Here is a 144,179-nt window from a genome sequence, read left to right as displayed (position 1 = left end):
TATTCAGATTAAATTTTCAAAGTAAAACATCAGTGTGAATTAAGCTTTGTCTCTGGATCCTAACTCTGCAGTTCATACCATATTGTTGTTTGTTGTCAGCCTAAGTAGGTATTTACCACCACCAGTCCAGTCCTTTATTCCGGCAATCTTTACAAGGTGTTTTCCTCTATAGGATAAAAAGCGTCGGCAACCGTAGTCCTAACTAGTTGGTTCATTATTCCCAAGTGTTACTTATCCGATGCAAATTCTTGTGTTTCCTCCAAGACCAAGGATCTTTCTGGCCAGGACGGGTTTCTCATCAGATGAAAGGCGAAGAGAGGCAGTGTGTGGAGGTCCAGTTTTATTGTACCCATGTCATATATAATCTGGCCAAAGTTCTTCAAAGTCTTATAATCCAGGACTTAAATGAACATCTCTCTGGGCAGGGTGGCGAATTCTGATCGGCTGAATGGCGAAGAGGCGAGTAGTGGTGGTGTCATCGATGGAGTGGCTAAGACAGGCGAGGAATGGAGATGTGGATGGAGTGGCGAGAAGTATGGCCTCTGGAATGTCGGTCTGGCTGCTGTCTTCCCACGCGACCACACCTACGGGAGAAAGTCTGAGGAGATCACACTGCACAGGTACAGAGTTGGTTTTTTGTTGTTTTCATCAGTGTCTGCTTCCCCCACCTGTACTGAAGCCAACTGGGGCTTAATATTCAAGGAGAAAGTGTTTAAAGTGTGGGAAATTTTCAGAGTAAAAGGAAAGAATCAGTTGTAATAGTCCTAGAGAGGGCCCTGGGGTGTGGTGAGGGGTAGGGCGAGGGGTAGGGCGAGGGGTAGGGCGAGGGGTAGGGCGAGGGGTAGGGCGAGGGGTAGGGCGAGGGGTAGGGCGAGGGGTAGGGCGAGGGGTGGGCGAGGGGTGGGCGAGGGGTAGGGCGAGGGGTGGGCGAGGGGTGGGAGAGGTGGGGTGGGGTGGGGTGGGGGAGGGGTGGGGTGGGGGAGGGGGGCGGTGGGGGGAGGGGAGCGGTGGGGGGAGGGGGGGAGCGGTGGGGGGAGGGGAGGGGAGAGGTGGGGGGAGGGGGGAGGGGGGAGGGGGGGGGGGGGGGGGGGAGGGGGCGGTGGGGGGAGGGGGCGGTGGGGGGAGGTGGGCGGTGGGGGGAGGTGGGCGGTGGGGGGAGGGGGCGGTGGGGGGAGGGGGCGGTGGGGGGAGGGGGCGGTGGGGGGTGGAGGGCGGTGGGGGGAGGGGAGGAGGGCGGTGGGGGGAGGGGAGGGGGGCGGTGGGAGAAGGGGAGGAGGGGGGAGGGGAGGATGTGTTGGGGAGGGGGGAGGGGGTAAGGGGGGGAATGGTTGAGCGGGGAGATGGGGTTGGGTGTGTGTGGGGGAAGGGGAGGGAGAATAGGGAAAAAGAGAGGGAGGTGCAAAGGGTGGGGGAGTAGGAAGAAGCCAGCAGCTAAACGAAAGAGGGAGAAGGGGAATAGGGAATAGAACATATCCATTCCAGTACTCAATAATACACAGTCCAACCCATCCACTGTATCCAGTCCAGTCCATCTCATCCCCACGATATTCAACCCAACCCAACCCAACCCCACGACATCCAACCCAACCCAACCCAACCCCACGACATCCAACCCAACCCAACCCAACCCCACGACATCCAACCAAACCCAACCCAACCCTATGACACCCATCCCCACGACACCCATCCCAACCCAACCCCACGACCTCCATCCCAACTCAACCCAATCCCACGATATCCATCCCAACCTAACCCCACGATATCCATCCCAACCCAACCCCAAGATATCCATCCCAACCCAACCCCAAGATATCCAACCCAACCCCAAGATATCCATCCCAACCCTCCACAACATCCAATTCTTCCTTCAGTATAAAAGTCCTTTCAACCAACCCCACCTTATATAATCATCCCAACCCCACAATATCCACACCAACCCCACATCAAATAGTTTTCAGGTATAAAGACAGAGGTAATTGAGGTATGATAAAAGATTTCCAGATTTTATTAAACAAAAGTAAGTTTTATTTTGAGCTGGCTTCATCAGTAGAGTTGTCAGCGATCAGGAAGGCTCTGGTGGGTAGGTGGGTGGCAGGTGGTGGGTAGGTGGGTAGGTGGGTGGCAGGTGGTAGGTGGGTGGGTGGCAGGTGGTAGGTGGGTGGGTGGCAGGTGGTAGGTGGGTGGGTGGCAGGTGGTAGGTGGGTGGGTGGCAGGTGGTAGGTGGGTGGGTGGCAGGTGGTAGGTGGCAGGTGGTAGGTGGGTGGGTGGGTGGCAGGTGGTAGGTGGGTGGCAAGTGGTAGGTGGGTGGCAAGTGGCAGGTGTTAAGTGGCAGGTGGGCGACAAGTGGACGACAGGTGGCAGGTGGGTGGTAGTTGGCATGTGGCAGGTGGTTAAGTTACATGGGGGTAGTTGTGTGGTGGGTAGTGGCAGGTGGGTAGTGGCAGGTGGGTAGTGGCAGGTGGGTAGTGGCAGGTGGGTAGTGGCAGGTGGGTAGTGGCAGGTGGGTAGTGGCAGGTGGGTAGTGGCAGGTGGGTAGTGGCAGGTGGGTAGTGGCAGGTGGGTAGTGGCAGGTGGGTAGTGGCAGGTGGGTAGTGGCAGGTGGGTAGTGGCAGGTGGGTAGTGGCAGGTGGGTAGTGGCAGGTGGGTAGTGGCAGGTGGGTAGTGGCAGGTGGGTGGTGGCAGGTGGGTGGTGGCAGGTGGGTGGTGGCAGGTGGGTGGTGGCAGGTGGGTGGTGGCAGGTGGGTGGTGGCAGGTGGGTGGTGGCAGGTGGGTGGTGGCAGGTGGGTGGTGGCAGGTGGGTAGTGGCAGGTGGGTAGTGGCAGGTGGGTGGTGGTAGGTGGGTGGTGGTAGGTGGGTGGTGGCAGGTGGGTGGTGGCAGGTGGGTGGTGGCAGGTGGGTGGTGGCAGGTGGGTGGTGGCAGGTGGGTGGTGGCAGGTGGGTAGTGGCAGGTGGGTAGTGGCAGGTGGGTAGTGGCAGGTGGGTAGTGGCAGGTGGGTGGTGGGTGGTGGGTAGTGGCAGGTGGGTGGTGGCTGGTGGGTAGTGGCAGGTGGGTGGTGGGTGGTGGGTAGTGGCAGGTGGGTGGTGGGTGGTGGGTAGTGGCAGGTGGGTGGTGGGTGGTGGGTAGTGGGTGGTGGGTGGTGGGTGGTGGGTAGTGGCAGGTGGGTGGTGGGTAGTGGCAGGTGGGTGGTGGGTAGTGGCAGGTGGGTGGTGGGTAGTGGCAGGTGGGTGGTGGGTAGTGGCAGGTGGGTGGTGGGTAGTGGCAGGTGGGTGGTGGGTGGTGGGTAGTGGGTGGTGGGTGGTGGGTGGTGGGTGGTGGGTAGTGGGTGGTGGGTGGTGGGTGGTGGGTGGTGGGTAGTGGGTGGTGGGTGGTGGGTAGTGGGTGGTGGGTGGTGGGTGGTGGGTAGTGGGTGGTGGGTGGTGGGTGGTGGGTGGTGGCAGGTGGGTGGTGGGTGGTGGGTGGTGGCAGGTGGGTGGTGGGTGGTGGCAGGTGGGTGGTGGGTGGTGGGTGGTGGCAGGTGGGTGGTGGGTAGTGGCAGGTGGGTGGTGGGTGGTGGGTAGTGGCAGGTGGGTGGTGGGTAGTGGCAGGTGGGTGGTGGGTCGTGGAAGGTGGGTGGTGGGTGGTGGGTTGTGGCAGGTGGGTGGTTGGTGGTGGGTGGTGGGTGGTGGGTGGTTGGTGGTGGGTAGTGGCAGGTGGGTGGTTGGTGGTGGGTAGTGGCAGGTGGGTGGTGGGTGGTGGGTAGTGGCAGGTGGGTGGTGGGTGGTGGGTAGTGGCAGGTGGGTGGTGGGTGGTGGGTAGTGGCAGGTGGGTGGTGGGTGGTGGGTAGTGGCAGGTGGGTGGTGGGTAGTGGCAGGTGGGTGGTGGGTGGTGGGTAGTGGCAGGTGGGTGGTGGGTAGTGGCAGGTGGGTGGTGGGTGGTGGGTAGTGGCAGGTGGGTGGTGGGTGGTGGGTAGTGGCAGGTGGGTGGTGGGTGGTGGGTAGTGGCAGGTGGGTGGTGGGTGGTGGGTAGTGGCAGGTGGGTGGTGGGTGGTGGGTAGTGGCGGGTGGGTGGTGGGGGGTGGGTGGTGGGTGGTGGGTGGTGGGTGGTGGGTAGTGGCAGGTGGGTGGTGGGTGGTGGGTGGTGGGTAGTGGCAGGTGGGTGGTGGGTGGTGGGTAGTGGCAGGTGGGTGGTGGGTGGTGGGTAGTGGCAGGTGGGTGGTGGGTGGTGGGTAGTGGCAGGTGGGTGGTGGGTGGTGGGTAGTGGCAGGTGGGTGGTGGGTGGTGGGTAGTGGCAGGTGGGTGGTGGGTGGTGGGTAGTGGCAGGTGGGTGGTGGGTGGTGGGTAGTGGCAGGTGGGTGGTGGGTAGTGGCAGGTGGGTGGTGGGTGGTGGGTGGTGGGTAGTGGCTGGTGGGTGATGGGTGGTGGGTAGTGGCAGGTGGGTGGTGGGTGGTGGGTAGTGGCAGGTGGGTGGTGGGTGGTGGGTAGTGGCAGGTGGGTGGTGGGTAGTGGCAGGTGGGTGGTGGGTAGTGGCAGGTGGGTGGTGGGTGGTGGGTAGTGGCAGGTGGGTGGTGGGTGGTGGGTAGTGGCAGGTGGGTGGTGGGTAGTGGCAGGTGGGTGGTGGGTAGTGGCAGGTGGGTGGTGGGTAGTGGCAGGTGGGTGGTGGGTGGTGGGTGGTGGGTAGTGGTGGGTGGTGGGTAGTGGCGGGTGGGTGGGTGGCGGGTGGTGGGTGGCGGGTGGCGGGTGGGTGGGTGGCTGGTGGTGGGTGGCGGGTGGGTGACAGGTAGTGGGTGGTGGGTGGGTGACAGGTAGTGGGTGGTGGGTGGGTGACAGGTAGTGGGTGGTGGGTGGGTAGTGGGTGGTGGCAGGTGGTGGGTGGGTGGTGGTGGGGGGTGGGTGACAGTTAGTGGGTGGTGGGTGGGTGACAGGTAGTGGGTGGTGGGTGGGTGACAGGTAGTGGGTGGTGGGTGGGTGACAGGTAGTGGGTGGTGGGTGGGTGACAGGTAGTGGGTGGTGGGTGGGTGACAGGTAGTGGGTGGTGGGTGGGTGACAGGTAGTGGGTGGTGGGTGGGTGACAGGTAGTGGGTGGTGGGTGGGTGACAGGTAGTGGGTGGTGAGTGGGTGACAGGTAGTGGGTGGTGGGTGGGTGGCAGGTAGTGGGTGGTGGGTGGGTGGCAGGTAGTGGGTGGTGGGTGGGTGGCAGGTAGTGGGTGGTGGGTGGTGGGTGGTGGCAGGTAGTGGGTGGGTGGTGGCAGGTAGTGGGTGGGTGGTGGCAGGTAGTGGGTGGGTGGTGGCAGGTAGTGGGTGGGTGGTGGGTGGTGGCAGGTAGTGGGTGGGTGGTGGGTGGTGATGCGTGGTGGGTGGTGATGCGTGGTAGGTGGTGGTGCGTGGTGGGTGGTGATGCGTGGTAGGTGGTGGTGCGTGGTAGGTGGTGGTGCGTGGTAGGTGGTGGTGCGTGGCAGGTTGCAGGTGGTGGCAGGTGGTTGGTAGGTGGGTGGGTGGGTGGTGGGTGGTAGGTGGGTGGGTAGTGGGTAGTGGTAGGTGGGTGGGTGGTGGGTAGTGGTAGGTGGGTGGGTGGTGGGTAGTGGTAGGTGGGTGGGTAGTGGGTAGTGGTAGGTGGGTGGGTAGTGGTAGGTGGGTGGGTAGTGGGTAGTGGTAGGTGAGTGGGTAGTGGGTAGTGGTAGGTGAGTGGGTAGTGGTAGGTGGGTGGGTAGTGGGTAGTGGTAGGTGGGTGGGTAGTGGTAGGTGGGTGGGTAGTGGTAGGTGGGTGGGTAGTGGTAGGTGGGTGGGTAGTGGTAGGTGGGTGGGTAGTGGTAGGTGGGTGGGTAGTGGTAGGTGGGTGGGTAGTGGTAGGTGGGTGGGTAGTGGTTGGTGGGTAGTGGTTGGTGGGTAGGTAGTGGTTGGTGGGTAGTGGTTGGTGGGTAGTGGTTGGTGGGTAGTGGTTGGTGGGTAGTGGTAGGTGGGTGGTGGTAGTTGGGCTGTAGGTGGTGGGCTGTAGGTGGTGGGCTGTAGGTGGTGGGCTGTAGGTGGTGGGCTGAAGGTGGTGGTGGCAGGTGGGTGGTAGGTGGTGGTGGCAGGTGGGTGGTAGGTGGTGGTGAGTGGAGGTGAGTGGCAGGTTGCAGGTGGTGGTGGGTGGGTGGTAGGTGGATGGGTGGTAGGAGGGTGGGTGGGGGGTGGGGGTGGGTGGGTGGGGTGGGGGGTGGGTGGGGGTGGTGGGGGGTGGTAGGTGGGTGGGGGTGGGTGGGGGGTGGCAGGTGGGTGGGGGGTGGCAGGTGGGTGGGGGTGGCAGGTGGGTGGGGGGTGGCAGGTGGGTGGGGGGTGGCAGGTGGGTGGGGGGTGGCAGGTGGGTGGGGGTGGCAGGTGGGTGGGGGGTGGCAGGTGGGTGGGGGGTGGCAGGTGGATGATGAGTGGTAGGTAGTGGGTGGGTGGTAGGTAGTGGGTGGGTGGTGGGTGGGTAGTGGGTGGGTGGTGGGTGGTAGGTAGTGGGTGGGTGGTGGGTGGTAGGTAGTGGGTGGGTGGTGGGTGGTAGGTAGTGGGTGGGTGGTGGGTGGTAGGAAGTGGGTGGGTGGTAGGTAGTGGGTGGGTGGTGGGTGGTAGGTAGTGGGTGGGTGGTGGGTGGTAGGTAGTGGGTGGGTGGTGGGTGGTAGGTAGTGGGTGGGTGGTGGGTGGTAGGTAGTGGGTGGGTGGTGGGTGGTAGGTAGTGGGTGGGTGGTGGGTGGTAGGTAGTGGGTGGGTGGTGGGTGGTAGGTAGTGGGTGGGTGGTGGGTGGTAGGTAGTGGGTGGGTGGTGGGTGGTAGGTAGTGGGTGGGTGGTGGGTGGTAGGTAGTGGGTGGGTGGTGGGTGGTAGGTAGTGGGTGGGTGGTGGGTGGTAGGTAGTGGGTGGGTGGTAGGTAGTGGGTGGGTGGTAGGTAGTGGGTGGGTGGTAGGTAGTGGGTGGGTGGTAGGTAGTGGGTGGGTGGTAGGTAGTGGGTGGGTGGTAGGTAGTGGGTGGGTGGTAGGTAGTGGGTGGGTGGTAGGTAGTGGGTGGGTGGTGGGTGGTGGGTGGTGGGTGGTGGGTGGTGGTGGTGGGTGGGGGGTGGGTGGTGGGTGGTGGGTGGGGGGTGGTGGGTGGGAGGTGGCAGATGGGTGGTGGGTGGGAGGTGGCAGATGGGTGGGAGGTGGCAGATGGGTGGCAGATGGGTGGCAGATGGGTGGCAGGTGGCAGGTGGCAGATGGGTGGCAGGTGGCAGGTGGCAGATGGGTGATGGGTGGCAGATGGGTGATGGGTGGCAGATGGGTGATGGGTGGCAGGTGGCAGATGGGTGGCAGGTGGCAGATGGGTGATGGGTGGCAGATGGGTGATGGGTGGCAGATGGGTGATGGGTGGCAGGTGGCAGATGGGTGATGGGTGATGGGTGGCAGGTGGCAGATGGGTGATGGGTGATGGGTGGCAGGTGGCAGATGGGTGGCAGGTGGCAGATGGGTGGCAGGTGGCAGATGGGTGGCAGGTGGCAGATGGGTGATGGTGGTAGATGGGTGATGGTGGTAGATGGGTGATGATGGTAGATGGGTAGTGCCAGGTGGCAGGTGGGTAGTGGCAGGTGGCAGGTGGGTAGTGGCAGGTGGGTAGTGGCAGGTGGCAGGTAGGTGGGAGGTTGCAGGTAGGTGGGAGGTTGCAGGTAGATGGGTGATGATGGTAGATGGGTAGTGGCAGGTGGCAGGTGGGTAGTGGCAGGTGGCAGGTGGGTAGTGGCAGGTGGGTAGTGGCAGGTGGCAGGTGGGTAGTGGCAGGTGGCAGGTGGGTAGTGGCAGGTGGCAGGTGGGTAGTGGCAGGTGGCAGGTGGGTAGTGGCAGGTGGCAGGTAGGTGGGAGGTTGCAGGTAGGTGGGAGGTTGCAGGTAGGTGGGAGGTTGCAGGTAGGTGGGAGGTTGCAGGTGGTAAGTGGCAGGTGGTGGCAGGTGGTGGCAGGTGGAGGGTAGGAAGCCGAAAATAATTCAATACATGGTTTAAATAATCAAACATTTCACGGAGTTGTCTCTCCGTGGGCGTAAAGCTTAACTGGACCAACTGAATCAGTAAATATCATGACAGTCAGTTAACGTATACAAGTACTAGGCCTGTACTGACAAAGGTACTGACTGACTGACTGGTAAAACGAATACTGACGGGAAGTGAAGACTGAGGATGTGGTCTACCTGAATCAGCTAAATATGTGGACTGACTGACTGACTGGGTGTGGACTCTGGGTGTGGACTCTGGGTGTGGACTCTGGGTGTGGACTCTGGGTGTGGACTCTGGGTGTGGACTCTGGGTGTGGATTAACTGATTAACTCAACATCTGGACGGTGGGTCTGGATTAACTGAACTGGACGGGAGTGGACTGAGAATGTGGACTGAACTGGACTGAATTGTGGGTGTGGATTACGCAGACTGAACTGGAGTGGACTGAGAACGTGGACTGACTAGTTGGACTGGACTGGGGGTGTGGACTGACTGGACTGGACTAGGGGTGTGGACTGACAGGACTGGACTAGGGGTGTGGACTGACAGGACTGGACTAGGGGTGTGGACTGGACTAGGGGTGTGGACTGACTGGACTGGACTAGGGGTGTGGACTGACTGAACTGGACTGGACTAGACTGGACTAGGGGTGTGGAATGACTGGACTGGACTGGGGGTGTGAACTGACTGACTGGACTGGGGGTGTGAACTGACTGACTGGACTGGACTAGGGTGTGGACCGACTTGGCTGGACTGGATTGTGTGTGTGAGTGTGGACTGGAGTGGACTTTTCGTGTGGACTGGACTGGACTGGACTGTGGGTGTGGACTGGACTGGACTGTGGGTGTGGACTGGACTGGACTGTGGGTGTGGACTGGACTGGACTGGACTGTGGGTGTGGACTGGACTGGACTGGACTGTGGGTGTGGACTGGACTGTGGGTGTGGACTGGACTGGACTGGACTGTGGGTGTGGACTGGACTGGACTGGACTGTGGGTGAGGACTGTGGGTGTGAACTGGACTGGACTGGACTGTGGGTGTGGACTGGAATGAATTAGGGGTGTGTGGACTGACTGGCTGGACTGTACTGGGGGTGTGGACTGACTGACTGGCTGGACTGACTGACTGGCTGGACTGAACTGAACTGGGGTTTGAACTGACTTACTGGACTGGATTGTGTATGGGGGTTCGGACTGGACTGGACAGTGGGTGTGGACTGGACTGGAATGGACTATTGGTGTGGACTGGACTGGACTGAATTGGGTGTGTGGACTGACTAACTGGATTGGACTGGGGGGTCTGGACTGACTGAGTGGACTGGACTGGGGGTGTGGACTGACTGGACTAGACTAGGGATGTGGACTGACTGACTGGACTGGACTGAGGATGTGGTCTGACTGGCTAGACTAGACTAGGGGTGTGGACTGACTGACTGGACTGGACTGTGGGTGTGGACTGACTGGCTGGACTAGACTAGGGATGTGGACTGACTGGCTGGACTAGACTAGGGATGTGGACTGACTGGCTGGACTAGACTAGGGATGTGGACTGACTGGCTGGACTGGACTGAGGGTGTGGACTGTGGATGTGGACTGACTGGACTGAACTGTGAACTGACTGGCTAGCTGGACTGTGAATGTGGACTGGACTAGACTGGACTGGACTAAGTCGACTGGACTGTGGACTAAGTCGACTGGACTGTGCACTGAGTCGACTGGACTGTGCACTGAGTCGACTGGACTGTGCACTGAGTCGACTGGACTGTGCACTAAGTAGACTGCAATGTGGACTAAGTAGACTGGACTGTGGACTAACTGGATTGGACTGGGGACTGAGTAGACCGGACTGTGGACTAACTGGATTGGACTGTGGACTAACTGGATTGGACTGTGGACTGACTGGATTGGCTGACTGAAGGATTAAAATGACTGATGCTGACTGACTGATGCTGACTGACTGATGCTGACTGACTGATGCTGACTGACTGATGCTGACTGACTGATGCTGACTGACTGATGCTGACTGACTGATGCTGACTGACTGATGCTGACTGACTGATGCTGCTAGGATGTGGACTGTGACAGTATGGACTAAGTGACTGTGTGAACTGAGTGACATGGTGTGGACTGTGACAGGGTGTTTACTGTGTAAGGGTGTGGACTGACAGGGTGTGGACTGACAGGGAGTGGCCTGTGACAAGGTGTGGCCTGTGACAAGGTGTGGCCTGTGACAAGGTGTGGCCTGAGTGACAGGGTGTGGCCTGAGTGACAGGGTGTGAAATGAGTGACGGTGTGTGGACTGCGACAGGGTGTGGACTGTGTCACTGGGCATAGACTGACAATCTGATAGTGAAATATAATTGGGGAGTCTGATTGGCTAAGGGGTTGGACTGATAGATCATAAGACTGGACTGACAGGGGTTTACAAGGCTGTGGACTGACAGGGGTTTACAAGGCTTTGGACTGAATCAGTAAAGGTATGTAGTGATGCAGGCTGTGGAGTCAAGCAGTAAGGGTTTGTGGTGATAGTGGGTGTGGACTACCTGAGTTTTTGAAGGTGAGGACTGTCCATTGGTGTAGGACGACTGACTGGTTGTGGGTGTGAGTCACTGACGTGTATTTTGATTGAACTGACCTACTACCAATGACTGACTGATGATGAGGACTAACATAGGGTGTGGACACACGGGGCAGTGAGGCTGTGGACTGACTGGGTCACTAGGGCTGTGGGCTTGACTGGGTCACTAGGGCTGTGGACTTGACTGGGTCACTAGGGCTGTGGACTTGACTGGGTCACTAGGGCTGTGGACTTGACTGGGTCACTAGGGCTGTGGACTTGACTGGGTCACTAGGGCTGTGGACTTGACTGGGTCACTAGGGCTGTGGACTTGACTGGGTCACTAGGGCTGTGGACTTGGCTGGGTCACTAGGGCTGTGGACTTGACTGGGTCACTAGGGCTGTGGACTTGACTGGGTCACTAGGGCTGTGGACTTGACTGGGTCACTAGGGCTGTGGACTTGACTGGGTCACTAGGGCTGTGGACTTGACTGGGTCACTAGGGCTGTGGACTTGACTGGGTCACTAGGGCTGTGGACTTGACTGGGTCACTAGGGCTGTGGACTTGACTGGGTCACTAGGGCTGTGGACTTGACTGGGTCACTAGGGCTGTGGACTTGACTGGGTCACTAGGGCTGTGGACTTGACTGGGTCACTAGGGCTGTGGACTTGACTGGGTCACTAGGGCTGTGGACTGACTGGGTCACTAGGGCTGTGGACTGGGTGGGTCACTAGGGCTGTGGACTGGGTGGGTCACTAGGGCTGTGGACTGACTGGGTCACTAGGGCTGTGGACTGACTGGGTCAGTAGGGCTGTGGACTGACTGGGTCACTAGGGCTGTGGACTGACTGGGTCAGTAGGGCTGTGGACTGATTCAAGCTGTAGACTGACAGACAGTGAGTGTTTGGAGTACTGGAGAATGTGGGGTGAATCATGAAGGGCTTGGAGTGATGGATGTGCACTGAATCAGTAAGGGTTTGAAGTGATAAAGTGTGTGGACTGACTAGAGTGAATGTGATCGACTAGAATGTAGACTGACTAGATGTGCCGACTGCTGATCAGTGAGTCAAATGGTTAAAGGTACTGAGAGGCGGAATCAGTGACTGGAGTGACTGGGCCTGTGACTGCCTGACTGACTGGGGGTCTAACAAAGAGGGAAGATGGTTAAGTAATCAGGACGGGGCGTGATATAAATTTATAAAGGGCCGGTGATGAGGTAGGACTTAGCTAACCAACTGACAAGAAAGACAAACGACTTGAGTTATTTAAAAAAGCACAAAGGTGTAAGCAAGTCCATAAGGTTATAGAGTTATTTATGAAACACCTTTAATTCATGTGATCAGCCTGCATTCCACGATATAGTGTAGTTAGCAACGATACAGAAAAGCCAGGCATTCATTACGTTTCAAGAAGTAAATAATATGGGTCATGTCTACACCTTGGTGCTCTTTTAAAATGATACGACCCTATGACAGAACTGACGACGACTAAGGGGTGACCAAAGCCTAGATATGATTAACTGAAGGCCGAGTGTTTGGAGGTAAACCGAGTCGTGAACTAAATTTACTATATCCTGACGTCAACTAAAATATTGTGAGGTTCAAAGTCCTTGTACATTACCGGATAATAAAGATGAGGATACTTCTGGGTAGGCAGCGATCCTCGGAGGGGTAAATTCAAGACGAGGTATCAATGGCACCGAGCAGTATGTTGAGGTGGTACAAACTGGATGATTTCCCTCCTGTAAATCCCAAATATAATTAGCAGGACTTACAACAGTGTATTCGTTATTTATGACTGTCTCTGTTGAAAATATCCACACTTATTTTATCGTCAAAAATGTTTACATTATTTTGGCTTTGTCACTTACTGTCTGTCTATATATCTAGGCTGCTTCCCCCAATGAAAGGGAGGTAGCCGAGACGGGACGACACACTCCACATTTCCTCATCCATTCAAACACATTCATTCGCATCTTAGCCCCAAGGGGAGAACGGACAGATCCTCACCGCACCACACCGCACAAGGGTCAACTGCGCAATGCAATCAGTGACATCCACAGCAGGGCCCGACAGCAAAGCTGGTTTACCCCTGCCACATCATAACAGACCCATCCCCTTACCCGCACCTGACCTGACTAGCTGATCAGACCAAATGCAGGAGAATATCCCCTCAGGGCTGCGTCATCACTTATTCATTCACAATTTCTCTCCATTTATTTCTGTCACGCACCACAACTCTTCCTTGCTCAACAGACATCCCTCCCACATCCAGTGCTCTCTTCACACTGTCCATCCATCCTATTCGTGGTCTTCCTCCCAGCCTTACACCTCTCACATCAGATCTAGTTATCTTTTTCACCAATCTCTCATTATCCATTCTCTCCATATGGCCAAACCATCGCAACACCCTCTGCTCAACTCTACCAGCCATCTCCCAAACAACTCCAGTTCTCCTTCGCACTTCATCATTTCGCACTCGATCCACGCGCGTCACTCCACACATACTCCTCAGACACCTCATCTCCATTACATTCAAACTTTTCCTCTCTGTTACACCCATATTCCATGTTTCAGACCCATATAACGCAGTTGGTACCACAACACCCTCATACAACCTTCTTTTTACATCCATTCTAAGCGAACGACATCTAAACACTTTTTTACTTTCTCCCAGCACCTTTCCTACTTCATTTATTCTAAACTTCACTTCTGCATCTATTCTTCCATCATAAGCAACATGTGACCTTAGATATTTAAAACACTCTACCTCCTCAAGCAACTCGCCATTCAAAGCTATATTCATCCCCCTACCATCTACCAACCTCGTACACCATCACTTTACTCTTATTCTCATTTACTTTCAATTTCCTCCTTTCATACACCCTTCCAAACTCCTCTACCAACTGTCTCAATCTCTCCTCTGAATCAGCCACCAGTGCAGTATCATCAGCAAACAGCAACTGCTTCAGATTCCACTCTCCACCATCAACATTCACCAGACTCAGACCTCCACCTAAAACTCTTGCATTCACCTCCCTTACAACACCATCCATGTAAATATTAAACAACCAAGGCGACATCACACATCCCTGTCGCAGCCCCACTCTCACAGGAAACCAGTCACTCACAGCATTTCCCACTCTTACACACGCTCTACTATTTACATAAAAACTTTTCACCTTTTAGTAACCTACCATCAAGTCCATACAATCCTAAAACAGTCCACAAAGCCTCCCTATCAATTCTATCATACGCTTTCTCTAAATCCATGAATGGCCAAAACACATCCTTGCCTTTTGCTAAATACTTTTCACACACTTGTCTCACAGCAAACACCTGATCCACGCATCCCCTCCCTCTCCTAAAGCCACATTGCTCTTCACCAATCACTCACTCTGTACCCTCTCTAACTCTCATAATTAACACTACCATAAACCTTACCTACAACACTCAACAGACTTATATCCCTAAAGCTAGTACATTCATACTTATCACCCTTGCCTTTATACAACGGGACCACACAAGCACTTGCCCTGTCAATTGGCACCATACCTTTCACAAAGCACACATTCAACAATCTTACTAACCAGTCAACAATGGTCACTCCACCACCTTTCAGGCATTCCACAGCACACCCATCCATACCTGCAGCTTTCCCTTTTTTCATCTCCTTTACTGCCTTCTCCACTTCCTCCTTCGTGATCAAAGAATCATTCAACTCTCCCAACACATTTATTCCTTGCACCCTTCCATCTGCCACAATCTCAGCCACCCTTTCCTCCTCTACATTTAACAATCTTTCAAAATACTCTGCCCATCTCTTCCTTACTGCATCCATCTCATTTAACATCCTTCCATCCTCTGCTTTTACTCGTTCTTCCTTCCCAGACTCTCCCTTTTGCACCCTTTTCACCTCCTTCCAAAACATTTTCTTTTTCTGTTGAAAATTCTCTGTAAGCCGCCTACCCCACCTCTCATCTGCTGCCACTTTAGCATCACGCACAGCCCTTCTCGCCCTATTCCTCTTTTCCTTATACCTTTCATATGACATCTCATCCTTCTTCTGCAGCCACACTTCATATGCACGTCTCTTCTCAGCCACAGCCATACTTACTTCCTCGCACCACCATTCACTTCCTTTTCTTACACCACCACCCACACGTCTCACACCACACACCTCTTCTGCATGCCCCACCACAGCACTCTTAAACAACTGCCATTCCTCCTCCACACTGCCATTTTCCTGATCTTTCAGTGCGTTCCATTCATCTTTCAATTTCTCCTGATACTCTATCTTTTTCTCTCTTTTATCCAACTCACTCACTTTCAAAACCTCCCTGCCACATCTAACCCTCCTAGCTCTCACCCATCTCTTACCTACTCTTAACTTTCCCTCCACCGGGTAGAGGTCAGACATACCTCCACCCTCCCCTCTCAGAACTCTCACATCCAACAATCTTTCTAATACATTCCTAGACACAACCACATAGTCCATCAAAGCTTCATCAACAACCCTTCCACCCTCCTGTCTCACCCATGTATACTTATAAATATCTTTCTTCTCAAACAGCGTATTTCCAATCACCATCTCTCGCTCAACACACATCGCTATCATTCGTTCCCCATTTTCATTTCTTCCAGGCACACCATGCATACCAAATAAACCTTCAACTGCTACATTTCCCACTCTAGCATTCAGATCACCCATCATTACCACATTCACATTCGCTCCAAAACTCTGCAGACACTCATCAACATCATTCCAGAAAGACTCCGTCTCTTCATCCCTTTCACTACCAGGCCCATATGCACTCACAAACAACCACAACTCACGTTCAAATTTCGCTTTCACCCACATCAGTCTCGATGACACCACCTTCAATTCGATCACACACTGCTGTACTTCCGGACTCACTAACAAGGCCACACCTTCTCTTTGCCCTTCCTCTATCAACACCTGACAATCTTCCATTCACACTTCCAAACATAGACTCACCCTTCCCTTTCATCTTCGTTTCACTCAAAGCTAACATATCCAACTTTCTTCTCACAAACATTCTTCCAATCTCCTCCCTTTTAGCCTCAAATGTACTACATCCATGCACATTCATAGACTCAATCTTCAGGGTACGGGGATAACTCCATCCCCCATCCCTTTCTCTGGCCTGTCTCTTTTTAGGAACTAAAAAAAAACAGAGGAGGGGGTCCCTAGTCCCCTCATCCCGCCCCTTTTAGTCGCCTTTTACGACACGCAGGGAATACGGTGGCAGTATTCTTCCTAACAACCTGGCCGCAGAGTAGTAGTACCACCCCACAGTGCGGCCAGATTGTTTCCCCCCCGCCACAGGGGGGGGACTTACTGTACCAGATATATTTTGCCCTTGTTGTTTCATCGTACGTCGTGTTTTGCGAAGTACTTACCTGATCTTCCCTTCAGATGAGGTTCTTTGTTGAGGTCCCTCCTACGGTCGCTGTCAGCGTCATCTCCTTCGGTCACGGTCAGCATCATCCCTCCCACGGTCAGCATCACCAGTGTCCCTCTACCATCGGCTTCTCTCCAGCATCCCAGCCTTCACTCCACCTGCCAAGTAGGTATCTTATTTATTTCTACAGTTCATTCGTCAATTTGGGAGATTTTTTTTTCTTTTTTTTTTCGCGGCCATATTACGTAGCTCAGACAGACTACGACAGTACTACGGTGTTACACATCCATGGCACTTTTTCGTAACTGGCACAAAGTTCTGTGTTAATTATGCTACAACTTATCAGTCAAGACGGGGATTCAATTTTGAGCCAAACTAAAATTAATGCATCGTCTCCATAAAATAAGCATGTCAGATGCAGCCATTCATTATGTCAGCTGGATTCCAACATTTTTCTAATACATTAAAAACTACAAATTCAAGAAACTAGCAATTTAGTTTAAAGGTAGCAGTAGAAATTTGACCGAGGCAAAATCTTCCTAAATAACTGCAATGTAACGACCAATAACGTTGAGAATGCTCTTTATGACGAGGCTTTCGAGTTCTTTAATAACTGTACTGAAACTATATCTTATTTAACTCAGTAATTTCAAGGCCGTGACGTGTAAGCATTTTGGAGACGAAACTAAATTGCTGATCAACGTATGCAACGGTATAATCATTATATTAAACAATATAATCAATCATATGCCATACCTGTACCAATAGCCATAACTAAACTGTACCTGGCGTGATGAAATGCCAACACAGCTCTGGCATCCCGGTTCAGTTATCCACTCATTTTATCTCTGACCTCTTGTGTCACAGGCATGATTTCTTGTATTCTTTGCTCATCTCGTCCTCTGGCTTCCTCTCGTAGTACATTCTTTGCTGTTCTGGCCACCTCAGTAAGTGCACCTCTTCTCACACGTCCCTCCCTGTAATACCAGTGTCGGTGAATAGACAGATCTAGTCCGATAAGCTATTTCAGAGTTATTTCATCTGCTACATAAACTATTTTTTCCCATAATTATTCGCCATCTATAACTGGACATGGAATCTGAGCGGTAATCTTGTTGGTCTATTTCATTAACACCTCTTATGACAATGGTATCTTAAGGAAATTGTTGCAAAGTACTTAATGACACTAACGATTTCAGTTATGCTGTAAGTATATCTATTTTGCACATAAAAGTATTAAAGTGACAAGTAAATCACTTAGGAAGAGGCACCATGTCCTTTATGCCACCAGTGCACCTGCCGGCAGCGTCTCAGGTCTGTACTCCGGCACCGGTCCTCAGCATCCGCCTGAAAGATGATCGTATTTGTAACAGACATCAAAGTTATTTTTCTACATGGTTGTTTATTTTCACTGTCGTGCAGATATTTAACTCACCAAGACATGTAATTAGAGTCAGATAACACTAAAACACATCTTACCATTTACAGCTTCCACAGTTCCCCATGCTGTCGCTTCATCTCCCGCCCTCATCTAATCCTGGCGACATCACAGCTGTCTTGGCAGCTCCTTCCACCCCTGCAAGATGAACATAGTCTCAGCAGCAGTTCTCTTAAGGTGTTTCTATGCACATGGATGTTTTAGTTACACATGCAGATATTTTAAAAGTTTAAGGTCAGCAAGTATAAGCAGATTTATCCTACAGCAAAGCAAATTTATCTTACCACTGCAGCATCCGAACCTTCCGCCGGCTACACAGCTTCCGCCCATGGCGACGACAACTGCCCACATCGCAGCTTCTGGCCACATCGCAGCTTCCGCCTCTTCCCCAACGTGGTAGGTATGCCGTCTGCATCCCTATGGAACATGAACACTGCTGCATCATTTCTTCAAAGTTTTATGATCAGTTATTTTTACGGGAATGTTCTTTACACTATTACGCAATGCACTTTTAAAGGTTAAATGCTGGAAAAAGATATGTGGTCTTTAACTTATGCATGTGCAGACAGATAGAACTTTTGATAGCATGTTACATCCCCAAAGACGTGAATTGTTTAATTTTGTTTAGTAGTATTTTCACAATTATTCTCTCTGGTTTGCTTAGTGTTTGGTAGCTGTGTCAAGTTGAAGGTACAAGCTAGCAATCTTATGAACAAACTTTAGCACAAGACTGAAAACTTAAATTATTTCTTACCATTGCAGCTGCTGTTGACGTGTATGTTGCACTTGCACACCAGCACTGCAGCTCCACTTCGACGCTGCAGTCCCACGCTGACGCCGCACGCAACGCCGACACAGTAGGCCCCAACGACGAACCAGCCCTAACGCCGACCCAACGACCTTCACGCCGACACAACGACCTCCACGCCGACACGACGACCTTCACGCCGACACAACGACCTTCACGCCGACACAACGACCTTCACGCCGACACAACGACCTTCACGCCGACACAACACCCCCACGTCGACGCCACAGGTTGCGCCCCTCGTCGTAGGCTCGTCGTCTGCATCAGTCTGTAAGATTAACATAGTCACAGCAACAGTTCTCAGTTATAATTCTCCATCAGTTGTCTTAATTCAGTATATGTTAGTGAGAGCATAGTGACGTTCCCATGAGATTAGATTTCTTTAATACCTCTTCCTTCACGATTTGTTTTGCATAATTGTGCCATCTTCCTATACATTTTGTCCAGTATCTACAAAATGCCTAAGTTAAGTAAAAGAGTAACATTTAGCACCTACAAGTAACGTGATGCTATAGACTGTTTTCACCTGCCTTTAACACTCACACCTTTACTGGTATGTGTAATATATTAACTATTTCATTACGTATGTCGTGGCTACATGAAATTCGATGGCCTTACGCTAAAAGGTAAGATTTTTTTTTTTTGTGTGTGTGTGTGTCCGATTCTGGGCATAGGCTTCACAGCCTGCTCTCAAGGCCCAGTAGTCCTCCTACATGCCATACACCTCTACATGTCACCACTTAGACGCTAACACCCATCGTTCATATTGAATACATAGCTGGGCTGTCTCATTGGTATTAGCGGGGGTATTTTTTCGACATGTCGGCGGGTCTTCTGGTAGATCTGTAAAATCTGATTTTATGAAATTCAGATCCCAGCAGGGATTTGAACCTGGGTCCGGTAGGACTGCAGGCCACCTCTCTACCGATTGAGCCACCGCCTCCCCCTGATTATTAGTCAAAGTCTCCATACACTTTGCTATCCACTGAGCATGAAGAGATTATGGATATCTGTCAGGTTAGGGTAAACGGATTAGAGATATCCTACTGAGCTAACGAGAATACGGTCACAAGGGAAAGGTTGCCAACAGCTTACACACCAGCATCCCGTTGATGTAGTAGCTCTCTCCCTCGTGGGTCTTATCTCCTCGCTCCTCTGCCCGTCCGTCCTCGCCCCCTCGCCCGTCCTCGCATCTCCATCCGTCCTCGCTCGTCCGTCCTGCTCCATCACCCCTTCTCCCGTCCTCGCTCCCTCTCAGCACATCGAGTTCAGGGAAGCTGCGTGGTCAATGATGAATCTCTGCTCTTCTGTGGTCGCCTGTGAAAAAAAAAAAAAACAATTATCAAAACCTAATCTGCTTTTAGTGCTGTCTTATATCAAAGTAAGGCCATATATACAGGTTTAGGAAAAAAAAAACATATGTACATTAGGTGTTTAGGTCTTTACTCTTCAAGATTAATATTCAACCATTATTCAAAATTGAATTTTGTCATGTGTTACATTTGGCTAATTTCAATTCCATTTCAGGATCATCCAGTTACCTGTCTCATCGCTGAAGTTACTGCTGCTGCTGCTGTTACTGATGACGGCGAGGACAACGACGATGCTGCTGATGATGATGCTGTCGCTCCTCCGTTGGTGGTGTATCGCCGCTCAGACAAAAACTCGTGTCCAGCAACCAACAAGGACAACCACAGACATGTCCGGCCGGACAACCATACAACCAACATCAACGAAGTAAGCTAATAGATGACCTAAGACTACCACGCCTAACGTTACCCGGCCTAGAAAGCCAGCCTAGTTGACCATAACTCTGCTGCCTAACCCACCTAAGCTTGCCCCATGACCCTCCCTGCTCCTGGCTACCCCCCACCCCCACCCCAGCCTGCCCTCCACCCTACCATCACTACACACCAGCGAGGCAACCTGTGGGGAAAAAGATTAAACCATATAAGTATAAAAGGTTAGGGCATATTATTACAAGAGATTATTAATAAGTGCATGTAAAGAATTAAGTAGTGCATTCAAAAGTTTACTCGTTTGTTCATATAATTATAAATGCTCACTTGCAACAACGATTATCGCAAAATAATAAGCAAATATAATAGCAATTTATAAAATTATTGCATATACCTGTTGCTGAAGCTGCTGTGTTGATCCTTCAGTACGATGACGCCTGTATAATTGTATTCTGGCTGCCTCTGACGGATTTATTCAGATCAAGAAGGGTGTCCAACAGAAGGGATTAAAAGCAGCCTCCATCCATCCATTTTGGTGCTGGAGAGGGACACCATGTGGTGGCACTGATAGTTCCAAAAGGATGGTGGGCTGCAGGACGGGTAACTTCATGGTTCATACATGCATCTCTCGTAGTGAAGGTGTTAATTCTTGATTGGCCTTTCACTCCTCACTGCTGCTGAACATCGTGCCAGCGAGCGAAGTAGAGCCTGGAAAATATGCAGGGTTTAGCTAATTTGTGGGGACAAAGATTGAGGCGAAATACGAATGTCATTTATATTACTGAGACTTATTTAGCCATAGCATTTTCTATTTCTGCCACTGAGCTTGGTGACAGAGGAAGTAAAAGAACGATATTGTGGACCAGATTAATGAGAGAACTGATATAAAAACGACCCAGAAATCAGGGTATTATTGCCAATAATTACAGTCAAGCCCGTCGGGTATTCCAGCCTTTCCTATGACAAACTCCTCAAATTAGAAGAGGGAGGGGGTCTTCTGTATGACATCCTTCGCAAATGTGTCTTAGGTTGGGGGTTAAGTTTGATTACGTTAGGTCAGGTTAGGTTACGTTAGGTTAATTTAATAAAGAAAAATAGGCGAGAATTAGCCTCAAAACCATTCGAAATATTGGTAAATTCTGCCCCTAGTGAAAAAAAATGAAAAGAAAAAGTTATCTCGGTCAATTTCAAGGATTTTATTTCGTACTTTGACTTCAACCCCAAATAGGGGTTAGGCATCACTTGTCGTGGATATTAATCTAAATCATTCGAAACAGGGGTAAATCCTACCCCTAGCGAAAAAAAAAAAAAATGAAAATACCCCGACTGTAGTAAACGATAAAAAAACCCGAAATCAATTTTAACCTCTTCAGTTCTATGACAATCTTTTTTGTTTGGAGCATGCTGGCTTCAGACGATTTTATTGAATATAGGACTTGTAATAGTGAAGGGGTTAAGGCTATATCAGACCCCACTAGATAAAAAATTCTCTTAAGCGGATTTAAATAGCGAGAATAATAGGCAAAATACGCTATATTGAAGGAGTTGATTACATTGTTGGAGGCACATCAGTGGCAGAAATTGATCTTGTAATAAACCCTTCCAGTCTGCTATCAGGCAACCACCAGACGATTTTATTCAGCTTAAGGGATCTCTCGTAGTTAAAGGATTAATGAAGGCTGTGTCTAACCTCTCCAGTTCGAAAAAATAATCCCCACATTTTGAAAACCTATCCCTAGTTACAGAAAAATACCCATAATTCTTTTAATTAGTAAAAATAAGGTAAATGCGGTTGTCTTCAGATGCGAGGAATAAAATCGGATAATTAGTCATCGGTTCACTGGGGTTAACGGGAGGATTTAGTCACGATCAGGCACCAACATACGTGGCCTATTGCCAGTCTTACTGTTTGTGGCAGAGTAGGAAAAATTCTTATTGTAAAACTATATATACTAAAAATGAATTAGGCAGACAGCAGGCAGTAATGAGGACAAGAGTCTTGGTGTTGGCAGCATTGATATTTCACTAAGTTGAAAATACGGTCTGCCGGCTTCCTTCACCTCACTGGCAGACATATTGCAAAGACCGGTAAAATTCCTAAGAATATCTGGCTATTTCTTAAAAAAAAATAATATAAATTAAATTCGAGCTTCTTTTCCGCCGAAAGCCACCAAAAACTTGGAAAATAAGTCATGCTTGAAATAATACACTTTTAAATTCCCTTAACAGACCTGAAATGGAGAGGAAAAATCGCCAAAGTCATCAGCTGGGCAGGTGGAGCCAGGAGGTCCGTCTTGTAGGGCGTCTGGGGTTCAAATGAGGCGTAGTGGTCGCCGCCATAACGTCATCAGCTTGGTTAGTTCACCGCATCGCCACCAGAACCACACCCGCCTACCCACTCCCACCCGCGCTTGTTTTCCGCCATTTTAAGGTCAGTTTATGCTATTATTACTACTTCTAGTGCTATATTCCTATACTTTATCGTAGAATTAATACAGCTGACTTAGATCTCGTGCAAATCATATCCTAAGTTAAATAATGGGATCATAATTGCCTTGAAACCAGTGTTACGAGTCGAACTCCATCCTGTACACTTTTCCATACGTATGTTAATTCCCAATCTCATGATTCTTCTTTCTATATTATTACCGTTGAATATGACCTACCGAATTACTGATACTAAGTTAAACAGATAAAGTTAATAAGCTTCGTTTCACCTTATTCTTCGAAGCCTCATATTTGGATCGTTATCTTGGTACAGTTTTACTCTCTTGATCTCCATTCCTAACTCTGTATAAAACTAGGCCATAAGAGCATATGTCTAGCATATTTTTTAGAGCATTCTTCTAGAGCATATTTCTTCCCGTACTGTCATAAGGTGTGATTTTATTATATAGATTATTCTGAAACATTTTTAGGGAGACAGTACTGTCAGGTATTTCATACAAGCATTCCTATTGTGCTGGGCCTTCTTTCCTTTATTCTAGCTAACTCAGACTATTTTTAGAGCTTAGATAGAGTCCTGGGAGACACAGTGTTAATACTGGTACCATTAACCCTGTCATGGTCGGGACAGCTCCTATTCTAGTCAACATCAGGGTATTTTATTAAGTAGAGTGAGTGAAAGTGGTCTAACAGTGAGGGTGTTTGTGGGTGCTTGGTGAGTGTGTGGGGGTTGGGTTTGTCTGTGGGTGTGTGTGTGTATGTGTGTGTGTGTGTGTGTGTGTGTGTGTGTGTGAAGTCATGGTATAGATGTGTTATGTTTATACTGTGTCGATGGAATTTCACATGATCTTTATCCCCAACAGCACCAGGGCCTGAACCACAACACAACCAGCAACACCACCACTCTCATCACCCAGGGAGGTATGCGCTCCAGGAACACATCCAATGGGGTAGAAGTAGCCTGTTTGGAGGGCCTTGTTCTCGTCTCGCGTACCATCTCACTCAACGGATAGAGGTATAGTGTATGTTGTTTGTGCGTGCGTGTGTGTGTGTGTGTGTGTGTGTGTGTGTGTGTGTGTGTGTGTGTGTGTGAGGGACAGAGGGGGGTTGGGAGGTGCATATGTTAAAGAATGATACAGTATATAATTATGTCAATGGTGTAAATGACGATGGTATGGTGTAAAACTGTGTTTGTGTGCGTGTATGAGAGACAGACAAAGATAGAAATGGAGATAGACAGCGATAGAGATAGAGACAGACACAGCGAAACAGATAGAGCCAGTGAATTTGGCAGAGTAGAGCTGCACGGCAAACCTCACACCACGGAGGTCTGGCTACAACTGATGTCTTTCTCGCTGCCTTACGCCCCGACTTCACTCTGACCCCAACTCTACGGATTTTCCAGTCTATTCTCCTTAATTTGCTTGTAATTCCACCTGATTTTCCACTATAAGGTAATACACTAGCGATAAATTAATGTTTTTAGAGGGATTTTGATAATTTGGTAAAGTTATTGTGCTATGTATGCTGTACGATCGAGTGCCTGAAAGATTGGGTTGCCAGACGTACAGCGAAAGGTTGGATCAATAATTGACCGTATTTTTTACTGTTTATATTTATTTAATGGGTAGTTTTTGTCCCAGCACAGCACACCATATCACCACACACACAATACGTGCATCACAACACACCCCAGCACACCACAACAGGCGGTGCAGCTGCCAGGTCACATAACCATCCTTAAACGCCCCCTATCTCCCTACAGGAGGACGGTGGACTTCAGGAAAGGGAAAATTCAGCCTGCAGTCCACTGGGATCACGTACAGACCAACCTACGACCACAAGAACAGCAGGAGCAACAGCAACAAGGGGTGATTAAAACGAAGTCTACGAGTGTGTAATTGACTTTATTGCAATCTAATAAATGGAATACACCACAGAGTAACATTCATTGCACCCTCAGTAGCGTAGGAACCCGAGGAGAGGCTTTTAAAAACAATAAATTTACCCTAGTTACCCCTTTATTAATCATAGAAAACGGTTGGATCGGAAATTTTAGGGGTAAAAAAAAATATTTGGGTCTCCCCTCATCACCATCATCATACGACACATGATATCCGAAGCAGTGTCGACCATAGCTAACGATAGGTGATAGGTGTGTGGGTGGTTGGGTGGGTGGGTGGGTAAGGGTGGCGATGACATGTCGGTTCAGAGGTTATGACAAACAGCTTAGTTCTTTGACAGACGTAGACCAGATTACTTGGCCTGTCACTCTGGTCTGGCTCCTCTCTATCGAGGCAGGTAGTGTTCTTATAGGATTATACAGTGTTCCGGGATTTATTTGGGGGAGTTTTGTTTTTCCGTGACCCATCAGTTGTGCCCCGTATATTCTATCAGTCCATCGTTGTCTTGACGTTAGTACAGTTAGTCCTTTTGATTATTATTGATAAATCTATAACTTATCTTGTTTTCGTAAAATCTAGCCAATCTGACCTTTTTTTCGATACATCCAGAAAGTCAGGTATTCAAAGACACCATTTTGTCGTACATGGGGGTCAATAACATACTCAGAACTCGGAACATAAATTTTATTGGTTACAATTACTCGTACATCTGAATGTAATGATTTAATAATTACATGTTGAATTATGGCTCACGTTTTCACTAAGTAATTAATAGACTCAGATCTGTAGGCTACCTAACAACTGAGGCTCATATAGGCTTCAGAGACTTGAACTGAGTGAAGACTAGCATAATTTACTCTTTCCTGATATAAAATACATCACTATAACTAAGCCCTTCTAGCCTTGGGTCCCTAAATGTTAGACTTATTCACTTGGATTAGTGTGGATATAAGGTACATATTCCCGTTGTCTGAGACTCCCTAGCACCTCTTTCTTGCCTGTTTTGCATATTACACATTAAGATACACTAATAACATACGTAGAAATAATCTTAAGAAAAAGGTGCTACAAGGAGTAGTGCCAAGATGGTGATAGCCAATACCCTCTTCAGGCATAAAATGATCCACAGGTATACATGGCGAGTGATGAGAAGGGTGGGTGGTGAACTGAATGAAAGGAAGGCAATGATTGATTATGTGTGTGTGGATGAAAGGATGCGAAGATGTGTAATGGATGCAAGAGCTTATAGAGGTTGGGGGAGTGGACTTTCTGACCACTACTTGGTGGTGGCCAGAATTAGGATTCAAGTAAGATGGAGGAATAGAAGAAGGGAAAGACGAGAGGAAGGAGTAGTTGCAAGGAGAGTGGAAAGGTTACAAGAGGATGAGAAAAAGGCAGAGTATAAGAGAGAAGTGGAGGAACGATTGGGCAAATATGAATTAGAGCAGATGGGAGACGTGGAAGGTGTGTGTAGGATATTTACAGAAGAAATATGTGCAGCATGTGATGTGGTGTGTGGAAGGAAGAGAAGACCGGAGGGGGGTGCAAGGAACAGCGTGGTGGACTGAAGAGGTCAGACAGGCTGTGGCACAAAAGAAGAAAGCATACAATGAATGGATGAGAAATAGGGGCATGGAAGATGTTGAGAAGCGGAAGAGAGAGTTATATTTAGAAAGAAAGAGAGAGGTGAAGAGATTAGTAAGAGAGAGTAAGAAGAGAGTGGATGAGGAATTTGGAAGGAATTTGAGTGTAAATTGGAAGGACTGTAAGAAAATGTTCTTGAAAAGAGGTGAAAAGAGTAAGACAGGGTGGAAGTGAAGTTAGCAGGGGAGTGAAAGATAAAAATTGTAGATTACTAGTGGAGAAGGGAGAAAAAGTGAGCAGAGGGAGAGAACACTTTAAGGAATTGTTGAACATAGAGGATGGAAGTAATGCGAGTATAAGTGGCTGGGGAATGGCTGGGAGAAGGAGGGAGGTGAGAAGACAGAAAGAAATCAGTAATATAGAAGTTGTGGAAGCAATGAAGAAAGTTAAATCGGGGAAAGCCCCAGGAATTGATGGAGATTGTGGTGAAATGCTGAACCATGGGGGAGAGATAGTAGTAGAATGGATGTGGAAGATGTGCAGATAAGATAGAGTCCCGGAGGATTGGAAGTCAGGTATACTTATTCCCTTGTACCAAGGAAAAGGGGAAAAAGAAGTGTGTGGTAATCATAGGGGCATTTGTCTTCTTAGTATAATAGGAAAAGTGTATGGTAGGATACTTATTGACAGAGTTAGAGAAAGAACAGAGAAATTAGTTGGAGAACAGGGAGGCTTTAGGAAGAGAAGAGGTTGTGTAGATCAGATATTCATTCTTAGATCTTTAGTGGAAAAGTTTCTAGAGAAGGGAAAGAAGTTGTATGCGGCTTTCATGGATTTGGAGAAAGCATATGACAGGGTGGATAGACAAGGATTGTGGAAAGTGTTAAGAATATATGGAGTAGACGGGAAGTTGTTGAATGCTGTGAAGAGTATGTACGATGGTGCGAAGGCTGCAGTGCGTGTGGATGGTGAACTAAGTGAACTTTTCTCTTTGAAAGTTGGGTTGAAACAGGGATGTGTCATGTCTCCATGGTTGTTCAATCTGTACATGGATGGGGTAATAAAAGAGGTACAAGGTAGGGTAGTGGATGTTGGAGTGGCCCTGGTGAGAGAGGATAGTGTTTGGAAACTCCCTGTACTGTTGTTTGCAGATGATACTGTGTTGTTGAGTGAAGACGAAGGGGAGCTGCAAGGCTTGGTGGATGAGTTTGGGAGAGTGTGCAAGAAACGGAATGTAGGGAAGAGTAAAGTGATGGTCTTTGAGAGAGGTGAAGTCAGTGAATGTACAGCGAGGTTGGATGGTGAGGAATTGGAAAATGTGAGTATGTTTAAGTACTTGGGTAGTGTGATGAGTAAGGATGGAGGTTTGGAGGGTGAAGTGCTTGAAAGGGTACAGCAGGGAAGAAAGGTTGCTGGTTCTTTGAAAGCAGTGATGAGAAACAGGGAAGTGAGCATGCAAGTGAAAAAGTTACTACATGACAGTATTGTGATACCAACTCTAACGTATGGAAGTGAAGCTTGGACGTTGTTGGAAAGACACAAGTCAAGAGTGAGAGCAGTGGAAATGAGTTATTGAAGAGGAGCCTGTGGAGTCACATGGAGAGACAGGCTGACGAATGAGGATATAAAGGAGCGTTGTGGTGTGGATGTGATAGGAAGCGTTATGAGAACACACTGAGGTGGTTTGGCCATGTGGAGAGGATGGAGGGTGAAAGACTGACGAAGAGAGTGTATATGAGTGAGGTGGAGGGGGGAAGAGGGAGGGGGAGGCCGAGGATGAGATGGAGGGATGGGGTGGAGAGGTATATGAGAGAGGGGTGTGTGAGTTGGGAGCAGGGCAGTGAAATGGCGGGGGACAGGGCGACTTGGAGGCGATTTGTTTGTGGCCACCCCAAACGGGATTGAGGCGTCTGGCAATAGAGATAGATAGAAGATTAAATAACTAAAGCTAACACTATCTCTATCTATCTATTGCCAGACGCCTCAATCCCGTTTGGGGTGGCCACAAACAAATTGCCTCCAAGTCGCCCTGTCCCCCGCCGTTTGACTGCCCTGCTCCCAACTCACACCCCCCCCCTCTCTCATATACCTCTCCACCCCATCCCTCCATCTCATCCTCGGCCTCCCCCTCCCTCTTCCCCCCTCCACCTCACTCACATAATCAGTTTTTCACCCTCCATCCTCTCCACATGGCCAAACCACCTCAGTGTGTTCCTCATAACGCTTCCTATCACATCCACATCAACACCACAACGCTCCTTTATATCCTCATTCGTCAGCCTGTCTCTCCATGTGACTCCACAGGCGCCTCTTAAATAACTCATTTCCACTGCTCTCACTCTTGACTTGTGTCCTTCCAACAACGTCCAAGCTTCACTTCCGTACGTTAGAGTTGGTATCACAACACTGTCATGTAACTTTTTCACTTCCATGCTCACTTCCCTGTTTCTTATCACTGCTTTCAAAGAACCAGCAACCTTTCTTCCCTGCTGTACCCTTTCAAGCACTTCACCCTCCAAACCTCCATCCTCACATCTGGTCCACAGGTCGTGCTGGAGTCTGCTGCCTTGACACTGCTTCCTTGCCACACTGGTCATACCCTGCTGAAGTTTGGTCTGCCCTGCCGTGAGAAGCCTGACGGTGGTGTGGTGTCTTCCCCTACTCTGAGATGCCTGGTGGTGGTGGTGGTGGTGGTGGTGGCGGCAGCGGCGGCGGCAGGGTGTCGTGTCTTCCCCAGCCGTGAGATTACTTGCTGCTGCTGCTGGTGATCTGCCCTGACCTGCCAAGAGAAGCCTGGTGGTGATGGTGTGATCTGCCTTGCATGTCGGGTCGCTCCCCTCCAGGATGTTCTGTGGACAAATGCTACTTTTGAATGCATATTTTATATTGCTGTCTCTGTTAATGTATTCTATACTGAAGTATTAATAATGAAAACTTAAATTTTCTGTCTTGTTTCATTACCTTTTTAACTGTGGCTTTGACTTAATATAGGTGATAAGTATATTGCGCTCTGCAGTCTTGTGTGTTGTGGGGACGGCTTTTGTGATGAGCTAAGACATTCTGATCGCTTCACCAAATTACTACTCAGCCTTGTGATCAGTGGACATAAAAGATTATACAATACAATGATATACAGCTAAGCATAAAAAAGGTTCTGGGAATTCTCCACCATGCAATCAGTGGACCTAAATTAAAACCTATATTATAAAGCTAAGCCTGAAGAGGGTTATGGGAAGTAGATAATGATGCAGGATAGACACTGGTAATGTTCACTGAGCCGTGCCCGCAACACACAAGAACTGGGTGGCGTAATATATGGACCACCTTGTATAATGAGAAGCCGTAAGTGTGTGCTGACTCACAAACTTGCCATCAATGCCCCGTCATAACTATTACTGTGTCTTGTAGGAAGCACAAAGAAAACAGGCCACAGAATACCTCCTTGTCTCTCGTTCCTCCTACACAAACATACACGTCTTTCACTTTAACTTGGCATAGAGTTTCATTTAAAGCATACGAGACTGTCACCCAGATCAGTAGCAGAAACAGCCAATACTACAATTCTACATCCTTTCCACAGCACTCATTCGTGACTAGCATCATATTCTAGTGATAACTATCGCTACTACTCGGCAAACTGTATGGAAACTATAAGCTATCTGTCTATCCATCTATCTATAGACAGACGATTTAATCCCGTAAGAGGTGACCACATACAAGTCGCCTCTATGCCACCCTGTCCCCTGTCATTATGCACCACTCCCCCTAATTCTCACACACCCTCTCTCACATACATCCCAACTCCATCCTCCACTTATAAGCAATTCATTAAAACAACCGTGGATTTCTGTCGTACAAGCTGAGCCCTAATCTTACCCAACACAAACACGAAGAAGCTTTAAAGAACAGAGAGCAATACCTTGATAGCAGAAGACATTAAGACCACATGTACTGACAGCCTACACCAAGAAACATAACTAATTTCAGTCAGAGACCGAGTGAATATCAGAGGCACACAGTTCATCACTTCAGCTACAGATCCGTCCCACCCTTGTAACCTTATGTTGCATCATCCTCTCCACAAAGAAACAAAATCGAACAACCGCCCAACACTACACAGATTATCTTAGCAACATATCCCCTCCTCCACCCGACTCTACACTTCCCAGACACATAAATAAACTCACAAACACCCCAGTCAGCCAAAACTTTCTGCCAAACACATACATAAACACACAGACACCCCAGCCAGCCAAAACTTTCTATACCAAATACATACATAAACAAACAGACACCCTAGCCAGCCAAAACTTTCTACCAAACAGCATCCTTCATGTGCCAGCACCAGCCATACACCCTTCAGACACTACCGAACCCAGAGACACAAGTACACCAACTTTCCCTGCTACAATACTAACACAAAATATAACACACATACAATCCCCTGTGCTCATACTGCAAAGTGGCACCCCCACACCACAGCACCCCCACTCACTTCCTGCACCACACCACCACAACACAGACAGTCCTTCAACATAGCACAGGGTTCACATCCAGAAGAGCCTAAGATGTAGCAAGAACAACAACAACTCAGGCCAAGTAAGAGTGAGACGAGTATAATTACGAAAGGAAAATTATTTCGAGTTAATTTGTAAGAACTTCGGGTACATAGAGTTACAAGGCCGCAGGGAACGGACTGCATACCGAGTTATAATACTGTGGCGGCTTAGGGGGCTTTATACCACCTTTTCTTCAGTGATTTATTGTTCAAGCGAGCGAGCGTACAGAGCAAGCGAGCAAGAACACTCTATGACATGGTATAATAGAGTGGCAGAGAACAGCGCCAAGACTGTGTTGTCTAGGGAACTATTAGAGCCACAACGGATCTATGGACATCATTAGAAACCTAGTAAAAAAAAAACACACAGGAGTTACTTGAGGGACTTTTCTCAAAATTTGCCGCGCCAGTTCTGATCAAAGGAAAATAAAAGTACCAAACTGAGCACCAGAACCGAGTTATTTTAGAAGTTTTTAAAGCTACTGCAGATCTGTTCAGACAGCTGGAAAGCTTATGAAGAAGCAATTGGTACTACGTAAGTTAAATAGACTTAGCTTTTAACACCAACCAAGATTGGACGGATGTATGGATGGATGTGGAATCGTGGATTCTTGGACTGATGGTAGAGTTCCTGCTGTTTCGTCCTTCCATCTGCCGACAAAAATCATCAATATCCTCCTCATCATCATCATAGCTGTCGTCGTCATTATCATCATCATTATATACACCGTCATTCTCATTATCATTACCATTCTCATCATCATCATCAATATCATATTATCATCACCACCTACCTATCTATTTATCTATAGCCAGATGCCTTAATCCCGTAAGGGGAGACCACATGCAAATTGCCTTCATGATGTACTGTCCTTTACCATTTAGCTCAAGTATCCCACTCATATGTTTCTACTCTTTCCCTCCATCTCATCATCGGTCTTCCCATCCCCCTCTACCCTTCCAAGTAACTCATATGCACTCATCTAGTCATTTTCTTATTCGCCATCCTCTCCACATGGCCAAACCATCTCGAAGTGTTTCTCTTAACGCTTTCAGTCTCATCCACATCGGCATCACAACGCTCTTTCAACTGCCCATTTGTCTGTCTGTCTCTCTATGAAACTCCACATGCTCCTCTCAAGTAGCCTACCTCATTTGCACCGCTCTCACTCTTGACTTGCGTCCTTTCAACAAGATCCAAGCTTCACTTCCATACTTTAAAGTGGGAATCACAGCATGCAGTGTCCTTTTTTTTTCCTACTTTCATCTTCAGTTCCCTCTTCCTAACCACTGCTTTTTAGAGAATAAGCAACCCTCCTTCCCTGACGCATCATTCCAGTCACTTCATCCTCTAATCTTCCATCCTTATTCATCACATTACATAAATACTTAAATGTACTCATATTCTTCCTGACTATGTAGCCTCACTGTGCATTCTGTAACCTCATACGTTGAGATGTTAAAGCATCACCATCAGCATCAACATTATTATCACCATCAGCCTGTGACACACCACTGCATGATAAGGACCCTCTCACCTTTCTCCACTCTGATCCATTGATTGTTAGTCTGTTCCGTCCTTGCTCGGTAGATCTGCATCATATGATCTCTCCATCTTGTTCCCTGTGCACCTCTTCTTCTCACTCCATCTCTGGCTTGCCATTCAGTTACGCTCGCTCTCCTTCTGTTATCTCTTCTGTGAAAGACGTGACCTGAGGTGTGTGTGTGGAGTTACCTGGAAACTAGCTCAGAATTACTAGATACGGGAGCTTCAGGTCCCTTAGGTTAATCTCCTTGGTGTGGTGTGGTGTGGTGTGGTGGGGGGGTTGTGTGGTGTGGTGGGGGGGTTGTGTGGTGTGGTGTGGGGAGGGTTGTGTGGTGAGGTGTAGTGTGGTGTGGGAGGGTAATTTTGTGTGGTGTGGTGTGGTGTTGTGTGGGAGGAGGATTTTTTGTGGTGTGATGTGGTGTGGGAGGGTGGTTTTGTGTGGTGTGGTGTGGTGTGGGAGGGTGATTATGTGTGGGGTGGTGTGGGAGGAGGATTTTTTGTGGTTTGGTGTGGTGTGGGAGGGTGGTTATGTGTTGTGTGATGTGGGAGGGTTATTTTGTGTGGTGTGGTGTGGTGTAGGAGGAGGATTTTTTTTGTGGTTTGGTGTGGTGTGGGAGGGTGGTTTTGTGTGGTGTGGTGTGGGAGGGCAGTTGTGTGGTGTGGTGTGGGAGGGTGGTTTTTTGTGGTTTTGTGTGGTGTGGGAGGGTGGTTTTGTGTGGTGTGGTGTGGGAGGGTGGTTTTGTGTGGTGTGGTGTGGGAGGGTGGTTTTGTGTGGTGTGGGAGGAGGATTTTTTGTGGTGCGGTGTGAGAGGGTGATTTTGTGTGGTGTGGGAGTGTGATCTCGTGTCGTGTAGTGTGAGAGATTGGTATGGTGTGGTGTGATACGGTGTGGGAGGGTGGTATGGTATGGTATGGTATGGTTTGGTGTGGGAGGGTGATGGTGTGTGACAATGTGTGGGACTGGTAGAACGTAACTTGGCTTCACTATAATCTCTAAAGCCTATATGAGTACAACACCTCTGATCCGAAAATGGTTAGTGAGAAGCGGACGGTCAGGGCCGGTGTAGCGTTATAATAGGCGTTTTTTGTAGCACCTCGGAAAGTCAAAAGGGTTTGGATTTCTGCTGTTGGAGTTTACAGAACGCTAAGCAATAGCACAGCCAGACGAACGAGCACTGTGAGCCCTGGAAGAACTGTCGTACATAGCCAGTCTGCAAGGAAATGAGATGACATCTTTTTCATAATGACATTTTATGCTCCTAAGATAAACGTAGGAGCATAACTTACAATTTTCGTTCTATTCCGAAGCAGAAATTAAGGCCAGTAGAAACCATTTACTCTCCTACTCTTTTCAAGTAAGCCCAACCTCGCGGTGGATTTGTAAACTTGTTTCAATGCCTGCAGTTCCTGCGGTAAGACGTATGATAAAACTGGAAAATTTTGGGATCCAAGCAAAATTTCACGGTTTGGAAATGCATTTATATCCCTAAAAAAAAACATAACATGAAAATACTTATGACTGACTGAGACGTTACGTAAGAATTTTGTAATTTTGTACTTTCGTTGGAACGAAGCCAAAACCACAGTCAATTCATCGGACGCGTAGGCCATTTTGGGGCTGGAGGTGCGAGATGGTGCGAGACGGAACATTTAAATTGATTTATTTTCGTAATAAAGTACATTGTTAGAATTCCTCATTGTCATATAGTCATTAACATGATTATTTATGTATTATAATATAGAAAATGAATAGTTATCTTCTGATATTGCGAAACACCATGCTAATCTCCCTAACTGGCTACACTCCGCTACACAACGCACTGATTGGTAGTTTGGGTATGCACCACTGCAGAGGCAAACTCCTTGGTGAGGAGTTTGACTTTCCAACAGCGGAATCTCAAACCCCTTTGACTTTCCGAGGTGCTACAAAAAACGCCTATTATAACGCTACACCGGCCTGGTCGTGACCCCACTTGGTCCTGTCTGGCCCCCAGTCCCAGACACTTCACTGCTCAGCCCGTCCCCTGGCCTGGCCTTGCCCGTGTTTTTGCTCCAGCCCTGGCCCAGCCTATGCTCAACCCTGCTCCTGCCCTAGACCCTCCTCAGACTGGCCCAGCCCCTGCCCCTGCCCTAGCCCTGGTTCTGGCCCAGCCACAGCCCTGGCCCCAGCCCAGTTATGACACAAAAGGGCAAGGCAGGGCCATGAAAGTTAGGAAGAGGAGAGGTAGGTTGGGATGGAGGACATAAAGGCAGGACAGAGTATGGTATGGCAAGGCAGACTGGGTAGAGTAGGCCTGGGTGAGGAGGCTAGGTAGGGTAGAACAGGGCGAGACAGACTAAGTAGGGTAGGGTAGGAAAAACAGCCGGGGATTTGGAGAGGCAGGGATAGGTTGGGTAGGGGGGCAGAGAATGGCAGAAGAAAGCTGGGTAGGGTATTGTAGGGACAGGCAGCACAAAGCAGGGTAAGGAGAGGCGTGGCAGGGAATGATTGAGAGACAACAGAGGATATGGAGAGCCAGGGATAGGTAGGATAGGGGAAGATAAGGGTAGGAGCAGAGAAGTGTAGGGGATAGGGATGGGTAGGGTAGCAGGGAAGTGTATGGGAAAGCTTGGTAGGATATTGTAGGGATACAAAGGGCAAGGTAGGGTAAGAAGAGGTATGACAAGGAATGGTTGGGAGAGACAGGGCAAAGTAAGGTAGGGACAGACAGAGTAGGATAGGGGGAGGTAAGGAAGGATTGGGAGAGGCAGAGAAAGTAGGATTGGGAGAGGCAGGGTAGGGGAGGGAGAGATAGGGTATGGTAAGGAATGGCAAGGCAGGGTCGAGAAAGTGAGGCAGAGTTGAGTATGACAGGTATAAACTGAGGAAGAATGGGTAGGGTAAGGGAAAGTAATAAAGGGCAAGGTAAGGTAGGGAGGAAAATGGAGGGTCCAGTAGGAGAGGGAGAGAATGGTAAATTAGGAAGAGGAAGATAGTTGAGTGAGAGGCGGAGTATGGCAGAAAAAGGGAGGACAAGATATGGTGAGAAACAGAAGGATAGGGAGGAGGCTAGGTACTTTAGGAAGAGGCAGGGTGATGTATGAAGAGGCAGGATAGTGTCAGGTGAGACTGGGTAGGAAGAGGCAGGGTATGGTACAGCAGCAACAGAAAGGCCAGGGGAGGGGAGGGTGAGGCAGGGTTGGACAAGGAATGGAAGTGTAGGGTAAAGATAGGAAAGGTTGGGTAGAAAGGGGCAGCACAGGGAAGGGACAGGAAGGGTAGGCAAAGGAGAGGCAGTTAGTGAGCATCTGGGTAGGGGGAACAGAGTGAAAGGATATGGTTGGGATTGGCAGGATAGGGTAAGGAGAGAATGGCAAGGCAGGGAGAGGAGAGGCAGGATAGATAAAGGAAAGGTAAGGTATGTTAGCAAAAGGCAGAATAGGATAGGCAGAGATAAGGAAGGGTAGAGAGTGGCAGGGTAGCATACGAACAGACAGGACGGGACTGTGAAAGGGAGCATAAGCTAAGAGGCAGGATAGGGTGGGGCAGTGAAAAGCAGAATTGGGTAGGCAGGGAAGTGCACACTGTGGAAGATAGGGTGGGAAGAGGTACGTTAGGGTATGGTGAGGAATTGTAGAGAAAGGCAAGGTAGGGCAGGGAAAAGCAGGGAAGGGTACAAAGAAGTATGTTGGAAGAAGACTGGGTAGTGTAAGGAGGGAAATGTAAAGAGATGCAGGGTATGAAGAGAAGGGCTTGCATACATAGAAGCAAGACTGAGTAAGAAACAGAAATGTACAGGAAGAAGAGCTATGGTAGGGTGGAGTATGGATAGGCAGAATGGGATGAAGAGTCAAGGTGGGGTGTGAAGGGAATGGCAGAGCACGGAGATGTAGGATAAGTTAGGGAGAGGCATAGTAGCAAAAGGTACAGTGAAAAGAGGCAGGGTGAAGTAGGGAGAGGAATGGTAGGGTATCAAGGGGCAAGGTAAAGTACAGAAAGCAGCATAGGGTAGGGAGGGACAGGAATCTGGAGGAGGAAGAGAATGTCAGGTGAAGAAGGGTACTGCAGGGAGACACACAGTAAGGTATGGAGGGGTAGGGTAGGGTAAGGAGAATAGTGCAGAGAAGGTCGAACAGGGTAGGCTGGGGAGAGAAAGGATAGGGTTAGAACTGGCAGGACAGGGGATGGCAGGCTATTGTACAGCCTTGGGATATGGTAGAAAAAGAAATGTACGGTAAGAAATTGTCAAGGCAAAGACAGGCACAGTAAGGTCGGGATGGGTGAGGCACTGCAGGGTAGGAAGTGGCATGGTAAGAAAGGGTAGGCAGAAGCAGGGCAGAATAGCGAGAGGCAAGGTAGGGAAGGGAAAGGAAGTGCATGGTAGGGAGAAGCACAGCAGGGTAGGAAAGGGGAAAAAGGGCAAGGAAGGGAACGGCAGTGCAGGATAGGGCAAGGAAAGAAAGGACAATGTAGAGAGGGGTAAGGCAGGGTAGATAGTGTCAGATTACAGTAGGGAGAGGCAATGTATGATGGGAAGAAGCAGAGTGAGGTACATGGTATTGCAGGCAGGGGAGAGTAGGAAGACATACATAAAATAGTAAGAGGGGGTAGGGAAGTGAGAGGCAGGGTAAAATAGGAAGCAGAGTATGGTAAACAGGTAGCATTTGGCAGTGAGTGGCAGGGTAGGGTAAGGAGATCAGAGGCAGGTTAGGAAAATGCAGGATTAGATATGGCAACTTGGTAAGGTTCATAAAGATAGGGTCATAAAAGACAGGGTAGAGTAATAACAGGAGCAGGGAAAGGAAAAGTGAGAGAGAGAGAGGGGGGGGGGGTAGTGAAAGGCAAGGTAAGGAAGAAAGAGGCAGGATAAGGAAGGAGGAGGAAAGAGTAAGTGCAGGAAGGTAGAGAAAGGGCGGTTTAGGGCAGGGAGAGACAAGGTAGGGTCAAGAGAAGCAGAGTAGGGACAGGGATGTTGGGGTAGAGGAAGAGGCATAGTAAAGCATGGAGAGGCAGGATAGAGTAGGAAGAGGCATAGTAAAGCATGGAGAGGCAGGATAGAGTAGGAAGAAGCATGCTAGGGAAAGGCAAATTAGGGTAGTGAGACAGAATAAGGTAGGCAGGGTCGGACAGGGAGAGGCAGGGAAGGACAGAGAGAGGCCGGATAGGGATCAAACAGACAAAGTGGTTACTGCTGAATAACCTTGGTCTGTCTAGCCAAGCAGCCCATCAACCACAATAAGCAACCGGCCCTGCAAGGCCATCACGTGCAGTTAGCCGTGGTAGTGCAGCACCTTGCAACAGTGAGGCACAGGGAAGATGTGTCTCTTCACCCAGTTAACAGGGGAACCATAACAAGCTTCACATCATCCTATTACTTGGTTATATGGTTGCCTCCTAGTGTTGTAAATGATTTCCTGTGTTACATGAAACCATTAGGTTTTTCCCTTCATGTGAGACCACCTTAAGAAGTGGAAAAAAGAGCAAAAAGAAGTGACAGGAAATGGGACAAATAGGATATGACGGGGGCAAACATGAAAAAGAAATGATAAAGGAAGGGTAAGGTAGGGAGAGACATGTTCATGAGCACAAGGTGAGGGTTGAGAGAGGTAGTACTGGAAGAGACAGGGTACTGTAAGAAGTAGAGTTGAGAGAAGAAAGGTAGGGTAGAAGGCAGGTGAAGGAAGGAAGAGGAAGGGTTCATTTACAGAGTAGGGTCAGGAGAGGTAGGGTATGGTATGGTGAGGCAGGGTAGGGGAGAGGTATAGTATGGTATGGTGAGGCAAGGTGGTGTAAGAAAAGGTAAGGTTGAGAGAAGATGGGTAGCGTAGGAGGAAGCAGGTGAAGGAAGGAAGAGGAAGGGTTCATTTACAAAGAGTAGGGTCAGGAGAGGTAGGGTATGGTATAGTGAAGCAGGGTAGGGGAGAGGTATGGTATGGTATGGTGAGGCAAGGTAGTGTAAGAGGTAAGGTTGAAAGAAACAGGGTAGGGTGGGAGGAGGCAGGTGAAGGAAGGAAGAGGAAGGATTCATTCACAGAAAGCAGGGTCAGGAGAGGTAGGGTATTGTATGGTGAGGCAAGGTAGAGGACAGGTAGGGTATGGTATGGTGAAGGAGGGCAGGGTAATGACACAGTAGATTAGGGAAAGGCTAGGTGGAACAGGATGATGCATGGTGGTGTAGGAAGGCATGGTTTGGAGAGAGAGACAGACAGACAGACAGACAGAGGGGGGGGGGCCAGGGGAAGGGTAGGGTTGGGAAGAGGCAGGGCAGGGAGAGAGAGAGGGTAGGGATATCAGGATTGGATACGGAGAGGAAGAGTAGGGTAGAGAAAGGCATGATATGGTAGTGAGAGGCAGGATAAGGTAGTGAGATAGGGTAGGGTACAAAGAGGCAGAGCAGGACAGGGAGAGGCACAGCAAGTTAGTGCATGGTAGAACAAGGTAGGGAGAGGCAGGGTAGGGAAAGGAGAGTCAGTATACAGCTGGGCTGTGAGAGACAGGGTAGGATAGAGAGAGGCAAGGCAATGTAGGCTGAGGATGGCAGGGTTGAATGAGGTAGTGCGAGTTCCAGTAGGGAGAGGCAGAGTGGGGTGGGGAGAGAAAGGTTAGTGTAGTATGAGGCATAGTAAAGTAGGGAAAGGCGGGGTAAGGCCAGGAGAGTAAAAGTAGAGATGTAATACGACGGACAGTAGTGTAAGATGAGTCAGGGTAGGGTAGAGAGGGGAAGGGTAGTTTAGATAAAATAAGTGTACAGTAGATCAGGGAGAGGAAAGGGAGGGTGAAGAGAGGCAGAGAAAGGTAGAGACCAGCAAGGTTGGGTACAGCAGAGAGAGGCAGGGTACTGTAAGGAGAAGGGTAAGGTAGTGAGTCAGGGTAGGGTAAGGCATGTTGAGAAAGGCAGTGTGGGTAAATGCAGGGTAGCACAGAGTGTGTGCATGTGTGTTTAAGTTGAGGGAGAGGCAGGGAATGGTAGGGAGGGGTAGGGCATGGTAAAGTGAGGCAGGGTTGTATAAGAAAATGCAGGGTAGCACAGGAAGAGCCAGGGTAGGGTAGGGAGAAGCACTGCAGGGGTAAGAGATGAAAGGGCAGGGCTGGAAGTGGAAGGTAAGGTAGGGGATGGGATGGCAGAATACATTAAAGGAAATCAGGACAGAATGAGTAGGGAACTGCAGGGCAGGACAGAGTGGTGGATGGCAGGTAAGTGTATTGTACAGTAAGGAATGGCAGGAAAGAGGATGGCAGGGTAGGGTACAATAAGCAATGGTAGGGCAGGCAGGTCTGGGAATGGTAATTGAGGATAGGAGGAGGAAATCATTACAAAGAAGCCTAATACAACACATAACTAATAGCAAAAATTACAAATAAAAATATTTAAAAATATAGTTAGTTTAGGTACAATGCCAAGAAAAAGTGTCTAGTATTTCTTTTCAATACTGACAAAAAATACATTTCTACTATGTTCTCCAGTAACTGCACAGTATCATTATGTTTTCTGGATAGAACTATACAGTATTACATAACTTGTGTAGCAAACTGCATAGTCAGGGACAAAAGTTTGCAACTTTACACTTTCTGTTTGTTGGCTGTTACTAAACTGAGTGAGATAGTTGTGTTTTGAATATATGTCCCTGCATATGAAGTATCTATCTATTGCCAGATGCCATAATCCTGTAAGGGTTGGCCATTTGGCTTTGAGTTATTTGTTTAACGGGGAGGGGCACTAACCCTCCACCAACCCACTTGCTGACAAGTAAGGAGCACGTATGGTTTGGTTATATGGTTACCATCCAGCGCTGTAAATGGTTTCTTGGCTTACAGGAAACCATTTGGCTTGTCACTCAATGTAAAGCCACCTGTAAAAGAAAGAAAAGCAATAAGAAGTGACAGGAAAGATGGGAGAAATAGGAAGAAAGGAGGACAGACACAGAAAAAGAATGATAAAAGCTAAGGAAGAAGTAGGCAGCACTATATCAAGTGAGTGGATGATGGTCACCATCACCTATCACAAGATAAACTAATAATAATAATAATACCTATTAGTACTATTATTATTATTATTATTATTATTATTAATACATGATTATCTTCGTTCTTTCCTCTTCCTTCTGCAAGTGGGTGACTCTACACTGAGTGACAAGCCTAATGGTTTCCTGCAATCCAGAAAACCATTTACAATGCTGGGTGGTAATCATATAACCAAATTATGGGGTGAGGTGGAGCCTACCATGGTTGGGTACAGAATAATCATAGTCAGTACTAAGGACAGTAATCTTTTCCACTTCATGTTCCAGTGGCCTACTATAATTTCTCCGTTAACTGAGTGGGGTGGCATGTATCATATCCATCCAGAAACTAAACCTCCACATTATTTCCCATGCCTCACTGTGGTGAGGTGCTATCAGGTTGCCCTGCAGGGGCAGCTACCTGCCTGTGCTTCATGAATCTTCTCAGCTGGATAGAATGGGCTTGATCACCAACAACCGCAACATTAACATCATCTAAAACTGCCACCTTTACATCATGAATACCAAGTTGTAAGAATAAACTAGCACCACAATGCAATGGAAAGAATGTAGATCCATAATAGTCTTTTTCTGCCACCCTGCTTGAAATAAGTTAAAAAAAAAAAAAAAATCTGAGCCATATTCGAGTAAAAGAGAATAGCCTGATTACAATACGGCCATCACCCTTCCCTGCCTCACTGCCAACACAAAATAAAATTCACAAACAATCCACTATGGCCCTAATACAATGCAACCCCTCACACAACATCAACCTTACCTCATGCATCACACTATCACAACAAAGAAAATCCTTCAACAGAACCTCAACAATAGATCCCTTGGAGCAACCGGTTTCCTACATTACACTGAGTTCATGCTCAGATAAGCCTGAAGATGCAGCATTACTAAAAAGACAAGAGCCAGTTCATCCACTGTTACAAAGAAAGTGGCAAAACTTTATTATCTGCTCCTCACATAATTCATCCAATGAACTTGATCCCTGCAACTTCTTAACATCATCAACATCCATACCTCACTTTCTTACACACTGATTTACCATACCCGTCCACCTTATTGCCTTATCATGCCTTTTTCCACTTACCAACTCACGTAATACATTTCTCACTACCCTCATTCCATTCACTCTTCCAAATGACTGTATTATCTCCGACACTCTCATCTATCTAAATGTTAACAAACCTCATTACACAACTTCTATGAGTCACTGTGTCTCATTCAGTCAAGTTTGCACACTGTACACCATTCCTCAATAATAATATTTCAATTACTCTTAGTTTTAGTTTACATGTTACATCAAAGTTTCACACCCATACATTAATGTGGGCACAAACACCTTTATGCACTCATCTTGCAGCTGCCATACTCTAACTTGCTTAGTACCAGTCATTGTCCTTCCATGTGTCATTCTGCTTTCTACCTCTTGGGTTAATTTCCTTCTTTTCCCATTAGTGCACCAAGGTACTCGACTCACAAATTCATCTCTCCATTCATCAAAACACTACACTGAGTCCCCTTGTCTCTCAGCAACAATCACATGATTTTTATCTACACTTACTTTCAAAACATAATTCTCAGATACATCCACAAAACACTGCACTAAGTCTACAAACCTCTTGTTCACTGTTTGCAAGCAAACAGTACATCATTATCTACATACATTAAATGTGAGATAGTGGGAAAGGCTATCCAGGTGATGATGACTTTTCCTAACTATTAGTAACCATCCCCATCCCTCTTTCAACAACTCCAAATTACAATTTCCCTCATGACAACTCCATCTGTTATACATATATAGCTGAAGGTTCATCATATATCCTTGTCATTCAACAATGATATTAAACCACTTGTTCAGACAGCTACCAACTCTCAGACAAGCTCCACTGAATATTATCATTAAAAAAAAACTAAAGCAATCAAGTTTTCCATCCATGCCATTCATAAAACCTTCTATAATACTGTCTACTCACTGTGATAAAACCTTCTATAATACTGTCTACTCACTGTGCCATATGCTTATACAAATCATAAATGCCTTACAGTTGACCTCACATAGAAGTGACAAGGGATCGAGCTAGCAAAATGAATTTTGTGCAGAGGAGATTATGACCAGGGTTTGACATTTCTTATTAATTTGACAATTGTCAGACTGACTCTGATAGGTGGGTGTAGAGCTACTTGTGGAATGTTTTTTGACTTATCAGGTGGGGCCAGGATTCCATGGGCTTCAGTGGTGAGTAAGTGGAAGCATGGCTCATCCGAATGGGCATTCTTTGGTTAGTACCTCATTCTATCAATTTTTTTCTGGCTCTCTGAACCCTAACTCACCCCACCTTGGGGTGGGAAAGGAGGTATGGCTGTTGATTATGACAACGATGATTCAAAATATTCAAATGACGGCTATCAACAGACATTTAACATGGTCAAATCATACTGGAGATAATGGTCATAAAGTAACTGGCAATTCCAGTCACATGAAACAAAGCACTTCTTCAACAGCAATGTTAAAACTGTACTACTGTATATTTGGAACTAATTGCCCTCCAATGTGGTAAGCTGTGATATGGTATTAACTTTTAAAAATCACTTAGAAAAGTATCTAGCAATCCCCAGCTAAGTATGTTTACTCCCAAGTAATAGATTTCTCAAAAGACTGTGGTAGGTGGGGGCACTCACTATCCACTCACTCGATGTAGTGCAGCTCTCGGGTATCTGCCCATTCCTATCCTCCATCCTTCTTTTCTTCCATCCTCTCGTCTTTCCTTCATTCTTTCCTCGTTCTTCTGCCTACAGGTGACTTAACACTCCCTCTTCTGACTTTCCTTCATTCTTCCTCTTCCTTCCGCCTGTGGGTGAATCAACACCGAGTGACAAGCCAAATGGTTTCCTGTACACCAGGAAACCATTTACTACACTAGGCAGTAAACATACAACCAAATTTTGGCACCTGGTGGTTTAATGGGTAATTATGGCACCCCAATTGGATTGAACCAGTGAAGGCTTATATCCAATGGATGGCTGGGGTTTATTGCTCATGTAATGCCACTCAGGGATGAGTGAGGCTGGCCACTCTCATCTTTAATGTCAGGACAAACTTGCCTAGCCCCGGGCTCCTATGCTTCTCATGGAGCAATGTAGGATTGGATGATGAATGAATGAATAGATACAGCATGCGAGCACACGTGCGTGCGCACGCACGCACGAACGCACGCACACACACACACACACACACACACACATATATATATATAAAAGAACTAGAAATGAATACACAAGAATATGCAGAGAGGAAGAAAGGAATTTTGAAAAAGGTATAACAGACAAATGTAAGGATGAACCCAAACTGTTTTATAGATTTGTCAATAGCAAACTGCAATAAAAGTAGGAGGAGAGGTCTATAAAGATGCGGCAATGCAAGCAGAAATAACGAACAAATGTTTCCAATCAGTTTTCACTAATGAAAAGGAGTTTGTGGAAGGGGACGGAGTGACTAGAAATGTAGTGATAAAAGATATAGAAGTGGAAGTACAAGAAGTGTATAAATTACTGGAAACTCAAGATGTAAAGAAAGCCCCAGGACCAGATGGAATCTCTAACTGGGTACTGAAGGAATGCAGAGAGCAACAGGCAGATAAGATTCACAGTTTAATTGTGTGTTCTCTGGAAGAGGGGCAAGTGCCTCGAGAATGGAAGAGAGCAAATGTGGTACCAATTTATAAGGGAAGAAACAGGGAAGAACCTCTGACCAGTGTCCCTAACCAGCAAGGTCGCAAAATTGTGCAAGAGAATTCTGAAAGATAGATGAATAAAATATCTGGAAGAAATATCTTGGCTGATAGTCAGTTTGGATTCAGAAGTGGACGGTCATGTGTTTCCAACTTGTTGAGTTTTTACTCAAGAGCAATTGACATGCTACAGGAGTGAGATGGTTGGGTGGATTGTGTGTATTTAAATTTTTTGGAGAAGGCCTTCGACAAGGTACCCCATAAGAGACTAATGTGGAAACTAGAGTATATAGGAGAACTGAAGGGGAACCTCCTGGAATGGATGAGAGACTTTTTTAGAGACAGACAAATGAGGACAGTAATAAAGGATAGGATGTCTGGATGGAAGGTAGTAACAAGTGGAGTCCCACAGGGCTCGGTGTTGGCTCCAGTAATGTTCCTGATTTAAGTACATGATATGGTAGATGAAGTGAACAGTTATGCAAGTCTGTTTGCTGATGATGCAAAGATCTTGAGGAAGGTAGAAGTTAAGGAGGATTGTAAAATGCAGCAGGAGGATCTGGATAGGATACACGATTGGAGCCGGATGTGGGAAATGAAATTCAATGCAAAGAAATGTAAAATATTAGAAATGGGTAAAGTACAAAGAGGCCATCACTGAATTATTTGATGGGTAATGAACCAATCACAAAAGCGAGAGAAGAGAAAGATTTGGGAGTGCTGGTCCAGGACAGTTTGTCACCTGAAAAACACATTAACAAGAAAGTTAGAGAGACATTTAACTCCTGACTAATATAAGAGCAGCTTTTCATTATATGGATGACAAGATGATGAAAAAATTGATTGTGGCCATGATTCACCCCAGGTTAGAATATGCAGCAGTAGTGTGGTCCCCACACAAAAAGAAAGATATAAACAAGACTGAGAGAATACAAAGAACAGCAACCAAAATGGTCCCCAGTCTGGCAGATGTTGTACAGAGAGAGGCAGGAAAGGCTGGATTTGTCTTCCTTAGAAGAAAGGTGAAAGAGAGACAACATGATTGCAGTGTTCAGGACCATGATGGGAGCAGATGAAACTGGCAAAGATCTGTTTTTATGGGATAAGAGAGTAACAAGAGGACATGGAATGAAACTAAAGAAGCAAAGCTGCTTGAAGGATATCAAGAAATATAGTTTTCCATATTGATGTATAGACCTGTGGAATAGCCTGGACAAAGAGATCGTCCAGTCTAAAAACTTAAACGAGTTTAAAGCTAAATTTGACTTACTGAGAAACAGAGACAGAACCCCACGAGCATTGCTCAATTTTCCTGTATATCACAATTAGGTAAATACACACACACACACACACACACGCATGAGCCTAGCCACCCTACTGGGCCACTCAGCATTTGTCCAAATTTGAGTCATCTCTGAATAACACTTCATTTTGGAGCAAGTGCTTTGCACCTGCCCATATTGAAAGCAATTTCTGAACAGCTACCAAAATCCACCAGCACCATAAGCACCACCATTACCACCATCACACCTAGCACCACCACCATCATTATCACAGCTACCACCATCTCCACCACCAGAGCTTTAGTCAAGTACTTGGCAATACATTTCAGAATTAAAATGTACAGTAAATATGTGCAATCCTATGAGAAAAGGATAATAACTACAATAAGACCCCTTTATTAGACTAATCAGACTGGTAGGCTAGTAGAATACCACAAAGGAAGCAACTGGAGTATTTCAACTACAGTACAAGAATCATGTACCTGGTACTGTATTATCATTACCATTTAAGTTTGGGAGACAGAGCACATGGCTTTACCTTTTTTATCTCAAAACATTATACCATCATCATACAAGATAGGAAGACACTGGCCAAGGCTCTCTGGGTCATAGTATTAAAAGTGATTGTGTTGAAAGTGTGGACAAGTCTCCAGTTTTTTTAAAGATAATTTCTAACACGTGATGACAGAATGTCACACTTTTCCATATCATCATTAACTACACTCTGTAATGTAGCATCCAAGGTGGTCATATCGGCCCTAACAATTACATGGGAGTCATAAATAACTAAAAAAAAATGAGGGTTTCCATATATTGTATCTTTGCACATTTAGTGACTGTAAAGGCAAATACTTGAGGAGAATGGAAACCTTAGGCAGAACATCCTCCAACTTCACCTGTCATATGAGGTATGAAACAGCCTGTAATACAATTACAGTACTGGAAGGGTAACCAATCTCTATGGTAATATAAAATACAATATATCTGCATATTATACCAAGGTATTATAGTGCTACTGACAAACTTATACAGCAAATTTGTAAACTTACTTTATTCTGAACCTTCAAAAGCACAAGTGCAAGTTACCACAGCCTTAATATATCCAAATAAATGTAGCCATCAACTGGTATTTGCATTTGAAACATGAAAAGGACAGAAAGGGATACACGAGAGTGATGCAGATGGGAGATGAGAGAGGAGGAGGATCATACGTGAAATGGAGAGAGAGAGAGAGAGAGAGAGAGAGAGAGACAGAGAGAGAGAGAGAGAGAGAGAGAGAGACAGACAGACAGACAGACAGAGAGAGAGAGAGAGAGAGCCAAGGAGTACGTGCAGCAGGCAGAGTAACGAGGAATGAGGGATTGTAGCCAAGTCAAGACTGGGCCGCCCCTAGATCTCTAAATCACAGCCTTCTTCAATAAGATACTGTACCATGACTTGACAACAGCCCAAAGATAAAAATACCAGTACTGTACTTTATATAATTGCATAATGTATCCAACACTTTCTCATCACTATTAATCATCATCCTAATCCATTTTTCCAAGTTCAAATATGGTGGAACGATCTACAGTAAAGCCCTTTGATCTTATATTAAAAACTCAAACAGTAAAAGGCCACATTAAAGCAGCTAACTGTTTTTTTAAGTTCAAGCAAATGAATCCTCCCCATAACAATTTCAATAAACACTATGAAACACTTTGAGCCTATTCACGTTTGTGGGGTGTGCTAAACCTTCTTGCAGATCTGGACGACATCCTCATCATTCAAGACATGTTCCTTCCCAACTTTCTGTGGCTGATGCTTGACAGAGCTTCCCCACACCAGGGCACTGAAAAGAAACCTCAATTATATCATCTGCATACCAGCCACTGCCAAGGATGTTAACAGAATTCAATAAAAATACTGTGAAAGGGCTAACTCATGCTTGTGAGGGTCATGACAGTGATAGTGGGGTAAAAAGGGATGGAGAAAATGAATGATAAAACGACCAAATAATTTCTGGGCATATGATGGCCAGCCCATGAGAGGATCCAAGACTAGGCCACCATAGTCCAAATCTTAACCTCTTCAGCCCCACGATGTATTGTGCTCTTATTATCAACAGATAATTCATATTCAATGAAGGAAGGTTCTTGACTGCTTAGTGGATTAATTAAGTTATATCCCCTCCGGTTCAAAATTACTTCTTAAGCTGAGTAAAACCACTGGAGGGATGCACGAACAAACTAGAATATGCTCAACATCACCATATTCATGGAGTAAGGGCATATCAGCCTATGACCCTGGACACACTATACACCCTAGAAAAATCTTTCAGTCATATATTGGATTTGAAAACGCATGGTCTTCTCCAGCACACGACTTCTACCACCACACCACCCAGGAAGCCAAGTGTGAGAACCCTTGATATAGCGGATTAACAGGGAATAAAGGCTGTTCATTGTCAACTGCTAGTTAAATTCAAATAACTGAGAAGACAAGTAAGAGACAGTAGTTTACACAAACTGAACTTTTATGCCAGGAACACCCATGGGTCTTTAATGCTGCAGTTCATACAATACTCCTAACAGAGGCTAATGAAGCAGCAAATTCAAGCTTCTTTATCATTTGAAAATTCTGAAGCACAGTTTGCTTCACTCATTCCCTTTGTACAAAACCCTGTTCTTCGGAGGCCATGGTTAATCACTTGTACTAACTCTATGATGATAACTAGCATTATGTGACAACAGACAAAATAAACAGGTAACAATGAGAAAATGGAGCTGCTCTGGCTAAAACACAGACAGAATGGTAATGTCAACTTGCAACTCACTGGCCTCTTCAAAATAAAAGTTGTGCTGCTGAAACAGATACCTCAGAAGCAGCAGATTTAGTACTATTTCCAAAATTCCATTGAACTGAGGTCCATTACATCACTGTACAGAGAAGGTACCTGGTATTTACAATAACAATGTTAGAAGTACATTGTACTGCAAAGACAGAGACACTGCAGCAACGTACTGGTACACAGAGGTACTCATCATCTTCATGTACCTGCCAAAATCAGCCCAATCTGTTCAATGGATTCTGAGGCATCTCATTTCAGTTTTTTTCAGAACTAGATGAAATGAGTAAGGTGGGCAGATATGAATGGGAGGAATGAAGTGGAATAACAATGCGTAGCAGAGCATGTTGAGGTACGTACAGTGACTGTGGAAAGTCTAAAGAATTTGGGGTCCTTTTTGTATGGAAGACTGTCCTCAGACTATTCACGTCTCCCAGCCCACCAAACACTCGCAAGTCACTGTAGTGGTACTTAGCAACTCTCCTTGGTGTTCTCAAGATGACAGACTGTAAATCTCCTCGGTGCAATGCAAAATGGTACATGCTGGAAGACTGTAAACCTCCTCAGTGCTGCATGGGACATGCTGGGGAGAATTTCTGTTGCAAGTTGTTCAACCAACCAGTATTCTCTTTTTATGTTACACTGTTTGCCCTGCTGCCTTACAAGATGCATCAAGTAAGGTCTTGCTATACATACGTTTGTTAAATGATAAATTACTACAACAATGAACAGAAAGTTAGACCCATTTCAGAGTAACAATGGTGAACTGACTGTGAATTCGCTAGAACATTGCCTCCTAGTCAGCTGTTTAGGTCAAGATGGCCCACCCAGTGTTCACATTCACTGTGACTGTCTGTCTTTCATTCCACTTTGTGTATGAAAGGCCACTGAAACACCACTCTTAAATACCAGCGCAAGTGACTACAAATAGTGCAGTGGGCAGTATCATGTGAAGTGATTACAAATACTTAAACTTGTGACTTGGAAACTGTGTCTCCAAAGAAGCCACAGTGCCTCCCACTCAGCTCACTGAGAAAAGATGGCCTTCCAGTGTTTTCATTCGCTGTGATCGTCTGTCTTTCATTCCACTTTGTTTGTGTGAGGCCACTGAAACACCACTGCTTGTGAAATATTGAAACTTGTGACTTGGAAATCATGTCTGAGAAGGATGCTACCCCTATTGGAAAGAATGGTGCTACTGAGGGCAAGCCTGAAAGGGTAATTTCTTTCTCTCTCTTTTTTTAGAATTTGGGTAACTTGGTCAAAGATACCCTCCCTATCCCCACTCAACCCATGTTATACAAGTACTGACCTCACTATGCGATAAATTATATGCAATAGGCATTCACCTGACAGAACCTCATCCCACAGCAAGGCTTACTGTACTAAGCACTTCAATTCTGAAACAAAATACAAGGATTTTACTGCTGATTTATGGAGAAAGATATTATGGAGTAAGAAGTCAACATTCAAGCATAATGCAGTGAGGTGTGGCAAGTTGAGAAATCCCTCACACATGATCCCCATGACCCCCATTATGTGCAAATGCAAGTGAAACACCCAGACTCAGTTATGATTTCAGGTTGTTTCAGTGGAAAGGTAGAGTGAGGTGGATTTTATGAACTTCCCAAGAACTTTGTGATGAATGGAGATCATTACAGTGAAGTTCTCCATGACCACATGCTCAATTCTTATGCAACCCACAACTATAACTTCTTCATGCTGGACAATGCGACTTGTCACAAGGCAAAGAACATCATGAAATAGCTGTCAGATCAACATCTGAATGCACTTCCGAGGCCTAGGAATTCCCCAGACGTAAATCTCATTGGGGAACAAATGAAACCTAACCCCTAAAGCTCACGTGATGAACAGTGCCATTCAAAAACAGGTGTTCTGTGCACCTCACATGATGGACATAGACGTTTTGCATTTCCCGCCAGCATCTTAAGCAATTTTCATTTTCTAAGGTGCCCAGTATGTGATGCAGGCAAACAGCAGGAGCGTGAACAACAATTCCAGTCTTCCTTGGGAAATGGGAAGGGTAGGATTGATGATTTCCTATTCCACACTGTCCAATTCTCTGGCTGCTGCCACCAACAGACTGGCCTTTGCCAGCACCACTCCTGTCAAGTCTCCTACTCATGCAATGAAGGGACTGAGTGAAAGTGTGACTGGGAGGGAATTGGAAATTACAGCACCGTTACTGTTGAGTGGAGAGACGAAGCCTGAGAAAGGAGATTACCATGTACAGTGACATGCCCCAGCTGCCATCCTGTGCCTCCTCTCATAGGTCCTTGCTGCCACTTGAGTGTCCCTGACAACCCTCCACCACCCAAGTTCTTCCTCTAACCTTCTGATGCCTTGGAAGAGTCCTCTGAGGCATCAAAATCTGAGGTCATGGCGTAGTCGGCTAAGTCACGTGCAACTTTAACGCAGCATTACTGTCCCTTTGCCTCATTCACTTAAGTCTTTTGTGGCTCCCATGCATCAACACCATCGCATCACCACCCAAAGTGCCCCAGTATGATACTCTGTGGGTGTGTGAGGAAGTGTACAGTATTCAGTGTAAATCAGAAAAGTGAAAAAAATAAGTAGTAAAGAAAAATAAGGAAAACTTTGGTGTAACAGGTATTTGTAGGCTCAAATGTACAGAATTGACAACAATTAGATGAATGAGCAGTGCATCCTTGAGTGCGAGGCCTGTGGGAGCTAGGATTGTGACTGAAGGGTTGAGAGTTGAGAGGAAGGATCGTAGTACAGGGTACAATGAATTGGAGATGTGAGAATTGGTAGACTGAGATGGTTTGGACATGACGAGAGGATGGAGGGTGACAATTGGGTGCAGGAGGTGAGAAGTGTGAACGTCACATTAGAGCTGACTGACAACCTGGGACACGGTCAAAGTGTGACCTCAGCGATAAGGGACTGAATTAGGAGGCTGACAGAGATTGAGCTGCATGGAAAGCCGACATTAGGTGACCAAGGCCGACACATGCAGCGAGTTGGAGCCTTTATAAATAATACGATACAAAGTCACACAGTACGGGTAGGCCAAGGGTGAATAAGAAGGGCAACAATAACACACAAAGAATATCCAGCTTGTATACCTGGCACCTCATTATGTAGGTAAAAAGAACTTACCTTAAAATTTAACAACTGTACTATATTTGGTTTATTTTCAACTAAGGAACTGGGTCATTCCATAACTCCTTAATGCAAGTCATGGTTCCATGAAACTCAATACACAAAAGTAATAAAGTAGGAATGAGTCCCATTAGTTACTACAGTCAATTTGTTTTTATCTGAGAGAGCTGGGTCACTCCAACAACTTAACCTGTGGATTGCACAATGACCTCTTTCTATCCCACCCCATGGTGCACAAAAAAGGAAGGAAATTTTTTTTTTTTTTTTTTTTTAGTTTTTGTTTATTATAAACCTGAGGATAAACATTCAGGGCATCATCATCTGGTGAAAAGAAAAAAATCTCTCTCTCTCCATCTTAGCGTAGCACCTTGCATAAGTCTGCATAGGGGCCAAGTTGTTTACGGTGATGCAAGGTCAGCACAGCCCGAGCTGTGGCTCGCAACGCAACGTTACCCAGCCTGAGCTGTGGTTTGCAATCCATGGATTAAATATGAAGTTGTGGCTGCATGAAATTCAATGAGCCTAACTAATTTGTACTTGCAAATGCAGGTAAACCCCGATTTATGATACCCCTAGATGCGATACCCAGGAACAGTGATGGAGGTAGAAATACCATGCTACCCTGCCTATCGTAGGCCTATCCCCAGTTTTGCGATGGGGTTTGATTTGTTTTTTAAACCAATTTTAACGATATTTTAGACTTAAATTTTGTGTTTGATTTATAAACTGTTTTTAGACAATGTGTTTTAGTCATAGCTGGGGTACGGATTCTTGTCCATTAGACAAGGTACAAGAGTGTGGACAACTAGGCAACTCAGCAAAGAATATTTCGTGTTTAACCACTGAACTGTCATCCAACCAATCACGGAATACATAATAATAATTTTAAATAAATAGTAATAAATATGAACGCACTGATGAAAACTGTGACATCGATAAATCATGTGTTTACAATTGGGCTGTTCAAGGAAAAAAGCTTTGAAAATACAAAGGCATTTCTAAATAAAAGTTGGAAAAGAAGAGAGAAGAAAATAAAGGAGCTCTGCAACCATAACAGTAGCTAAAACCACATAAAGAGGGTCTGTTGAAAAGGTTATCCCGATCGCATCAACAATTGATAAATCATGTGTTTAAATTCAGTCTGTTCAAGGGAAAATGCTTTGAAAATACAAAGGAATTTCAAAATAAATGTTGGAAAATAAGAGAGAAGAAAATAAAGGAGCTCAACAACCAGAACAGTACCTAAAACGACATAAAGAGGGGCCATTGAAAAGGCTATTCCAATCGAATCTTCGATCGCATTCCCCATCGAGAGAATTCCCTGTCAAAACATCAACGACTCTCCTTCACAACAATTTGTGCCTTGGACGATTCTGTCATTCATACATTATTATTATTATGCATAACGGATGTTTATTTCATTGTCCCGGGACCGTCTGATGATGGGATTGTATACAGTGCTGCTGCTGCTGCTTCTCTATCAAGTTTGAATACGAGTTGGAGATGGCACTCTCCAGTGACCTTGACTGGGTACATGTGAGACAGGCACTAGTTTTAGTCTTAGGTTAGCTTCTTTTACAGCTGTTAGGCCATTTAGATTGGCTTTAAACTTTTTTGGGGACTCATTTGGGTGGGTTTAGGACTTGGCTGGGGGGGAAACTCACAGCTCAGATATGCATCCCCATACTTTATCTATATCTGTCTATCTATTGCCAGATGCCTTAATCCCTTATATGGGGTGGCCACAAACAAATCACCTCCAAGTCATCCTGTTCCCCGCCATTTCCCTGCTCTGCTCTCAGTTCACACCCCCCTCTCTCATATACCTCTCCACTCCATCCCTCCACCCCAAGGTATGATACCCCGCCTAGCGATGGGTTTTTACTTAGCAATTGCACTGTTAAACCGGGTTATGCCTGTACAGTAAAATCAATATTTGTATTTGTAACTGTACTTGAAAATGTCAAAAGCTGCATATTTGTATTTGCTCTTGCATTTGATCCTAAGATTTGTCATCTTAGCTTCACATACGGTCAAATACAATAATTACGTATTTGTATTTGTACTTGCACATACAGTAAAATCAGTATTTGTGTTTGTATTTGCCTCTTGACAAATTACAGGCAAACCCCAGTTTAACGATGCAATTGGTTAAGTAAAAACCCATCACTAGGCAGGGTATCGTATCTCGAGGTAGATTTAACATGAAAAGTAAAAGCATGCATTTTTTATTTTTGGGTTCCCGCCCCCCCAAACCAAGTCCTAAATCCATCCAAATGAGTCCAATAAGAAGTTTAAAGCCAATCTAAATGGCCTAACTGCTGCAAAAGAAGCTAACCTAAGACTAAAACCAGTGCCCGTCTTGCTTGTACCCAGTCAAGGTCACTGGCGAATGCGATCTCCAACTTGTATTCAAACTTGGTAGAGAAGAAGAAGCAGCACTGTATACAATCCCACCATCAGATGGTCTTGGGACAATTAAATAAACATCTGTTATGCACAATAATAGTGTATGAATGACGAAGAATCGCTGATGTTTTGACAGGGAATTCTCTTGACGAGGAATGCAATCGATGATGCGATCAGGATTGCTTTTTCAACGCCACCTCTTTATGTCATTTTAGCTACTGTTCTGGTTGCTGAGCTCCTTTATTTTCTTCTCTCTTATTTTCCAACATTTATTTAAAAATTCCTTTGCATTTTTAAAACTTTTTTCCTTGAACAGCCTGAACAAAGTACAATAAAAGTCCAATTCTTCAGCATCTAATTCCCCGGCAAATCTGATATATCGGCAGTTTTGAGAAATAGTCCCATTTACGAAAATCTCTGATCGTTCGGCATATTTTCCAATTTTTTTCGTCCCCTCTACTGCTGGGGACTTCTTCCAGCACTAGCAGACTCCAATCAACCCCTTCTATTGTACATATGTAAATAAGGAACCTACTATAAGTTTAGGTAAGTGCATGTGAACTTGTAGGCCTACTGTATCGTTACATTTATATACAGTATGTTCACTAATTTCTTTATTTTTCATATTCATGTATAGTACTGTATTCATTACAGTATTGTACAGTATCAAACAGTATACAGTACTGTCTCCAAACACATTTGTAATGATATGAGTAGTGATGATAATGTTCACCGAAACATATAAGGTACTGAGTGGGTAGGGTTTTTGATAATTCGGCAATTTTGATATTTCGACACTTGCCTGGTCCCATAGATGACGAAAAATAGGACTTCTACTGTATATGACAAATGAACAGTTTTCATCAATGCATGGAACTCTCAGAGGTTTTCATAATTTTAATATTAATTTAAAATTTCTTATGTATTCCATGATAGGTTGGATGACAGTTCAATGGTTGCACAAGAAATATTCTTTGTTGAATCACCTAGTTGTCCACACTGTTTAGTACCTTGTCTGATGGGCAAGAATCCATATATACCCCAAATGACAGTGTTCGCTCCACCTATGACTAAAACACATTAATCTAAGTCTATAAACAATTTATAAATCAACCTAAACACAAAATTTGTCTAAATTATCATCAAAATTGGTAAAAAAAATCAAAACCCATCACAAAACTGGGGATAGGCCTCTGACAGGCAAGGCAGGGTGGTATTTCTACCTCCATCACTATTCCAGGGTACTGCATCTAGGGGTATAGAGGTATCATAAATTGGGATTTGCCTGTAATGTATCTGCATCTGTATTTGTATTTGGTCTCTTGTATTTGACCCCATACCAGCTTATGAGGCATTAATGAATGTCCTTGGTTATTAGTCATATCAACCCTCTTATCTGACTACACTTGCCCATCAACTACCCTGAAAGGAATTAGCAATCTTTGTCAGGTTTGAGGAAAGGCACATGAGTCAAATCAAGCTTTCAAGCTGCCTGGTCAGGTTAGAACAACCATGCTATACTATACAGGCTACGGTAGTAATTATAACATTAACCAACTATACTCACTATTTGAATTCTCTGATAATAGAGCGATGAATCTTATTGCAGAAATCTTCTACAGTCTTCTTATCAGCTCTCAGAACCACCGGAGCGCTGTAGTCAGGCAACTGACCCTTAGGTTTTGTGTAACTGTTCAGATGGGAAGGCAAAATATTAAAGACAGAGAATACTCAAGCTAACTGAGCTAAGGGGGAAAAGGTGCTAAACAGCACACCAGAAAATTTGGTAACTTTGAGAGTAATTCCTGACTGAAAGCACTGCATTAGACATCACTCAATAAGTATAAAGTGCATACCATCTCGATGCAAGGAGGAAATAGTGTTAAACATGGTGTAATATCTACTCGGTCCTTAGTGTATGCGGGCTGCAAACCCAAGAACCTCACAATTTCAAATTTTGCATCTGCTGACTATGGTTAGGAAACATAAAAAATAACAAAGTATATAACAAATGAACAACTGAATAACTCCAAAATTCCATTAATCAATCCCATACTTCTACCCACTGAGGCTTCAATCTGTTTTGCATGTCAGGCATTGTTACTCACAAAAGTTATCATCCTCTACTGTACACCAGTGCTATTCTGCTATACCTGGGTACCATGCTAAAAAATGTCCATGGCATGCCACAGAAACTATGTATATCACACTGATGTGTTAGAGGCAAGTGTGATATTGCACCTACTGTACATGATACCCTCGTGCTGGCATCAGTACCAATGCCATGGAAGTATACAATGACACTGTGATATGCTGTGGGAAAGAACATGTTGAAGATAAAATTATGGAAATTATTTTAATACCACTAGCCTACAGTACTAGCTTGCTGAAAACACACAGGGGCAAGTGCTGACGAGCAGCCCACATGTGGTGGCCCTGTGCACCCTGAATGGAGTGAACCAGTCCGGCATCCACCAGGGAGACAAACCTTCTCATATTTCCCTGCATCTCACTTTGGGGAAGGACCCTGGTCCTACTCTGGTGAGGTGCTGTATACCACAAGGGAGCTAGTGCTGTTACTGATACAATTCATCAAACCAATATATGGACGATATTTGAAATTTTTCTCAAACTGAAAAGATACCAATATTTACTGTCAATATCAAGATATCTGACATGGATGGAAAAAACACTGAAAAATTTCATTGAAGATTTCTTTCACTGTTCAGCCTGATTCTGTGTGAAAGAATGATGTTACCTTGACTGCTTTGCAGCTGAAAACCATTAAAGGTTCAGAAAAATAAATGGGTGGGGGGGAAAGGAGAAAAGAAAAAGAAAGAACTGAATGCCAAAAGCAGCAAGTTGAGACTGAGGTACAGTATAACCTCTCTCATTCGGACTATATGGGGGGAGGGGTTGTCCGAATTAGCAGATTGTCCGGACCATCAGGGTAATCTCCAGTTCATACCAAAAACTATCTATATACATATGGTATGTTTGTTAATTATTAACATATGTGGCATTTTTAGAGTTTTTCTTTTATTTTCACCACAGTCACTGTTTGTAACATCAAATTTTAAAGCTGTCTAATTTTATCTTTGTTTTTCTTGATGTCCGACACAGTTTGTTTGGCGATACCAAACTCGTTCACGAGTTTTCCTGGAGGAACACCAGCCTCTAATTTATCCAGTATTTTCACTTTATCTGCAATACATAGTGTTACATGCTTTCTTTTAACACCTTTATTCATTGCAGAAGCTACACTTGCATTAAGGGGCATGGTAAGGAGGATTAACTTTTGAAATACAGCGTAAAAATATAAATGGTTGGTGAACTAGTTGATGGAACGAATGCTAGCGTGTGTTTAAACAGGCACCCATGTTGCGACCTAGCGTGATCCGAGACTAAATGAATGACAATCGCTTTCCGCGCCGATACTGAAAATGACTTTAGAATTACCTGTACTTTCAACATATTTTTGGAGCTTATTATCTTTAAATTTTGTCCGAATTAACAGAAATCCGGATCAAAGGGGTCCGGACCAAAGAGGTTCTACTGCATAATGTGTACTAGTGGTTTGTAAGTCTGGTGACTTTGTGGGTTTATGTACATAGTGTACACACACTGTCTATACAAGCATGAACTGCTTGCAACCATTAGTTCCGATGTAGTGCTGATTTGGGTGTCTGCCCTTTCCTCTCTTCCATCCTTCCTCTTCTGTCTTTCTTTCCCTCACTCTTTCCATTCTTCTGCTATGGGTGACTTTATGTTCCCTCTTCCATCTTTCTTTCCTTCACTCTTTCCTCTTCCTTCTGTCTATTGGCACGTCTACACTGAGTGACAAGCCAAATGGTTTCCTGTATGCCAGGAAACCATTTACAGTACACCCTCATTATCGACGGGGGTTAGGTACCTAAGATACCCGTCGATGCCTAAAACCGTCGATACCGATTTTCGTCTGGTCAGGTACCCTTTGTTTATATATTTTAGTATCCCTTCAATCACTCGTATGTAATATGCAGTTTAGTTTTAGTGTTTCTTAGAAATAAATTAGTTAGGCAATTGAAAAACTGAATATCGTAATAAAACTACTTATATTAAGTAAAGAATTATGGAAAAAATAGCATAATCTCTGATGTTGATGCATAGTGGTCGTACACTGGACCTCAACTTGTAATGGCTGCTGTATCATCACTTCTCTCTCCACTTACACCTCACTCCATCTAAAAATAAAAGGCGAAACCAGCAGTTGTAGCCATCCATACGTTTACATAACCGTGTGTGTAAAAACAAAAACAAAACAAAAAAAACGAAAGCAGCAGTGGTGGTCATTCATATGTTCTAATAACTGAGAGTGTGAGGCAAGTGTTACGTTAGATCAGCTGTTCGCACCGATCTTCACAACACACGCGTGGTGCTGTTAGCTCATACCAGAGAGACCACGCTCTCCTATTTACTTTCATTCTCAAGAGCTTCCTTTCATTCTTGATATTCCATTTCTCCCAGACCTAAATTTTCACAACTGTATGGCAGTTTATGCGATCAAAGATGAATCTTAGCCTAGCTTTCGCTAGGATCTTCTTTTAGGAAAATTCAACTCTCCTTATGCTCGTATATTTCATATTTAATCTCTGCTTAACTTTTGCAAGAAATATCCTTTATTGACAAAAAATCCAACTCGTCTTTAACATTATAACAAATGATACAGGAGCATGGGTTTTATCATATGTCCTGCTGCATTACCACACAACAGCACAGACATACGATCTTTTGCTGCTTTAAAGCCTGGCGCACTTTTCTCCTCCTTCGAAATGTACGTTCTTTTAGGCATTTTCTTCCACCACAGGCCTGTTTCGTCCGCATTAAACACTTGTTTAGGCCTGTACCCTTTCTCCCTTATAAGTTCAGCAAAGTCACGTGGGTACGATTCTCCTGCTATCTGATCTGCTGAAGCTGCTTCACCAGTCATCCTAATGTTATGTAGGTCATACCTTTTCTTAAAATTCTCGAACCATCCCTTGCTGGCTGCAAATTTCTTTTGCCTAGAAGCACCAACATTACTAGGCCTATCACCATCATCATTACTTTCATCACTATTTTCACCTGCCTCACTTTCATCACCATTATCTTCACCAACACCACTGCTTTCACCAGCAAACTGAGCATAGAGTTGTTTTGCTTTGTTTCTGATGAACTGGGAGTCTAGCGGCACGTGTCGGCGGTTTAAGTCCTCAATCCAAATATTCAGTGCCTTTTCCATTTTCACCAAGGCATCATCTCTCACATGCATCGTTACTTTAGCCGAACCTGGTGTGCACGAAGCCAGAGCATCTTTAATGTCTTTTTCTCTCCGTTTTATGCCACGAACACTGGACTCATTCATGCCATACTCGCGACCAACCGCTGCATAGCTCATTCCACTTCTAAGTTTTTGTAATATTTCGTTCTTTACTTCCAAGGTAAGTACTTTCCTTGCTCTCTTAGCTGCCTTATTTCCAGTTGGAGTGTTACAAGGGCGCTTTGGAGCCATGATGATCGCGAAAGCATGATAGATGTGGCCGAACACGATATGAGAACAACAGACAAACGTGTACTGATGCTGTTGTTTGTTGGGTCGGCGGGAACATGCCGCGAGCAGCCAGAGACACCTGGTGGGATGGCGCGCAAACTTGCTAGGAGGTGCCAATACAATTCTTTATTTTTTTATTTTTTTTAATAATAATAATTTAACTCCCAGGAGAAAAAAAAACGTCGATAATCAAATCCGTCAATTAAAAAAACGTCGATAATGAGGGTGTACTGTACTATGCTGGGTGGTAACCATATACGGTAACCAACTTATGGCACCTGGTGGTTTAGCGGGTAATTAACCCCTTAAACGCGGATCGTCGCATTTGCGATGGTCGGCCCAAAGGACATAACAGCAGATCGTCGCGTTTGCGATTTGAGTAAATTTTGAATAACCGCGGGTAAGCAGGCTCCATCTGGTTTTGTCTATCAGTACCACCACCCTCTAGCTACAACTAGCATACTTTACCTTTGTACTACTGACCTCAGTTGTTGCCAAATATCGCGTTTTCCCCCCGTCCCCCCCCACACCATGGCCCGGCCAGCCTGGCTGTGATACATGGCAGCGCTCTGAGCACTCAGAACTGTAAATCTGCGCTCTCCTCTCAAAAGCAGTTTATGCTACTAGGAAACGCTTGTTTCCCCAGTTGTAACACTAGCTTTTTTTCTCACGGTTTGCCCCTGTTTAGCGTCAGTTTACTGCAGGCTTTCAAAGTGAGATTATGGCGAGTTCTAGCTCTTCCCAGTCACTGTAAGCGGCCGACAGGAACGAGAATAAAGTGGCGGACGTAAGGCAGAATAAAAAGCGCGCCGTGGTGATCTTTTGGGAAGTAATATGATTGAAAATAATGTAGTATACATGTTTTTAGCTGTGAAAATGGAAATGTTTGTTGAGTGACGGGAAGACCGCCGCCACAGTGCATGTCGGCCGTACGCTCCGTTGATTTTAGCCTTATTTTCAGTGCTTATTGTACAAATACGGATTCCTAACTACCTTTACGTTGTAGTATAAAGTTTACTGTGACAGAATGAGGCTGTGGTAGAGGGGAAACCGGGTTGCTGGAGGTGTGAAAGTGAAGATTTGGTTACCCAACTTTGCAAGTCTCCACAAGTCCTTGGGTAGTCCACGAAGGCTCAACACCTGTCTCTGGAGAAAGCTGAATGTAAGTACTATCTGCCATACCAAGTATAATGTTCTAGGATTAATCTCTGATTTTTGGCGAATATTTTCCTACAGGTACTCAGACCGCGTTACAACACCGCCACTCGGGGAAGAACGACTGTACACAGCCGCGTTTAAGGGGTTAAGGTGCTTCAATCGGATTGAGCCTGTGTAGGTTTATATTTAAGGAGCAGTTGGGGTTTATTGCTCATGTAATGCCACTCAGGGATGAATGAGGCTTGTCATTCTCATCTTAAATGTCAGGACCAACTTGCCTAACCCGGGCTCCTACGCTCCTAATGGAACAACGTAAGATTGGATGATGACGATGATGATGATGATGATGATGATGATGATGACCTGGCATAAAACCACACACAAAAAGTGCTTTAAATATATCTCAGAGGAATGGAATTGATCAACGAGGAAAAAATCTGGGAGGCTGCTTGCCTTTCCCCATTTCCCCATAACTTAACAACTCCCTTTAACAAGATTTTAGGGTATATGGCACATTCTAAGCACTGTTATCTCACATATATAGGGTGTCTGGGGAGTTAAGTCCAAAACTTAGGAAAATGATAGATGAGGGAATTCTAAGCAAAAAATGTTAAACGAACATGCGTCCCAATCTCAACCGTTATGGAGCTACAATTACTGATGACCTTATGGGCGAAAATGGTCTCCTCCATATTTAGCATAAATGCTCATCAGTAATTGTAGCTCTGTAACAGTTGAGATTTGGACACATGTTCATTTAACATTTTTTGCTTAGAATTCCCTCATTTATCATATCCAAAAGTTTTGGACTTAACTCCTGGGACACCCTGTACTGGGGATAAGTTTACATATTCTGTACGTAAAATGATTCAAGACCATCATCCTACGTCATTATAACAATAAGCCATTTTTCTTACATTCTGCAGAGGTTAAGGTATTCCCACATTCTCTCCAAGAGGTCATCAAAGTTCCATTTGTGGTGTGCAGATATTGGTACACAATGAGGAATCTTGTAAATGATGTCCAGTTCCTCAATGCTTATCTGATCTGAAAAGTAAAGTTGTTCATAATTAGCATCATCCTAACCCAACCTCCCATGAATACGGTGACCAGGATCCAGATACAGGTAAAAAAAAGTGCATAAACAAAACCATCGGCAGAATATCCAACGAAAGTGACCGTACATCCAACTAAAAACATTCCACATACATTCCTTAACAGCCTCATTTCCACTTTCACTCCATTTTCACACCTATAAGTTAATGTAGCCCCTGATGCAGCATAATGTGGATCTGACTCTGGACACAGTGCATGTCACCACTTCAGTGCCAACACCCACTGTCCATTATTTCTGAATACATGCTTGGGCTGTTTCATACAGGACTGGCATATTGCTATTATAGGGGGAGTTGATACAACATGTTGGCCGGGCTTCTGGGAGATCAGTAAAGTCTGCTTTATGAAATCCACATACTTAAACAGTTCCTTACCCAAGGAGGGATTCGAATCGAGGTCCATTAGGAATGCAGGCCACTCTCTATCAATTCAACCACCACCTTCCCCAAAAGTGCCATCCCTTTTGAAGTGAGAGGCAGACCCTGTTCCCCTGGAACCCATTCAAACTCTCTACCCTTATGGACCTTAACCCCTAGGATACACAATTTGATCGACCGAACTTCCCTGAAAACCTGAATATGGAGCCGATTTTTCAACTCTTAAAGAAGTAAGAAGTTTTATGCCCAAGGTTTTGGGCTTGATTTAAACACCTTATGCCGCAAACCAGAGCATTTTAGACCAATCAGTTCATGAGCTATAGCCCATCAAAGTTGAAAAAAGTTACCCTTCCAGGCAGGGCAGCCCCAGTTTTTTATGTGCTCCCACCCTATCCCACCCTCATTCTTCCCCTCCCATTACCTTCCTCACCCACACCCATCACCTCCCCTCTCTTCCTCCCCCCTTGCCCAACCCCCCTCCCCTACCATTCAGAATTTTCCAGCTCATTTCCCCCCCCCCCCCAAACAAAAGGATGCAAAATAATTATGTCGGTGTTCCTCACTCACTCCCAACCCACTTCCCCCCCCAACACTTCTCCCCTCCCCACCTTCTCTCCCCTCATCCCCTTCCCTCGTAGCTGTGTAGCTGTCAAAATAAAAAAGAAATTGTGCCAAAGCATGCAAAACCTTTTTCTTGGTGTTACACTCCACCATCCCCTCTCCCCTCACCCCTTGCCCCACATCCCCTCCCCTCAGAGCTGTCAAATCAAGAAGCTGTAAGAATTTCAAGGGGAAAAAAAAAGCTAGAGCTACCCCCCTCTTGTCCTACCCTCCTTCAGAATTTTCCACCTCGTATATATATATATATATATATATATTTTTTTTCAAACAATAGCATGCAAAATAATTATGTCTGTGTTCCTCACTCACTCCTAACACCCTTCCCCCCCAACACTTCTCCCCTCCCCACCTCCCTCCCTCCATCCCCTTCCCTCACGGCTGTGTAGCTGTCAAAATAAAAAACATACATGAAAAAACATACATTCTATGTTTCGTGCATTGGTGTATGCAATTACACAACAATAATCTGGTACTGAATGAAAACACGCAACATGAATAGTAACAATGACGTATAATACTTTAGGTGGGAGGGGGGGGGGAGGTAAGCAGATAGCATATTGCAGGGGGTGGGGGATGGGGTGGGGAGAGGCCTGGAAGGGTGGTAGGGGGTATAAAAGTAGGAGACAGACACCACAAGACAAAGAGGAAAGGCAGAGAGGGAGTACAGGGGTGTGGAGGGTGGGTAGGGGGGGGATATAATCCTCCCCAGGGAGACAGGGAGGGGGGGAAAAGGGGGGAACCACAGTGGCGTGATGGAGGATGGTGGGGGAGGGGGAGGGAGGAAACAGGAGGCAGTCAGAGGCGAGGGAGGGGGAGAGGGAACAGAATTATTGGGGTAGAGGAAGGTGGCGAGAGGGAGGTGGGGGAATCACCCTCCCACCATGGGCAGGGGCCTGGATCCTCCCCCCCTCCCTGCTCAGGACTTAGTTCTCATTGGTTTGCATCAATATACATCACACTCGGGCTGAAGCCTGGTGTCCGCAGTTTTTTTACAAAGGCTCCTCTATCGATCCTATTCATCATCTAGTGAAATTCTGGAAAAGGAATGATCAATCCTATTAGTACTTTAGGGGTTAAACCCTCTGTGCCTGGCTGTTTATACCACTATCGCCCTCTCAGTACATTTTGCCAAAGTTGCTATAGTAGGACTCGCGCACGTTTGCGGCTGTGGTGTGGCCCGCACCTGTGTACAATGGTGCCACGTTTCCCTAACTTGCGATGTGAAACGGAAGCTATTTATGTACAAGGCATCACAAATTCGATAAATTCAGATGAATAAAACTTACACTTCTGTATTTTGATGGATGAATCAACAGTAATCTTATTATGCATAAAATATTTATACAGTAACACAGAAACATGGCATACATATTGTACAGTGTTGCTAAAAGAAATTGTAGTCACTTTTAATGGTTTTTAGCGTAGTTTTAGGGTGGGTAATGATATCACAGTTATGGATATAAGATAATGAGCCTGAAAAAAGAAGAAATATGCCAATATCCAAAGTAAAAGAAATAATTCATGTAATTCTTGTGAGTGGCAACACTTACACACCCATCTGGCCTAAGGTAAAGTACGTACCTCCGTAGACCCAACCATAGCTTATACAGGTGTTGCTAGGGAAAAATGCTCACATTTACCGGCTTTTACCATAATTTTAAGGACGAGGAATAATCACATTTATAATCATAAGCTAATATGTAGGACAAAATAGTAGGCATATGCCAATACCGAAGTAAAAAAAAAAAAAAAAAACATTATTCACTCGCGAGCGGCAACACTTCCACACCCAGTCGGTGAGAGAGCGAGAGAGAGAGAGAGAGAGAGAGAGAGGCAGGAGAGGGGCATGCATTGAATGCATTGTCGGCATCACTAAATATAACAAAACCAAATTAACAAATGAAAGCACAATTATAAATAACTTATAAAAGAATCAAAAGTACTCAGGGTGGCTCACATTTCCCGCCAGGAGAGAGAGAGAGATAACGGTATAGAAAACGTGGCAACACTGTACACAGGTGCGGGCCACACCACAGCCGCAAACGTGGGCGAGTCCTACTATAGTTTTCAAACCTTAACCCTTGTTACCATTCGACCCACGCTGCATCCTACCGCAAGCGAGTACTCAGGACGCAGGCCTCGGCGCCTCAGCACCCTAAAGACCCACACAGAGAGACCCCCCCTGTCACCGCACTATTCCAACGCCCTTGATAGTTCATAAACAATTTATCCTAACTTCCGTACTTATGCTTCAATAACCATAATTTTTTTCCACCGTAATCCTGAATAAATGTACTTGCTCGTGGTGTTGTAAAAAAAAGATCAAACAAATGTAAATTATGCCTTCATTTATTTTTTTAATTTACTTCTGTTTTTCTCAAAGAAATATAATTTTTGTGGGACACATTACTGAGAAAAAGTTATGGGAATTTATTTTGCTACATTTTGGTGTAAAATGAATTACTGTACTGTAAGTCAATTAGGGCCAATTTTACGGAACACGAAAGGAAATTATCTTAAGCTCAACCAAGGCTCATAGCACACTGACTGGGGCAGTGGGGCAACACTGGGTGCAGCATGGGCTGATCACGGAGGAGGGATACACAGGGACGCAAGTAATGCTTTGTTGTTCTCACCCAGAAATGGACACAAAATCATTCTATAACCAAAAAAACAAGGGCCATGTCGTTTGATGCAACCGGAATCGAATGAAAACGAGCAGGTGAAATGTGTACAAACGCAGCCTGCGTCAAACGGTTACAAGTGGGTGAAATTTGCACCGCACCCATAAACACAACAGGGTTAATATCATGGAAAGGATAGCAATCAGGGAAACATTAAAAACCATTTCACTCACAAACTCTTCTTGTGAATAAAACCATCCCCAGGTCTACAGCTGGTCGCACTGATGAGTAAGGACATGAAGGGTAAACATAATTTCTGGCTGCGAGTCACGTTGTGTTCGTGCGTGTGTGCATGACACCGACTTTCACTTTGCTCTCAACATGATAACTTCTCCATTACTAGATAAACTAGACACAGTAGCAACCAAGACATGCCCTATGGCACTATCACTTAGCTCTTTCCTACAGTCCTTGGAAAGAGGATTGGCAGGGGTGGATGACACAAGGGTCCACGTTAGGCAGGAACAGAATCAGACGAGTGATGTAAGAAAACATCGTCCTACACCTGGCAAAGTCAGACAGACAAATGAGGTATTCTTGCCTCAGCTGCCGCGAGGCTATCCCCACCCTTTGGTGATGAGATCATGTGGCAGCTACAGCAAACTGCGGCACGAAAACATTTGCGGTTATAGCCGTTCCCCAGCAGCCCCAATCCATCAATTTTGTGTCAGATATAACCATCACCCAGAGCTTGGGGGTTAATGCATTCTTCTTTCAACCACTGTCCTAACACTTCTACAAGAACCCCTCATCTTACAAAGGGGTTTCATGCCCCAGACCGTAACGTTATGCAATTTAAAGTTAACTGACCATGTTATAATGTGGGTTCAACAGGAATACACTGCAGATGGTCCCAAGGTTGGCCCTCTTGAGTGCTCTGGGGAATCCTAGCAGCTAAACCAAATATAAAACCAATACAAAAAAAAATAAATTCATAACAACCTGCATCACATACTGTACCGCCACAACAAACCACTGTAGATGAATACAGTACAATACCAATCGTACACCATGATGAAATTAGAAACTTCAGGTACAGCAATACATTTCAAGTGATGCCATGGCAAAGACTTTCCGGCACTAGCCCAAGCCGCACTCACATTTGCTCCCAACAATGTCCCTACTCACATATCACTTCTCACTTCAAAATTATGAAACCATACTCATATATGTATCAATTTTGTGAGTACACTCGACCCTTCATTTGGCGGACCCCTACTTCCCCAATTTCGGATTTCCCGGACACGGTCTGAGGCCAGACAATATTATCAAATGCTGGACAAATGCCCGTACAAGTCCAGGATTCTCACAAAAGTCCGGCCATTATTCTCTCATGTAAAACTATAAGCAGTCTGCTGCACATCAGAATATTATTTTAGCAATGCTTCGACTCGATAAAGGCCATTTGTAACACACACAAGAAGATATTTTCATATACGAAATGCATCTTGGCCACCAACCTGCTTCAGGCCACCAGTTCCTAACTTGTGGCAATATCCCATTTGCCTCTTACCTTTCTTAAATGCCACTATAAATAGTTTATTGCATAACAGTGTAAAATTTAACCCGTTAACTGCTCTATATAGCCTGGGCTGTTCTGAGTGCGACTGCTTAATACAGCCCTGACTGCTCAGGTGAATTTCGAATATAGTGCAATGGTGACCAAGGCCAACCCATGCAAGCATGTTTTAGCCTTCAAAACCAAAACTGAAAAAGAAAACGAAAACCATACATTCCAATAAGGAATCAGACACTTCAATGCTCATCTATGGCTTTACCAAGGTAAATATTGAGCTAATATTTTTGGCATGTGTTCTCTCAATTCCTAAGACAAAATTTGACCTTTGGGAAATTTCATTTTTATCCCTATGTCTGAGCATCACAGACACCTCCAAAATACCGCAGGCGCAGTTAACGGGTTAAGGAAGGGTTGGACACAATCAAATTCATAAGTAATTAAAAAATATATTTTCTTACAGACAAAGTCAATGGGATCCATTCCTACTCACTTAGCTCACCCAACTCGGTGCAACTAATTACTGAATTGGCACTTTCACTGAAAAATATTTTAATTTTTTTCGCCATGGTGGCTCATACACACCTACTTATCTGAAATCTGCTAAAAAAAAAAATGTACTCAATATAACAACTTAAAAATTTGGTTTCAGAGCTAAAATGTGTCAATGTTAGCAGATATTTCCCCTTCAGGTCATCAGCTCACCCAACTCAATGGGACTAAATACAGAATCGGCACTTTTCACTGGAATATATTTTAATTTTTTTCACCACAGTGGCTCATACACACCTAATTATCTGAAATCCTCTAAAAAATTGTGCTCAATATAACTTAATTTAAAAATTTGGTTTCAGTGCTAAAATGCACCAATGCTAGCAGATATTTCCCCTTCAGATCGTCAGCACGCCTTGACAGACTTCTATTTTGCATAAATATTTATTTTGAGTACAAAAAAATGTATCCACACTGTTAATTGATATTTACACAAAACAAAAGTCTGTCAAGGTGAGTTGTTAGACTAGAGGCAAGACTTCTGCTAGGAAATTATTGCTCTGAATCCTGATTTTCTATTAATAATTAAATCAAGGACAAATTTTTCTACTAAATTTTATATAATCAGGTGTGCAAACTTATGTAGTGATAAAGATTATAATATTTTCCCATTAAAATTGCCGATTCGGTCCAAGACCGAGCTCACATTCGATGGTTTGCGTGTTTGTATCTCGGTCAGGTGATCAGTGGTTGGATCACCTTGTGGTGATCCATTCCTTGTTCATTTTCCTCTTTTTCCTCAGCTTTCTGATCTTATTCTATCATACGCTTCACATTCTCTTCAACAACTGTCTAAACAACCATTCTTAGGGTTGTACCTAGCAAAATACTGCTATTGTGTCAGTTATTATTACTGTTATTGTCAGTGTTATTACTTTATGTAGGCTACTGCGTATGTTAGTTATATTGGTATAGGTTGCCTACATTCCAGAATGCCCAACAATATTGGAATAATTGCTGGACAATATTGGAGAATTTGGACAAAGTGTTGTAATTGTCCGGGGAATGGTATATGGGGCCGGACTTTTGTGATTCCCGGACTGGTCTCCCCCCCTTTTAATCTGGGAAATCGAGGGTCGAGTGTAATACATAGATAAAAAGCTGGGTAATATTAACCTAGGTGTTAGTGCTACGTGGGGGCACTCGCCATCCACTCACTCAGTGTAGCTCTGCTCTCGGGTGTCTGTCCTTTCCTCTCCTCCCTCCTTTCCTTCCTTCCTCTTCTGTCTTTCTTTACTTCATTCTTTCCTTGTCCTTCTGCCTACAAGTGACTTTACTCTCTCTTCTGTCTTTCTTTCCTTCATTTTTTCTGTTCCTTCTGCCTTAAGGTGATTCTACGCTGAGTGACAAGCCAAATGGTTTCCTGTACACCAGGAAACCATTTACTATGCTGGGTGGTAACCATATAACCATATTATGGCAACTGGTGGTTTAGTGGGTAGTTGCGACACTCCAATCGGATTGAGCCGGTAAAGGTTTATATCCATGGGGTGGTTGGAGTTATTGCTTACGTAATGTCTCTCAGAGATGATTGAGGCTGGTCTTTCTCATCTTAAATGTCAGGACCAACTTGCCTAGCCCCAGGCACCTACGTTCCTCGTGGGACAGCGTAGGATTAGATGATGGATGGATTGATGATTACTTAAAAAAAAAAAAAAAAAGTAATGAAACTAATGTTGCTATTGTTAAAGTTCTTGTTGTTGCTGAGCAGTCCTGATTTGTCTAGTCAGGCAGACTCATCAATCCCAGACAAGCAATCGTCCCAGCAGGACCGTCCCATGCAGCAAACCAATGTTCCTTTGCCAGGTTCGGGGGCTGTGAATGTTCAGTTTCTGGATGGATGTCGCATTCGTGCCTCTCAACTCAATTAACCAGTGGACTGCGCAATTATCTTTTTTTATCTCATCCCGTGGTGTGCAAAAAATGAAGGAAAAAATTTTTTTTTTTTTTTTTTTTTTTTTTTTTTTTTTTTTAACTTGAAGATGAACATCCAGTACAACATCTAGTGAAAAAAAAAATAATAATATCTCTCCGTTTTTGCGTAATGCCATGTATAAGTTTACGTAGGGGAGTAGTGAAAAAAAGAAAAAAAAAAAAAAGTTTTTGGTTATTATAAACTTGAAGATAAACATCCAGGGCATCATCTGGTGAAAAGAAAAAAATCTCTCAGTCTTTGCACAGTGCCATACGTACGTTTGCATAGTGGTGTAGTTAATGGTGATGCATGGCAAGCACAGCCTGAGCCATGGCTCGCAACGCGACGCTACCCAGCTTGAGCTGTGGCTCACAATCCATGGGTTAACAAGGGCTTCACAACAATCCATTATTTGGTTATGTGGTTACTAAACAGACCCAGGAAACCATTAAGTTTGTCAATGTGTGTGTGGAAAGAATGAGAAAGAGAGAGACAGAGAGAGAGAGAGAGCCATGGGATGGATAGAAGAAATACAGGGAGGGCACACACACACAAAGATAAAGGTGAAGGACGAAGTACGCAACACTACATCAAATAAGTGGATGATGGTCACTTGCACTTAGTAAATGAAATATGGATCTAGATGCAAGAAAAATCCACCCATGGAAGACATGAAAAAGTCCTGAGAGATGTTAAGAGGTATAGTTTGAAGAGCAGCTTTATGATAAACCACTGCATTAAATATGCACATATGAAAAATACCGAATCATGTTGATAATTACAATATTATACCACTCTACAAACAGAGGCACTACAAAACAGTCAGTTACCAATTTTGTTGAGGAGGTATATACAGGGGATGTAGACTCGGTTGCCCTCAATAACATCGATAAGGTCATCAGCCGTTGCATCATATTTGAGCACTACATCAGCATTGTGAATTCGGTACTCTGCCAGGATTGTCTGTGGAAGGGCATCTGAGTCAGTAACTTAGTTCATGCTCAAAATCTAACATGCTGGGAATCATGAGTGTTGTACCTTAAGAACCTAGTGTAGTCACAAAACAGTTCAACAAAATCATGAAATAAGTACATTATAACTGTTACAAGAAAACCTCAATATGCATAAGGTTACCCAAGCCACTGCACAACCTATCACATAAGATTAACACAGTTGCCCATTTGACCATTGCTATCTGAAACACCTGCAACAAAACGAATGAAGTACAGTAACTTCACTTCAAATCTACCATGACTGGTTAATACAGTGTTGTGACCAAAGGTTCAAATAGATGTGATCCAAACAAAATGGACTGCAAAATTCTTATTACTTGAGGTGAGTGCTGCCAGAGATCTTTTGTTTAACCCTTTCAATCAGATGATGTTTGTACACTGTACTGTATTTTGCTGTGGCCAAAATCTTTTATTTAACATGGGGTAGACCTCAAGTACTGATGGGGTTAATGAAGGCAGTATCAAACTCCTCTAATTTAAAAAGTCTCTCCAAAGCTGAGTATAATCATAAGGTTGCAGCAAAAATAAACTAAAAAACATCATCATCATCATCATCCGGACCTTCCTTCCCAGCTTAGGGCAGCGTGAGGAATAGCAATGTCCAGACAGCCCAAATCTGGCCAATCCACTGGACCACATCTCCATTCACTCATCATTCAAGCCCCCGGAATCCTGGCTCTATCTGATATGTCAAAAACATTCACCACATTCTGTAGCTTCACATAAACATATCCAAGAAAATCAATCCAGACGCTGTCACATTAAAATAGGGTGCCAAATCTCTAATCATACGCTTCTCCTCACAATAATCATCCAGCCAGCTCGATCTCTTGACAGTTCCCTAGCCTTACTGACTTAAAAACCTCGCTTCCTCACACACTCATCCACCATATCCCTCCATCTTCTCCTTGGCCTATCTTGCCTCCTCCCTCCTTCAAATTCGCTCAGAAATACCTTTTTCAGCACTATTGTTATCCATTCTCTCCACATGACCATACCATATCAGTACACTCTCTTCGATTCTCATGTCTACAGACTTCCTCACTCCGCATCTTTCATGATGCACATTATTTTGTATCCTATCCACTCTCTGTACTCCACATACAGTCCTCAGCAGTCCCATCTCCATCACTCTCACTCCTGACTTTTCATTTTCATGCCACACCATAGTCTCACATCCATATGTTAAAGTTGGCACTAACACTCCTTCATGCAAACCTTGTGCAGCTGCAATACTCAGGCCTCTGTTTCTTATCAAGGCCTTCGCTGCACCAGCCACTTTCCTTCTTTGTGTCACTCTACTTTCCACTTCTTTTGCACATTTTCCTCTTTTTTTTCTATCACTGTTCCAAGGTATTTGAACTCTCTCATCAATTTCAGTCTCACTGCATTTACTGTAATATCACGCTGGGAGTCACCTTCTCTCTCAGTAACCATCACTTAACTCTTCTCTGCTTTTACTCCCAATGCACAACGCTCACAGACATAAAAAAAACTCTGCACTAGTCTACCAAATTCTTGTCTGGTATTTGCAGTTAGTACTGCATCATCAGCATACAACAAATTTGAGATATTCCATCCATCACCATTCATTACCAACACCATCCCCCTCTCCATTATTTGTGTTTTTACTTCTCTCGTCACCCCATCTATATATATACTGAACAACCACGAGGACACCACAAAACCTTGTCGCATGCCCACACCGATCGTGAACCATTCACTCTGATGCCCATTAACCCTTACACATACTTCACTACCATCATAAAATCTCTTGACGGCACCTAGCAGCTTACAATCTACACCATACATGTGCAAAACCTTCACAATCCTTCTCTGTCTATAATTCACCAGATTCTAGGGATGAAGAACTGCCCATACTGTGAGGTACATGTAATGAGGGGCAGCATTATAATGAACGCAAAGTGGATTGTCTGTCAGGTACATAGTTTGTGTTCGAACTGGTGAAGAGATGAGTGGCAACATTACTTCCTGTCTGAGATGGGAAGTTCCAATGGGATATATTTTTTCAATATCTGTAACATGGTCAGGCTTGGCTGGAGATTTGAAGAAATGTAGTGTAATGGTGATGTACAGTATTTGTGCATCTGTAGTATGGTGGAGCAATAAAGATACTTTCAAAGAAGTATATACAACAGTGCAAAGTTGTTCATGTTTCTTTCATGAGGCAACTACTGAAAGTACCATAACACAAATAAAATAGAATTTATGTTTAAAAAAACAAAATGTCATGCCACCTCCATTTCCCACCCACTGGTGTGGTGAGGCACGGTCCAGAAAGCAAGAAAATAGAAAAACATGATAGAAAGAGAACTAATCAACAGCATGCCCAATAAAACAGGCCACACACTCATTCACAACCCTTGAATCTGGCCTCCATCTCACAGGCATTATCATCCACACATATGTGCTTCAGTTTACCTATCAGAAAAAAAAAAAAAAGGTAGGGGAGGGTCAAACACTTGTCATGCACTCCGTATCAACATACCACCCAAGAACACTTCAACTCTACAGTTCACAGACCACCTTACTCCATATCTCTCATGAATTACATTTCTTACTCTATCGACTCTGTACTACACATACATTTTGTAATACTGTAGCCCCATCTCCACTGCTCAAATTCTGACTTCTCATGTTCATGACACACCAAAGTCTTACATATATTTGTTAATGTGGGCACTATAACTCTTTCATGCAATCCTCTTGAAGCTGCAACACTGAAGACCTGCACTGTACTAAAGCCTCTGCTCCACCAATCACTTTCCTTCCCTGTGTGACCCAGCTTTCCACTTCTTTTGGACATTTACCTCTCTTTTCTATCACTGCAGCCAAGTACACCCATTAACTCATGGACTGCGAGCCACAACTCAGGTTGGGTAGCATCGCGTTGCGAGCCACAGCTCAAGCTGGGTAGCATCGCGTTGCGAGCCATAGCTCAGGCTGGGTAGTGTCGCATTGTGAGCCACAATTCAGGCTGTGCCACCCTTCCAGTGGCCATGTATCACAGCTAACTACTCCACCCCTACACAAACTTACGCACGGTGCTACGATAAGACGGAGAGAGAAAGATTTTTTTTCTTTTTCATCAGATGATGCCCTGGAGGTTTACTTCAAGTTTATAATAAACCAAAACTAATTTTTTTTTTTTTTCCCACTACACCCCTATGCAAATTTATGCACGGCATTACGCAAAGACAGAGAAAGCGAGAGATATTTTCCCTCACCAGATGATGCCCTGGATGTTTATCTTCAAGTTTACAATAAACAAAAACTTTTTTTTTTTTTTTCGTTTTTTGTGCATCACAGGGTGGGATAAAAAAAGGTAACTGTGCAATCCACAGGTTTTAAAAAAATATTCAACACCCTTGTGGTGTGATACAATGCGACAAAGAGACCAAGGATTCTGAACTACTATCAGTACCAAATGAATACAATTTCACTTCTACAAATCATTTATCCCCCTGGGGGTTGGGGGGTTTCAAGAATACTCACCCAGTATCCCTGCTTGTAGTATGAGGTGACTAAAAGGGTTGGTGGTAGGTTTGTGCCCCACCCCATAAAAAGGACTAACGAAACAAGCGGCCACCCTTTCCGGGATTAAGGAATTGGGCCATAGATAGATAGACAGATAGACAAATCATTTCAGAGTTCATCACACCCAGGAGTAATGAATATATACATATTTTTTTTAGTGGGTGTATATTAACTCCCTCACCAATTCAAGTCTCTTTCCATTCATCAGCATATCACACTATACATCACGTTTTCATGCAACAGCAATTACTTTAATTTACCTAAATGTAAACAAAATTGTTTATTATTTACGGTACGGTATTTCATTAGACAAAACGGATGGGGGAGGGAATACTCACTTTACCAGATGCAACAAGTCTAATGATTTCCTGAAACCCAAGAAACCACTTACTGTACAATGTTGGGTTGTAATCATATTTACCAAATAATTGGGTGATGTGGAGCCTACTATGGTGTCCATTAACCCTTTAACCGCGAGTGTCATCCCAGAATGACATTGCAAAAACTGGACCAAACCGCGGGTGTCATTCTCGAATATTTGTGAATATTTTGAATACCGCGCGTTTTTTCCGTGTGCCAATTGTTTCAAGGGAGAGTAGCTATTAAGTTCTTTCACTCCAGCCGACCCCCACCTCCCTCCTCCCCCCCCCGGGCCCCCACCTCCCACCCCCTGGGCCCCCCACCCCACCCCGGACCAAACACGCATCAGTATCTGTCCAGCTGTGTGAGTGACAACACTGCTGATGTGGCAGTGAAGTGCAGGCAATTACAGTGCCTTTTACCTGCCTCAGTGAACACAGAGTGAGTGTTTATCATATGTGCAGTGTTCATATATGTTTATAGTATTATTATCAGAATGAGGTTGGCATTTGGTAATGGTGTGTGAGCGAAAAATAGTGATTACAACACCGCTGATATTTTTTTTTTTTTTTTTTTTTTTTTTTTTATGTGTCCGACTCTGGGCAAAGGCTTCATGGCCTATATCTCGGGGGCAGTAGCCTATCCCAAGGCCCAGTAGTCCTCCTACACCTCCACATGTCACCACTTCGGCGCTAACACCCACCGTCCATACTGAATACATGCTAGGGCTGTCTCATACAGGACTGGTGCATTGGTATTAGCGGGGGTACTTCTATGACATGTCGGCGGGTCATCTGGTAGATCAGGAAAGTGTGCTTTTATGAAATTCAAATCCTTAAACTGTTCCCTGCCCCAGCCGGGATTCGAACCTGGGTCCATCAGGACTGCAGGCCGCCTCTCTACCGATTCAGATATGGCAGTGAAGTGCGGGCAATTACAGTGCCTTTTACCTGCCTTAGTGAACACAGAGTGGGTGTTTATCGTGTGCAGTGTTCATATATGTTAATAGTATTATCATCAGAATGAGGTTGGCATTTGGTAATGGTGTGTGAGCGAAAAATAGTGATTACAACACCGCTGATGTGCCAGTGAAGTGCGGGCAATTACAGTGCCCTTTACCTGCCTCAGTGAACACAGAGTGGGTGTTTATCGTATATCCAGTGTTCATATATGTTTATAGTATTATTATCAGAATGAGGTTGGCATTTGGTAATGGTGTGTGAGCGAAGATAATGGTGTGTGAGCGAAAAAAAGTGATTTTAGATCGCTCACTTCTAATGGCACTGCTCATCCAGTGATAGTCAACGAAATCATGAAACCTACATCATTGCAAAGCTGAAGGTTAGTACTTTCTAATGGTACCTTATTTTTCGCTCTAGATTTATTCTGTGCAGAGTTATAAAGGTTTAAAATTTGTTTACATTTTGGCTGGAACCCCCGCGGGTGAGGCCAATTGGGGCAAAACGATGCCCGCGGTTAACCCTTTAACCACGGGTGTCATTCCAGAATGACAGTGACAAAACTGGACCAAACCGCAGGTGTCATTCTGGAATGATCGTGAATATTTTGAACACCGAGCGTTTTCCCGGCGCGCAAATAGTCTCACGCAAGAGTAGCTGTCGAGTTCTTTCATGCCAGCCATCCCACACCTCCCTCCTCCAACCCCGAGGGGGCCCCCCCCACCCCTGCCCTGACCCACATCAGTCAGTATCTGTCCAGCTCTGTGCGTGATAATGGCGCTCCGTCCCGACTCATCGTCACTCGCTTCCTCCTCTACAATGATTAGTGCTAGTGTTCCCTCTACCTCTACACTGGTAAAGGAACTGCCGACGGCGAGGCAGAAGGGGTTGAGCACTCCTGAAATTAGAATTGAGCTGGACAAAACTGTAAGTACTACTCTTGATTGTGGCAGTGAAAGTGACACACTCACAGCAAGCAGTGATGATTTGGCAGTGATTGGTGGTGAACCATTTTCCATTGATAGTGACAGTGATGAAAGTGATCGTGTTGTTTCCCCCCCACCACACAGCAAGCAGTGATGATTTGGCAGTGATTGGTGGTGAACCATTTTCCATTGATAGTGACAGTGATGAAAGTGATCGTGTTGTTTCCCCCCCACCACCCCCAACTTACTCTGGGAAAGGAAAGGCTCCTATGGGCAAATCTGGTATTGCACGTGGGAAGGGAGTGAAGCGCAGGCTCACGTCTCCCACACCAGGCCCTAGTACGCATTTCCCATCAATTTCCCGTTCCCCTAGCCCTATTGCCCTCACATCATCATCATCATCATCATCTGTCGTGCCCTCTCCTCAGTCTACATCATCTGAGGAGTACGAATTACCAAAGCCTGCAAAGCGAGGGAAGGCAGGCCGTGCAGGCAGGCCTAGAACAAAGGGGATGCGTGGCAGTTGGAGGGCAAAGCTGGGCGATAAGCGAGGCGATAAGCGAGGTGATAAGCGGGGTAGAAAGGGTCAAGTTTCACCACGCACCAGGTCAGAAACCCCCCCGCCTGCTCCCCGCTCAGCTCCCTCACCTGTGCCACCCCCCCACTCACCGCCCCCGCACTCACCCCCCTCCCCGTTGCCTCCTGCCTCACCCACCTCCCGCTTGCCTCCTGCCTCACCTCTTGCCTCACCCATTGCCTCCACCTCAGCTCCTTCTCACGGGGAAACGAGTGGAATGCAACCTGCCCCTGCCACTGAACCACGCACAGGGAAAGTGGATGCATTTGTTTGGTCTGACGGTGCAGATTTTCAGCCACACAATCCACCGTTTGATATGACAAATGCTGGAATACAGCCTGCCTTCCCATGCAACGCAGGAGATGACTTTGTTGATTACTTCCTGGCCTTCATGGATGATGAAATCGTGCAGCATGTCAGCGATGAGACCAATAGGTATGCAGCTCATTGTGCAGCAGAAGGGCTGGGAACTATTGGCTCACCAAAGCAAGTGTCGTGGTTGCCTGTCGGGATCAGAGAGCTGTATGTGTTCTTTGCACTAATGTTTTTGATGTCCCATATAAAGAGACATGAGTTGGAGGAGTACTGGCTTGTGGATGACATAACTACTATCCCAATATTCGGGAAGTATATGTCACGGGATCGGTTCCGACAGCTACTTGGATACCTGCACTTCGCTGACAATGCAAACCCGTCCCAAACTGACCCTTTATGGAAAGTGAGGGATTTTCTCAACAGGATTAGGGATCAATTTATGCGATTTTTCCGGCCTATGCAGAAAGTCGTCATAGACGAATCCCTGGTATTGTTCAGAGGACGTCTCAAATTCATGCATTACATCCCCAGCAAACGCCACCGCTTTGGGATAAAGTTCTTTGTGCTGTGTGACTGTGAGATGGGGTATATCCTGGATTTTGTCATTTACTCGGTGAGCACAATGGATGTGAACAGGAAAGACCCCCTTGGCTTCTCTGGCTCTGTTGTAAAAGTGCTGATGGAGAGGTATTTTGGTGGTAATCATGTGCTGTACACAGACAATTACTACACAGCACCGAAACTCTCCAAATACCTTGCTGAACACGGCATTGGCACTGTTGGCACTGTACGGAGCTATAGGAAAGAGTGGCCTAGTTTCCCCTACGTGTCAAGTGGGGTTGGTGGAGGATTAGTGCCCCTCCCTGTAAAACAATTAACTCTAAGCCCTTGGCCACCCTGTTTGGGATACATGGCGTCTGGCAATGAATGAATGAATGAATGAATCATCATCATCCAGGGGAGATGTTCACCTGAAGAAGTCAGACAAGCTTCTTGCGATCAGGTGGCATATCAAGAAGGTCGTGAATATGATCAGCACCATCCACAAGGGGGAATTGAAGAGAACTGGGAAGGTCAGCTACAGGACGGGAGAGCCAATCATGAAGCCTGATGCCGTCATTGATTATAATGTAAATATGAGACTTGCTGATAAGTCTGATATGATGATTGGCGAAATCGACATGTCTCAGGAGAAACACCCGATGGTACAGGAAGGCTTGCCTGCACATGCTCGATATGTGCATGCTCAACGCCTTCATTCTCTACAAGACACAAGTCGGGGGCATAAGGCAACCATCACTGAGACAGTTTTCCAAGACTGTCGTGCAGCAGCTACTTGCACGATTTGGTCAGGTGACGGCATTGATCCCGAGGCGACACTCTGACACACAACCTGACCGTCTTGAGTGCCGCAATTACATGAGCCGGCACCAGCTTGTGAAATTGCCTCTTACAGCAGGCGGCAGGTTGTCACAGGGCCGCTGCAGAGTATGTTCTAACACCACACAGAGGCCTAGGACGAGAAAAATGAGCACACACCAGTGCCTGGAATGCCAAGTCGCTCTATGTGTAACTCCGTGCTTTGCCGAGTACCACTCTCTGAGTAAATACTGAAAGTGACAGTGATATATAGTGATGCGACAGTGACGTGCTTTGCCAATAATTGTATAATGGATAATGTAGTAATAAGGGATATTTTGCCTAGAAAAAAAAGGAAATATTGGCCAGTATAATAAGTGATATTGTAATAAGAGAATCTGCGGCACTTGTGGAATTCTGCGGCACTTATGTAATTCTGTGATGCGCCAGTGACGCAATATAGTAATAAGTGCAGTGTAAATATAATGTATATTGCCCATATTATATGTAAAATAATATTAGAAGTTAGAAAGAATGAAAAGATCACATGAAACGTCAGTGAGAGGGTGCCGCCGCAGTGAAGAGCGGGCACAGCCGCAGGGAAGTGCCTTTTACCTACCTCAGTGAACACAGAGTGGGTGTTTATCGTATGTACAGTGTTCATATATGTTTATATTACTATTATGAGAGAGTGGTTGGCATTTGGTACTGGTGTGTGGGGCGTAAAATAGTTATTTCACACCCCTCACTTCTAACGGCTCTCCCCGTCCTGTGAAAGTCAACAAAGTCATGAAACCTACATCAATGGTAAGCTGAAGGTTAGTACTTTCTAATGGTACCTTATTTTTTTCTCTAGCTTTATTCTGTGCAGAGTTATTAAGGTTTAAAGGTTTGTTTACATTTGGCTGAAACCCCCACGGGAGAGGACAGTCAGACCAAAACAATACCCACGGTTAAAGGGTTAAAGGGTTAACTAGGTGGAGAGATGCAAATGTGACATCCATCAAGGAACCAAACCTCCATACTCTTCCCCACAAAGGAAAATCAGTTCACTGCATAGGACTGCCTTGCAGGGGCAGTTGCTTGCCTCCAGTTGATGGATCTGCTTAGCCTGATAGATCAGAGTTACTCAACAACAACCAGGTTCGTCAAAAATCAAGTACTGCCAAAAATCCTTTCTTCCTTTTATCATCTAGGTAAGGGAACTACACAAATACCCTCTCCACAGCAAGTAAAGTATCAAAAAACCAACACAAATCAATATACTATTACTGCTGATCTCTATCTATCTATCTATTGCCAGACGCCTCAATCCCGTTTGGGGTGGCCACAAACAAATCGCTTCCAAGTCGCCCTGTCTCCCGCCACTTCACTGCCCTGCTCCCAACTCACACCCCCCTCTCTCATATACCTCTCCAACCCATCCCTCCATCTCATCCTCGGCCTCCCCCTCCCTCTTCCCCCCTCCACCTCACTCACATACACTCTCTTCGTCAGTCTTTCACCCTCCATCCTCTCCACATGGCCAAACCACCTCAGTGTGTTCCTCATAACGCTTCCTATCACATCCACATCCACACCACAACGCTCCTTTATATCCTCATTTGTCAGCCTGTCTCTCCACGTGACTCCACAGGCTCCTCTTAAATAACTCATTTCCACTGCTCTCACTCTTGACTTGTGTCCTTCCAACAATGTCCAAGCTTCACTTCCGTACGTTAGAGTTGGTATCACAATACTGTCATGTAGTAACTTTTTCACTTCCATGCTCACTTCCCTGTTTCTTATCACTGCTTTCAAGGAACCAGCAACCTTTCTTCCCTGCTGTACCCTTTCAAGCACTTCACCCTCCAAACCTCCATCCTTACTCATCACACTACCCAAATACTTAAACGTACTCACATTTTCCAATTCCTCACCATCCAACCTCGCTGTACATTCACTAACTTCACCTCTCTCAAAGACCATCACTTTACTCTTCCCTACATTCACCTTTAGGTTCTGTTTCTTACGCACTCTCTCAAACTCATCCACCAAGCCTTGCAGCTCCTCTTCGTCTTCACTCAACAACACAGTATCATCTGCAAACAACAGTACAGGAAGTTTCCAAACACTATCCTCTCTCACCAGGGCCACTCCAACACCCACTACCCTACCTTGTACCTCTTTTATTACCCCATCCATGTACAGATTGAACAACCATGGAGACATGACACATCCCTGTTTCAAACCAACTTTCAAAGAGAAAAATTCACTCAGTTCACCATCCACACGCACTGCAGCCTTCGCACCATCGTACATACTCTTCACAGCATTCAACAACTTCCCATCTACTCCATATATTCTTAACACTTTCCACAATCCTTGTCTATCCACCCTGTCATATGCTTTCTCCAAATCCATGAAAGCCGCAAACAACTTCTTTCCCTTCTCTAGAAACTTTTCCACTAAAGATCTAAGAATGAATATCTGATCTACACAACCTCTTCCCTTCCTAAAGCCTCCCTGTTCTTCTCCAACTAATTTCTCTGTTCTTTCTCTAACTCTGTCTATAAGTATCCTACCATACACTTTTCCTATTATACTAAGAAGACAAATGCCCCTATGATTACCACACACTTCTTTTTCCCCTTTTCCTTTGTACAAGGGAATAATTATACCTGACTTCCAATCCTCCGGGACTCTACCTTCCTCCCAGGCCAATCTGCACATCTTCCACATCCATTCTACTACTATCTCTCCCCCATGCTTCAGCATTTCACCACACACTCCATCAATTCCTGGGGCTTTCCCCGATTTAACTTTCTTCATTGCTTCCAAAACTTCTATCCTACTGATTTCTTCCTGTCTTCTCACCTCCCTCCTTCTCCCAGCCATTCCCCAGCCACTTATACTCGCATTACTTCCATCCTCTACGTTCAACAATTCCTTAAAGTGTTCTCTCCATCTGCTCACTTTTTCTCCCTTCTCCACTAGTAATCTACCATTTTTATCTTTCACTCCCCTGCTAACTTCACTTCCACCCTGTCTTACTCTTTTCACTTCTCTCCAGAACATTTTCTTACAGTCCCTCCACTTTACACTCAAATTCCTTCCAAATTCCTCATGGTAGCCTTGGCTACCATTTCATAATTCCTTGGCACCACTAGCACAGATTTATTTTGATTACGGAGGGCAGGGGATTAATGAGACTAAACAGTACATACTGTACATGCAGAGAGTACAGCGGCTTGTATATAAAAACTATTAAAGCAGGAAAAATGCCAAACTATGTAATGCAAGGACAAGAAATGTAGCACAAATAACTACTTGTAGTCTAATCTCCCACCACCACATTATTACAGTGGCACTTTTTTGTAAGGTTATGTTTTCTGCAATTTCAGTTTTCCTGTTTTGGGTATGTGTATTTTCATTGTAAATAACGTCTGTAATCTGAGGATAAGTGTTGCCTCAATAATGCATTTTTTCAAGATTACTCGAATTCTAGGGAGGGAGGGTAGATGGTAGTCATTGGAGGTTAGGAAGAGGAGAGGACAGACACAAGGCGAAATACAAGACAGCTGCAGTAGACAAGGGTATGGTGTAGGTTTGGTTATTCGACTGTAGCGAACAAGGCGTTAGCTTCTACGTATCCACCTATCAAACTCTGTAGCAGTCAGTGGGGTTCGACACCACCACTCAGAACATTCTTCAAATGTGGGGCCAGCTTTAAACAAACCAAGCCATGCAGTCACCCAGGGGGAATGATTACAGAGGACATCCACTGTGACACCTCTGTGCATGCGTGCGTGCGTGCATGTGTATGTGCTGGGGGGGAGATTTATCCCCCCATCCCCCTGGGATCTAAAACCCATGCTTCATGCTGATCCTTAGCTTTTAGAGACTTGACTCTTCTCGAATCAGCTGCAACATTCACACACACATTCATTCATTCACTGCCAGACGCCATGTATCCCAAACGGGGTGGCCAAGGGCTTAGAGTTAATTGTTTTACAGGGAGGGGCACTAATCCTCCACCAACCTCACTTGACACGTCGGGAGAACGTTAACTTTTTAAATACTTGAAGGATAATGACACTCTCTGAGAAAGTAATCACAGATGTAGCATAACACTGTCCTTGAAAGCTCAGTATTCAATATATCTGCCACTTACAATGGTCTTACATGCTTATTTCCCTCATTGTGATACACACTGATACTTTCAACATTTCAACTTCTTGCAGCACTGTTCACCATATAACTGGAGATATGAAATGATCAGAGACAATATACAGTCTTCCATCCATCCATCCATCATCCAATCCTACGTTAACCCACGAGAAGCGTACGAGCCCGGGGCTAGGCAAGCTGGTCCTGACATTTGAGATGACAGTGACCAGCCTCATTCATCCTGGAGTGGCCCATTGTGAGCAATAAACCTCAACCACCCCTTGGATATGAACCTACACAGGCACAATCCGATTGGAGCACCTTAATTAGCCACTAAACCACCAGGTGCCATAATTTGGCTATATGGTTACCACCCAGCATTTTAAATGGTTTCCTGGTGTACAGGAAACCATTTGGCTTGTCAATCAGTATAGAGTCACCCTCTTGCAGAAGCAAGAGGAAAGAACGATGGAAAGAAAGACAGAAAAGGGGATGTAAAGTCACCCATAAGCAGAAGAGGAAAGAATGAAGGAAAGAAAGACAGAAGAGAGGAAAGGGCAGACACTCAAAGCAGCGCTACATTGCGTGAGTGGATGGTGAGTGCCCATTTTGAAAAATGTTAACATTCCTTTAATCATGCTATGATTCCTTAAGAATTTTATTTTTCCTTGTTACCATTTAAAGTTTGGCTATGCTTTGTTTTTCTGCAATATATGAAGAATACTATTTTATATCCATAAGAAAATTTCAACATTTTTATAATAAGAAAGCAATATGCATCAAGTTAAAATCATACAACAAATATTCAAAACCTAATGTCATCAATGAATTCTCCATCCACATAAACTTGAGATAAGTAGTTTACTGTCTAACAGGTGAAATTAAGGAAAGAAGAGATATAACTCTAGCAATCTGTAGTTCTTTCTACAAGCCAACATGAGAGGAAAATAAGCACTGCTGAGACAAGAGATTTATTTCCTTTTACATGAGAGGAAAACAAGCCCTACTGAGACTTGTATCACTGAATGTGGTGGCAGGTGGTGGCAACCATCATCCACTCAATTCATGCTGTGCTGCTTACCTTCTTCCTTCACCTTTCTCATTCTTTTTCTGTGTCTGCCCTCCTCTCTTCCTATTTTCCCCAGCTTTCTTGTAAATGTTTATTAGTCTTCTTTCCTTTTCAGGTGGCTTTGCACTGAATGACAAGCCTAATGGTTTCCTGTAAGCCAGGAAACCATTCACAATGCTGGGTGGTAACCTTATTACCAACCTATACGTGTTCCGTAAGTGTCAACAAGTGAGTTGGCAGAGGGTTAGTGTCCAACACTGGAAAAACAACTACTGTAACTCAGACACAAACGGTCACCCCTTACAAGACTAAGGTGTCTGACTATATACAGATAGACAGATAACTGAATTCTACAATGGTTTTAACATCACATAAGGCAATGTCAAAGAAGAAGCAAATGCTAAAATGATAGCAATGGGAGATAACTATCATTATGTTGGTAGACGGTCAGGCAAAGGTAATGTGATTTACTGCAGTTTTGAAAGGAAATTTAAAGAAAAAGTTAACACCACTTGGTTCCATGTCAATAGTTCAACAGATAAGCAATTTTCATTGAAAATATGTAGCAAGTGTGGATGCAATAGCAAGATGAAGTGACACTGAATAATTTGCAGGAAAATGGAGGAGAGGCCAAAGCATAGAAGCCTGCAAAAGGCAAATAGCTTCATAGTTACAGGTGGATTTCAGTTTGCCAGTGCTTCTGTAGTAGTTTTTCCTGGTCACTAACAAAATTTGACATTTGCTTGTTCCCCATGGTTGTTCAGTATATATATATATATATATATATATATATATATATATATATCCCATTGGAGCCCGGTGTCCGGAATATTGGACAGAACTGGGATTTTTCGAGTCTTTATAAAGTAGGGAACCCCCGGGTAGGGACCTATGAGCTTTGCGACTATGAGCCGATAGGCAGAGGGCGGTACGCTTAGGACCCAGCCAGCACCATGCCTCACCCAGCACCCCGAGGATCCAATGGAAGATATATATATATATATAAATGGACGAGGTGATGAGAGAAGTAAAAACACAAGTAATGGAGAGAGGGATGGCACTAGTAATGAATGGTGATGGATGGAATATCTCAAATGTGTTGTATGCTGATGATGCAGTGCTACATGCAAACACCAGACAAGAGTTTGGTAGACTAATGCAAAGTTTTGTAGATGTCTGTAAGCGTCGTGCCTTAAGAGTAAATGTCTATCTATCTACCTATCTATTGCCAGACGCCTCAATCCCGTTTGGGGTGGCCACAAACAAATCGCCTTCAAGTCGCCCTGTCCCCCGCCATTTCACTGCCCTGCTCCCAACTCACACCCCCTTCTCTCATATACCTCTTCACTCCATACTTCCATCTGATCCTCGGCCTCCCCCTCCCTCTTCCTCCCTCCACCTCACTCACATACACTCTCTTCGTCAGTCTTTCACCCTCCATCCTCTCCACATGGCCAAATCACCTCAGTGTGTTCCTCATAATACTTCCTATCACATCCACATCCATACCACAACGCTCCTTTATATCCTCATTCGTCAGCCTGTCTCTCCATGTGACTCCACAGGCTCCTCTTAAATAACTCATTACCACTGCTCTCACTCTTGACTTGTGTCCTTCCAACAACGTCCAAGCTTCACTTCCATACGTTAGAGTTGGTATCACAATACTGTCTTGTACTGTAGTAACTTTTTCACTTCCATGCTCACTTCCCTGTTTCTTAACACTGCTTTCATGGAACCAGCAACCTTTCTTCCCTGCTGTACCCTTTCAAGCACTTCACCCTCCAAACCTCCATCCTTACTCATCACACTGCCCAAGTACTTAAACGTACTCACATTTTCCAATTCTTCACCATCCACCCTCGCTGTACATTCACTGACTTCACCTCTCTCAAAGACCACCTCTTTACTCTTCCCTACATTCACCTTTAAATTCCATTTCTTACACACTCTCCCAAACTCATCCACCAAGCCTTGCAGCTCCCCTTCGTCTTCATTCAACAACACAGCATCATCTGCAAACAACAGTACAGGGAGTTTCCAAACACTATCCTCTCTCACCAGTGTCACTCCACCATCCACTACCCTACCTTGTACCTCTTTTATTACCCCATCCATTAACAAATTGAACAACCATGGAGACATGACACATCCCTGTTTCAACCCAACCTCCAAAGAGAAAAATTCACTTAGTTCACCATCCACACGCACTGAAGCCTTAGCACCATCATACATACTCTTCACAACATTCAACAACTTTCCATCTACTCCATATATTCTTAATACTTTTCACAATCCTTGTCTATCCACCCTGTCATATGCTTTCTCCAAATCCATGAAAGCCGCATACAACTTCTTTCCCTTCTCTAGAAACTTTTCCACTAAAGATCTAAGAGTAAATGTACAAAAGGGTAAAGTGATGATTACTGACAGAGAAAGTGACTTCTGGTGTGATGTTACAGTGAATGGAGAGAGAATAGAATTGGTGAGAGCTCAAATACCTGGGTACAGTGATAAAAAAAGAGGAAAATGTGCAAAAGCAGTGGAAAGTAGAGTGACACAAGGAAGGAAGGTAGATGGTGCCATGTAGGCCTTCATAAAAAACAAAGGCTTGAGTGTTGCAGCTGAACGAGGTTTACATGACGAGTGTTAGTGTCAACTTTAACATACGGATGTAAGACTATGGTGTGGCGTGAAAATGAAAAGTCAGGAGTAACAGCAGTGGAGATGGGACTGCTCAGGAATGTTTGTGGAGTACAGAGAGTGGATAGGATATGGAATAATGTGATTCAAGAAAGATGCAGAGTGAGGAAGTCTGTGGACACCAGAATCAGAGAGATTATACTGAGATGGTCTGGTCATGTGGAGAGAATGGATAACAATAGAGAGGTGAAAGAGGAATACCTCAGTGAATCTGAAGGAGGGAGGAGGCAAGGTAGGCCAAGAAGAAGGTGGAGGGATATGGTGGATGAGTATGTGAGGTAGAGAGGTATGGAAGTTGGTGAGGCTAAGGAACTGACAAGAGATCGAGCCGGCTGGAAGAATTTTGTGCAGACAAACGCATAACCAGGGATTTAGCATCCTTCTTTAATGTGACAGCATTCGGACTGACTTCATCAGGTAGGTATATATGAAGCTACAGAACGTGGTGAAATTTTTTTTGGTCTATCCGATGAAGCCAGGGTTCCGTGGGTTTGAATGATGAGTGAATGAAACCGTGACCCATTGAACTGGGCAAACTTAGGCTGTCTTGACACAGCTACTCCTCACCCTGCCCTAGGGTGGGAATGGAGGTCTGGATGATGATGATGATGATGATGATGATGATGATGATGATGATGATGATGATGATGATGTTGATGATGATGATGATGACTGTTTTTCAGTCAGATATTACTGTAAACACTTATGATTTATTTTCACTCAAAATATGACAGTAATTTAGAATGCTGTGCATTAAAACATACGAAGATAACTGCAGTCGGCCAGCTGGCCCATGCTACGCATCCCCAACATGACTGTGATTAAACTGCTAGAACAAGACATAAACAGCAAAGAAGAAGGCTCTACCCCCACCCACCAAAATCTCCAGCCCAAACTGGCAGGAAAAATTGAGAAGAAATATCATACAGTATAGAATAACTAGCCCGCAGTGTAGGGGTTAAATGGGACATATTACATGTATTTCAGGAAGAAGTGGAATAACAAGGATGTGAAATAAATTGCAAACGATTGAAATTATGGGTCAAGTTAGTGGAAAATAGGTATAGTTTTCATTTTTTGGTCTAGAATATGCTACTGTACTCATTTAATTTCAGACACATGCCTGAAATTCAGCATATGAGGATCAATAGATATGATGGATTTTCCACTTCATCAAATCAGGCTTCCCCACAATCAGCCTGTTATAGGGAGGGTCTACAGTATTAAACAGTGATTCATACCTTCACCAGTTCTAGATCTAGTTCACTCTGCTGCGCTGCACACTGAAGATTCACTCCACCTTTCTCCTTTTTCCGGAAGGTAATTTGAGGTGGCTCCTGTTAATACAGATTAAGCATGGTCATTACTTTTACTAATGTTAAATATATAATAACAACCTCATAATGCTAAACTTACACTTTTTATAATACTAAACTTATAAGTAAAAGAAGAGGATATTAGCAGACCCAGACATAAAGAAATGACAATGATTAGACAGATGTGTGGTGCGTCCTTGAATGCAAGGCCTGAAGGGGCTACATTTGCAACTGAAGAGTTGAGAAGAAGGATGGGACTCGAATGTATTGTTGTGATCGTTTGGGGCAGCTGACAGGATGGAGGATAACAACTGGATGCGGAAGGCAAAACGTGTATAACACAAGGGAAGGGTTGCGAGAGACAGACCAAAAACAAGACCTGGGACGTGGTCTTGCCACTAAACCTCAGGGATGGGGGACTGAACAGGGAGGCTGCCAGACAATAAGCAGCATGAACAGCTGCCGGTAGGTGACCAAGACCGACACATGCAAGCATGTTAGAGCCTTTATAAATTATAAACGATACAAAATCTTCAATCACAACCATACTGTCCAACTTGCACTAATAATTTTTATAGCTATCCTCACCCTGTTACACAACCAAACCAACTCATTCTGCCCACTGCTCTCTGCCCACCTAACCCTCTTTCTGGCCCCTTCATTGAATTCCTAAAAGAAATCTGTGACTATTCTTCCCATTATTTCACATACAATATCCACCTGCAAAGTGTGCTCCATCCACACTGCCCCAACAGTTCCACCATCCAGTAACATCCTAGCTTGCTCCACACACTCCTCTCTATCCACTCCACAATTTTTTGTTCCCCCAACATATGATTCAATTTTTATATATTTTTATTGCTTTCACTTCATCATCATCCGGACCTCCTTTCCCACCAAAGGGCAGGGTGAGGAGTAGCAATGTCCAGACAGCACAAACTTGCCCAATCCAAATAGGCCCCACTTCCATTCACTCATCGTTCAAGCCCCCGGAATCCTGGCTCTACCAGATACGCCAAAAACATTCACCACATTCTGCAGCTTCACACAAACGTATCCGGTTGAGTGAGTCCGGACGTTGCCATACTCACAAGGGGTGCCAAAATCCCTGATCATGCATTTGTCCTCACAACATTCATCCAGCTAGCTTGATCTCATCAGTTCCCTAGCCTCGACGACTTCCAAACCTCGCTTCCTCAAACACTCATTCACCATATCTCTCCACCTTCTCCTTGGCCTACTTCGCCTCCTCCCTCCTTCAAATTCGCTCAGGTAAACCTTTTTCACCACTCTAATGTTATCCGTTCTTTCCACAAGACCATACCATCTCAGGATTCTCTCTTCCATTCTGGTGTCCACTGACTTCCTCACTCCTACCATTCACGAATCACACTATTTTGTATCCTATCCACCCTCTGTACTCCACATACATTCCTCAACAGTACCATCTTCACTGCTCTTACTCCTGACTTTTTTCATTTTCATGCCACACCATAGTCTCACACCCAAATGTTAGAGTTGGCACTAACACTCCCTCATGTAAGCCTCGTGCAGCTGCAACACTCAAGCCTCTGTTTCTTATCAAGGCCTTCATTGCACCAGCTACTTTTCTTCCTTGTGTCACTCTACTTTCAACTTCTTTTCCACATCTTCCCCTTTTTTCTATCACTGTACCCAAGTACAGTAATCCCCACACCTTCCGGACGCCCACTTTCCAGACATTGTGGGCCTGGACCTTCAGAACCCAAAAATGGCCAAAAAAAGAAAAAAATCCCCCCAAAATCCGAATTTTTTCCCACCCGTAATTTGAAATTGCCGCGCAGCGCCGAACAGCTGTTACACCACGGACCCTCACCCCTCCCTTCCTTCCCCCTCCCTCCTCCCCTGTCAGGGTTGCCAATAGTATTTTTCATTACTAAATGTGGGCAAATTTGGTCCTGAAAAATTTGTTTGGTAATGAATCAGAATAATGCATTACCAAACGGATTTTTCACATGTATGAGGATATACAGGATGAAGATGGTGGACTGTTTGTTCTCTCTGATTAATCTGCTAACATACATAGCGTGAAAATAATCAAAATGCTGTTAATTATAAGAAAAGTGATTACACGTATTTCCACTTGTATATATAATTAGTGAAGAATAAATGCTAGCTTTACGAATTTGGTAATGAAAAGTTATACAGTAACCCCTCCAATATCCGGATCAATAGAGCCATAGGCAGGTCCGGATAGTGGTCCTGTCCGGATATTGGGCCCCAGCTTATGGACTTGTATTTATGGACCCTAACTCTGAAAAACACCTATACAACTCCCTCTGGACATGCATTGCACCTATTTCAGACCCAAATCACACCAATAAGGGATATAAAAGACTGAAATAAATGCAAAAGAACCATAAAATGAGGTTTTAGAGGTGAGTTTATACAATATTAAACATTCTGGGTACTTACAAGTCCCTTGCTCTTGGACTGGTTTGAACCGCCAGTTTGCAGTCCACAGTTAATCCTCTTCACTCTAAATTCTAATTTCTTAACACTGCACAACACTGTAAATTCCCGTGTGTTCTAGTGGTAAGGTATTGCAGTTTATTCACTGTTTATTCACAAAAAACAAGCACCTGTAGCTTGCACTGTTATGAGTATCTGCTCTCCATCAGAGTTAAGCTGTGACTGTTGATGTTGGTGGGGTAACAGAGTTGCCAGATCGCAACAGCCACATTACCAATCTCCTCAACTTTCATTGTCAAATATAACTTTTCATTACCAAATTCGTAAAGCTAGCATATATTCTTCATTAATTATATATACAAGTGGAAATACATGTAATCACTCTCCTTATAACTAACACCATGTTGATTATTTTCACACTATGTAGGGTAGCAGATTAATCAGAGAGAGCAAACAATCCACCATCTCCATCCTGTGTATCCTCATACATGTGAAAAATCCATTTGGTAATGCATTATTCTAATTCATTACCAAACGAATTTTTCATTACCAAATTGGCCCACACTTGGTAATGAAAAATACCAAATGGCTACCTGACAAGGGAGGGGGGAGGGGGAGGAAGGAAGGGTGAAGGGACCATGGTGTAACAGCTGTTTGGCGCCAGGCGGGAATTTCAAATTATGGGAGGGAAAAAAGTCAGATTTTTTTCGAATTTTTTGCGGTTTTTGGCCCATTTTGGGAATATTGGATCCCAGGAGGATTATGTCCAGTTAGTGGGGATGTTCGGATATTGGGCGTTCGGATATTAGAGGGATTACTGTATTTGGTAATGAAAATTAAGGAGTTTGGTAATGTGGCCATTGTGATCTGGTAACTCTGTTTCCCCCTCACCAACACCCAAACAGTTACTGCCTAACTTAGATCATGAGTGGTTGTTTATTGTAATGGAAGCAACATGTGCTCATTTTTTTGTGTGAATAAACAGTGAATAAACTGCAATACCTTGCCACTAAACCACACGGGAATTTACAGTGTTGTGCAGTGTTAAGAAATTAGAATTTAGAGTGCAATGGATTAACTGTGGAGTGCAAACTGGCAGTTGAAAATGGCTGTTGAAACTGGCCTGATGCAATTAACAATGTGCAGTGTTAAACAGTTACAACTCACAGTGCAAAGAATTACTGTACGTGCAGCATAACACTGGATTACTGTAAGTAATTCAAGAGCATTTTCACCGCTGCCAAAACCTTACAAAAGGCGGCCACAAATGTGCTGTAAGTACCCTGGCTGAGGTACAGTCACTTCTAATTCCTCATTCTTTGGTTCCTTTTCATTTATTTCATGCTTTATGTCCATTACTGGTGTGAATAGGATCTTAAATGGGTTTAAATAGGTGCTATGCATGTCCAGTAGGGAGTTATTCAGGTGGCTTTCAAAGTTAGGCTGGGTTAGGGTCCTTAAGTACCAGTCTAGGAGCCAGGGCCCACTTTCCAGACATGCCTTTGGCTCTATTACATCGGATAGTGGAGGGATTACTGTATTTGAACTCTCACATCAATTCCAGTCTCTCTCCATTCACTGTGACATCACACTGCGAGTCACCTTCTCTCTCAATAACCATCGCTTTTCTCTACATTTACTCTCAAGGCACGACGCTCACAGACATCAGCAAAACTCTGCACTAGCCTACCAAGTTCCTGTCCGGTACTTGCAAGCAGTACTGCATCATCAGCATACAACAAATTTGAGATATAAAACCCATCACCATTCATTACCAATGCCATACCTCTCTCCATTACTCGTGTTTTCACTTCTCTCATCACCCCATCCATATATATATTGAACAACCAAGGGGACATCACACAACCTTGTCACATGCCCACACCGATTGTGAACCATTCATTTAGATGCCCATTAACCCTTACACATGCTTTGCTATCATCATAAAAACTCCTGACAGCACCTAGCAGCTTTCCATCTACACTTAATGTTTTCACCGAATGGTACAATTTCATAGCCCACAATATTATGACAAAACCTACCTTCTGAGAGTACAGTAATCCCTTTAAGACCCGGATGCCCAAGTCCCGGACACCCCAAGTCCCGGACATTATGGGCTTGGGTCCTTGGACACCAAAAATGGCCATAAAACATAAAAATGAGAGAGAGAGAGAAAAAAGCCGATGTGTTCATCCCTACTTTAAATTTGCCGCATGGTGACGAACAACTGTGTTTTGGAGCAAAGTTCCTTCGATGTCTGCTAGAGCACCCCTGCATCCTTCCCAGTTCCTGCCTATCTACCATAGTGACTGCACGCTCGTCGCCATGGCTGCCCACATGCTCGTTTTTGTGAATAAACAGTGAATAAACTGCAATACCTCGCCACTAGACCACGTGGGAATTTACAGTGTTGTGCAGTGTTAAGAAATTAGAATTCAAAGTGCAAAGGATTAAGTGCAGAGTGCAAAATTGGCGTGACGCAAGAACAAGACGTGCAGTGTTAAACAATTGTAATTCACAGTGCAAAGGATTAAGTGCAGCACAACACTGGAGTACTGTACATGCTTCAAGTGCACCTTTACCACTGTCAGAGCTATAGAGGAGGTGGGTTAATCTTCGTGACGGCCATGGACATGTCATAAGTACCCTTGTACAGTAGTGCACCAACTTTCGCTACAGCAGGATTCGCGGCACCGAATATTCCCTAACTTCCACTTTTGCTTGAAAAAAAATGATTCTCGCGCACAAATTTTGGGTTTGGGACAATATTTTGAACTTTGAATTTCCTGAACCGCCCGCCCGCAACCCACCGCCATCTTGAATGACGTCATGTCAACACTCTGTCCACCCATTCCCGCCATTGTGTACAAGCGTGCTAGCTCCATTGTGTTGGATTCTCACGGTTCAATGGCCTCTACTATACCTGGTAATGTGGGGAAAGGGCCTGGTGGTGTGGGGGGAGAGCCTGGTGGTGTGGGGGGAGGGCCAGGAGGCAGTGGTGGTGATAAAAAGTGGCCAGGACATTCAAAGTCGGGCTAAATAAGCCCGCCACGCGCCTCGGATACTTACCCCCAACATCCATTAAACACCTCAACCTGGTCTCTGTGGTATGTTTCTCCTCATATAATGTGTACTGTACAGTTTTTATTGTTTGTATCTCACAATGCAATGTACAATAGTGATTTGATGTACTGTATTGCAAGTGAAAATGAAAATCTGATGTTACTTTAGGATAACCGGGAACCAATTAGCCTTTTTGCCATAAAGACAATGCCCCAACTTTCGCTAATTCCACTTTCGCACATTATTTTTGGACCTAATTAGGCGCGAAAATTGGTGCCCCACTGTACACAGCTAAATATTTTCCACATTTATTTCTAATTTCTCATTCTCTGGTTCCTTTCCATTTATTTCATGGTTTCTGTCCTTTATTTGTGTGCATAGGGTCTCAAATAGGTGCTATGCATGTCCAGTAGGGAGTTATTTAGGTGGCTTTCAAAGTTACATTGGGTTGGGGTCTATAAGTACCTGTCCAGGGGCATTTTTCCCAAGTCCCAGACATGCCTTTGGCTCTATTACGTCAGATCTTGGAGGCATACTGTATATGCATCTTCTCATGCCCAACCACCACCAGGCCCATCCCACTCCTCTCTACCCATCCTGCCCACTTACATTACTCTACTCTTTAATCTGCCATGTACCAGCCAACTTGGGACCCTCATGGAGACGTGGTGCCAGCCAATTTTCAACTTTTTTTTTTTTTTTTTTTTTTTTTTTTGCTAGATAGGTTAGGAATGATGAGAAAACATGGAAAACAACCATAAAAGGACCCACAGAAGCCTAAAAGGTTGATTTTGAGGTTGATTCGTTCTCCGCCGTCGGCTGAAATGTTGGGCCTGCCAGTGACACACAGTGAGCTGAGGAAAGAGATTGGTGTTTTCTTCTTGGGTAACTATCCCAAATGCCCTAGGGACACTCCTGGAAGGTACACAGATAATGTGGGAACTGTCCCTAAGCATAATGATGTGCAGGGGCCCATTACGACAAATGAGTGCGTGGCATTTACCTGGTAAATGTTCGTAATTTTGGAGTTAGTATTTAACACATGTAAAAAAGTGTTTGCATACTCTTTATCAGCATCAGCATCAAGTGGTAAATCACTTTCACCATCAATGGGGACCATCAGGAGATCGTCAATCTCACGTTAGGAAAGACCTCAGTGCGACATGATGCTCACTTACTCACAGTCAGAGTAAAACAGAGGAGACAGCTACCCACGCGGCCTAGGGGAGGAGTGGGTGGGTCATAGCATAGGTACCAGCCCTACAGAGGTGTGGAGCTATGCCTACCAAACATTCCCACAAAATTTGAATTTTCAAATTCTGGTGATTTTTTCAATTACAGGCCATAATATCAGGACTGTAACAATTTGTGCACACACATGGCACACTGTAATATTACAGCTGTGGCACACGGCGGGTTAATAAATAGTAAGCCTTTTGTCTTTTGCAAGAATAAAACACAGACTTACCATTAGAATGAAAACTGCATTATACTATTCCTTATTAAAGATTAAAATATAGGACAGAGGTTCAGAAGTACAAAAATAGTCAAGTCGCCTAAGGTGCGGCTAATTGGTTCTGGGCCAAGCCTGCGCCATAAAAAACTGTGCCATACAAATAACTAAACCTACGGGAAAAATGGAATTGGTTCTGGACGTTCGCCCAAAGTCCCCCTTTTCACCCCACTTTTCCCCATTTTCCCCCACTTTGCACAGGCACACAATCAAGCAATCAGTCAATACATGTACACACAAATCAAACACTAAACAATTAATAATAAAGGGATTTAGGGGCATAAAATACTGACCGTACCTAACTCCGACGATGATAGTGCTAAAGTGGAAGGGGTAGGGTTGGGGGTTCCGAGGCAAGAAGTGTGTTTTAAACTTTGCTGTGCCCCCACCCCATAGGTATTTTATGAGCATGTTTTTTTTTGGTTCTGGCACCTTGCCGTGTCACAGAAAACCACAGCATAGAAGTCTGCGTCATAGGCATCTTGACTGTAGTCTCTGGTAATTTTGAAATCATATGAGGTATATCAAATGACACTCAACAAATGCCAATGCTTTTCTTCAGGGTTAAAGTAAACCAACAATAAATTGGACTAATTAGGAGGAGACCCTATCTGGCTGGGATGGTTCTTGGAATGATGGTTGCGGGATCTGGGGCTGTTCGAGAAAGAAATGTCAAGCATCGAAGGGGATCTGGCGATACCTGCTAACCTACCCTAACCTAAACTAACTAACCAAATCTAACCCAATCAATCTTAACCTAACCTACTTTAACATAAGCTAACCCTTGGCTCCAACCATAGACTTAGTGCTGGGGGAAACAAGAGTCGCATGGACCTTATGTCGAAAATCCACCTGGCAATGCTGGGACCAAATCCTGGAATCCAAGCAATATTGGTTTTGCACACCAACTAGAACTGTCTAAGACAGTGTGTACTGGTCAATGTTTGTGCTGTCTGACCTCACTGCAATATTTGATGCCAATGAAAGTTAAGGGGTTACAGGGTATTTACTACACAAGTGCCTGATGGCAGGGCAGTTATGTTATCAGATCACAACTAGGTTGATACTCTACTGTACACTGAAAACTAAATGACGAATGAGCACACTGGCATGAACCACTTTCATACGACTTACAGCAGTAACAGTACTATACAGGTACCTGTAGTTGCAACCCCAAGACCATCTAAACATGAACCAAACAACCTACAGGCTGGAGTTGTCCTCCTGCCACAGTTCACCATCCTCCTTTCAGGGGATAAGGAGTAGACTGAGGGACACTTGTACAACTGGGCAATAGAGCTACCCAGTCATATCAGTGTCCCCATGAAAAGGTGTTTCTCTACAGCAACTTCACATGACTGAAAGTACTAATTCATGGGTAGTGAAATATGACAATCCCAAACAACAGATGTTAAGTACTGTATGACAAAAATATGTAACCTCAGGCTCTATTAAATTCATCCATCATCCAATCCTACATTGCCCCATGAGAAGTGTAGGAGCCCAGGGCTAGGCAATTGGTCCCAACATTTAAGATGAGAGTGACCACCCTCACTCATCCCTGAGTGGCATTAAGTGAGCAATGAACCCCAACCATCCCTTGGATATAAACCTTCACCGGCTCAATCCGATTGGAGCGCAATAACTAAACCACCAGGCGCCAAAATTTGGTTATATGGTTACCAACCAGCATAGTAAATGGTTTCCTGGTGCACAGGAAACCATTTGGCTTGTCACTCAGTGTAGAGTCACCCAAAGGCTCTATTAAAAAGTATAAAAAATAATGAAAAGAATGAAAAAAAACAAAGGTATCAAGTACGGTTTACAATTCTACCACACATTATCACGGCTGAATAAAATTTCACACCTCACCTTATTCAGTCTTATTCCAAATCCTTCTAACTCCTTCTCAATCAGTTTTTTGTGTAAAATTGGTTTCAGAACATCCAGGACAATGAAGATGAGAGAGCAAGTCCGAGCCACTGCAATCACCTGCTTTCCTCGGCCCTTTCCATCCTTGGCTCCTTCAATGATACCAGGAAGATCCAGTAGCTGAAAAAATGTAAGAGCCATGTGATGTACAAGGACATGGTACAAAATGAATGGAAGTTGCAACACAACTGGCAAACAGTACACAGTATCTAACAAAAAACAAATATAACTGCTTATTGCAATCACTATCATCATAACCAAATCTGATGCCAGTCACATAAAGCCAAGAATTCTGAAGGCTTCAACGAGGCGAGACTAAAGGTACGGCTCATTTAACTGGGCATACACTGATAGTTACCCTTTTTTTATGCTTTTCTGCTCCAACTGATGCAGCCCACCCAAACTCTAAATTACTGTAGGGGGAAATATGGTCTGGATGATACTGAAGGCCAAGTGTTAAAATGAGCCCTGCAAGGGGGGGGAATGGTCTAGGTTTGAGATAAGGATACTGGTCTTTATGAGGTTTGGGACAGCTACAATCTGTAACTGCAATAGGTCTGAAATGATGTGCAGAATCTGCAATAAAAAGGGCAGCACATGTTGAAGTATAAACAGAAACAATAAAATGCATTGTGAAGTGCTAAGATCTATTTGTGAGAAATATGCCAAAAGGCCTGACTAAGTCGAGTTTACCAGTGAAGTGGAAGAAGGCTATGACAGTGCCTCCAAATAAAAATAAAATGAAAAAAAGTGAGTAGGCTACAAAACCTATCATGGAGGAAATCTGAATAAAAGAAAGGACATGGAAAGATAATAATATAAAATATAGGGAGACTTCAAAATGTCTAGTTTGTGACAAACAAACTGCTTTCCAGAACTGTGTTGGATGTGTGGATCCAATATAATGTACCCAGCACCAAAACAGGTCAAAGACTGTTGTGTAACTGGAAAAACAAAAAGCTCCCTGAACTTCAGGCTATTATAACTTTGGAACCAGATAAAAGAAATAGATACAGGCTATCACTGATCATGGAAGGTTCCACTATGAAAGTGAAGTGTGGCTACAAACTCAGTAACTAGCAACACACTCATCACTCTCACAAGAAACTCAACCACAAATAAATTAACAGCCCAAGCTGAGAATCACATAGTTACAAATGCTATTATGGTGTCCCAATAGTATTTGCTCAGCTTCTTACATTTCTCTTTTTCAAAATACTTATCAACTTGGTGTCATTCCTTTTTTCTTAACAAAATTCACTTCAAATATGACACAACTGTTCCTGGGGTAAAAACAAAAAAAGAAAACTTTCTCATCTTTTATATTCAGGCCTTGTTAAATTACGCAACACGAACCTGTACAGTTTACCAACCTTTGCAAAAATATATTTAAGTGCTCGAGATATTTTTTGATGACCATCCTGCATTGCTTTGCAAATGTTGGTAGTTACTAATTAAACATCACAGATTTTTCTTTTTCCCTGACAGTTTAACAGGATTCAGCAACTGCTGGAGAAGTAATCAGCTGGTCCTGGTATTTGATTTAGCTTCTTGTCTACAGAAAAAAATCAGCTGTACCATGGCTAACTTCAATCTGAAGATTCCTTAACCCCTAGACACAGGGCTATTTATTTAATGGTCGTCCTCTCAGTACTGACAGTTTTCCTAAAATAGCCTGCTTTCATCATCATCATCATCATCATCATCATCATCATCATCCGGACCTCCTTTTCCACCTTAGGGCAGGGTGAGGAGTAGCAATGTTCAGACAGCACAAACCTGTCCAATCCACTGGGCGACACCTCCATTCACTCATCATTCAAGACCCTGAATCCTGGCTCTATCTGATATGCCAAAAACATTCACCACATTCTGTAGCTTCACATAAACGCATCTGATTGAGTCAATCTGGACGCTGCCACATTGAAAAGGGGTGCTAAATCCCTGATCATGCACTTCTCACAACATTCATCCAGCCAGCTCGATCTCTGGTCAGTTCCCTAGCCTCACCGACTTCCATACCCCTCTTCCTCACACACTCATCCACCATATCTCTCCACTTTCTCCTTGGCCTACCTCGCCTCCTCCCTCCTTCAAATTCGCTGAGATATATCTTTTTCACCACTCTATTGTTATCCATTCTCTCCATTATGACCAAACCATCTCAGTACACTCTCTTCGATTCTGGTGTCCACCAACTTCCTCACTCCACATTTTTCACAAATCACATTATTTAGTATCCTATCCACCCTCTGCATTCCACATACAATCCTCAGCAGTCCCACCTCCACTGCTCTTACTCTCGAATTTTCATTTTCATGCCACACCATAGTCTCACATCCATATGTTAAAGCTGGCACAAACACTCTCTCATGTGAGCCTCGTGCAGCTGCAGCATTCAAACCTCTGCTTCTTATCAAGGCTTGCATTGCACCAGCTACTTTTCTTCCATATGTCACTCTACTTTCAACTTCTTTTGCATATTTTACTCTCTTTTCTATCACTGTGCCCAGGCATTTGAACTCTCACCAATTCCAGTCACTCTCCATTCACTGTAACATCGCACTGGGAGTCACCATCTCTCTCAATAACCATCAATTTACCATCAATTTACTCTTCTCTACGTTTACTCCCAAGGCACGATGCTCACAGACATCAGCAAAACTCTGCACTAGCCTACCAAGTTCTTGTCTGGTACTTGCAAGCGGTACTGCATCATCAGCATACAACAAATTTAACCCTTTCAGGCACAGTCACGCGATTCGCGTGATATTGGCTTGCATTCCGCCAGACACAGTCACGCGACTCGCGTCCTTAAGGCCCCTTCAAGGCCCAAAAATATTCGTCAGAAAAAAACTTATAGGCCAATTTGCGTGAATTTTTGGCGCGTCTTAGGGTAGCCAAGGCCTACTGGAGGTAAGTCATTGGCAACACTGCTTTGCCTTATCAGCCTCAGCCCGCTCCCTCCAACCTCAGTGTTTGTTGAGCAGTCAGCCAGTGATGTTTGACAGCTCGTGGTTCCCTTTAAATCGTCCATAATTCTCCCCCTCTTGCCCAAGGCAAAGACCCTATTGACTCAGTGAGATAATACATTGTATGTGAACATATAGTGACGTGATATTGTTGATGGAACATTCATATATGTATTGAAAAGCAATTCTGGCCGTTAGCAATCGTTGGGCCTTGGAGCCAGACACATGGTCAGTGTAGCGGGGTTGCACCACTCCACCCCCCCCCCCATAGGCCGTATGGCGTGAGTGGAAATACGTATATAAATGAAGCCAAGGCATAAATATATATTGTGTGAAACATACTGTGGATGGCTTGGTGAAATTATGAAGCCAGCAAGCGTTATGTGTGGCATGAAACAGAGTGTTGTGAAGGGGCAAACCTGAAGTTGGGAGGGGAGAATTACCGGTGTTTTTAGGGCTGGAATTATTGTGATTCTGATGGTGTAAATGCGTATGGAATTGTATGAAATATACGTCAAACAAGCTGCGAGTTTCCGTGAACGAGTGTGGTGTGTGCTAAAAATAGCGTTGCCTTATACTCTCAGGGAGAAGCTGACTCACACACACACTACATAACTCCTCATCTTCAAATCCGTGGTCTAACTGGATCAACACCCCTGGAGGAAGTGAGTTCTGCCAATTTTGTTGATATATGTAATAATCTATTACCATTACCTCTCACACTTTCAGACAAATAACCATTTTCTCCTACAGATTACACATATGAAAGAAAGTAAATCTCCACAGCAGTAACTATAGAAGAGTTATGTTTATGTGTAGTAGGTTATAACAATAGAAAAACATCCATGGAAGATGTAATAGTCTGTACAGATAGGGGAAAAAGAAAGTTAGTAGCATAGTCTTTAGGCCGGTGTGCGAGGAAGAAACAGTGTGTGTAAAAGTTGGTAGCGATCGGAAGAGTAACCTCACTTTGTCGGCCAATTACTCGAAAACTATTAGACTTATCGATTTTCTGTTACAACCATCATCAATACCACTAAATTCTATGTATGATCAATACCAAAATGTAAGCCTTTTGTAGCGTTTTGGGGGATAAAAGGCGAGGGAAATGTTTTTTTTTCCCTCGCGTTTATCACTGACATTCGCTCGGAGTAATAACCTCACTTTGTCGGCCAATTACTCGAAAACTATTACACTTATCGATTTTCTGTTACAACCATCATCAATACCACTAAATTCTACGTATAATCAATACCCGAATGTAAGCCTTTGGTAGCGTTTTGGGGGGTAAAAGGCGAGGGTTTTTTTCTTTTTCCTCGCGTTTGTTATCAGTGACAAGCGCTCGGAGTACTAACCTCACTTTGTCGGCCAATTACTCGAAAACTGTTTGACATCGATTTTCTGTAACAACCATGATCTATACCACTAAATTCTACGTATGATCAATACCAAAATGTAAGCATTATGTTACGTGTTGTGCGATAAAAGACGGTGGAAATGAGTGTCTCTTCCCGGCTGTTACCATTGAGAAAGGCTCGTAGTAATACTCTCATTTTCTCTGCCAATTACTCGGAAACTATTGGACGTATCGATTTCACGTTTGAACCATGATGAAGAGCAGGAAATTCTATATATGTACAGTACATAAATATGTAATATTTCTCATAAGAATTCGTGGTTACGTAGACGGGAACATTGCGTACGCCATGCGCGCATCACGAAAGTCAATCACGCACGGAGTGCCTTGTACTTTTTTTCGATTTACTCGAGAACTATGAGGCGTATGGGGTTTTCCCGTCACAGTGGGAAAGCTGGATAATGGGGGCATATTACTATGTAATAAAAACGTTAGGTCCCTGGGAAAACTTAGCTCTCAGAGGTCAGTGAAAATTTTTCGAAAATGGCTCTCAGTTTTTGACCATTTCCTCGAAAAGTATACATCGTATCTAAACCAGATTGGTTTCGTTAGAAAGCTGATGAAATTCTCTATAAAAAATTATTAGATCATTTTCCTGTAGGATGGAAAACATTCAAACGGCGATGTTGGGAAGTCAAAAATGTTTACTCGACATGCCTTCCAGGGCTCATAACTTTCTGTGCTGTTGTTTTCCTGTGTTTTGGTCATGTTTATCAGATAGAACAAACATCCATGCATACCTGGACATAGGTTTCATGGGAATACATTGATTTTTTGGGGGCGAAAATAAGGCAAGAATGTTTCATTCGCTCAAATTTGCTCAAATTTGCCGCGTGCGCGCTCACCGCCCGGGCGGCTTCGTAGTCGAAATTCCGGGATCAGAAAACTTATTGAAACTTATCGTGCGCGAAAGGGTTAAGATATTCCATCCATCACCAATCATTACCAACGCCATCCCTCTCTCCATTACTCATGTTTTTAATTCTCTCATCACCACATCCATATATATATTGAACAACCATGGGACATCGCACAACCTTGTCACACGTCCACACCGATCGTGAACCATTCATTTAGATGCCCATTAACTCTTACACACTTCACTACCATCATAAAAACTCCTGATGGCACCTAGCAGCTTACCATCTACACCGTACATGCACAAAACTTTCCACAATCCTTCTCTGTCCACTCTGTCGTGTGCTTTTTGCAGATCCATGAATGCCATACACACCTTATACTCCTTCTCACAAGCCTTCTCTGCTATCTGTCTCACTGCAAATATTTGATCCACACATCCTCTGCCACTCCTAAAGCTGTTCATCACTCACAAGGACTTCTGATATCTCTCTTCCTTTCTCAATAATAATTCTTCTATGTACCTTCCCTACCACACTCAATAAATTTATGCCACAATAATTCTTGCACTCACTTCGCTCATCTTTATTTTTGTACAGGGGTACAATCACAGCCTTTTTCCACTCTGCAGGCACAGTTTCACTCATACATGCCTTCTTACATTATCTCCAACAAACACTTCTTTTCACTCTCTCCACTACACTTAAGCATCTCTGCATACACCTCATCAACCCCAGCTGCTTTCCCATTTTTCAGCCACTTCACAGCACTCTACACCTGTGCAAGTGTCACATCTCCTGGTACCGCATTCCTTCTCTGCACACCTCCAAAACCAATCATGTTTACAGCCGCTCTGCTTTCTCCATTCTCATTCATCAAACCTTAATATCTCAGAAAGTATGGTAGGGAAACAAATTAAAGACCATATTACTCACCAGCTCTTCTTCTTGCAAATAAAAGCATCTCCAGGTCTGGAGGCGGTCGCATCGATGAGTTAGGACATGAAGATAATTAACTTTTGGCGCACGAGACAGGATGTATTTGTGCATATGCGCGTGCACCGACTTTGGCTTCACTCTCAACGTGGTAACTTCTTTGTTACTAGATAAACCAGACACAGCTGCATCCAAGGCATGCCCTATGGTACTATCATTACACCCTTTCCTCATATCCTTGGAAACAGGCTTGGCAGCGGTAGATGAGGCAAGAGGCCCATGTGAGGCAGGTACAGAACTGGATGAGAGGTTTAAGAATACATCATCCTACACCTGGCAATGTTAAAGAGACGACTGAGGTATGCTTGCCTCAGGTGGCAAGAGTCTCTCCCCACTCTTTGATAACGGAATCAAGTGCCGCCCACATCAAACTGTGGCGCAAAATTACTTGTGGTTATAACTCACACCCGGTATCACCAATCCACAAATTTTGCGTCGGATATAACCGTTCCCGGCCGGTGAGGACTAAGAGGAAGCACGGCTTAATTTTTATGTATGTATGTCGGTGGTGCAGCATGAGTTTGAAGTTAAGACTGAAAGCAGAGGCACTGTGGCTGCTTCAAAAAATATCCAAGTTGAGTTGGTTAGATGGGATAAGAAATACAGATATTAGTAAAAGATGCAGAGCAAGGAATTCGGCTGGTTAAAAGCTAGAATTTATTTACAAGGTATTTTCTTAAACAAAACAGCTACAACTTAACTGCGAAAAGAGTACACCTTTATAAAAGTCAGAGGTTGTGAAGAGACAAAAGAATTATTGTCATAATCCTCTTTCACATTAAGACATGAGGTGAAATGGCTCCAGAAACAGGAACTGCAAAGCATAAAGCAGTGGAATTATCCAACAGTGACCAATGAAATGGGGCAAAATATTGAAAACAATGGATGAAATCTTGGTACGTTTGGAGATGCACGTAAAAAAGAAGGCATCTCCAATTACAACTTGGCAACTCTTTATTTATTTTCTGTGTCCAACTCTGGGCAAAAGCTTCACAGCCCATTCTTTGAAGTCCATCAGTTCTAGCTACGTATCATATACCTCCACACTTCACTGCTTTGGTACTAACACTGACTGTCCATACTGAACCCTGTACATGCTAAGACTGTCTCACACAGGGCTGGTGTACTGGTAATTGTGGGGGTGTTTTGATATGTCACCAGGTCCTGTGATAGATCAGTAAAGTCTGCCTTTGGCAAAACTGAAATCCTTTAAACTGTTCCCTACCCCAACCTAGCCTTGAACCCATGTTCACTGGGATAGCAAACCACCTCTCCACAATGTGTGTGTGTGTGTGTTCTTACCTAATTGTTCTTACCTAACTGTATCTTTACAGGAATGAGTCAAGCTCGTACTGACCTGTGTCTTAAACCATATTTATCGTACATATCCTTAAATTTGTGAATTGTTTTGGCACACACTATTTCATTTGGTAGTGCATTCCATTGATCAATTGCTCTGTTTGGGAAACTGAATTTCCTTATCACCTCTCTTCTTATGCAGTTTTTTGCAGTGTCCTCTTGCTGATGCTTCCCCATATGTTAAGTAATCATTTATGTCTATTTTCTCCTTCCCTGATATGCATTTATATAGCATTATCATGTCACCTCTTTTCCTTCTCTCCTGTAGTGTTGGTAGATTCAGTTTATTTAGTCTTTCTTCGTAGCTTAGATCCCTTAAGCTTGGTATCCATCTTGTAGCGGCCCTTTGAACTTTTTCAATCTTGTCTATGTGTTTTTTTTAGATGAGGACTCCAGACTACTGATGCATACTCCAGGGTTGGTCTAATGAATGACGTTATTATCCTTCTTAGCATGTCTTCATTTATGTATGTGAATGCTATTCTCATATTTGCAAGCACTGTATACATGTTCCGTACCTTCTCGCTGATGTGGTCAGCCGGAGATAGTCTGTTATTGATAATCACACCTAGGTCCTTCTCTCTTTCTGATGTGTGTAGAGTTTTATTTCATAACGTATAATCCCAATCAGGTCTTTATACACTTTTACCAAACTTGATTACATGACACTTGTCCACATTGAATTCCATTTGCCGTGTATTACTCCATTCAAGAAGTTTATTTAATTCTTCTTGAAGCTCTTTACAAGAGTCTGTGTTAGTAATTCTCCTTTGTATTTTTGCATCACCTGCAAACATATTTGGATTGCTTTCATTTCCACTGTTACTATCTATATCATTTATATACACTAAAAACATGATTGGTGCCAGCACTGAACCCTGTGGTACTCCACTAGTCACTTCTTTCCATGATGAGTAGTTTCCCCTTAGTATTGTTCTCATTTCTCTTTTTATGAGAAAATCTCGCATCCAGCAAAACAGTTTGCCTCGAATTCCTCCTTGATGGTACAGTTTCCATCAAAGTCTTTGGTGTGGTACTGTGTCAAATGCTTTCTTGAAATCTAAATAGATACTGTCCACCCATCCTTCTCTTTCCTGTATTGTGTCTGTTACAGTCATAGTAACTCAACAGATTAGTAACACATGATTTTCCTTTTCTGAAACCAAACTGTTTTTCTGTTATCATACTGTGTTCTAGATGATTTACCCAAGCCTTTCTTATAAGCTTTTCTAATACCTTGCTTACAACACTGGTCAGTGATACTGGTCGGTAGTTGAGTGGATTTTGTCTATTCCCTTTCTTGAATAAGGGTACAATATTTGCTTTCTTCCAAATATCAGGTAGTTTCCCTTGACTCAAGGATTTCTTGAAAATTAAAAATAATGGTTTACTTAACTCCTTTGCACATTCTCGTAGCACCCAACATGAAATTTCATCAGGACCACTTGCTTTTCCTCTGTCTAATTTACTTAACTCCTCCTGTATTACTTTTTCTGATGTTTGTATATCTGGTAGTATGTGTGGACACGTGTGCTCCCTACGTGTCAATGAGGTTGGTGGAGGGTTAGTGCCCCTCCCTGTAAAACAAATAACTCAGAGTCAAATGGCCACCCCATACGGGATTATGGCGTCTGGCAATAGATAGATAGATAGATGTGTGGACATGCATGTTCCACATAGTCCCTCTCAAAATTTTTTTCTTCTGTAAAAACTAATTGGAAATTCTTATTTAGCGCTTCACAAATATCTTTCTCTTGTTTATAGGTGATTCCCTTGTCCGTAATGGATTGTATTATATCTTTTACTTTGGTTTTGCTTCTGATGTAGCTGTAAAATAGCTATGGTTGATCACTACTTTTATTTATTATATCCTCCTCAAACAGTTTTTGGGCTTCCCTCTTTATTCTTGTATAATCATTTCTTGCTTGTTTGTAATTATTATATGCCCTTTCACTATTGTGTCTTCTGTATCTATTCCACAACAAATCTCTACTTTCTTTTGATTTTTTTACATTCTGTATTGAACCATTTCTGTATTTTCTTATCTGCTTCTTTGTGCTGTGGGATGTACTTCTGGACTCCTATTTCATAAAATTCACAGAAGAAGTTGAGAGGCAGAAGAGAGAGTTATATGTGGAAAGGAAGAGAGAGGTGAAAAGATTAGTAAGAGAGAGTAAGAAGAGAGTGGATGAGGAATTTGGAAGGAATTTGAGTGTAAAGTGGAGGGACTGTAAGAAAATGTTCTGGAGAGAAGTGAAAAGAGTAAGACAGGGTGGAAGTGAAGTTAGCAGGGGAGTGAAAGATAAACATGGTAGATTACTAGTGGAGAAGGGAGAAAAAGTGAGCAGATGGAGAGAACACTTTAAGGAATTGTTGAACGTAGAGGATGGAAGTAATGCGAGTATAAGTGGCTGGGGAATGGCTGGGAGAAGGAGGGAGGTGAGAAGACAGGTAGAAATCAGTAGGATAGAGGTTGTGGAAGCAATGAAGAAAGTTAAATCGGGGAAAGCCCCAGGAATTGATGGAGTGTGTGGTGAGATGCTGAAGCATGGGGGAGAGATAGTAGTAGAATGGATGTGGAAGATGTGCAGATTGGCCTGGGAGGAAGGTAGAGTCCCGGAGGATTGGAAGTCAGGTATAATTATTCCCTTGTACAAAGGAAAAGGGGAAAAAAGAAGTGTGTGGTAATCATAGGGGCATTTGTCTTCTTAGTATAATAGGAAAAGTGTATGGTAGGATACTTATAGACAGAGTTAGAGAAAGAACAGAGAAATTAGTTGGAGAAGAACAGGCTTTAGGAAGGGAAGAGGTTGTGTAGATCAGATATTCATTCTTAGATCTTTAGTGGAAAAGTTTCTAGAGAAGGGAAAGAAGTTGTATGCGGCTTTCATGGATTTGGAGAAAGCATATGACAGGGTGGATAGACAAGGATTGTGGAAAGTGTTAAGAATATATGGAGTAGATGGGAAGTTGTTGAATGCTGTGAAGAGTATGTATGATGGTGCTAAGGCTGCAGTGCGTGTGGATGGTGAACTAAGTGAATTTTTCTCTTTGAAAGTTGGTTTGAAACAGGGATGTGTCATGTCTCCATGGTTGTTCAATCTGTACATGGATGGGGTAATAAAAGAGGTACAAGGTAGGGTAGTGGATGTTGGAGTGGCCCTGGTGAGAGAGGATAGTGTTTGGAAACTCCCTGTACTGTTGTTTGCAGATGATACTGTGTTGTTGAGTGAAGATGAAGGGGAGCTGCAAGGCTTGGTGGATGAGTTTGAGAGAGTGTGTAAGAAACGGAACCTAAAGGTGAATGTAGGGAAGAGTAAAGTGATGGTCTTTGAGAGAGGTGAAGTCAGTGAATGTATAGCGAGGTTGGATGGTGAGGAATTGGAAAATGTGAGTACGTTTAAGTATTTGGGTAGTGTGATGAGTAAGGATGGAGGTTTGGAGGGTGAAGTGCTTGAAAGGGTACAGCAGGGAAGAAAGGTTGCTGGTTCCTTGAAAGCAGTGATAAGAAACAGGGAAGTGAGCATGGAAGTAAAAAAGTTACTACATGACAGTATTGTGATACCAACTCTAACGTACGGAAGTGAAGCTTGGACGTTGTTGGAAGGACACAAGTCAAGAGTGAGAGCAGTGGAAATGAGTTATTTAAGAGGAGCTTGTGGAGTCACGTGGAGAGACAGGCTGACGAATGAGGATATAAAGGAGCGTTGTGGTGTTGATGTGGATGTGATAGGAAGCGTTGTGAGGAACACACTGAGGTGGTTTGGCCATGTGGAGAGGATGGAGGGTGAAAGACTGACGAAGAGAGTGTATGTGAGTGAGGTGGAGGGTGGAAGAGGGAGGGGGAGACCGAGGATGAGATGGAGGGATGGGGTGGAGAGGTATATGAGAGAGGGGGGTGTGCGTTGGGAGCAGGGTAGTGAACTGGCGGGGGACAGGGCGACTTGGAGGCGATTTGTTTGTGGCCACCCCAAACGGGATTGAGGCGTCTGGCAATAGATAGATAGATAGATAGATTTAAATCTTGTCCTCTAAGCTCATTTTCCCAATCAACTTCTAAGAAATACTTCTTTAGGTCTTGATAATTTCCCTTTTTATAGTTTAGGCTCTTTTTGTAACTTTCATTGCTGTTAACTAAGTCATATGCAATCCTGAAGTTGTAATTTAGTATTGCATGATCGCTTTTGCCGAGTGGAAGGTGATATATTAAACTATCAATATCATTTTCTTGCCTAGTAAATATCAGATCTAGCATTGAAGGTACATTGAGTCCTCTTTTTCTGGTGGTTTCCCTCACATGTTGCGTTAAGAAAAACTCTTGCACGAGATCCAGGAGCTTTTGGTCCCAACAGCTTTCTTGGCTAATTACATCTAGAGTATTCCAATTTATATTTGTATTAAAATCTCCAGTTAGTATAATTCTTTCCGATTTCTCTTCCATTTTATGTAGTAATGATCTTAAACTCTGAATTGTACTCTCTGCCAGGTCCTCATATTCATCTTTTTCCCTTGTGTTTGATCTGGGTGGCATGTACAAATTGGCTACAATTACTTTCCCTTCAGATGCGTTGATCTCTACTGCAATCAGTTCTACTTGTGAGGGTATATCTAGTTTTATTTCATAGATAGATAGATAGATAGACTTTTAGATTTTTCTTAGTTAATAATTCCTCCTCCTTTTTTTAAGTTTCTGTCTCTTCTCCATATATTGTATTCCTCTAAGTTTAGTAAGTCACTGGATATCCTTGGTGTTAATTTTGTTTCAGTTAGGCATATTATATGTGGTTCATTTTCTCTGACTTAATCATTCATCTCTAGTAATTTAGATACCATTCCATCCACATTTGAGTACATCAACTTTATCATCTTGTTTATATACTTGTGATGACATGGTTCTACTACCTTCCTCCTTTTTATTCCCTCCTGTTTGTGTACCACTTTCATACCTGCAATCCTATTACTTTGTAAAAAAATGTGTTCTTCTCCTCTTCTGATCTTCCCTCATTTTTTGTTTTTGCTTCCTCCCTCTTCTCTTTCAGTAATTCCAGTTCCTCTTGTGTTAGGCATCTTTTATCCATACATTTTTAAACTCCTCTTATTCCATAAGATTCTTTGCATTTTTTAGTATCTCCTCCACGGTGTTTACACTCTGGAAAGTTACCTTTAGAGGTCTTGTCTTGCTTTTCTCGTATTTCCCTAACCTTTTGTGTTCCTCTATGTCTTTCCTACAGATTTCCTCTGATACTTCTTTCAATAAGCTCATTACATTTGCCATCTCCTTTTTGTCTCTTGTGATCTTTGTTTTTACTTCTTCCTCTTCTATACCAGTGATTACTATAGATTTGTTGATATCTACTGAATCTCTGACTAACTTTGGATTGTTTTGGATTATTCTTTTCACTTCCTTTTTAATGCTTTTTTCCTCCACCCGTGTTTCTAAGTCTTTCTTTACTTTCACCATTTCAGCATACGTGGTTTCCACATCATATTTGTAGCTTTGCACAGCTTCATTCACCTGTGTTATCTTCTCCTCAATATCACTGCTCTGGTCTATCAGACTGCTTACTTGCCTAATTGTCTCTGTTTCATTTTTGAACTCTTCCATAATACTCTCGTGATTGACTACTGTACTCGCCATTTCACTCATTTTCTTCCTAAGTGTACTCAATTCCACTGTTAGTTCACTGATGGTTGTCTCTTTCTTGTTGACCTCCCTTTCTAGTTTTTCTATTTCTTCCTTTTGCAAGTGCATCTGCTTCTTTATTTCATCAATTTCATTCTTGAAAGACATCTCCAGTTTGTGTACACATTCAACCAGTCTATTGTGAGTCTTCATTTCAACCAGTTCTTGGTAGAAATCATCATCTTGCTTTCTACCTTTATCCCTTTTCTTTTCCAAATTTGCTCTACTAAAGTATGTGGCCATTTTGCAATACTAAAAGCACAGAGTACTTACATTCCCTGGGGCAGTTGTAGTCTAAATAAACCTCAGCTGACTGAGCGCATTCTTTCGCCACTCGGTTCTCTTTTCTGTTTGAACAAGTCTTGTTTAAACTTCTTCTTATTATTTTTTTTTTAAATAATAAAAAATCATTTAGTCTAACCTGGTACAGAGCTTGACTCATATAAAGATACTAATTTAGGTAATGCCACTGGCCGTGCTGGCTCGGTGTGTGTGTGTGTGTGTGTGTGTGTGTGTGTGTGTGTGTGTGTGTGTGTGTGTGTGTGTGTATATATATACAGTATATATATATATATATATATATATATATATATATATATATATATATATATATATATATATATATATACACACTTGTATATATATATCTCTCTCTCATCTCATCTCATCCCCCCCCCCTTTTTTTTTTTTTTATGTGTCTGACTCTGGCCATAGGCTTCACAGCCTGCTTTCAAGGCCCAGTATCCCTCCTACGTACCACACACCTCTACATGTCACACTTCAGCGCTAACACCCACCGTCCATACTGAATACATACTAGGGGGGTCTCATACAGGACTGGTGTATTGGTATTAGTGGGGATATTTTTACGACATGTCGGCGAGTCTTCTGGTAGATCAGTAAAGTCTGATTTCTATGAAATTCCAATCCTTAAACAGTTCCCTGCCCCAGCGGGATTTGAACCCGGGTCCGTTAGGACTACAACCCACCTCTCTACCGATTAAGCCACCGCCTCTCACTGCAGGACCGGCCTATCCCGACCGAAGTGGGGACGATACAGCCAATGTATCTCTACTAAGTGACTTAGACTGTCTGGTAGAGATTGTATGCAGGGTGAGAAGTGCTTGTAAGTGTAATTGTAGTGTTGGAGTGGCTTTGGATGTGTGTAGTCTGTGAACCAAGTGTAATCAGCCGGCGCAAGCCGACTGGGTGCAAGCATACTTTATAGTATGCGACACTGGTTCAACCACAGCACCCCTTGTGTCTGCCAATCCAGTACGTGGCCATACGAACGCTCTCAAAGTTTATTACCCTGGTGGGGCGTGAACCTTTGTTCTTCAGTGTACAAAAACGCACACTTTACCACTATACCACAGATGCTCTATATATAAATCTATCTATATATATATATATATATATATATATATATATATATATATATATATGTATATATATATATATATATATATATATATATATATATATATATATATATATATATATACATATATATAAACAGTAATCCCTCCACTATCCGATGTAATAGAGCCAAAGGCATGTCCGGAAAGTGGTCCTGTCCGGATGGTGGGCACCAGCCTCCTGGACTGGTACTTATGGACCCTAACCAGCCTAACTTTGAAAGCCACCTAAATAACTCCCTATCGGACATGCATAGCACCTATTTAAACCTATTCAAACCAAACCATACGTGCTCCCTACGTGTCAACAAGTGGGTTGGTGGAGGATTAGTGCCCCTCCCCATAAAACAAATAACTCAAAGTCAAATGGCCACCCCTTACGGGATTGTGGCGTCTGGCAATAGATAGATAGAAGGCCTTATTCACACCAATAATGGACATAAAGCATGAAATAAATGAAAAGGAACCAAAGAATGAGGAATTAGAAGTGACTGTACCTCAGCCAGGGTACTTACATCACGTTTGTGGCTGCCTTTCTAAGGTTTTGGCAATGGTGAAAAAGCTCTTGGAGCACGTACAGTAATCCAGTGTTGTGTGCTGCACTTAATTCTTTGCACTGTGAGTTATAATTGTTTAACACTGCACATCGTTCTTAACTGCACCACTGCAGTTCTAACCACCAGTTTAAACTGCCAATTTGCACTCCACAGTTGATCCTTTGCACTCTAAGTTCAAATTTCTTAACACTGCACAACACTGTAAATTCCCATGCGGTCTAGTGGCGAGGTATTGCAGTTTATTCACTGTTTATTCACAAAAAACGAGCACGTGTGGCTTCCAGTGCAATAAGCATCTATTCACAATCGAAGTTAGGGAGTAACTGTTGATGTCGGAGAAACAGAGTTGCCAGATCGCAACGGCCACATTACCAATCTCCTCAACTTTCATTACCAAATTTAACTTTTCATTACCAAATTCGTAAAGCTAGCATTTATTCTTCATTAATTATATACAGAAGTGGAAATACTGTACATGTAATCACTCTCCTTATAATTAACAGCATGGTGATTATTTTCACGCTATGCAGGGTAGCAGATTAATCAGAGAGAGCAAACAATCCACCATCTCCATCCTGTGTATCCTCATACATGGGAAAAATCCATTTGGTAATGCATTATTCTGATTCATTACCAAACGAATTTTTCATTACCAAATTGGCCCACATTTGGTAATGAAAAATAACAAACGGCAACCCTGACAGGGAAGGGGGGAGGAGGGAGGAAGGAAGGGGTGAAGGGGCCATAGTGTAAGCAGCTGTTTGGCGCCACACAGCAATTTCAAATTACGGGTGGGAAAAAATTCGGATTTTGGGGGGATTTTTTTCTTATTTTGGCCATTTTTCAGTTCCGATGGTCCAGGCCCACAATGTCCAGTAAGTGGGGATGTCCGGAAAGTGGGCGTCCGGAAAGTACAGGGATTACTGTATATACAGTATATATATCCATCCATCATCCAATTCTACGTTGCCCCATGAGGAGCATAGAAGCCCAGGGCTAAGCAATTTGGTCCTGACATATAAGATGAGAGACCAGCCTCACTCATCCCTGAGTGGCATTACATGAGCAATAACCCCAACCACCCCTTGGATATAAACCTTCACGGGCTCAATCCGATTGGAGCGTTGTAATTACCTACTAAACCACCAGGCGCCATAATTTGGTTATAGGGTTACCACCCAGCATAGTAAATGGTTTCCTGGTGTACAGGAAACCATTAGGCTTGTCAGAGTAGAGTCACCCATAGGCAGAAGGAAGAGGAAAGAACGAAGGAAAGAAAGACAAAAGAGGGAGTGTAAAGTCACCCACAGGCAGAAGGAGGAGGAAAGAATGATGTAACGAAAGACAGAAGAAGGAAGGAATGGAGAGAGGAGAGGAAAGGGCAGACACCCGAGAGCAGCAATACATTGAGTGAGTGGATAGTGAGCACCCCCACCTACCACAAATATACACAGCATATACTGTATACACACACACAATATATATATATATATATATATATATATATATAGTGGATGGTATATGGGAGGTAGGCGGGGGCACTCACCATCCACTCACTCAATGTAGTGTTGATATATATATATATATATATATATATATATACAGTATATATATATATTATAAGTGATATATGGGTGGTAGGTGGGGGCACTAACCATCCACTCACTCACTCCAGTGCTGCTCTCAGGTGACTGTCCTTTCTTCTCTTCCTTCCTTCTTTCCTTTCTTCCTCTTCTATCTTTCTTTCCTTCATTCTCTCCAAGTGTGACTCTACACTCAATGACAAGCCAAATGGTTTCCTGTGCACCAGGAAACCACCTACAATACTGGGTGGTAACCATGTAAACAAATTATGGCGCACAGTCGTTTCATGAGTAATTAAGGTGCTCCAATCAGACTGAGCCAATGCATGTTTATATCTAAGGGGTGGTTCAGGTTTACTGCTCATGTAATATCACTCAGGAATGAATGACGTCAATAACTCTCATTTTAAATGTCAGGACCAACTTGCCTAGCCCCAGGCTCCTACACTCCTCATGAGGCAACACAGGATTAGATGACGATGATGATAAATAATTATATACAGTATATATATATATATATATATATATTCCATCATCCAATCCTACATTGCCCCATGAGAAGCGTAGGAGCCCGGGGTTAGGCAGTTGGTCCCAACAAATAAGATGAGAGTGACCAGCCTCACTCATCCCTGTGTGACAATACATGAGCAATCAACTCCAACCACCCCTTGGATATAAACCATCATTGGTTCAATCCGATTGGAGCGCAATAATTACCCACTAAACCACCAGGCGCCAAAATTTGGTTATATGGTTACCACTCAGCGTAGTAAATGGTTTCCTGGTGTACAGGAAACAACTTGGCTTGTCACTCAGTGTAGAGTCACCCACAGGCAGAAGGAAGAGAAAAGAATGAAGGAAAGAAAGACAGAAGAGGGAATGTAAAATCACCCATAGGCAGAAGGACAAGGAAAGAATGAAGGAAAGAAAGACAGAAGAGGATGGAGGAGAGGAAAGGGCAGACAACCGACAGTAGCACTACATCGAGTGAGTGGATGGTGAGCGCCCCCACCTACCACTTATGGTAAATATTCAGTATTTATAAATGATTTGCTTGCATGGGAAGATGAGAACTTCTATGCCTTTAATGAGTGAATGAATGAATGGGCCACTTCAGAAGGCACTCTTGATATCAACAGTTTTCCAATGTAAAATGTTTTCCTATGGCATTCCTTTCTCTGATTCTCAGACACCCATATCCTTAGAATGAAATCTGGGTAAGATGATGATGATGATGAACTGTAGCCAATAAATATTCCAAAAAAATGTATATTTGCTTCAAAACTATTGTCAATGGTCTCCACTAAAATGAGAAGGACTCTATACACAAAACAAACAAAAAATTTGATTTTCTTTCAATGACAGGGCCTATACTTATCTTAAAGATCACCTTCTACTTGGGCTTATACAGTGACTAATCCATCAAAGTTGTGTTAAAGACTACCTGTATTTTTGCACCCTTGTACTTGATGCAGCCAGGAACTGTGGTGAGGGTGGTGAACTCATATGCTGCCACCTCTGAGTACACTCCAGCAAGGTTACTCAGCAATGTTGACTTTCCAACTGAAGGAAAACCTGTATAATGGTAAGATTCAATAATTAGGCACTTGTAGTCTATGTATCATCATTATCAGTACTATCTGCATGCAGATACAGTAAAACCTCACCATAATGGACTAACTGGGGCCCAAGCCATTCCAAAAAATGCAAATTCCGATAAATGCGACATCCGGACTTCCCCCTGCTAACCCAGACTTTTTCTGACATACAAGACATTAGTCTGGATCACACCAGCAGTTTTTAAATTGTTTTCACTACCACTGCAGTACTGTACTGTATTGTACATTCAATACAATAATAAAATTGTATAATATATACCGGTATATATTAATATCGTACTGTACACTGATAAACATGTCTTTTAATTACCTTACTGGAGTGAACATAGCTGAAGTGGCCAGGCAGTCCAGACTGCTTCTGGCTTTATCAGACTTTTTCCGATATATAAGAATTTAGTCTGGTAGCTCCTCGATTCTGATAAAAGCGAATTCCAGTCTACTGAAGTCCGTTATATCGAAGTTTTACTGTACTGTAAACAAAACAAGACTTAAAATAAAATAGATATCCTATCAAAATATGCCTCAATATACAGTACTCTACTGTACTGGATAAGAAAAGGTTAAGTGTATAGACTATATGGGCTGTCTTTCTATGGGGAGTGACAAGAGGCGTCCACTGCTAAAGGGGTGTTACCCACAATCAGGCAATTTTCAGATTTTCACGGGAAACCACACTAGAAGCCTTACTCTACCACGTGGTAAGCCGCCAAAGTAAAAGCAACCTTCCAAAAATGCAGAATAGGAACCGAAGTTGCATGTTTTGGGGTACATCACACCTGTGATCAAGTTTGGGTTTAGAGAGAAAGACGGGCATACTCCTGGTGACACATGGTGCTGGCACCGGCCAATGAGCGCACATTTCTCAGATACCAGTATTGTCGTGCTGCCGCTCGACCAATCATGCATGTCCTTGTGTGCCATGGAGTGCCAGTAGCCATTAACCCTTTAACCGCGGGTGTCATTCCAGAATGACATTGACAAAACTGGACCAAACCGCGGGTGTCATTCTGGAATGATCGTGAATATTTTGAACACCGCGCGTTTTCCCGGCGCGCAAAGTGTCTCACGCAAGAGTAGCTGTCGAGTTCTTTCACGCCAGCCATCCCACACCTCCCTCCTCCAACCCTGAGGGGGCCCCCCCCACCCCTGCCCTGACCCACATCAGTCAGTATCTGTCCAGCTCTGTGCGTGATAATGGCGCTCCGTCCCGACTCATCGTCGCTCGCTTCCTCCTCTACAATGATTAGTGCTAGTGTTCCCTCTACCTCTACACCGGTAAAGGAACTGCCGACGGCGAGGCAGAAGGGGTTGAGCACTCCTGAAATTAGAACTGAGCTGGACAAAACTGTAAGTACTACTCTTGATTGTGGCAGTGAAAGTGACACACTCACAGCAAGCAGTGATGATTTGGCAGTGATTGGTGGTGAACCATTTTCCATTGATAGTGACAGTGATGAAAGTGATCGTGTTGTTTCCCCCCCACCACCCCCAACTTACTCTGGGAAAGGAAAGGCTCCTATGGGCAAATCTGGTATTGCACGTGGGAAGGGAGTGAAGCGCAGGCTCACGTCTCCCACACCAGGCCCTAGTAAGCATTTCCCATCAATTTCCCGTTCCCCTAGCCCTATTGCCCTCACATCATCATCATCATCTGCCGTGCCCTCTCCTCAGTCTACATCATCTGAGGAGTACGAATTACCAAAGCCTGCAAAAGCGAGGGAAGGCAGGTCGTGCAGGCAGGGCAGGCAGGCCTAGAACAAAGGGGATGCGTGGCAGTTGGAGGGCAAAACTGGGCGATAAGCGAGGAGATAAGCGAGGTGATAAGCGGGGTAGAAAGGGTCAAGTTTCACCACGCACCAGGTCAGAAACCCCCCTGCCTGCCCCCCGCTCAGCTCCCTCATCCTCGCCACCCCCCCACTCACCACCCCCGCACTCACCCCCCTCCCCGTTGCCTCCTGCCTCACCCACCTCCCGCTCGCCTCCTGCCTCACCTCCTGCCTCACCCATTGCCTCCACCTCAGCTCCTTCTCACGGGGAAACGAGTGCAATGCAACCTGCCACTGCCACTGAACCACGCACAGGGAAAGTGGATGCATTTGTTTGGTCTGACGGTGCAGATTTTCAGCAACACAATCCACCGTTTGATATGACAAATGCTGGAATACAGCCTGCCTTCCCATGCAATGCAGGCGATGACTTTGTTGACTACTTCCTGGCCTTCATGGATGATGAAATCGTGCAGCATGTCAGCGATGAGACCAATAGGTATGCAGCTCAGTGTGCAGCAGAAGGGCTGGGACCTATTGGCTCACCAAAGCAAGTGTCGTGGTTGCCTGTCAGAATCAGAGAGCTGTATGTTTTTTTTGCCCTAATGTTTCTTATGCCCCATATAAAAAGACAGGAGTTGGAGGAGTACTGGCTCGTGGATGACATTACTACTATCCCAATATTCGGGAAGTATATGTCACGGGATCGGTTCCAACAGCTGCTTGGATACCTGCACTTCGCTGACAATGCAAACCCGTCCCAAACTGACCCTTTGTGGAAAGAGAGGGATTTTCTCAACAGGATTAGGGATCGATTTATGCGATTTTTCCGGCCTATGCAGAAAGTCGTCATAGACGAATCCCTGGTATTGTTCAGAGGACGTCTCATATTCATGCAGTACATCCCCAGCAAATGCCACCGCTTTGGGATAAAGTTCTTTGTGCTGTGTGACTGTGAGATGGGGTATATCCTGGATTTTGTCATCTACTCTGCTAGCACAATGGATGTGAACAGGAAAGACCCCCTTGGCTTCTCTGGCTCCGTTGTAAAAGTGCTGATGGAGAGGTATTTTGGTGGTAATCATGTGCTGTACACAGACAATTACTACACAGCACCGAAACTCTCCAAATACCTTGCTGAACACGGCATTGGCACTGTTGGCACTGTACGGAGCTATAGGAAAGAGTGGCCAAGTTTCCCCGAAGCATCATCATCATCCAAGGGAGATGTTCACCTGAAGAAGTCAGACAAGCTTCTTGCGATCAGGTGGCATGACAAGAAGGTCGTGAATATGATCAGCACCATCCACAAGGGGGAACTGAAGAGAACTGGGAAGGTCAGCTACAGGACGGGAGAGCCAATCATGAAGCCTGATGCCATCATTGATTACAATGTCAATATGAGACTTGTTGATAAGTCTGATATGATGATTGGCGAAATCGACTGTCTCAGGAGAAACACCCGATGGTACAGGAAGGCTTGCCTGCACATGCTCGATATGTGCATGCTCAACGCCTTCATTCTCTACAAGACACAAGTCGGGGGCATAAGGGAACCATCACTGAGACAGTTTTCCAAGACTGTCGTGCAGCAGCTACTTGCACGATTTGGTCAGGTGACGGCATTGATCCCGAGGCGACACTCTGACACACAACCTGACCGTCTTGAGTGCTGCAATTACATGAGCCGGCACCAGTTTGTGAAATTGCCTCTTACAGCAGGTGGCAGGTTGTCACAGGGCCGCTGCAGAGTATGTTCTAACACCACACGGAGGCCTAGGACGAGAAAAATGAGCACACACCAGTGCCTGGAATGCCAAGTCGCTCTATGTGTAACTCCGTGTTTTGCCGAGTACCACTCTCTGAGTAAATACTGAAAGTGACAGTGATATATAGTGATACGACAGTGACGTGCTTTGCCAATAATTATATAATGGATAATGTAGTAATAAGGGATATTTTGCCTAGAAAAAAATGTAAATATTGGCCAGTATAATAAGTGATATTGTAATAAGAGAATCTGCGGCACTTGTGTAATTCTGCGGCACTTGTGTAATTCTGCGATGCGCCAGTGACGCAATATAGTAATAAGTGCAGTGTAAATATAATGTATATTGCCCAGATTATATGTAAAATAATATTAGAAGTTAGAAAGAATGAAAAGATCGCATGAAACGTCAGTGAGCGGGTGCCGCCGCAGTGAAGAGCGGGCGCAGCCGCAGGGAAGTGCCTTTTACCTACCTCAGTGAACACAGAGTGGGTGTTTATCGTATGTACAGTGTTCATATATGTTTATATTACTATTATGAGAGAGTGGTTGGCATTTGGTACTGGTGTGTGGGGCGTAAAATAGTTATTTCACAACCCTCACTTCTAACGGCTCTCCCCGTCCTGTGAAAGTCAACAAAGTCATGAAACCTACATCAATGGAAAGCTGAAGGTTAGTACTTTCTAATGGTACCTTATTTTTTTCTCTAGCTTTATTCTGTGCAGAGTTATTAAGGTTTAAAGGTTTGTTTACATTTGGCTGAAACCCCCACGGGAGAGGACAGTCAGACCAAAACAATACCCGCGGTTAAAGGGTTAAATACCAGCTGGGAGTGTTTACTTCTTAGTGCCAGCCCTTAAATTTTAGCTTTTTGCTTGGACTTATGCAACATCATGAGCTGTAGTGATTCACGTGTGGAAGATGAACAACCAGTGCATGCATGGAAAAGACTTAGCATGCCTGAAACATGGAAGAAAAATGCTGCTAAGAAAAGAGACAGTGAGGAAGTCTGACCTGGACGATGATTTCTTCGACTATTAACCCCCCACCCATCAATCTACTCAAGCACTACTGGCTCCTAGAGACTGGTGAGTATTTTTATTCTATAAATTTAATTAATTTCCTAACGATATTATTACCATACATCATCTTTACCATATTAACAAAAACATAAATGTCACTATTAAAAAATTTATTTAAAATTAACTAAAGTTCATAGCAAATTCACATTTTTACAGGCTGCTGTACTCTGGGTAGTAATGTCTTGGATCACACTATTGTTCCAGTTAGTAATAATTTCATAAGGTCTAGGAAGGGACGGTGGATTTTTTATCCATTTACTTTTTTTTTTTTTTTTTAAATAGTCAACAAACAGATTTTGATTAGATGATGACACTGATGTAACAATGTATGATTAAGTATGAAATTCATGGTGAACTTTATCAACTTTAACCTCAATTTGACGAAAACAATGTTTTTTGGAATATGTCCATCTAACAGCAGGGGCCTCACATGTTAAAAAAAGCAATTTTGTGGTGGTTTTTAAATTCATGTCTATCTAGAGAGGGATGAGTGTTGGCAATTTTGTAGGTGAAGTAGCCATTCTCTTTTATGTTACCTGATATTATATTAACCACAGCCAGGTTGATTCTTTGAAAGGTATCTTACCTCCCCTGAGTCAATGTTCTGTAACCAATTTAATACTGTACCTCATATGAGACTTGTGATGTGGCCCGTGCAGACCACTGTGCCCCATATGAGGTCTGCAGCTCTGTAAGAGTTAGGTATATACATTTATATAGATAGACAGATAAACAGATGGATATGTACTCATTTGTTCATCATCCAATCCTACATTGCCCCATGAAGAGCATAGAAGCCTGGGACTAGGCAAGTTGGTCCTGACTTTTAAGATGAGACTGACCAGCCTCACTCATCCCTGAGTGGCAGTACATGAGCAATAAACCCTAACCATCCATCCATCAATCCATCATCCAATCCTATGTTGCCCCATGAGGAGCGTAGGAGCCCGGGGCTAGGCAGTTGGTCTTGACATTTAAGATGAGAGTGACCAGCCTCACTCATCCCTGAGTGGCATTATGTGAGCAATAAACCCCAACCACCTCTTGGATATAAACCTTCACCGGCTCAATCCAACTGGAGCACAATAATTACCCACTAAACCACCAGGCGCCAAAATTTGGTTATATGGTTACCACTCAGCATAGTAAATGGTTTCCTGGTGTACAGGAAACCATTTGGTTTGTCACTCAGTGTAGAGTCACCCACAGGCAGAAGGAAGAGGAAAGAATGAAGGAACGAAAGACAGAAGTGGGAGTGTAGAGTCATCAGTAGGCAGAAGGACGAGGAAAGACTGAAGGAAAGACAGACAGAAGAAGATGGAAGGAAAGAAGGATGGAGGAATGGAAAGGGCAGACACCCAAGAGCAGCACTACATTGAATGAACCCCAACCACCCCTTGGATATAAACCTTCACTGGCTCAATCCGACTGGAGCTTCGTAATTACCCACTAAACCACCAGGAGGCAAAATTTAGTTATGTGGTTACCACCTAGCGCTGTAAATGGTTTCCTGTTGTACAGGAAACCATTTGGCTTGTCACTCAGTGAAGAGTTACCTACAGGCAGAAGAAAGAGGAAAGAATGAAGGAAAAAAAGACAGAAGAGGGAGTGTAAAGTCACCTACAGGCAGAAGGACAAGGAACGAATGAAGGAAAGAAAGAAACAAGGGGATGGATGGAAAGAAGGATGGAGAAGAGGAAAGGGCAGACACCCGAGAGCAGCACTACATCAAGCTAGTGGACGGTGAGCACCTCCACCTACCACATATGGGTATATAAATTTATAGTCAGATTGATAGACATGTTTATACCAATGGATAGATAGGTACACAGACACTTATGTGTATATACAGTGTGTGTGTGTGTGTACATATATATATATATATATATATATATATATATATATATATATATATATATATACACACACACACACACACACACACGTACTGTATATACGCATAACTATCTGTGTACCTATCTATCCATCGGTATATACATGTCTATCAGTCTGACTACCGTATATATCTATATATGTGGTAGGTGGAAGCGCTCATATATAGTGTGGCAGGTGGAGGCGCTCATATATAGTGTGGTAGGTGGGGGCGCTCACCATCCACTCACTCAATGTAGTGCTGCTCTCGGGTGTCTGCCCTGTCCTTTCCTCCATCCTTCTTTCCTTCCATCTTCTTCTATCTTTCTTTCCTTCATTCATTCCTCATCCTCCTGCCTACGGGTGACTTTACAATCCCTCTTGTCTTTCATTCCTTCATTCTTTCCTCTTCCTTCTGCCTGTGGGTGACTCTACACTAAGTGACAAGCCAAATGGTTTCCTGTACACCAGGAAACCATTTACTACGCTGGGTGGTAACCATATAACCAAATTTTGGCGCCTGGTGGTTTAGTGGGTAATTATTTTGCTCCAATCGGATTGAGCCGGTGAAGGTTTATATCCAAGGGATGGTTGGGGTTTATTGTTCACGTAATGCCACTCAGGGATGAGTGAGGCTGGTCACTCTCATCTTAAATGTCAGGACCAACTGCCTAGCCCCAGGCTCCTACACTCCTCACGGGGCAACTTTCGTGACGCTTGGGAGCAAGAGATCATACCGCGGGGCATCGCTTTTGTGATTCTGTGTTATTTTGAATTCACCCGGGCTTCCAAGTGGGGGCTTGTATCATCTATCAGTACTGCCAATGTCCAACACTAGTCAGCACTCCAAATCTCATCTGTACTCCCATCCATTGTTGAAAATTTAGCCATTTCTCCCCGTTCTTGACTCCTCTCCCTACCCCCCTCCATTACCCTATCCTCTCGCCTGCCCAGCCGTGCTACGCTAAGTAAATCTTCCCTGGAATTTTTCACTGATTTCATCCATTGAAATAAGCCCTATGCCCTATTCTTATACCAAATAATATATACAAGAAAGAAATAAGGTAAGTGAGAGTGCCATACACCTGGAATTGGCTAATTACCACCTGACAACACCTCACGTGCACTCGTTCGCTAATTTTCGTTGTTTATTTCCCCTTGAAATATGCCGTATAATCTATTTTCGTAATACATATACTGTACATATAAGGAGGGATGGGAGAAGCCTAAGTGATATTTACATTCACCAGGAACTACCTAATTTATAATGTACAGTCTAGATTTCAAAATCATTTCACTGCTATATATAGCCGTGTCAAGAGGCTAACATTGGTAGTCATGAATTTCCCTAGGCAGGCCACCACCCTGGCCCACCCTTATCAGTTCACTCACATCTTCCAACGTGGAGGTACGTCAGTTCGCTCTTGCTAGCTTCAGGGACTTTTCACCCCCATGCAAAGGGCCCTGTGACCTTTAACCCCTACTAAACCTCGTGTGGAAAGAGGTAAAGGGCTGACAATTGATAAAAGAGTGACTACGATCTTTCTATTGAGTAAAACAGTGCAAGTGGAATTGTAAATAATGTGTAAATAATGTGTAAACAGCAAGTGAAAGTAACGAATGTAAATATACGTGAACAGTGGAAAATAGTTTTATAAGTTACTTCAAGTGACAGTGCATAACACAGTGTAAACAAAATAGAAATGTAAATAACGTAAATAAAATAGAGAACGTAAATAGAAATGTAAATGAGTAGTATTATAAGAATACGAGTATATACCCTAGGAGTAATGAAAGTGAAAGTTTCACTCAAGCATGTCTGAATACTATGAGTTATGAGAGTGAAGGTGAAAGTGACATTCACTCTCAATGCTAGTATACAGGACAAGAAAGTGACTGCTACGTATTTTACTGAAAGAAATTGAATCCCTACAGTGACAATAAACTAATACTACTGAAGGAAACTTATGGATAAAGACTGTAGATATATATAAGTGTTATATAGTAATAGAAATATAAAGTGTGAGGGGTTTTATGAATAATAAATGACAAAGTACCAAGAGCGAACTAGCGCAAGTGCGACGGTCAGACGCGCTCGTAATTTTCATTGCTTTCACAGTGTTTTTTTTTTTTTTTTTGGAGTATGGATCTCAAACTACTTGAAAATCATAGAGTAGTGTTTATAGTGTTAATATCTGGCTGTGGTAATCATATTACGGGTTGTCGGGAAGTGCAAAGTGGAGACTTCGTTACCCAACTTCAGAGGTCTCCACAAGTCCTACGGTAATCGACGAAGCCTCAACAAACATTCCAGGAGAAAGCTGAAGGTATGTGCCATAAGCATATGTAATTTTAATATTCTAGGACTAATAACTGATTTTTGGCAAATATTTTTTGAGAGTCTGTCAGTGCCCGAATAACCCCGCGGCACACGCAAACCATTGGTAAACATGCCCGTGGTGTAGGGGTTAACCATCCAAACTTCCATCCTTACTCATCACACTACCCAAGTACTTAAACGTACTCACATTTTCCATTTCCTCAACATCCAACCTCACTGTACATTCACTGACTTCACCTCTCTCAAAGACCATCACTTTACTCTTCCCTACACTCACCTTTAGATTCCATTTCTTACACACACTCCCAAACTCATCCACCAAGCCTTGCAGCTCCCCTTCACCTTCACTTAACAGCACAGTATCATCTGCAAACAACAGTACAGGGAGTTTCCAAACACTACCCTCTCTCACTAGGGCAACTCCAGCATCCACTGCCCTACCTTGTATCTCTTTTATTACCCCATCCATGTACACACTGAACAACCATGGAGACATGACACATCCCTGTTTCAACCCAACTTTCAAAGAGAAAAATTCACTCAGTTCACCATCCACATGCACTGCAGCCTTAGCACCATCATACATACTCTTCACAGAATTCAACAACTTCCCATCTACTCCATATATTCTTAATACTTTCCACAATCCTTGTCTATCCACAATGTCATATGCTTTCTCCAAATCCATGAAGGCCGCAAACAACTTCTTTCCCTTCTCTAGAAACTTTTCCACTAAAGATCTAAGAATGAATATCTGATCTACACAACCTCTTCCCTTCCTAAAGCCTCCCTGTTCTCTCCAACTAATTCCCCTGTTATTTCCCTAACTCTGTCAATAAGTATCCTAATATACACTTTTCCTATTACACTAAGAAGACACATGTCCCTAAGATTACCACACACTTCTTTTCACCTTTTCTTTTGTACAAGGGAATAATTATACCTGACTTCCAATCCTCCAGGACTCTACCTTCCTCCCAGGCCAATCTGCATATCTTCCACATCCATTCTACTACTATCCCCCATGCTTCAGCATTTCCCAACACACTCCATCAATTCGTAGGGCTTTCCCCAATTTGACTTTCCATGATGAGTGAATGGAAGCGTGGCCCATTGGACTGGGCAATTTTGGGCTGTCTGGACATTGGTACTCCTCACCCTGCCCTTGGGTGGGAAAGGAGGTCCGGATGATGATGATGATTTTCTTCATTGCTTCCACAACTTCTATCCTACTGATTTCTTCCTGTCTGCTCACCTCCCTCCTTCTCCCAGCCAATCCCCAGCCACTTATACTGGCATTACTTCCATTCTCTATGTTCAACAATTCCTTAAAGTGTTCTTTCCATCTGCTCACTTTTTCTCCCTTCTCACTAGTAATCTACCATTTTTATCTTTCACTCCCCTACTAACTTCACAGCCACCCTGTCTTACTCTCTTCATCTCTTTCCAAAACATTTTCTTACAGTCCCTCCACTTTACACTCAAATTCCTTCCAAATTCCTCATCCACTCTCTTCTTACTCTCTCTTACTAATCTTTTCACCTCTCTCCTCCTTTCTACATATAACTCTCTCTTCCGCCTCTCAACTTCTTCCACGTCTCTATTTCTCATCCATTCATTGTATGTTTTCTTCCTTTGTGCCACAGCCTGTCTCACCTCTTCATTCCACCATGCTGTTCCTTGCACCCCCTTCCATCTTCTCTTCACCCCACACACCACATCACATGCTGCACATATTTCTTCTGTGAATATCTTGCACACACTTTCCACGTCCCCCATCTGCTCCTATTCATATTTACCCAATCGTTCCTCCACTTCACTCTTATGTTCTGCCTTTTTCTCATCCTCTTGTAACCTTTCCACTCTCCTTGCAACTACTACTTCCTCCTGTCCTTCCCTTCTTCTATTTCTCCATCTTAATTGGATCTTGATTCTGGCCACCACCAAGTAGTGGTCAGAAAGTCTACTCCCCCAACCTCAATAAGCTCTTGCATCCATTACACATCTTCGCATCCTTTCATCCACACACCATAATCAATCATTGCCTTCCTTTCATTCAGTTCACCACCCACCCTTCTCATCACTCACCATGTATACCTGTGGATCATTTTATGCCTGAAGAGGGTATTGGCTATCACAAACCCCCTCCAGGCACAAATGTCCACTAACGCACTGCCAGTCTCATCTATCTCACCAAGCACACCTCACTCACCAACTATTCCATCCACCTTCACATTCCCTACTTTACCATTCATATCACCAATCAAAAACACTCTCTCATCCCTTGCAAACTTTTCCATGCACACTTCCACATTTGTCCAGAACTCTTCTCTCACTCTGCTTGCACAATCTTGCGTTGGCACATACACGCACACAATCACCCACATTTGTTTTCCAACTTTCAATCTTCCCCACATAATCCTTGAGCCAACTGATCCATACTCTCTTATGTTCTTCTTCCACCTTTTACTCACAACAATACACACTCCTTCTTTTGCCCTCTCATTCTCACCTACTCCTGCACATATCCCCCATCCATACTCCCATTCTCTCACACTCTCTCCTCTCCATTTAGTTTCAGTTACTCCACATACATCCACTTCCGCACCTTCAAGCACCTGGACAATCTCTCTCTCTCTTTCACCTCATCATTCGCACCACTTACATTCCACGCTGATTTTTTCCAGACTTATATTTGATGATATTCAGATTACATTTGTTCGTTCTGGTGAGTTATTTACAGGTGTTAGGCTTAGGTTAGCTTCCTTGACAGCTCTTAGGCCATTTTGATTGCCTTTAAACCTTTTTTTGGGCTCATCTGGGTAGGCTTTGGACTTGGTTTGGGAGGAAACCCAAGACTAGTAAATGGTCCACATTGAAATACTGTACAGTACATGTTAAAAGTACCCCGATATATGATACCCCGCCCAACAATGGGGTTTTACCTAACCAATTAGATCGTTAAACCAGGGTATGCCTGTATATATACGGTATACTGTATATATATATATATATATATATATATATATATACAGTAACCCCTCCAATATCCAGATCAATAGAGCCATCGGTAGGTTCGAATATTGGTTTCGTCCGGATATTGGGCCCCAGCTTATGGACTTGTACTTATGGACCCTAACTCAGAGAAACACCTATACAACTCCCTCCGGACATGCATAGCACCTATTTAACACCCAAATCACACCAATAAGGCACATAAATGACTGAAATAAATGCAAAAGAAACATAAAATGAGGGTTTAGAAGTATGTTCATACATTAATAAACATTCTGGTACTTATGGACTCTAACCGAACCTAACTCTGAAAAACACATTCCTACTGCACATGCATGAGGTAAGTATAGTATGGAAAAAGTACAGTATGACACATTCTGGTAAGTATAGTATGGAAAAAAGTACAATATGAAACATTCTGGCTACTTACAGCAAGTCCCTGGCCACCTCGATGAATAACCGCCTCCTCTCGGACTCTGACAGTAAGAACGATTTCCTGAAGCACTTGCAGTACACTCTTCCTGAAGTCTTGCACTGAACTTAGTCAATAACACACAGAAGTCCGTTCTCTTCACAGTGTTCACTTTAGTCCAAATAATGTTCCATTAAATTTTAGTGTTGCACATTAACTTTTCCCAAGTTTTTTTTATTTTCCAAAGCCAAAACAAAGAAGGTTAGTTACGTTAAATTTCTTTTCTACTGAGTCTTTTCTCTCATTTCGAAAACTTTAACACAACACACCGTTTCTTTCACTGCACAACATTCAAAATTCCCGTGTGGTCTAGTGGAGAAGTTCTTGCTGTTTATTCACTGTCAGAGTCCGAGAGTATCACTGGCAGGCGACCAAGGGGTGCATCGGTGGGTCGTGGTGATGGCGTACCGACTACAGAAGACTCTGAAGATAGCCGCAAACTCACATCGAGCGGTGACTCCACTGTAGCTGATGTGCTGGGCTGTGGCTCGGAGCATGAGGGCCTGTCTTGGGGAGGCAACAGAGTGGAACCAGGGCTTGGCACAGCGGGGGTCATGGGCCTGAAAAAACTGTCAATCGTTGACTGACGCGAGGACCGACGATTCTGGCGATTGATGATGCGCTGCCGGAAAGCACGCACTTCCTCCACGAGTCCCAAGGGCCCCATCTCCCTGTCGCAGTCCGGGTGTTCCAGGTAGTCTAGGACGAACTCTAGATGTTCCCAGAGTGCGCTCAGCTTGGGGATGGCTGGAGTAGTGTCCTGCTGAGAGGAGTCCGCATCATCATCGCCTTCGTCGTCGGAATCTTCAAGTTCGGGACTGACACCAGCAACCGAAGACGCGATCTCGATATCAGACAACATCTGATACCCAGGATCGCCCTCGTCGTCGTCCAACCACTCACGAACATCGTCCACATCAACATCGTCGCCGTGCGTACGTAGCCGTGCATGGAAGTCATCCACGTCAAACCCTAGGAAATCGTACTCCACATCTGTTCCGAGAAGCAGACGAGACCAACCATTTCCAAGAGTTTTCACAGGGACTTCCTTCCATGCACTAGCCCAGTTGTACAGCGCAGACTTGATGTTGTAGCGGCGAAGGTTTTCCAAAGTCCGCTTGCCTCAAGTGTCACGTCCTTCCCTGCGCTCGTCCTCGTCCTCGAGAACAACCATCACCTTGTCCAGGAACTTCCGACGGTACAGGCGCTTTGTTGCCACGATCACTCCTTGGTCCATGGGTTGAATGAGAGCAGTCGTATTAGGTGGCAGAAACATGCACCTAATATGGCCATTCTCAGCAACCAAGTCCTTGTCGCACAGGTGGGCAGGTGCATTGTCGAGGAGAAGGAGAGCATTTACCTGATCGCGAGGAATTCCCAGTGTCTTCGTCTGGTACTGGATGACCTCCTTGACGAAGTGACGGTGAAACCAGTCTTTGAAAATCACAGCTGTGAACCATGCTTTCAAAGAATGGTACCATACGACAGGAAGGACATCCATCACCCCACGAAGGCACCGAGGCTGCTTTGCACGGCCAACAATAACGGGCTTAAGCCGGTGCATGCCGTTAGCATTGGCACAATACAAAGCAGATATCCGTTCCTTAGAAAGTTTGCGGCCAGGTACACGCTTCTCCGTCTCATCGGCTAGAGTGTTCGTTGGCAACAAGCAATAGAATAGGCCAGTTTCGTCAGCGTTATAGACTTGACCGAGAGTGAGGCCCTCCCTGTCGATCAAGCCTTTTACCTTGTGCCGAAACTCGTCCACTCCATCCTCGTTAGCGTCCAATGCTTCGCCATGTGCTTTACGGTTAGTAAGGCCATGTCGCAACTTGAATGCGAAGAGCCAACCCTCGGATGCCTTGAAGTCTAGGGCGTTGTGAAGCCTTGCAAACTTCTCAGCAGCAGCCTTCAGCTCCGTTCCACGTACCATCACACCAGCTGCACGTTGCTGTCGATACCAAATCAACGTGGAGCGGTCGATTTCTGCATACTTGCAGGTAAACATAACCTTCCTTTCCACGTTGCGTTTGCTTCTCGACGAGAAGTCAGCCGTGTACTGCATGAGCTTGTCTCGGGAACGCTTGATATCGAACAAAGTCGACCGGGCCAGGCTGAACTCGAGGAGAATGCATGAAGAAGACCAACCCGCATCAACTTTCTCCAATATCTCCCGTTTCTTCTCCAGAGTCAACACCACTCTCTTCCTTTTCTCAGGAGGCGGGGCCATCATCACACACACTAAGAGGAGGGCAGAGAGCAGCAGGAGGCCTTGCAGCAAGTACGGCACCACCACAAAAGCGAGCACATGGGCAGCCATGGCGAAGAGCGTAGGTCCAGTCGCGGTGAGAGACAGGCGGGAAGTGGGGAGGATGCAGCGGCGCTCTATCGGACGTCGGAGGAATGACGAACCAAAACAATGCTCTCACGTGGCGCGCGCGGCAAGTTCAAATTACGGACGGCAAAAAAAAAAAAAATCGTTTTTTTTTTTTTTTTTTTTTTTTTTTTTTTTTTGGGGGGAATGTTTGATCCCAGGACGATAAGGTTCGGTTAGTGGGGATGTTCGGTTATTGGGCGTCCGGATATTAGAGTGATTACTGTATATATATATATATATATATATATATATACATATACAGTATATATATATATATATATATATATATACATATATATATATATATATATATATATATATATATATATATATATATATATATATACAGTATATATACTGGGTATATATATATATATATATATATATATATATATATATATATATATATATATATATATACGGGTATATATGCATGTGTGTACATATATATATATACAGTATATATATATATATATATATATATATATATATATATATATATATATACAGTACACACACATGAGTGCTTAACCAGTTCTACTAACTGTTTAGTTCTGAAATGCTGAGACTAATGGTGTACTCCTTATTCATCATCATATGAAAAGCTGTTACAAGTGGAAGAGGGTGCAGAGAGTAATAAGTGAAATAACTGATGAGTGGGGGTGAGAGGACTGAACCCTGTGGGACACAGTACTGTAGAACTACATAATATAAAGCAGTGCAGCAAATACTGGATCCTGTATTCCAACTTACCAACAAAGCCTATCCGTGCATCTCCAGTTTTTGCGACATCAAAACCTTCCCCCACAGTTGCTCCACCACCTTTTGGAGTTATCAGTTCACGCTTCAGCTTTGCTAATTTGGCTTTGAGTAGGCCTAAATGACCCATGGTGGCCTTATTCTTCTGAGTTCGAGCCATCTGTAAGCAACAAAACATACCGGTAGTGAGTTAGGTCACACAGTACTCGAAACTTTCCCTGCAAATAGGGAATATTTTGAAAAGTTATACAGTAAAACCTCACTAAAACAGACTAATTGGGGCCCATGCCATTCCAAAAAAAGAGAAATTCCAATAAAAGCGACATCCAAACATCCCCCTGCTAACCCGGACTTTTTTCGATATATTGTACCAGACATTAGCCCCTAACAGGTGGGCAACGTTACATAACATCTGTGTGTGAGGAGGCGGGCAACGTTATGTAACGTCCAGCCATTTTCAGTCCTAATTAATTGGTGAAATTGGATGATAAGACATCTTTGTCACCTACTGTCCTGCCCTCTACTCTCCCAGGCCTTGAAACAAGTAAAATAGAATATACATATATAAGTTGCAGTGTTATAATTGTTCAAGTAAAATAGTATATACATAACTAGGTTTTATTGTTATAAGTGTTCAAGTACTGTATTTACGAAAAATCCAGATAAGAAAAAAATAATTTTCGGGGGTTTAAGTCCATGGTCCAAAACATATGGCAAACTGTGCGATCCTGTCTTCTCCCGGCTTGTAAGCCCAGAGAATTGTTGTTATCAACACAAGTAACATCAGCTGTGATTTTCATTATTTACACTTGATTATTTCCCCCAAACATCTCAGAAACATTAAAGTAGCTAGTGAGAGTGGTAGTGGTGGCAGCAGAAAACGGCATGCAATTACCAGGTATAATGGAAACCAAAGTGGACATAATTAAGAAAGTGGAGAGAGGGGAGAAGCTGAATGATGTGGCACGTGTGCTTACACGGAATCCCTTGCAGTAGGAACATATTTTGAAGGACATGGAACAGATTCTTGAACATGAAAAGCCAGCTGTACCAATGCATTCAACAGTAAATATAAATACAGGTATTTCAGTCAATGAATTTATGCTTCAATAAACCACACATACATGAAAATACGGGCAACTAAGATTGACAGAAGTTAAGGGGAAGAGTTCATCTTAATGAATGACAATGTGTCTGCATGAGAAACAAGAGAAAAGATGGCCTTAAGAAAAAAAAGAAACTTATGAAAGACCTTTACGAAGCAATTATTTTCGTAAGCTGGGGATGGTCTGTACTTTCATGAACTGATATATAATTGTTCATGTATCAAAATTCTGACATCACTGTTAAAAAACCCTAGGGTAATTGAAAGCCAGCAGCCATTTCACCATAAAACATTTAAAATCTTTATACAAACTGCAGGAAAGCTCATATTAACAACTGATGAAAATTTTATGACACAGATTACCTGTTCAAGACTGGACTGTTACGCTGTCATAACAATTTCAGAACTTCTGCCGATCATAGTTCTTTTATTCCCTGAACTGCATCTCTATGGAGCTCACTTCCCCATAATAGTTTTTCCCCAAACTTCAACCTACAGCAGTTCAAAATATTTTTTATGAATGGAGGACATCTATAATCTGGCATATGGATTTTTATTTTTCCTTCCTCTGTTCATCTTCTGTTAACACCCAGATTCTGCAGAAATACCATTAACATTACTAGTACTAAAGATTGTATAATTCATTCATGACACCCAAATTCTGCAAAAAAAAATAGGTTACTCAAGAGCAAAATATCAGATTTATGACATCGGTGGTGGCATCCTACAGAGGGCAAAGGGCCAATTAGGACCCAAAAATAATTCATCCTTAAATTTGGTATTTTTGTTAAGCTTGATTAAACTCAGTTTCAGTTTGGTTTGATTAATTTGTCAGGTTTGATTATAGTTGTGACGAACGATTAGTGACTGATTTTGGAACTGCATCAACCTAAAAGTCAGACTTGGCAGGTTGCTGCTTGTCACAGTTTGCATGTAAAATTTGTGATTTTATAAATGATATCTTCAAAATTATGGCTTCCCACAACTTTTACTGCTGTCATACTTATAAGTAGATTAAAGTTTGAAAAAAAAAAAAAAATCAATCTATCTATTGCCTGACGCCATAATCCCGTAAGGGGTGGCATATTTGACTTTGAGTTATATGTTTTACGGGGAGGGGCACTATCCCTCCACCAACCCACTTGTTGATACGTAGGGAGCACGTATGGTTTGGTTATATGGTTACCACCCAGCATTGTAAATGGTTTCATGGCTTACAGGAAACCATCCTTCAATGTTGGCTCTTCCTACCATTGCAAAAAAAAAAAAAAAAAAGATACAATTGTAAATTTTATACATGAGAAGATGAATCCCCTGAGCTAGGACCAATGGACCACACTGCATTGTAGGGTATGGATATCCTCAGAGAGACCCCTACATCTCTCACCAGTACACTCAACTGGTGTGGGCTTGAACTGCCAACACTAGTCATGAAGTCATGAAGCGTGAGCACTTTCTACCGAGATATTCTGGCCCCTTTCATGTATGGAAGTTCTCCTGCAGTTTTATCAAATCTTTAAGCAACAACTCATCAAAACAGTTACTTTGGCCATCTTGGGACTTATCCACTTCCTACCCCACTAAACTGTCCAAATTTCCCCCCCAAGGGGATATTCCTCCCAGGTTGAGAACCAATGCTGTACACATGTAGACACTCCAGGCTATTATCATCCCATCCAAGAAAAGTCCGTGGAGTTGTCTACCAATGTTCCCTGACAACATGTACTCTCATCTTGACCAGTCAGAAAATAATACCAGTCAGTTTAGGGTAGGTAGGAGCTGGTAACCCTATTTCATTGTCAAACTTTTTTTTTTTTTGGGGGGGAGAGGGTGTATGTATACTGACATTCTCGACCTGAATTAGAGGAGCTCTCTACGACTTTTCAATGCAAGTTCAAGGTAAAATCTACAAAATATGTCATGATGAATTCTGCTGAGCCGACACAAATCACACTTGCAATACTTTCACTTATACAATTTGTTTTAACATGAGAAAAAAGGAAAACACTTACTTCGGCCTCGATGTCGGCAATTTTTTGTAATATACTCATGGTTGCTTAAGTTAAAGATGAATTATTCTCAAAAAAAGAGATACCACGGCCTTACGGCCACATCCACGCTGTCCCTCCGCTAATGTTGTCATTCGTCGTTGCTGCCATCTGGTGTTGCGCTTTGAAAATATACTGTACCCGTAACAAATCTCAGATATCAAGAAGAGAGGGCACTTTTACACTTTATTAAAATAACACGCAGTTTCGCATACTTTAGTGAAACTCGTGTTCCCTCTTCTCCTCACAATCTGTATCTTTGATATGAACAGTACATCCTCTTATTTAATCTCTCATTTTTCAAACTTCTCCATACCTTCCTTTTACCTTCTAATTTCTGTCAAGCCATCCCATGCCACAAAATCCTTAAATCTTTTATTTCCATTTTTTTTCAACTCTCTTTTGTTCTTTAGAATATCTGTATATTGGGAGTCTATACCTTATGTCTATGTTCTGAAACTACTACATTTCATTTACACTCTGCATGGACGTATCACACTTGATCAAAGTAGGCTATGGGTTAATTATCCAAAATTATGGTAAAGGATTACATCATCGTGTGTTCCAGTCAGAGCTACGCAGATTACAGCTACATTACAAATAATAGTAATAATCATAATCATCATCATCATCATCCGGACCTCCTTCAGCAGTACCATCTCCACTGCTCTTACTCTTGACTTTTCATTTTCATGCCACACCATAGTCTCATACTCCCTCATGTAAGTCTCGTGCAGCTGCAACACTCAAGCCTCTGTTTCTTATCAAGGCCTTCGTTGCACCAGCTACTTTTCTTCCTTGTGTCACTCTACTTTTAACTTCTTTTGCACATTTTCCTCTCTTTTCAGTCACTGTACCCAAGTATTTGAACTCTCTCACCAATTCCAGTCTCTTTCCATTCACTGTGACATCACCCTGGGAGTTACCTTTTCTCTAAATAACGATCACTTTACTGTTCTCTACATTTACTCTCAAGGCACGACGCTCACAGACATCAGCAAAACTCTGCACTAGCATACCAAGTTCTTGTCCGGTACTTGCAAGCAGTACTGCATCATCAGCATGCAACAAATTTGAGATATTCCATCTATCACCATTCATTACCAACGCCATCCCTCACTCCATTATTCGTGTTTTTATTTCTCTTATCACCCCATCCATATATATATTGAACAACCATGGGGACATCACACAACCTTGTCGCACGCCCACACCGATCGCGAACCATTCACTTAGATGCCCATTAATCCTTACACATGCTTCGCTAGCATCATAAAAACTCTTGACAGTACCTAGCAGCTTACCATCTACACCATGCATGCGCAAAAGTTTCCACAATCCCTCTCTGTCTACTGTGTCGTAAGCTTTTTCCAGATCCATGAATGCCATAAACACCTAATGGTCCTTTTCACAAGCCTTCTCTGCTATCTGTGAATGCAGTTCAGTGTCATCATAGAGTTATAGCAATGGCTCCATTGCTCACATGCTCATGGCCTGCCAGCACCCACTTTGCTGCACACAAGGAACATAGGTAAATTGTGATCTGATCGGACGTTCATTAATCTACAGTACATTGTCATGATCATTATTTTTCCAACCCTCATTCTTGGGATGAAGTAACATTCAGAAACAATGAAAAAAGAAAAAAAATTGGACCACACAGTCAATCACACTCCATTTAAGTCTTCGGAATACTGTCTCTACCTCACAAGCATGACCATCGGCACATATAACATTCTCATTTATATATATATATATATATATATATATATATATATATATACATATATATATATATATATATATATATATATATATATATATATATATATATATATATATATGCGTCTCTAAAGCCAACTTCAAACTTCAAGAAGCAGCCATGGACCGAAACACAAGAACCACCGTAATCATGATGTTCCATGGACTTAAAAGAATTATGTAAGGTAGTCATAGTGATAGAGGAAGAAAACGAAAAGAAACAAACCAGAAAAAACCATATGGCATTATATAATAATTTACTGTGATAAAGAAAATAGGAGCGACAGCAGCGCATTTGAGAGAGAAAAAGATGGGGGGGGGGGATTTCGGATATGGCAGGTGTTCTTATTTGTGAACACAGGAAGAGAGGACTGTGGTAGTGTACTTGGAAGCATACTTTGCCCTCAACCAAGAGGTCATGGACTCGATTCTGGACCAGTCGCAAGACCTTTGAAGCCTGTTCATACCTAGAACTGAAACAGGGACAAAGACCGTAACGGGATGATTGCGTGTCATTGTTTGGGGAACGTTTCGTTGCTGTCCTTGTCGGTCACATTCTGAAGCCAACCAAAGTTCATTCTTCGAGACTGTCTTGAACCATCAAAACATGCCACCCTCCACACCCTCTCGACTCGAGTGGGCCACAACACACTGAGTGTGCCACCTTACACTTCATCCTAACTAGAACACCTCAGTTTGCCACCTGACACACTTGCACCTGTTGACCACACTAGGTTCAGCTTGTCACCTAACACACACCCCATGGGTCATCTCATGCCCTCAAGACGCCCACTCATCCTACCTATAGCTAGGAATGCCCGGTGCCTGCGTGAGATATCCCTCAAATTACAGCCACTGGGGCCATATTCCATTCCCTGTGGGGCCGTGATCCCTCCAACATTGAGCAGATCTTCATTTTACCTGAGGAGGAAAAAGGACAGCACCAGCAAAAAGTGGACTTCCTCGTTTGTGTGACTTACTTTAAGATTTTAGAGTAAGGTCCTTATAATTATTAGTCTAGTACAAGGTGATTCACTATTTGAAGGCCCCAGAATAACGCCAAATTATCAGCTATTAATGAAAGCTATTGAAATGAAACTCCATTCACACAAACTTCAGTCTGTGTCACGGTTATGCTGCATTTGAGAAACCTGAACATTTTAATAGTATGACTTTGAGTGGGCATCATTTCGTCAGTTATACTGATCTAGTGATCATACTACACTCGACTTCTTTTTTTTTTTTTTTAGTCTCCTGATTTAATTTTTTTTTTTTTTTGGCTGTATTGACATCTTAAGGAAAAATGATTCGAAAACATGCCTCGCACATCTGATTAGCAAAAAAAAAAAAAAAAAAAAAAATTGTGAACTGAGAGACTGACGAAGAGAGTGTACGTGAGTGAGGTGGAGGGGGGAAGAGGAAGGGGGAGGCCGAGGATGAGATGGAGGGATGGGGTGGAGAGGTATATGAGAGAGGGGGGTGTGAGCTGGGAGCAGGGCAGTGAAATGGCGGGGGACAGGGCGACTTGGAGACGATTTGTTTGTGGCCACCCCAAACGGGATTGAGGCGTCTGGCAATAGACAGATAGATAGATGAACCTAAGGAGACGCAGCCATCCCAGAGGATAAACTGCATTTGAAATTTCACCATTTTAGAACACCAGGTTTGTTACACCTAAACACTGAATGAGTGATTTCAAAACTCAGTGTAACTGTGGGTAAATCGTAATGAAATAAAGGAAAGAAGTACGAAATTTCATTTAAATCGGTTTATTAGTAATGGAAATATTTAACATTTTCTGAGGCCTCAGAGTAGCGAACCACTCTGTACTATTTCAGCAAATCTATTGTCTTTTCGCCACCAGCTTCAGTTGATCTGCTTTTCATGATCATCTGTCTATCTATAGCCAGACGCCTTAATCCCGTAAGGTGTGGCCACAGACAAATCGCCTCCATGTCGCCCTGTCTCCTGCCACTTCGTTGCCCTCCCCCAGCTCACACCCTCGTCTCTCATATACCTCACTACTCTATCCCTCCATCTCATCCTCGGTCTTTCCCTCCTTCTCCCCCCTCCACCTCACTCACATACTCAGTCTCTTCACCCTCTCCATATGGCCAAAAAACCTCAGGTACTTCTTCCAACACTTTCCATCACATCCACATCCACACCACAATGCTCCTTCATTTCCTGATTTGTCAGTCTGCCTCTCCATGTAACTCCACATGCTCCTCTCAAATAATTCATTTCCATTGCACTCTCTCTTGACTTATGTCCTTCCAATAAGGTCCAAGTTTCTCTTCCATACGTTAGAGTGGGGATCACAATACTGTCATGCAGCAACTTCACTCCCATGCCCACTTCCCTATTTCATATCGGTGCTTTCCATGAACAAGCAACCATTCTTCCCTACTGTATACCCTTTCAAGCACTTTATTCTCCAAACTTCCATCCTTACTCATCACACTACCCAGGTACTTAAATGCGCTCACATACTTCATTTCCTCACCATCCATCCTCACTGCATTCAGTAACTTCAATTCTCTCGGAGACCGCAACTTTACTCTTCCATCCCTACATTCACCTTTAGATTCCCTTTCATACATACTCTTCCAAACTCATTCGCCAAGCCTTGCAGTTTCCCTTCGTCATCACTTAACAATATAGTATTAACTGCAAACATTTCATGATCATCATTATTGTTATCATCATCATCATCATCACTGTCATCATCATTATCACCATCACCATTATCATCCGGACCATTTTTCCTACCTAAAAGATGAGATCAAGTAGGTTCTAGGAACAAGAAAAAATGTGAGTGTGAAAGCTATCAACAACATACCAAGTGCAATATGCCACAATTATTCACACGCCATTTATGCTCCCAAAATCTTGGCCCTACAACACATACCTAATGATCTGCACACATATTTTTCTTTACAGTTGCATTTTACATACACCTGCCACGAGAGAATACATTAATCGACTGTCAAGTTTTAAATTGGTTACCGGACCTCATACATCAGCTTCTCATTACATACTTAATCCAATCAGCTTGATCCATTGTCAGATCACTAACCTTCTCAATTTCCATCTCACTTTCTTACACACTTATTAACCATAACCTTACACCTTCTTCTTGGCCTATCATGACTGCTCCAGCCTTCAGACTCTTTCATATTATGTATGTCTGTATGTTTCTGTCTATCTACCTATATCTATATCTGTATCTATATTTCTCTCTCTCTCCCTCTAGATAGATAGGTAGATAGATAGATAGATAGATAGTTATAAATAATATATTTCTTTATATATATACCAGTATCTATCTATCTAGCTATCTATCTATCTATCTATATATGTGTGTGTGTGTGTGTGTGTGTGTGTGTGTGTGTGTGTGTGTGTATTATACATTTAATCCTGTGTTGCCCCATGAGGAGCATAGAAGCCCAGGGTTAGGCAAGTTGGTCCTGACATTTAAGATGAGAGTGATTAGCCTCTCACATCCCTGAGTGGCATTACGTGAGCAATAAACCCCAACCATCCCTTGGATATAAGCCTACACTGGCTCAATCCGGTTAGAGCGCCATAATTACCCACTAAACCACCAAGCGTCATAGTTTGGTTATATGGTTACCACCCAGTGTGGTAAATGGTTTCCTGGTGCACATGAAACAGTTTGGTTTGTCATTCAATGTAGAGTCACCCATAGACAGAGGGAAGAGGAAAGAAAGAAGGAAAGAAAGACAGAAGAGGAAGGAAGGAAAGAAGGAAGGAAGAGAGGAAAGGGCAGTCACCCGAGAGCAGCACTACATCGAGTGAGTGGATGGTGAGCGCCCCCACTTAGCATTACACACACACACACACACACACACACACACACACATATATATATATATATATATATATATATATATATATATATATATATATATATATATATCATCATTATCATCATCCGGATCTCCTCTCCCACCCTGGAGCAGAGTGAGGAGTAGCAACGTCCAGACAGCCCAAGTTTGCCCACTCCAATGGGCCACGCTTCCATTCACTCATCATTCAAGCCCCCCGAATCCTGGCTCTATCTGATATGCCAAAAACATTCAACACATTCTGTAGCTTCACATAAACGTATCCGATAGAGTCAATCCAGACGCTGTCACGTTAAAAAGGGATCCCGAAGCCACCCTGTTCATCACTCACTAGGACTTCTGATATCTCTCTTTCTCTATAATAATTCTTCCATATACCTTCCTTACAACACTCAATAAACTTATGCCACTATAATTCTTGCACTCAACTTGGCTCGCATTTTTTTTTTTCTTACAGGGGTACAGTCACAACCTTTTTCCACTCTGCTGGTACAGTTTCATTAATCCATGTCTTCTTACGTATCTCCAACAAGCACTTCATTCTGCTCTCTCCACTACACTTAATCATCTCTGCATACACCTCAACCCTAGCTGCTTTCCCATTTTTCAGCCGCATCACAGCGTTCTTTCACCTGTGAGCGTGTCACGTTTCCTGGCACTGCATTCCTTCTCTGCACACCCCCAAAACCAATCACGTTTACAGCGGCTCTGCTTTCTCTAGTCCTCTTCATCAGACTTTCAAAATATTCTTTCCATCTAGTCCTTACTTCGTCCCCATAGGTTAATAATCTGCCGCTTACATCCTTCACACTTTCACATTTCTTTCCTCTTTCACTTCTACATTTCCGCACCTCATTCCAGAATAACTTCTTATTTTCAGAATAATTTGCATTCCTTTTTCTTTCTAGATCATCATTTACCTCCTTCTTTTTCCTTTTCAACAGTCTCTTTACGTGCTTCTTGATCTCAATATGTTAAATATTTCAACTGAACCCCGGTCCTGTAACCACTCCAGCCATTTCTTCCTCTTGTCCTCCACTACTCTCAACCTCCTCATCCCACAATGCTGTATCTTTCTTTTTTGTTGTTACTCTTGCCACGCCACACACCGCTTTAGGATTCCTAAGTATGCAATCTCTATATGCATTCCACTAGCTGTACGGATCCAACTCATACCACTTCACTGATTCAAACTCCTCCCCTAGTTTAGTCCTGTATTCATCTGTCATTTTTTTGATCCTCAGCTTCTCGACTTTCACTCTTTCCCCCTGACTTCTCCTTTCTCTTCTGGTTCACCTTACTCCTCTCAGATTGATCTTGTATACCACAATTATATGATCTTGACAGATCTCCACATCGTCCTCTCACGGTCCTCGTATCAGCAACCATTCCCAGTATCGACCTTTCGACAAGCACGTAATCAGGCTCCTTTCAGCACGATCCCCGTTCCCTCTATACCATGTATATTTAAGTGCATCTTTTGTGTTTGAAATACGAGTTAAAAATACACAACCTCCTTTCCAGACACATCCTTCAGTTGCTTCTCATTATCATTTTCTCCTGGTACTCCATTACAACCCACTGTCATCCTCAGGAGCAGTGCCTGCTCTTCCATTCATATCGCCCATTCCGATCATTTTATAGCTCCTGGGCATTTCTTCCAGCGCTTCACCCAGCTCATCCCAAAACCATTCTCTCTCTCACTCCTGTCATCACACGGTGCATATGCTACAGCCACAGCCACTTTCACCTCAAACTTGAACTTGACATACATACATCTCGAGCTGACACATTTGTAATCTCTCATTCCACTCTGCCACACTTAATTCATCAACAAAGTAACTCCATCCTTGCATCTTCCTCGTCCATTCATGTCCGACCTCACACATTTTACACCCTCCCACTCCTTCACTTCACACCCTTTCATCTTTGTTTCACACAATGCCATCACGGCATATCTCTCACTCTTGAACACATTCACCACTTCCACTCTCTTGCCCTCCTCATTAACATCTCTCACATTCTACATGGCCATGCGAATCCGCGCATTTGGTTGGGGCCCTGGGAAGATATTGGGCTCTCCGAAACTCTGAAACATTTGCCATGATAAGCGATTTTAGGTAGGGGAAATTTGAGGGACGCTTAACCCGGCCAAAAATCCCTGTTATATGGTTATTACCCAGCGTAGTTAATGGTTTCCTGAGTACAAGAAACCGTTTGGCTTGTCACTCAATGTAGAGACCAAAAGGCACCCCTACATTGAGCGGGTGGATGATGGGCACCCCCATCTACCACATAATATATATATATATATATATATATATATATATATATATATATATATATATATATATATATATATATATATATATATATCATCATCCGGACCTCCTTTCCCACCCTAGGGCAGGGTGAGGAGTAGCAATGTCGACAGCCCAAATTTGCCCACTCCATAAGGCCATACTTCCATTCACTCATCATTCAAGCCCCTGGAATCCTGGCTCTATCGGATACGCTAAAAAACATTCACCACATTCTGCAGCTTCACACAAACGTATCCGACAGAGTCAAACAGGACGCTGCCACGTTAAAAAGGGGTGCCAAATCCCTGATGCTGCACATCTCCTCACAACATTCATGCAGCCAGCTCGATCTCTTGTCAGTTCAGTTCCCTAGCCTCACCGACTCCCAGACCTCTCTTCCTCACACACTCATCCACCATATCTCTCCACCTTCTCCTTGGCCTACCTCGCCTCCTCCCTCTTTCAAATTCGCTCAATATATATATATATATATATATATATATATATATATATATATATATATATATATGTTATAAAATATTTCTTATCCTGACCGCTCTAAGCAATTCACATAGCCTACATTCAAGTCCCATTTTCACTGCTCTTACTCTGGACTTTCACTCAAGCCATATCAATGTCTCTCGCCCATTTCTTAATATATGCATTAAAACACCTTCATGTAATACTCTTGCAGTCTCCATTCACATACTCATATTTGTATCTAGGCTTTGATAATGCCAACCACCTTTCTTCCCTGAGCCACCCTACTCTTCACTTCCTTTGCACATTTACCTTTCTTTCCTCTTGCAGCACCAAGGTACTTAAACTGAGTCACCATTTCAATACCAGTACTCCATTCACCAGCATATTACACAGATTTATTGTAATGTACTGAACTGAGACTAACAAATTAATCAATGTCTTGAGGCGGGCAAGCCCCGTCCCTGAGTGGTCTGAGTGCATGACACAAACCGCGAAGAGCACTTCACTTGTTTACCAGGCTACACACGTTTTTGTATGCCTCATTACATTCTCTCAGCTCAGCAACAATTACTTCTCTCTTTTCAATATTAATCTTCAAATCATACTGCTCACATATTCGTAAGTCTGAACCAATTTTGTTCACTATGAATCAGTGTCATCTCTTCATAAAACACCTATGAGACTCCTCCCTTCTCCATTTATCACCATTTCTTTTCGGATTTCCACAACTCAGTGTTTAACATCCACATTAAGTGGATGTGATTGAAAGCACTGGGAGACACTCTTAAGATGGTTTGGCCATGTGGAAAGGATGGAGAATGAGAGATTGACTAGAAGGGTGTGAGTGAGAAGAGGGGAGGGGAAGGAAGAGATCGAGGATGAGGTGGAGGGATGGGGCCGGAGAGATGCAAGAGAGAGAGTGTGAGTTGGACAAATGGCAGCCTAATGGCAAAGGACTGGTAGACATGGAGGCAACCTGTTAATGGCCATCCCTTACATGATTCAGGCGTCTGGATGTAGACAGATTGAAGTTATAACCTCTCTCATATCCTCATTTATAAACACACTATACAGTACCTTGAGTAGCCATGGGCACATCACACATGCCTATCCCACGTAAACACAATGGACCACAGACTCATTTTGACATCCATGTAGGGTACTCTTGCACATAATTCAGTAAAAAAAAAAAAAAAAAAAAAATCCACAGCATATACATGCCATAGAAGTTTTCATAATCCTTCCTTGTTCACCTTATACACTTTTTTTCAGATGTATGCATACCATAAATACTTAATGCTCCTTCCCGCATACTTTTGCCCTGTGTTACTGCAAACACTGATCCACACATCCCCTACCACTTTTAAAGCTTCCCTGTTAATCGTGCACCAGACAATTTGATACCGGGTACATAGGTCAAATAAGTGAAAGGGAAACACAGGAACCCTTAAGTCCTTCATTTATCTGACAGTTTAGACTAGGATCCATTTCTGAAGACGAACTGCATAATCTGAAAAATTAGAAAAGTAAAGAATGTGAGCTGTCCTGTAATTCTCTCCTTACTTGTCACTGTTTACTTTATTATTATTCTTCCACAGTGTACCTTTCCTGTAACATTCAACAGGTTTATACTACGACACTTTTTGCACTATCTTTGATCATCTTTATAGGCTATACCTTTGTACAAAGGTATGACAAAAACATTCATCCACACCTCTGGTGCAACTCCAATCACGGAAGTTTTCTTGTATATGCCTACTAAACACTTCCATCCAGTCTCTCTATTACGTCCTACAATCTCTGCACATATGTTTGTGAGAAAATGATGTATAAGAGATGTAGTGGTATTAGGGGTAGACTGCGGGAGAATGCTATTTCATGTGTGTGGTGTGTCAGGGAAAGCTTGTGGAGATTGTCAGGCGTGAAAGGACTGATTTTGCTGGCGAGTGAATGTATGGAAGAGCTTTGTTATTTGGGAGACATGTTATGTGCTGGAGGTGTGGCCGGAGCTAGCTCTGTGGCTATAGTGAGGAGTGGTTGGAAGAAGTTCAGGGAGCTGTTGCCTCTCCTGACACTGAGAGGGAGTGTAATGCTGTATGGTAGTGAAACCTATGAAGTAAAGGAAGAGGATATTCGCAGGCTTATAAGTACAGAAAAGACACTGATTAGGTTGATGTGAAGTGCGTCCCTGAATATGGGGCCTGGGAGGACTAGGTTTACGATGGAAGAGTTAAGAGGGAGGGTGAGACTGGAGTGTATTGTTGTCGTGATGAGAAGAGATAGACTGGGTTCGGGCATGTGGAGAGGATGGGAGATGACAAATGGGTGGAGAAAGTGAGAAGTGTGAAAGTGGGGGGTAGGGTTGCGAAAGGCAGATCGAAAAAGACCTGGGACAAGGTCATAGAGTGTGATCTCAGGAATAAGGGACTGTCAGAGATTTTGCAGCATGAAGAACCACCAATACGTGACCAAGGCTGACGCATACAAGCATGTTGGAGTCTTTATAAACAAAACAAAACGAAACGATACCCACATACCTGAGTTGAAATATACTGTATTTTATATATGACCTGCACAA

The 144,179-nt window shown here is 43.9% G+C and overlaps 1 protein-coding gene across 1 annotated transcript; it reads right to left on the bottom strand.

Moving 5' to 3' along the window:
* Positions 1-45,998: 45,998 nt before the first annotated feature.
* Positions 45,999-133,286, bottom strand: 128up (GTP-binding protein 128up). Its single transcript, XM_080282454.1, has 9 exons — positions 133,147-133,286; positions 130,024-130,189; positions 114,403-114,533; positions 96,057-96,236; positions 87,083-87,178; positions 69,684-69,816; positions 60,990-61,119; positions 54,913-55,035; positions 45,999-46,793 (listed from the first exon to the last, which is right to left on the bottom strand). The coding sequence occupies exons 1-9, from the start codon at positions 133,183-133,185 to the stop codon at positions 46,691-46,693; spliced, it is 1,101 nt and encodes a 366-aa protein (XP_080138580.1). The 5' UTR covers positions 133,186-133,286; the 3' UTR covers positions 45,999-46,690.
* Between the last annotated feature and the right edge of the window lie 10,893 nt (positions 133,287-144,179).

This window comes from Coenobita brevimanus, chromosome 93 (assembly GCF_032717465.1).
Source record: "Coenobita brevimanus isolate Jiangsu-jjx chromosome 93, ASM3271746v2, whole genome shotgun sequence".
NCBI lineage: Eukaryota > Metazoa > Arthropoda > Malacostraca > Decapoda > Coenobitidae > Coenobita > Coenobita brevimanus.
This window is presented reverse-complemented; position numbering and strand designations above follow the sequence as displayed.

What these genes read in the sequence shown, in the direction of transcription:
- 128up (XM_080282454.1), bottom strand. Translation starts at nt 133,185, where the DNA reads ATGAGTATATTACAAAAAATTGCCGACATCGAGGCCGAA. An exon ending in ACAAGGGTGCAAAAATACAG is followed by an intron (nt 96,237 to 114,402) that starts GTAGTCTTTAAC and finishes ACATTTTTTCAG; the next exon opens with CTACTGGATCTTCCTGGTAT. An exon ending in TAGATCTAGAACTGGTGAAG is followed by an intron (nt 69,817 to 87,082) that starts GTATGAATCACT and finishes GCCCTTCCACAG; the next exon opens with ACAATCCTGGCAGAGTACCG.